The sequence below is a fragment of the Macaca mulatta genome, chromosome 14 (assembly GCF_049350105.2).
Source record: "Macaca mulatta isolate MMU2019108-1 chromosome 14, T2T-MMU8v2.0, whole genome shotgun sequence".
Taxonomy (NCBI): Eukaryota; Metazoa; Chordata; class Mammalia; order Primates; family Cercopithecidae; genus Macaca; species Macaca mulatta.
In genome coordinates, this window is record NC_133419.1 from 16,020,018 (window position 1) to 16,160,080 (window position 140,063).

General features: G+C 49.2%; 4 protein-coding genes, 1 long non-coding RNA gene and 1 other non-coding gene across 12 annotated transcripts; 5 read left to right on the forward strand and 1 right to left on the reverse strand.

Moving 5' to 3' along the window:
- Positions 1 to 5,957: 5,957 nt before the first annotated feature.
- Positions 5,958 to 10,688, forward strand: PRG3 (proteoglycan 3, pro eosinophil major basic protein 2). Its single transcript, XM_001103106.5, has 6 exons — positions 5,958 to 6,035; positions 6,368 to 6,501; positions 7,295 to 7,608; positions 8,633 to 8,764; positions 9,612 to 9,723; positions 10,549 to 10,688. Exons 2-6 carry the CDS (start codon positions 6,441 to 6,443, stop codon positions 10,605 to 10,607), a joined length of 678 nt encoding a protein of 225 aa, XP_001103106.3. The 5' UTR covers positions 5,958 to 6,035; positions 6,368 to 6,440; the 3' UTR covers positions 10,608 to 10,688.
- A 4,886-nt stretch (positions 10,689 to 15,574) lies between these two features.
- On the reverse strand, positions 15,575 to 49,407 carry P2RX3 (purinergic receptor P2X 3). Its single transcript, XM_001103269.5, has 12 exons — positions 49,096 to 49,407; positions 41,105 to 41,240; positions 40,598 to 40,669; positions 40,296 to 40,359; positions 39,508 to 39,601; positions 39,066 to 39,143; positions 37,818 to 37,959; positions 36,807 to 36,943; positions 19,529 to 19,622; positions 19,194 to 19,259; positions 18,199 to 18,276; positions 15,575 to 17,754 (listed from the first exon to the last, which is right to left on the reverse strand). The coding sequence occupies exons 1-12, from the start codon at positions 49,212 to 49,214 to the stop codon at positions 17,641 to 17,643; spliced, it is 1,194 nt and encodes a 397-aa protein (XP_001103269.1). The 5' UTR covers positions 49,215 to 49,407; the 3' UTR covers positions 15,575 to 17,640.
- Positions 49,408 to 51,456: 2,049 nt separating this feature from the next.
- On the forward strand, positions 51,457 to 61,651 carry SSRP1 (structure specific recognition protein 1). Of its 2 annotated transcripts, none has more exons than XM_077960647.1 (17): positions 51,457 to 51,809; positions 52,092 to 52,264; positions 52,679 to 52,864; positions 54,095 to 54,200; positions 54,496 to 54,686; positions 54,791 to 55,021; positions 55,156 to 55,259; positions 55,362 to 55,490; positions 55,753 to 55,974; positions 56,698 to 56,770; positions 57,196 to 57,334; positions 57,488 to 57,533; positions 59,184 to 59,313; positions 59,740 to 59,910; positions 60,112 to 60,200; positions 60,749 to 60,935; positions 61,161 to 61,651. In XM_077960647.1, the coding sequence occupies exons 2-17, from the start codon at positions 52,211 to 52,213 to the stop codon at positions 61,230 to 61,232; spliced, it is 2,130 nt and encodes a 709-aa protein (XP_077816773.1). In that variant the 5' UTR covers positions 51,457 to 51,809; positions 52,092 to 52,210; the 3' UTR covers positions 61,233 to 61,651.
- On the forward strand, positions 58,650 to 58,752 carry LOC114672553 (small nucleolar RNA U13). The gene has a single exon (XR_003722959.1). It is a non-coding gene; the product is annotated as a small nucleolar RNA U13 (small nucleolar RNA).
- Positions 61,652 to 62,684: 1,033 nt separating the features above from the next.
- Positions 62,685 to 87,637, forward strand: TNKS1BP1 (tankyrase 1 binding protein 1). Of its 6 annotated transcripts, none has more exons than XR_013403797.1 (12): positions 62,685 to 62,797; positions 65,690 to 65,848; positions 66,934 to 67,567; positions 69,442 to 69,511; positions 73,392 to 74,753; positions 76,727 to 78,888; positions 84,458 to 84,824; positions 85,061 to 85,211; positions 85,342 to 85,478; positions 85,617 to 86,394; positions 86,677 to 86,749; positions 87,196 to 87,637. XR_013403797.1 is itself a non-coding variant. In XM_015114166.3 (12 exons), the coding sequence occupies exons 2-11, from the start codon at positions 65,755 to 65,757 to the stop codon at positions 86,735 to 86,737; spliced, it is 5,196 nt and encodes a 1,731-aa protein (XP_014969652.3). In that variant the 5' UTR covers positions 62,685 to 62,797; positions 65,690 to 65,754; the 3' UTR covers positions 86,738 to 86,749; positions 87,196 to 87,637. The 6 variants fall into 6 exon arrangements, 2 of the variants coding, with proteins under 2 accessions (XP_014969652.3, XP_014969653.3); XR_013403795.1 differs by having other exon boundaries at positions 85,625 to 86,394; XR_013403796.1 differs by having other exon boundaries at positions 85,628 to 86,394.
- Positions 87,638 to 135,140: 47,503 nt separating this feature from the next.
- LOC144334213 (uncharacterized) lies at positions 135,141 to 137,873 on the forward strand. The gene is made up of 2 exons (XR_013403805.1): positions 135,141 to 135,270; positions 137,260 to 137,873. It is a non-coding gene; the product is annotated as an uncharacterized LOC144334213 (long non-coding RNA).
- The last annotated feature ends 2,190 nt before the right edge of the window (positions 137,874 to 140,063 follow it).

Genomic DNA, 140,063 nt, shown 5'->3' on the forward strand with positions numbered 1-140,063 from the left:
GCCTGGGAATACAAGACGTAGTTCCCTGGCACTTGGGATATATGGTTGTTTGTAACATAGGCACAAAAACATCTACTAGTTGTTACCGCTTATTGAGTGCCTACAACATACCCCCTGCTGTGGCAGGCACCCTGCCTAGACGACCTCATGTGATCAATAATTATTAGCCCTATTTTACAGAACCAGGCTCAGAGAAGTTAGGACCTGTCAAAAGACTTGCCCGAGACTGAACCTCTAAATGCAACCCATACTGAAATTCAACTCTGCTCCAAATCATGTTCCTTTAACCCTTGTGCTTTTACAGCTGGTTACTCCCCTTAGGATCACACGGGGATGAAGCACAGCGGGAGGAAAGATAGACTGTCTCACTCTTGGGTTCATCTTGGGACACAGGATTCTGGCCCAGCTGGAGGTGAGACAGCTTTAATCAGAGGGGAGGGAGGAAGGCATTCTCAACCCCTTCTCTACTGCAGAGGTCAGCAGAAGAAAATAATTCAAAGTTCTAAAGCCATTTTTTTCTCCACCATGCCTCCAATTCACAGATCTTCATATATGATTGGAGGCTCAGAGAGAGGTGAAACAAGAACTCTATTTTTTTTGGAGTGTGGCACAGAGAAGGGATGCTACTTGTCTAAGGTCACACAGTAAGTTGAGAAAGAAATCAAACTCAGGTCCATTTCAACTATTGCTCTACGAGAATCTGTTGATTTCAAAGATGGTGGACTATGGGTTCAGCCCTGTGATGAGTGCTGTGAGGATGCAACTGAGGTGGAATTTTCACTCCTCGCCCTATTGGACTTCATATTCTAGTGTGGGAAGGCATTGCTTCCCTTATTTCAATATTAACAACAAAGGGTAATAATATTTCCCATTTATTAAGCATTGACTAGGTATCAGGTTTTGTGCTAAATGGTAGGTGAGCTTTGTCTGGTTCCTCATAAATCTCTGCTGCTATGGGTGTGTGCTTTGACAGAAGTTTGACTTCCAGTCCACAGAGATCTTCTTTGGGGGAGTAATATCAAGAAGTGGCATGAAGGAGGCTGCAGGGCTCCTAGTCACATTCTGTATCTCGACCTAGGCATGTTCACATTGGTGTGTTCACCGCAAAGACTCCCCGAGCAGTCCACTCTACAGTGTGCTTTATAGGAGCACAGTGTACATTCATTAAAAAATTTTTCTTGGGCCGGGCACGGTGGTTCAAGCCTGTAATCTCAGCACTTTGGGAGGCCGAGAGGGGCGGATCACGAGGTCAGGAGATCGAGACCATCCTGGCTAACACGGTGAAACCCCGTCTCTACTAAAAAATACAAAACAAAACAAAACAAAAACAAAAACAAAAAAAACTAGCCGGGCGAGGTGGCGGGTGTCTGTAGTCCCAGCTACTTGGGAGGCTGAGGCAGGAGAATGGCGTGAACCCGGGAGGCGGAGCTTGCAGTGAGCCGAGATTGCGCCACTGCACTCCCGCCTGGGCGACAGAGCGAGATTCCGTCTAAAAAAAAAAAAATTTTTTTTTCTTGGCTAGGCACGGTGGCTGATGCCTGTAATCCCAGCACTTTGGGAGGGCGAGATGAGCAGATCACCTGAGGTCAGGAGTTTGAGACCTGCCTGACCAACATGGAGAAACCACGTCTCTACTAAAAATACAAAAAAATTAGCCAGGCGTGGTGGCGCATGCCTGTAATCCCAGCTACTGGGGAGGCTGAGGCAGGAGAATCACTTGATCGCTTGAACCTGGGAGGCGAAGGTTGCAGTGAACCGAGATCGTGCCATTGCACTCTAGCCTGGGCAATAAGAGCGAAACTCCATCTCAAAAGAAATAAATAGATTTTTTTTTCTTAAAAAGTAAAAATCATGAAATAAAGGGACTGGGCTAATATTGCAAAATATGGGTTTCTGTGTGCATTTTCCTCTCCTGTAAGATACTAACTAAGCTCTGTGAAACAGTTTATCAATGATTCTTTATCATTGAATCCATGGAGTTCCTTATACAGTGCAGAGCACAGAGTAGGGGTTCAATCAACAGTACACTCATTGCTTTTTCATTGACAAGGGGCACCCTCACTCAACCCATGTGCCAGACATATTTCTGAGAGCTTTGCTTAAGCTGATCTCACAGGAGGCAAATCTTGTCATTAGCCTTAGTTTACAGATGAGAAAGCTGAGGCAGAGAGGGGCTGACCCTGGAACTTGTGATTTCATTATACATCATCCTACACTGCCTCTCAAGATGGCAAGGCCTACCCTCTGAATAATGAGGGGATGGACTGAATCTTGGAACAAGAGGCAGAGTTTGAAACCCCTATGAACATAAATGCAAACATTAAGCCAGAGGCTTGGGGTTCCACGGATGCTGAAAACGATGTTAGCATCATTGGCCAGATCATCTGGAAGTAACACATCTGGGTGTGTCAAAAAAAGCAAAGATTTGGGAGTCAGACAGGCTAGGATCTGATGCATCATTTGTTACTAGTTGTGCAAACTTGGATAAGTCATTTGACTTCTCTGAGTTTTTGTAGTACATATATAGACTAGAGATGGCAATGCCCAATTTGTAGGATGACTTTTAAGGATTAAGCGGTTGTTAAGTAACAGATGTAAAAACCTTAATGAAGCATAGTGTCTGGTCCATGGAAGACCTTCAAAAAAGTTTTTTCTTGTTTTAAATCAGACAGAAAAGGTCACTGAGGTCATTGGAATATCTTTGCCAAGGGTTTATATACAATGAAAACAGGGTTGACATGAAAGAGGGAATGGTCTGTTCAGGAGGGAGGTTGATGGGAGGAGGCTAGAGAAACACAGCTAGTGGGTGTATAAGGAGCTGGGAGCCTATGGTTCAGGCCTGTCTCTACTTACTGTGTGACCTTGGGCAACTTGTTTAAAATCTCTGAGATGCCATTTATCCATCTGTGAAATGAAACAACGAGGCCGGGTGTGGTGGCTCCCGCCTGTAATCCCAGCACTTTGGGAGGCCAAAGGCGGGTAGATCACCTAAGGTCAGGAGTTCAAGACCAGCCTGGCCAACATAGTGAAACTCCATCTCTACAAAAATAAAAAAAATTATCCAGGCATGATGGCGGGTGCCTGTGGTCCCAGCTACTCGAGAGGCTGAGGCGGGAGAATCGCTTGAACCTGGGAAGCGGATGTTGTAGTGAGCCGAGATCATGCCATTGCACTCCAGCCTAGGTAACAGAGCCAAGACTGTCTCAGAAAAAAAAAAAAAAAAAAAAAAAAAAAAAAAAAAAAAAAAATGAAAAAAGAAAGAAAGAAAAGAAAAGAAAAAAGAAACAATGAGTGAGTGTGAGGCTTAAGGTGGCATTGGTTCCTGAGAGCAGCCAACCTTATTAGTCATCCCAATCACCAAGTGAAATGGTACCCCTGACCTGGGTCAATGGATGAGGAAGAATAATGGCAAATGGGGGTCTATGCTTCTACCCTCCACCACTAGGGAGGTCTCAAGCTTGGAATTCAGCAACCAGGTTTTTAGGTCCTGGACCTGGCCCATCCTCCTACAGTCAAGTAGATAAGTGGAGGGTTTGGTCCGTTGGGCTAAGGAGATAGTGATCAAGGCCGTTACTCTGCAATCAGACTCAGAAGTGGCCTCTCAGTTACTTCTCCATTTGTGGGTCACCTTGGGAGAGCAGAGGAGGGGAAGGAATTTAGGTCTTCTTACCCTCTGGGCTGCCTGTCCCTGCTCCCTGAGCCCTGGAGGGCTGGGGTAGAATATGGAGAATAAACCTGTACCTATTTTATTTTATTTTTTTTGAGACAGAGTCTCACTCTGTCACCCAGGCTGGAGTGCAGTGGCATGATCTCGGCTCACAGCAACCTCTGCCTCCTGGGTTCAAGCGATTCTTCCACGTCAGTCTCCTGAGTAACTGGGATTATTGGCACCTGCCACCATGCCCGGCTAATTTTTGTATTTTTAGTGGAGATGGGGTTTCACCATGTTGAGCAGGCTGGTCTCAAACACCTGACCTCAGGTGATCCATCCGCCCAGGCCTCCCAATGTGCTGGAATTACAGGCATGAGCCACCGTGCTCGGCCCTACAAATCTGCACTTTCTAATTGACAAGGGTCACCCTCCACTCATGTGCCAGGCATACTCATGTTCTGAGAAGCATACCACAAGGATGCCTCTGAGTTCACCCTGACAAGTCCACTAGCTCTTGGCAGAGGTATCTGGCAAATTCAAGGTTTGAGACATGCTGGCCTCTCTTTAACATGCAGCAAATTTGGTTAGAGCTTGGTCAGTTAAAATTTTGATGTTTTGTTTTGCATTAATTTCAATTTACAAGAAATATTTCATTTCTATTTCACTATTTCATTTATCTCGAATAGTGAATTTCTTAGTATCCCCTTAATTTCTTAGTGTCCCTGAGTTGAGCACCTCCCCTGCCTGATTCTAGTCCAGACCTTGGGGTGACACAAGGCTGGTGGGAGATGGGAGGTGAGGAGGGGAGGGTTGGGTGGACAGGATGATCTACAGAATGCTGGAGAGACTCCGCGTGGAGCTTTTCATGCTGCCTCTTGCCAGCCCTGAAGCTATGCCTTAAGGTTGGACAAGGTGGCATATTCTAGATCAGAGATCCTCAGCTGGGGTCATTTTTCTCCCCAGAGGACATTTGGAAACATGTGGAGATGTTTTTGATCATCTGCGGGGGTGGGGAGAGGTGCTACTGATATCTGGTGGGTAGAGACCAGAGGGGCCATTAAACTTCCTACAACGCCCAGGACAGTCCCCCACAACAAAGAGTTATTTGACCTCACACATTAATAACACAAAGGTTGAGGAACCTTGATCTAGATCCACAGCACAGAAGAAGGGATGTAGATTTTTCACACATTAAAGATGAGAAAGCTCATGCTTGTAATCCCAGCGACTCAGGAGGCTGAGGCAGGAGGATTACTTGAGCCCAGGAATTCAGGGTTACAGTGAGCTATCATCGCAGCACTTCACTCCAGCCTGGGTGACAGAGCAAGATTTTGTCTCTAAAAAAAAAAAAAAAAAAAAAAAAAAAAAAAAAAAAAGAGGCAGACAGGCGCAGTGGCTCGTGCCTGTAATCCCAGCACTTTGGGAGACAGAAGTGGGTGGATCACGAGGTCAGGAGTTCGAGACCAGCCTGGCCAACATAGTGAAACCCCATCTCTACTAAAAATACAAAAATTAGCCAGGTGTGGTGGTGGGCGCCTGTAATCCCAGCTACTCGGGAGGCTGAGGCAGGAGAATCGCTTGAACCCGGGAGGCAGAGGTTGCAGTGAGCCAAGATCGCGCCATTGCACTCCAGCCTGGGTGACAGAGCAAGACTCCATCTCAAAAAGAAAAAAAAAAAAAGATGAGAAAGAAGAGTGAGAAAGAGGAAGGGAGAGAAAAGAGAGAGAGAGAGGAAAGAAAGAGAGAGAAGGTTTTGGAGTCAAAAAGACTTAGAAATTCCAGTTCTTCTACTTCCCACGGAACCTTTGCAAGTTGCCTTCTCTCTTTCTCTGAATCTCACATTTTGCCTCTGTGAAGTAGGGGTGGTCATACATGCCTGGTGGAGACGAGGTGGAGATGAGGGTGAGGGGTGTGTTGCCCACAACACCCCTAGGATGGGTGAGAGCTTGGGAGCACTGAGCCTCCCCTTCCCCTCTTACTGCCTCCCCTCATTGTCTCCCACAAGCTCCCTGGGATCTCCACAAACAGGAAGCTACTCCTGGAGTTAAGGTGCGTTGTTCAGACTGGGGCGCTTTAGGGGGCATAAATAATAATTATGCCTGGACAATGGACATAACATCCAGGGCCTCCTGAAGCAAACCGGGGTATGGGGCACCCACACATGGCAGTAGGCCCCAGGAGGCAGGTCCCTGCAGTCCCAGCAGAGAGCAGGGCACAGGGTTGAGATAACTGAGCAAACTTCGTTATCAGCTCCTTTGTCCCCAACGCTGACCTAGAGCAATCATTCTGGCCTCTTCCCACTTCCCCAGAAACCCAGTATAAAGGCTGCTTCTGGGCCCCGAAGGCAGAGGCACTGAGACTGGAGGTCTCAGACTCTTGGAAGGTGAGTTCTCTTCCGGCTGCCCAGGCAGGACCAATGTAGGCCCTGGGAAGAAGAAGCACCTCATAGGGCAAACATGTAGGAGGCCTGTCCTTAGGAACATCATGGCTAAGCAGACCTGTCCCCGCCGGGGCAGGAGTCTGGGCTGAAGGTGGTACTGGAGAGCAGCAACGGAGACTGGAAGACGAACGAACTTTTGTACCTGAGTTATCCCTCCCACTATTCCTTTTCTAGACTCTCCAGCTCAGCGTCTGTTCATGGCAAGAAGAGAAAGCAATCGAGTTTGCTCTTTAATCAAACAATTAAACAAACATTCCCTCTATACTATGTGCCAGGGGCTACACTAGATACACAAAGACAGCCCGCAGAAGGAAGGTGGAGTAGCGTCCTCACTAAAAGACAGTAGATATGCAACGCCTCCTGTTCCTGCCCGTTCTTCTGCTGGGAACAGTTTCTGCTCTTCATCTGGGTAAGTCTCTCCCTTCCCTCTTCATCCGTCTTTCTCTTTTTTCCTTTTTCCTACACTCCCCTCCCCCAGCTTTTATTTGCACTCATGAGGTCAGGACCACAGCCTTCCCTCTTTAGCCGATACAGCTCATCTCCGGTAAGATATCACCTGGACTCAGAACTGTAACCTGGAACTTTCTTTTTTGTTTTTTTGTTTTTTGTTTTGAGAATGAGTCTCACTCTGTTGCCCAGGCTAGAGAGCAATGGCACGATCTCGGCTCACTGCAACCTCCGCCTCCCGGGTTCAAGCAATTCTTCTGCCTCAGCCTCCCGAGTAACTGGGACTACAGGCACATGCCACCACACCCGGCTAATTTTTGTATTTTTAGTAGACGGGGTTTCACCATATTTGCCAGGCTGCTCTTGAACTCCTAACCTCATGATTCGCCCACCTTGGCCTCCCAAAGTGCTAGGATTACAGGCTTGAGCCACCGTGCCTGGCCAACTGTAACCTGTACTTTCAAAAGGAAAAACCACCCACCTGTTAAGATGAAGGGCTGGTGACTGCTCTGGGCTTCTCACACGTGCTTTCTCCCACCTTCAAAACATGCACTCATGGTGTCGGCCAGGAGTCAGGTTCTTGTCCATTTGTGGGTGTGACCCGAGAGATCTCTCCTTACCTAACACCAAGGAAATCTTCCAGGCTTGGCTACAGGTGGAGTTCCTAGGAAAGCTGGAGGGAAGTTGCTGGAGCTGTCCACGGTGCTGGAACAAAGAAGCTCTTGACCTAATGGCAGGTTACCTCTTTTTCCCAGAGAATGATGTCCCCCATCTGGAGAGCCTAGAGACAGAGGCAGACCTAGGCCAAGATCTAGCTAGTTCAAGGGAGCAGGAGAGAGACTTGGCTCTGACCGAGGAGGTGACTCAGGCAGAGGGAGAGGAGGTCAAGGCTTCTGCCTGTCAAGACACCTTTGAGGATGAGGAAGCCATGGAGTCGGACCCAGCTGCCTTAGACAAGGACTTTCAGTGTCCCAGGGAAGAAGATATAGTTGAAGTGCAGGGAAGTCCAAGGTGCAAGGCCTGCCACTACCTATTGGTGCGGACTCCTACAACGTTTGCAAATGCTCAGGTAAGTAGTAGGGAGGCTACTGCGGAGGACCTGGGGGAGAAGAGAGTACATTCAGTCTTCTGTTCCCTATTCATTTAGGCTAGTGCATCAGAGTCACCTGGAGGTATTGTTAAAACAGATTTATGGGCCTCACTCGCACAACTTCTGATTTAGGAGGGCTGGGGTGGAGCCTGAGAATTTGCATTTACAACAAATCCCCAGGTGATGATGATATTGTTGGTCTGGTGGAGAACCACTGATTTAAACAAAAGGCTTCAGTGTTAGAAACACCTGTGTTAAATTCTGGTTCTGCCTTTTATTGGCTGTGTTACCTGGGCAAGTCGCTTTGCCTTTCAGAGCACCTTCCTTTGTAAAATGAAGATATATAGCACCAACTTCTTAGGGTTGTGGTGAGTATTATATGAGATAATACATGAAAAGTGTTTGGAATAGTCACTGGGTCATAATAAACTCTCAATAAAAGGTGGTTTTATTGTCAATAATAAATATTGTCATATTTATTATTGACAATATGTTTATGCCTCAATAAAAGGCAGGATTGTCCTGACAGCTAATGAAAGAGCAAAAGATAGGATTAAGGGAGGCGAGTAGGTTTATTTTTTTATTATTTATTTATTTTTATTTGTTTATTTTTTTGAGACGGAGTCTCGCTCTGTCGCCCAGGCTGGAGTGCAGTGGCCGGATCTCAGCTCACTGCAAGCTCCGCCTCCCGGGTTTACGCCATTCTCCTGCCTCAGCCTCCTGAGTAGCTGGGACTACAGGCGCCCGCCACCGCGCCCGGCTAGTTTTTTGTATTTTTTAGTAGAGACGGGGTTTCACCGTGTTAGCCAGGATGGTCTCGATCTCCTGACCTCGTGATCCGCCCATCTCGGCCTCCCAAAGTGCTGGGTTTGCAGGCTTGAGCCACCGCGCCTGGCCCAAGTAGGTTTATTTTTAACCTGAAAAGGGATGCTGGGCTCTTGCCTGGAGACTCAGAAACTTGAAATAAATAAGAGGAAATTCTCTACTTTGTTTCTGTCTGCAGAACGTCTGCAGCAAATGCTACGGAGGCAACCTTCTCTCCATCCACAACTTCAACTTCAACTATCGCATTCAGCGTTATGCTAGCACAACCAACCAGGCCCAGGTCTGGATTGGAGGCATCCTCAGGGGCTGGGTAAGTCAGGGGCGAACTCTCGGGTGCAGTAAGTTCTTTCTGATTGTGTTAAAGTAGCACCTGATGGTGCCAAGCTTCAGGCCAGCAGCTAAAGTGTCCTTAATGTGGCAGGCAATGATGTTCTGGAGCTGGCGTGTACTGGCTCAGGAGAACTGATGGTGCACATCTCTTCCCAACTCCATGCTCAGTGACTACATGCTTGCAGCTTGACATCAGCCATGGTGGGAGTATTTACACACAGGAAATTGGCAATTGCTACACATCAGGGCTCCTTTCTACTCCCCATCCTTCCACCCACCCCAAGAGCTGGTATAAACATTTACCAGCATACCACTGGAGTCACGAGACAGAGTCCAGGCCCACCCAGCTTAGTCACTTAGAAAGCTAGCTAAATAAGTTTCTCAGAGCCTTGTTTTTTTTTTTTTTTTTTTAAATCCCCGAAATGGGGACCTTCTTCTCTCAGGGTGGTTCTGGAATTGTGGGTGAAGAAGTGACATTATATTTGGTAATCAAAGTATGGTCCATAGATCAGCAGTGCCACCATCACCTGGGAACTTGTTAGAACTGTAGAATCTTGGATCCCACTGCAGACCTCTCGAATCAGAACCTACATTTTAACAAGATCCCCGGGAGATAATGTACACACAGTAAAGTTTGAGAAGCCTGCTCTGTGTGATGGCTGACAGAGATGGTTGCTCTTCTTGTCACTGCCTGGAAACTCTTAGGAGTGGGTCTCTAGGGTGTCTGGCTCCTGGCCGGGTAGGCAGTGAGAGAAGTCAACAGGGGGTATTCTGTGAGGTCCTGGATCTGAACCTCTGCCCTCTGACCTAGCCTGTCGCTTCTCTAGTTCCTGTGGAAGCGGTTTTGCTGGACTGATGGGAGCCACTGGAATTTTGCATACTGGTCCTCAGGGCAACCTGGGAATGGGCGTGGGTGCTGTGTGGCCCTATGCACCAAAGGTGAGGGGGAAGGGCACCAGGGCAGGAAGAAGGGGTAGTAAAGTGGAATTCTTAATACTACCCCTTTGAGCTGCCTGAACACACCTCCCCAGACTCAGACCCTCCTGCTGACTTAAAAATCAAAGTCCTGTGTGTGAGGAGGGCTGAGACATAGGGAATCCTCAAAGCAAAACCAGGTGATAGGAGTTCCGGAGAGGGGGTGGGGGGTGGGCTGGAAGGTGTGTGTGTGGGAAAATTCTTTGCCTCCTTCGATATGAGGGCAATAGATTCCAACAACAGATGTGACCAATGAGAGTGGCAGAAGTGGATATAAGGTGTGAATGAGAGAAAAGGAAGGATGGGGAAATTAGGGATGGCTGAGAGACAAGATGCCTGCCTCCAACAGCAGATGTGGGCGGCAGCATGGGTGCCGGATGTGACGGACTTTAGTATAGTGGCTAAGACCATATGTGCTGGAGAAAGACCCTGCAGTTCACATCCCAGCGCAGCCACTTGCTGACTGAGATACAGGCACATTGTTTATCTCCACTAAGCCCCCGGTTTCCTTATCTGTGAAATGGAGATAATGGCAGCACCCACCTCTTGGAGTCGTGGTAAGGATTCAATGCAATAGTCCACCTAAGTCCATCTAATGCATTTAGCATACAGCCTAGCTCGCAGTAAGAGTTCAGCAAATGTGAGCCAGTAGGGATGTGGGGCAAGCACACAGCTGGCAGATGACGATGGCCATTGATGGGGACATAGGGGGCCCCTGAGGAGGGAAGGAGATGAAGCCTAGGCCAGACCCCGCGGGGCGGTTGACTTCACTGTGCTCTCTGCTGCTAGGAGGTTACTGGCGACGAGCTAAATGCAACAAGCAACTGCCCTTCGTCTGCTCCGTCTAAGTCAGCGGCACTGAGATCCTGCCAGCAGCCTCCTCCCGCCCCCCAACCACTCCTGCTCATAAATCCAGACTTCTCACAGCATTTCCTGACTCTCGTTTCTTTATTGCTCACTTTGGGGGATTACCCCAGTTCAGGAAAATCCTGGAAGCATTCACTCTTTCGGGAAAGTGACCGATGGGCCTGGCGGCTGTGCTAGGAGGCGGAGTGGGACCCGGGGTGGCGCGGTCCCGAAGGCCTCCTTGGGCATGGGGTAGGGATGGGGGGATTGGGGCAGGGGTGTGGGTGGTGGGAGTAGAGGTGGTAGAGATGGGAGTAGGGGTGGGAGTGGGGAGGTGGGGCGATGGGGTAGGGGTGGAGGTAGGAGATGGGAGAATGTGCGTAGGGATGGGTGTGGTGGAGGTGAGGGGTTGGGAGTAAGTGTGGGGGTGGGAGGTGGGGGGATGGGAGTAGGGATGGGTGTGGTAGAGGTGAGGGGTTGGGAGTAGGGGTAGGGATTGGGGGTGTGGGGGTGGGAGTAGAGGTAGTGGAGATGGTGGTGGGAATGGGAGTGGGGAGGTGGGGTATGGAAGTAGGGGGGGTGGGAGGTGGGGAATTGGGAGTAGGGGTGGAGGTGGGAGGTGGGGGGATGGGGGTTGGGGTGGGAGTGGAAGGTGGAGGGATGGGAGTAGGGATGGGTGTGGTGGAGGTGAGGGGTTGGGAGTAGGGGTGGGAGTGGGAGGTGGAGGGATGGGAGTAGGGATGGGTGTGGTGGAGGTGAGAGGTTGGAAGTAGGGGTGGGGGTGGGAGGTGGGGGATGGGAGTAGGGATGGGTGTGGTGGAGGTGGGGGAAATGGGAGTAGGGGTGGGGGTGGGAGGTGGGGGGATGGGAATAGGGATGGGTGTGGTGGAGGTGAGGGGTTGGGAGTATGGGTAAAGATTGGGGAGGTGGGGGGTGGGAGCTCAGTTGGTGTGGGGTGCTTTTCTGGTCCTCTTGCTTTGTTTGGATTCAGTATGGGGTACAGGTTGGGATGGATGGCTTTCCAAAATAAAGGCCATGGAGCTGATTCAAGAGTTGGTGTAGAACATTGAGGTCCCACCTAGGGAACACCACGAGGAGGTGGGGAGAAAGCAGTCTTGTCTTGGGGCAGACTGCTCCTCAGGCCCTGTGCCTTTCTGGCTTCTGGTAATGGCCCCCAATTCCATTCCCAGCCACCTCTGTGAGTCCCCAGCCTCCTCTGAGGCACGTTCCCCATCCATTGCCAGGAGGGTGATGGTCCTCCCCTTCCTTCCTCCTGGCCTACCTCTGCAGAGGGGCCACATCCTTAGGAGGGAGCGGCTTCTCCCCAGCAGGGCCCTGGGCGCAAAGCCAGGGTGTCTGGTAGTTCCCATTCCCAGTTCGGCAGCCCCAGGCCTCTGTGTCTCTCCATCACCCACTTTCTCAGACCCTGGGGACATTGAGAGAGATTATTGTTGTCGCTCTTAACTTTGTCACAGATGAGGTACCGGGCTCCAGGAAGGATGTAGAGTGGATGAAGCAGGAAGCTCACATCTGAGACTGGGTATCAAGAGGGTAGAGAGCCCTGGATTGTGGGGGGTGGAGGCAGAGAGGAGAGAGAGACTTCATGGGCGTGTATTTCTACATGGGGCCCAGGGAGAATACAGAAGTATTTCTGTGTGTGCACATGTACATGTGTGCGTATATGGTGTGTACATGAGTCAGTGTTTGTGTACGTGTATACCTGTATATGTGTGAATTTATATATGTAAATGTGCATAAATCTGTGAGTCAGTATGAATTTGCATGTTGACTGTGCATATATTTACATATCTCTGTGTATTTATGGATATGTCTGTCTGCGTACACCTGTGAGTGCATACGTCTGCAAAGCTTTGCAGCCTTATGTTCCTGAATCTCTCTGTGTATGTGTATGTGTCTTCCTCTGTGTCTTTGACTGGTATGTACGTGGGTGGGCATATGTCTCAGTGTGTGTCTGAGCATACCTGCATACCGGACTATGTTTGTATGTATGTGTATATCTGTACCAGCATCTGATGGGATGTGGTTTCAGGAGCGAAAAGAAGTTTTCCTGGATGTGCTGTGTTTCTAAGGGTGCTAAAGTTGAGGGGACAGGATCAGAGAGCCCTGGGGAAACTGGGTGATGGAGAGAGCACAGAGATGAGGCCCTTAAACATGGGCAGGCCTCTGGCAACAGGAGAATGGGTACTGGCATTGCTAGGGACTTTACCCATGCTGGGCCCCAGGGACTGTCTCTACATGAAAAGGCCTGTCCTCAGTAGAGGGGTCTGTCCAACTTCCATGGATGGAAATTGGGTCAGGCAGCTCCTAATCACAGCATATCAGGTGGTCCTTCTCCCCAAGGGCATGGAAGGGGAGCTACCTGGGAGTAGGGCCCCACACAGGTCTGTGCACTACACACTACAATAGTCCATCCTTTTTTTTTTTTTTAACTTTATTTGAGGTTCATGGGTACTTGTGCAGGTTTGTTACATAGGTAAACTCATGTCACGGCGGTTTGTTTGCTGTTCAGATTATTTCATCACCCAGGTACTAAGCCTACTACCCAATTTTTTTTTTTTTTTTTTTTTTTTTTGAGACGGAGTCTTGTTCTGTTGCCCAGGCTGAAGTGCAGTGGCACAATCTCGGCTCACTGCAAGCTCTGCCTCCTGGGTTCACACTATTCTCCTGCCTCAGCCTCCCAAGTAGCTGGGACTACAGGCGCCCGCCACCACACCGGGCTAATTTTTTGTGTGTTTAGTAGAGACGGGGTTTCATTGTATCAGCCAGGATGGTCTCTATCTCCTGACCTCGTGATCCACCTGCCTCGGCTTCCCAAAGTGCTGAGATTACAGGCGTGAGCCACCGCGCCCGGCCTACCCAATATTTTTCTGCTCTTCCCCCTCCTCCTACCCTCCACCCTCAAGGAGACCCTAGTGTTTGTTGCTCCTTTCTTTGTGTTCATGAGTTCTTATCCTTTAGTTCCTACTTATAAGTGAAAACATGAGGTATTTGGTTTTCTGTTCCTGCTTTAGTTTGTTAAGGATAATGGTCTTTAGCGCCACCCATGTTCCCAAAAAAGACATGATCTCGTTCTTTTTATGACTGCATCGATTCCATGGTGTATATGCACCACACTGTCTTTTTCCAATGTGTCATTGATGGGCATTTAGGCTGATTCCATGTCTTTGCTATTGTGAATAATGCTGCAGTAAACATTCTCATGCCTGTGTCTTCATGGTACAATTATTTATGTTCCTCCGGGGATATACCCAGTAATGGGATTGCTGGGTCCAGTGGTAGTTCTGCTCTTAGCTCTTTGAGGAATCGCCATGCTGCTTTCCACAATGGCTGAACTAATTTACACCCCCACCAAGGGAGTACGTGTTCCCCTTTCTCCACAACCTCACCAGCATCTGTTATTTTTTGACTTTTTAGTAATAGCCATTCTGACTGGTGAGATGGTATCTCATTGTAGTTTTGATTTACATTTCTCTAATGCTCAGTGATACTGAGCTTTTCTTTTTTTATATGAATAAGCCCATTCTTTTATTTTATTTTTTCCTATTGGAGAGTCATGCTTTAAAATAAGCCCATTTTTGATGCTATGCTTCTAGAACAGTGTCGTCTGTCTGTGGGAGTGGGAAGGACAGGCGATAAAGGAAGTTCTGTGCATGTGGTCTGGAGACTGGTATTTCAGCTGAATGCCAAGCCCCTTATATCAACCTCTACTTATCTCCCTGATGGAGAATGGACTTTAGCCAAATCCAGTAGCCCAACATCCTGCCAGTCAAAATCAGGGGTAGAGGTAGGGAGGGGAAAGAAGAGGGGCTAAGACCCCTCCAGACTGAAGCTTACTTGAGGCAGGCCAGGGTAGACAAGATGTCCCTCAAATCTTCAGCATGATCTAGCATTAGGCCTCAACGTCAACTCTTATATTTTCATTCCTTTGGCTGATTAAGGCCTTCCAGTCTTGAATAACCCCTGATTAAAAAGGAAATACTCTTGAGAGAAGAAATTCCCCAGAATGTTATCTATTCATACCCCTGGAAGGCTGATTGGCAGCTTGCTGAGAACAAGATTTTGTGAGAAGGAACACAGAAGGAAAGGATGTGTGGAACTATCAGTGGAAATGGTGGGAGTGGGGTGGGAGGGGGAGAAGAGAAGCTATTAAAATGGAGATAACGAAGCAGAGCCAGGGCTGTGCTCACTATTTTCTCTTCCTAGAAACCCAAGAGAACTAGGACTTTCCCAGTATCCTTGCAGTAAAGCTGGGCTCTGCAGCACGCTGCTGAATCCTGCCAATAAAAAGTGGCTGGAGATGAAGTAAACCCACTCCAGGCCTGGTCTTCGGATTATCCCCTGTGATCCTCCAGTTTTCACTTTCCCTGCAACAGTGACCTGGGAGTCCATGTGTCTGAGATGGCACAGCTACCAGATGGAGGGGGCTGTCTGACCTACTTTGCTGTATTAAACCTTGCGATTTTACTTGTTACTGCAGCAAAACCTGTATTACCTGCATGAGCACACATAGAAAAAAAAGGTACTAACAAGTTTCTGGATTTTCCCCAGACAGATAGAGCATAGAAGTCAGGATCTCAGACTCTAGAGTCATACAGTTCTAGGTTCAAATCCCAGTTCTCCTATTTCAGTTTCTTTATTTTAGTATGCATCAGTTTCTTCTTCTGTAAAGTGGGGGGTGACTTAGACAATCCCTGTCACTCATTTGGTCCATTGCCTGCCAATGGTAAGTAATCAATGTTGGCTTTTATGCTGAATGATTAAAGAGGCAATTTAGTGTTAGGAATGGGCATGGGTTCCAGATCTCATTTCCATGTACTTTAAATTTCTTTTTCTATCAAACAGGATTAATAACAAACCATAGCAGACTCACCAGGGTTGGTGTGAGGATCCATGTGATTATGTTGGTGATTGTGCTGAGTAAACCATAATGCAACAGAGACAAGGTAGCTGTTTTTATCACAACTGATATTAACCCTACATCTAGCACACAGAAGCGGTAACTTAGTTCAGATATGGGGAGGACAACCTCAGGCTCACACACTTGCTGGCCGGCTCCAGAGGGGCTGAGGCACCTGCAGGAGGACCACCTCCATCTGGGTAAAGGGGAGGGATTGGGGGAAGGGTCCCTTCAGGACACCACTGTCTCCATCTCCCCATTAGAGAGCATCCCCATGACCCCAGCCTCCCAAGAACTGGATTCCCCAGGAATGCCTGGGGACTCCCAGGTGGAGAATGTAGTGCTGGCTTCACTGATGTCTCTGCTGGAGAAGCATAGCCTGGTCAGATCTCCAGGCACTGCCCAATTCCCAAGGCTGACCCTGGGGAGATATGCCCTACCATCCTGGGCATGAGGCTGTGGGTTAGGGCAGAGTGAGGGAAGTCGTGCTGAGCCTTATGTGGAGACAGTCTTCTTACCCCTTCTCCCCCTGGGGTGGGGGGTCATTGGGCAAGGCCTTTGCAAGTACCCACCGTTTGAGCCTCCTGAACTACTCCTGAAGCTGTCCCCTTCCCCACTTCCTGTGCCTTGTGTTGAGGGGCCGCCCTCCATCTACAGTTGAGCTGGTGCTGCTAAGACCTCATGATCATGCCTACTCTGACTGCCAGATGCAGATTTATCGTGAAGCTATCAAAACATTCTTTAGCCTCATTCACTAGCATGAGCCCCTTCTAACACCTAATTTTGTATTCTTTCTAAAGAGATGCCCCCAAATTGTATATGCTTAGGATTCACAAAACCTAGGTTTGCCCCAGAGCCCTGCCCTGGGGCAATTTCTGGGCCTCTCACTGTAAGAGAGGCCAGAAAAGGGGATAGAGGATGTCTGGGTCAATGGACCCAGCTTCCTGTTCTTGCCTCCTTCCCTGAAGGGCAGGACATGTGGGTTCCTTTTTGGCCGTGAACTGTGGCACTGAACCAGTCATTTTCCCTTTCTGGCCTCAGTTTCCTCATCTGTAAGCAAGAGGGTTAGATAAGATGGTTTCTAAGGCCCCTTTAGCTTCTAACCTTAGAAAACGGGACACCTTATTAAGACCCTATGGGGACAGGCCTGGCCGACCCAGCTGAGTAGCTCCCAAGGCACCAGGCCTCACTGGAGCCTTTTCGCCGATGTTGTCAATGAGGACTGCTGAACTCCTGGAACAGGGTCCCAGCCTACGACAGGACCCCAGGCCTGGGAATCAAATCCCCAGAGTGAGGGGCCAGATGTGTGTGGGTGCGGGGTCCCGGAGAAGAACAAGAATGACCCCTTCCCTGGTTTGGAGAGAGAGCTGTGGCGTGTGATAAGGAAAAATTCACCGACAGCCCATGCCTTCGGTTTCCTTCTAAATCTGGGACCCACCCAAGTCAGAGACGGGGTCCCTCACCACTGTCTAACCAGTCTCCCTGAAATGCAGCCTCCGTTGCTGGGAAAGGCATGGGGCTTACTCTTTACTAACCGAGTCATGGTCAGGGCAGAGGCGGCTGAAGCAGCAGGGCTGAGGCCCCCGGGAGTTCATTCTTCTCTCATGGGGTGTAGGTGATGGAGTTAGTCAGACGGAGGTTCACATCCCAGCTCTCTCCCATCCTGACTGTCTGGCCTGGGGCAAATGACTCAGTCTCTCTGAGCCCTGGTTTATCTTCAAAACAAGGAAAACTAGTATGTACCTCATAGGATTACTCTAAGGATTAAATGAGATAACGTGTGTGGAAGTGCCTGGCACCTGGTAGGCCCTTGTGGCCATCTGTTCTACATCATCATCTCTACTCTTTGGGAAAGGGACGGCTCAGGTGCTCCTGCCCCAGAGGTCCTAGGAAGCAGATGGGGTCAGGCAAGGAGTGAAGGTGAGATTGGGGTCTCAGCAGGGGGCACTGCCTGTCCGCTGGAGCAGTGGGAGGCCCAGACACCCGGGTCCCAGCTGTGCTCATGGAGTGAGCAGCAGCAATGAGAGCCCCTCTTCCCTCCCATGCCCCCTTGCTCAGGCAGGGTCCCCTGTGGGGAGGCCTGGAGCCTTTGTGAGTGTGGGTCCCTGGACAGAGGCCTAGTGGCCTATGGAGAAGGCCCCCGAGTCAGTGGACTGCTTCTCCGCCGTGGTCTGGTCGCTGGGGTACACTGGGTTGGTCAAAGCGGCGATTTTCAGCGTAGTCTCATTCACCTGCAGGCAGAAGAACTGGTGTTGCTGAGTTCTGACTACGGGCAATGTCCTCCCATGTGACCCCATTTGCCAGACTCAGCAGTGGGTGCCCATGACCCGGTCATGAGGGGAGCCAGGATGTCTGTGTGATCCCAAGGCCCCTCCTATGTACCCCAAGGGCAAACAGAGCCCCCATTCATCCCATGGCCTCCCCTAGTCCTGCCCCAGAAATGGAGAGGGGAGGTGACAGGGTGGGGACCTTGACAGAGATGACCCACAGAACCCCTAAGATTCTCTGCAGAGCCCAGTCTTGGCCAAGTCTTCCCTTGTCTGGACCCCAAATATTCATCGAGGCCTGGTGAACTCCCCTTCAGAAGGCCTCAGAAGGGGAGCCACTGAGAGTCCCTGCCCCACCTGCCCTGCCCCCTCTCCCTTTCATCCAAGGGTGTCCCTCCCCCAACTCACCTCCTCAAACTTCTTGGCCTTGTATTGATCGGCCCCCTTGAGGAAGTTGAGCAGGATGATGTCACAGAGAACAGTCCCCTGGAGGAGGAGAGGCAGGGCGGGCTCCAAGGGATGCCCTGGGGTGGCTGGGATCAGGGTGGCAGGAAGTGGTGGGCTCGGGCAGCACCCCCAAGCTGCCTAAACGGTGGGCAGGACATTTCACCCTTGCAGCACACTTTTGGGGTAGTGCTATGGTTTGAACGTCCTCATCCAAACTCATGCTGAAACTTAATCCCCAATGTGGCAGTATTGACAGGTGGGGCCTTTAAGAGGCGATCGGACCCTGTGGGCTCTGCCCTCATGGATGGATTAATCCGTTCATGGATTCATGGATCAATGGGCTCTCATGGGAGGGGAGCTGGTGGCTTCATAAGAAGAGGAAGAGAGATCCGAGCTAGCACATCTGCAGAATGAAGGCCAGGGTGGGGACCAGTCCTCCAGGGAGGCCTGACTGATGTTCCCTCTTAGAAAAATGCCCAGGGACTTTGCAGGATGTTTCAGGGATGCCTTCCCAGCTCCTAGGGGGTGACCCAGACCACAGCTGCACAGAGAGAGGACTGCGTGGGGTGGAAGGGTGGAAGTCCCTGAAGGCAGGCTATGTGCCCACCCTGCCACGTGGGCTCTGTTCCTCATTAAGGCATCCCAGGTCTGCAGAAACCCAGAGCCTCCTCCCCCAGCTACACGGTGAGAAACAGGAACTCTGTAACAGGTGGAGCCTCCTGAAAACGGGAAGGCTGCTTCCGGAGGTAATGAGCTCTCCATGACTGGAGACGTTCCAGCCAGTGCCGACGCAGCAGGGTGGTGGCCAAGGAGACTGAAGCACCTGGCAAGTGCGGGGGGTGGGGACTTTACATTCCAGGCAGAGGCAGAGCTGCCCCCGTCACTCCCCTGCCTGCTGGTGCCAGTCTGGGCCCCACTCTGGCTGGCCCATCAGAGCCTGGAGGGGCTGAACTCACCACTCCCACAGAAGTAAAGGCCGCCACAGAGCTGATGATGGTGGGGATGATGTTGAACTTGCCAGCCTGTGTGCACAAAGACCAAGGCGAGTGGGCAGAGGGCCCACGGGAGGGGGGTGAGGCCTGAGGCTGCACGTGGAGCCAGAAGGGTTCTTCATGGATCAGTAGGTCCCTCCCCTTCACGGCACAGGTGAATCGATGGGAGAGTGACCCGCTGAGGGTGTCAAAGCTGGCCAGCAGCAGATCCCTGCCCCCCAGAGGAGCTTCTTCAGAACCCGAGAGGTGGTCTGGGCTGCCTCCCCTGTCCACCCCATCTGCCTGGCCCATGGACTCACATTCCCGTACACCAGCACGTCGAAGCGAATGCCGAAAGCCTTCAGGAGGGTGCGGTACTCACTGCCGTTCTCCATTTTGTAGTACTTGGCAAACCTGGAGGTCAGAGGCAGAGATGGGTCCCTCTGTGGGCTCCTTTCTCTCCCGCCTGAACCTTCTGGGTCCTCCAGAGCCCTGTGTCTTCGCTCACTGAGCAACCCTTACCTACGGTTTCTGAGACACCTGCCACGCCCCTCCCTGTGTGGTTAGCTGACCCCTCGCACAAGCATCATCTTGGGGGCTTCTTATAAAAGCAGATTCCTGAGCTCCACCCTGAACCCACAGAATCAGCATCTCTGTGCGTGCAGCCCAAGAACTTGCCTTTTATTTATTTTTATATTTTTGAGACAGAGTCTCACTCTGTCGCCCAGGCTGCAGTGCGGTGGTGCGATCTCAGCTCACTGAAACCTCTGCCTTCTGGGTTTAAGCGATTCTCCTGCCTCAGCTTCCCGAGTAGCTGGGATTACAGGCACGTGCCACCATCCCTGGCTAATTATTGTATTTTTAGTAGAGATGGGGTTTCACCATGTTGGCCAGTCTGGTCTTGAACTCCTGACCTCAAATGATCCACCTGCCTCGGCCTGTGCTGGGATTACAGGCTGAGCCACCATGCCCGGCCAGAACTTGCCTTTTAAATAATTTCCATCAGTGATTCTGATGTGTTAGAAAGTTTGAGCCACTGCTAGACTCCAAGCTTCTTCAGTTCCATTTGTCTGGGTCTCCCAGAGCCCAGCTCACTCTGCTTATTTGGGCTCAAAGCCTGGCTCTGCCGCTTACTGACTGTGCAACGTTGGGCCAGTTACTTAACATCTCTGAGACTCAATTTCCTCATTTGCAGGTGGGAATAATACACAGAAGTCCTGCTTCATCAGGCTGCCATGAGAACTGAGTGAAACCACACACGTCAGGGGTGTAGACAGTGCGCGGAACACAGTAAGTGCTCAGGAAACACTCGCTGACGTTGGCCATTGTTATTGTTAACATTTATAGAGCAGTTTTAAAAGGCGCTTTCAGACTCCTTGTCTCATTTCACCCTTGCAACAAACCTTTGGGACAGTGCTATGGTTTGAATGTTCTCATCCAAAACTCACGTTGAAACTTAATCCCCAACGTGGCAGTATTGACAGGTGGGGCCTTTAAGCGGCGATTGGACCCTGTGGGCTTTGCCCTCGTGGATGGATTAATCCATTCATGGATTAATGGATTAATGCGCTATCATGGGAGGGGAACTGGTGGGTGTGTAAGAAGAGGAAGAGAGATCTGAGCTATCACATTAGTACACTCAGCTCTGCTCCACGTGACACCCTGCGCCCGAGACTGCAGTCCCCACCAGTAGGAAGACTCACCAGATGCGGCTGGCTCCACAGCCTTGGACTTCTCAGCCTCTATACATGAAGAAATAAATTCCTTTTCTTTATAAATTACCCAGATTCAGGTATTTCGTTAGAAGCAACGGAAAGCGGATGATTATAGATAGGCATGTGATTGCTCTGTTTTTCAAACGAGGCTCTGAGGGGGTGAGGTGACTTGTCTAGGGTCACCCAGAGCTGGTGCTGAGTTCACCAGCTGGTGAGCTCAGCACTAGATTTGCCCAAGTCCAAGACTTTGACCCCTGCACCTTCTCTGCCTTGGCTTCCGGGTGCCATGAACTGTGCTGGGGACTTCGGAAAATGATCCCATTTCATTCTCACCACAAACAGGGGTTAGTGTTCACCACACAGAGGTGAGTGTTCAGACCCCCATTTTGCAGATGCCTATGGTAGGGAGGAGATTTGCCTGTAGTTTCGCAGTTAGTGAAGTGCTGGATTTGGGATTCAAATCGCATCAGTCTTTGGCTTCTAAAGCCAGTGCACTTTCTGCTGTGTGGCTCTGCCCATCACGGGCCAAACTCTCACATTAGGAAAGTGTCATCTCTTTGGGCTACTGTCCCACAGCTGTAAAATGGGTTTCTGATGCCAGTAACCTTGGAAAGTGGTGAGGATTAAGTGAAATCAAGGGAACGAAAGGGCCCAGAAGCTCCTTAGCCTTGTGGGGTCGACATTGTTCCCTCTCAGTGTCTCCAGTCCCCACAGATTCCCAGGCCTCTCCCACCAGGGGTCTGAGAAACTGATTCCCTGAAAGTGTTCAGTGATTGACGTGATGCTCCTGACAGGGATATTTGCATTTGAATCTGTACAACAGAGAAGGAAATGCTCAACCCAAGTGAATCAATCATGGCGGGATTACAGGCATGGGAGGAAGATAACTTGTGATGGGGAAGGAAAACGCCGCCGCTATCTGCTCTGGCTGCCATCTGGCAGTGGGGCGCTCTGGAATCAGGCAGAAATGAATCTAAATCCTGGCTCCACCACTTGTTAATGTGCCTCTGGGGTTCCTTAGCCTTCAGGGTGTCTGTTTCCATGTCTATAAGCACAGGTGTGCTCATGCCCCACTAGAAGGTCTGTTGGTGAGACAGGGTAAATGCGGACATCATTGAGATTCTTGTGTTGGAGACTCTGTCTGCTCCTCCACACCCATTCTCTGTCCCTTCTGTGCCCAGTTCCGGGCCCTGAGAGCCTGGTCTGCAAAGACTGCTTTGGCCTCCATTTCCAGATGGGTTCAGCCAATGGAAGGCACTGACAGGAGATCAGAGGGCAGGGAAAAAGAAAGACCAGGGCACTGAGGTGGCTGGGCAGCCTGGGCATTTTTTCAGGTTCTGGGAATTGCTCCTCTCCTCGCTCCCGCCAGCTTAGGTGGTAGCAGCTTGGCCTCATTGCCAGCACAGAGGCCCTTCACTGGCCTGGTTAGTTCCCCTCCCTTTACCTCGAATGCACCTTTGTGTACAGTCTCTTTATTCAATCACCCCTGTGAGGCCACCCACTGTTTCCCCTCAGGACACCTACCCTGACCACTCCCCTTTACAGAGGAGCAAGTTCAGTCCTAGAGAGCTTTATCTGGGTCAGGAGGGAGCACAGGAGAATGGGTGACACATTTTCTCTCTGCCTGTGCGTGGGCGTGAGCAGAGCTGGTGTGCCTGAGTGATGCACCTGTTGCTCCAGTAAGGCTGAGAACGACTCAGTGAAAAAATGGTTTCCAGGGGAGCCTGACCTGGGAAGGTGTTTCCTTTTGGGCTGTGCAGCTGAGGGAGAGGCAGGGGAGGCAAGAGGATCCCAAGAAAGAGTAAGACCCAGAGTAAGAATGAGAGTGACCCTGAGAAGGCAGCAGAAAGAAGTACAACCACTTAGCTGGAAGAGGGCTTAGAGGTCAGGGAAAGAGGGGAGGGGCTAAACCAGCTTTAAAATGATGCTAAGCTCAAGTCTAGGTGGTGGAGGAAGATAGCATCACAACCAAGGCAAAACAGAATGAATTCAAGGTGCGGCAAAAGGAGAATAATAGGATGGACACAAGACAGGACGTCATTTCCACAAAGACGACAGGGTCTAAGAACATAAATTCTTCAAGGAGGACTCTCAGGATAATTTAAAGAAGTTTGCAAAAGAATTATCTGGAATGGGCAGAAGGCTCCAGGAAGTCCTTACTGTGGCTTTCAGATTGTTCTGAAGTTAAGTACAGACCATCACTGTCTCCATGCCCACTGTTTTTAGAGCACCAGCAATATAGGTGGTTCCTTAATATAAGCATCTCCACTAATCTCATGAAGACTACACTGTTGTTGACCCATCGTACAGATGAGGAAACAGGTGAGAAGGTAACTTGCCAGAGCTGGGATTCTAATCCATACTGATGCCTCCAAAGTTCATGCTCACGTCCCTTGAGCCGTCCTGCCTCTGAGCTCTTGGAGGCTGTTAAGGATAACGCAGCTCTTGTGCGAGATCTCAAAGCCTTCTAAATACTGTGTTCTGTCTCACATCACTGGAGAATTCAAGGCCCTTGTCTCAGAGATTTGGCTTCTCATGCCCATGGGAAGTGGGCAGGGGCGAGAGGGTAGGTCACAGATGTTTGGCTAGGGCAGAGGCTGGGCCTGCGATCCTGAAATCTTCACTGCTGGCCAAAAGCTGCAACCATGAAAACGGCTCTGACAGTGACATCAACTTGGAGAACAAAAAGTCGTATCCTGGGCACTGCCGTTCAAAGTGAGGGCTGGCTAAATTTATCCTGGGAAGGAATGTGAAGGGAACAGGGAGAAAAATCAAAGCGGACTTGGTTTTTCTCCAGCACCTGCCTTCCAAGAGGCAATAAGCATGGTAAGATCATTATCTCACCAACCACCCACCCTCTGAGGAGGGTTGGCAGGGACTGGTTCTCTTCCCGGTGGAGGGAGGAGGAACAGAGCTCAGGGAGTGTGGGCCCAGGCTGCAGACAGGAGGGGTAACCCAGGAGTCCCAGCTTCTGCACTCTTCTGTGGCTGATGGGGATCACAGAATCTGCCCACCCCTGGGGCAGAGACGGCTCATTGGTCACCAGGATCTGGTTATCTCCTCTCTTTGCAGATGATTAGACCACATTTCCCAGTCCCCTGCATTTAGCTGCGGCCCCATGACTAGTTTTTGCCAGTGAAATGTGAATGGCAGTGAGGTCTGTTCCCTCTGCACTGAGGTGGTTTAGAGCAGTGTACCTTCTACGTCTTCCCTTTCCTCACCGGACGGCCAGTTGCTCAGGAGTCAGGAGAGGACTCTGAGACTCTAGAGAGGCTGAGTCAAGATGGTAGGAACCTAGAGCCCTGAATGACTGCATGGAGCTCCCTACCCCCACTGGCCCACAGTGCACTGTGCCATAGGCAAGAAATCGACCTTCACATTAAGTCACTGAAATGAGGGGTTTGTTTGTTATAACAACTAGCAATACTAACCCTGACTGTTACAAACTCCCAGAATTTCATGGGCAAGAGATGTAATTTGCCAAGGGACAAAGAAAGAGCTGAAGTTGGGGAGTTACTCGGCATTAGACAGAGGGCACAGTCCCTTGATGCTACATCCCAGGAGTAAACCCTCTAAGGAGGCCCTAGGGGATCTGGGTGTGGTGCTATGGCTGTTGTGAATTAGCTTCTTGATCTTGGGAAAGTCAATCGACTTCTCTGAGTTTTTTACTTCAACTGAAAAATGGGAGGAAAAAGAGCTCTGAGGAGGATGAGTTGAGAGAGTGTCCATATATAGCCAGTGCTTAAAACGCATCCCTTTCTTATCCTAGCATTAAGATAAAATGAAACAATATCTACATTGACTTTGATCATTACACTCTCCTGGCTCCTGTAGATAATGATATTAGTAATAATGACAGCCAGCATCTACTGAGTGCTCCTCTGTGACCAGACACTGTGCTACGTGCTTTATGCTTATTAGCTCATTTAATGCTCATAACCACCCCATTGCATTTAAGTACTGTTGCTACTCCCATATCACAGCTGAGGAATCAGATCAGAGAGGTGAAGCAACTTGTCTAAGGTCACAAAACCAACAGTGAGTGAAGCTGGGATTCGAACTCAGGCAGTCCAGTTGTCGGACCCACACTCTTAGCCAGCATTCTACACTGTTCTTTTGTTGCCTGATTTCTGTGAGGTCATAACTAATTTTGTTCTCCAGCTGGGGCATTTTTTGCATTTGCTAGGTGGGTCTCCATGCCCAGAATCCCTGGCTGGGAGCAGAACAGGAAGCCTGGGGGGCCGTGCAGTGTCAGGACAGAAGGACCCTGCAGCCTCCTCATCCAAAAAGGGGAATGGCTCAGCTACATATACCATGCCCAAGGCTTGATTTCCCCCAAGTCCTCTGGTTCTTACCAGATCACTTTTTTTTTTTCTTGGTTAGGATTGGGGTTGGTGAGAATGACAGCACCATTTGATACCTTGGCCCTCCCGACCTGGCCCAGTCCACCTGCCTTATCTGCAGGCTCTTCTTCCTGCCACACACTCAAGTTCCAGCCACACCAGACTACCTGCCTTCCTGCATTTCCTGAACACATCCCACAGACACAGACGTCTATGCTTTTCCCCATGCTGTTCCTCTTGCCTCCCTTTTCCACTGTGCAGACTCCAATTCATCCATTAGGGTCCAGCTCAGATGGCCTCTCGTTCTTTTAGCATTCAACAAATATTTGGAGCACACCTACTCTGTGCCAGATACTGTTTCAGGTACTGCTGATACCTTGCCAAGCTCTGCTGTCATGAGAAGGAGAGAAATACTAATTAACCACATAAACCCATAAGTAGCTAAAATCAGATATAAGGAAGGGCTGGGAAGGAGAGGAGTGCCATTCTATGAGCATGGTTAGATGTCTGACCTAGGCTGGGGGTTAGGCAAGGCTTCATGTGAAAAGGACCCTGAAACCAGAAATACCATTTAATCCAGCAATCCCATCACTGGGTATATAATGAAAGGAATATAAATCCTTCTATTATAAAGATACATGCATGCATGTTTATTGCAGAACTGTTCACAATAGCAAAGACATGGAATCAACCCAAATGCCCATCAATGATAGACTGGATAAAGAAAATGTGGTATGTATACACCATGGAATACTATGCAGCCATGAAAAGGAATGAGATCATGACCTTTGCAGGGAGATGGATGAAGCTGGAAGCCATCATCCTCAGCAAACTAACACAAGAACAGAAAACCAAATACCGCATGTTATCATTCATAAGTGGGGGCTGAACAATGAGAACACATGGACACAGGGAGGGGAACAACACACACTGGGGCCTGTTAGGAGTGTGAGGGGAGGGAGAGCATCAGGATAAATAGCTAATGTACGCGGGACTTAATACCTAGGTGACGGGTTGACAGATGCAACAAGCCACCATGGCACACGTTTACCTGTGTAACAAACCTGCACATCCTGCACATGTATCTCAGAACCTAAAATTAAAAAAAAAAAAAAAAAAAAGAAAGTGACCCTTGAGCTGGGGCTTGAAGGATGGAGAGTTAAAAGGGCAAGAAGGCCAGAGGTAGGGGCCGCTTTCCTGGCTGAGGGAACTGCAGGCCCTCTCATGGGAAAGAACGTGGTGTTTCTGAAGCAGCTGGAAGAGGGTTGGTGGGCTGGGGGGTAGAGGCAGATGGAAGTGGCAGCGGCTGGGTCCACACGCCCCAGTTGGCAGCCAGTTGTGTGCATCTCTTCCCAATTCCACGTTTAGTGACTTCACCCTGGTAGCTTGAAATTGACCATCCTGGAGTATTTACCTCACAGAAATCCAGCAAATGCTACAAACCAGGGCCATGAGCTGAGACTGGGACATCCCCTGGGGCTGCCTTTTCTGTCTCTATTAGGATTCAGGCCTCTACTACAGTATCTGCCACACCAGACTATAGCTGATAATTTGGACTATGGACTGTGGACTATTAGCCATATCTCACTGTTTCTTTCTTTCTTTCTTTTTTTTTTTTTTTTGAGACAGAGTCTCGCTCTATCGCCAGGCTGGAGTGTGCAGTGGCACGATCTCGGCTCACTGCAACCGCCACCTGCCGGGTTCAAGTGTTTCTCCTGCCTCAGCCTCCTGAGTAACTGAGATTGCAGGTGTGCACCACCATGCCCAGCTAATTTTTTGTACTTTTTAAATTTTATTTTTTAGCAGAGACAGGGTTTCACCATGTTGGCCAGGATGATCTCCATCTCCTGACTTCATGATCCGCTCACCTTGGCCTCCCAAAGTGCTGGGATTACAGGCATGCGCCACCGCACCTGACCTCATATCTCACTGTTTCTGTCTGCCCAAAGGCCTCATGCCCACAGTAGGGGGTTGAGTAAATGCTTGCCAGAAGAATAAATGAACTTCTGGGATTCTTGACATCTCAAAGATTGAGTTTGGCTAGGTTGTCCTCAGGGCTCCCTCCTGCTGTCGCTGGTTTCTCCAAATGCTCCCAATTCTGCACGTGGAGCTAGTATAAGGTGGTAACAACAGGCTATTTCTCTCCCCAGCAGAAGACGGTTAGGTTCGGCAGCGAGCTAGGTGGGAAAGTGGGTGCCACTGGTGGGAGCCAGCCTCTCGATAGGGGCAATGGGGGAAAGAGTAGGAAAATACAGGCAGGACAGTTACTCCTGCTAGGCACTAGGCTAGAGGCTTCCATACCTGTTGTTTCATTCAGGACTCACAGCAACTGAACAAGGTAGCTGGCAGCTTAGGGACTTTGAAATGAGATGGTCCTGGGCCTGAATCCTGGCTATGCCACCTAGTTTATACGACCTTGGGCGAATTACCTCTCTGAGTCTGTTTTTCCATCTGTAAAATGGAGATGAGAGCAGTAGCTGTAGGGTTGCCTAGAGGATAAAATGACTCTGGAATGTGAAGGTTGAGCACAGTACCTAGCACACAGCTTTCTATTAATATTGTGTACTGGTCATCAGGCAACATTCCTGATTTTACAGGCTGGGGAAAGGCACAGACATGCTCCATAGGCTACTCTGCCCGCAAAGGGCACAGCTAGGATCTGAAATCTGGCTGCTTGACTCCAAAACCCTCGCCTACCCCTACGGCCTCCCTAAGAGAGGAGCCAAAAGGTGTTCATTGCAGCCTCAGTGGGCAGGGAGCTTGTTAAGCTGGTGTCTGTGAGAACACTCAGCTGTGGAGAAAGCACAGCACGGCTGTGACTGTGATGATGCCATAGGCATCAGAGGAAAGAACAGAGCCCGAACAGCTGCCAGCGCCGAGCTGGAAAAGGGGAAAGCAGCCCCAGAGGCACAGGCAGGGCCGGAGTTGTCAGGGCCGGGGGCTCCTCTGACAGGCGCGGCTGGAAGGGCCGCTGGAGCCCAGACACTTGAAGGGAAGCGGGAATGGTTGCCTGGTGGGCAGAAAACTCTGCGCTTGCCCCAGGAGCCAGTCTCTGGTCTGGGGAGCCCTGCAGGTGGACCTCTGCAGCCCACATTTCCTGGCTTCCTCCCCCTGGTTTCTGGGGAATTTGGTCAATGGGCGGCACTGGCAGGGGACCCAAGGGTGGGAAGAAGGGGATGGGGTATGTATCCGCTTGCTGCTTCCCCGCTCTGCCTTGATTTTGCCTGTGGCTGTGTCACTTTGACCGTTGCTCCTGTCAGGTACCCCAGCTCAAAAACAGGCTCCCATTCCCCGCCGCAGGGGCGGCAGGTCTACAGTAGTGACGGCTTCCCTGAGTGCCTCGACTCCCATGCTGGTCCCTGTTGCGTAAATTTCTTCACAAACCCCAGCTGAATGTGCTTTCCCTCTGGGCCCTTCACTGAGACACCCCTAGCTGTGACCAAACAGGACACCTCTAACGCAGGACTCAATCGAATGATTTTGAGGCCTAATAGTGCTGGGATGTTGTGCGTGCATGTGTGTGTGCGTGTGCTCCCTTGTGGCATTACCAGCAATAGATAAAGAATGAGTAAGTACAAACGTCAATTACCATAATAAATCATTTGTCAGATGCGCTTCTGCAGGGCAGGGCTGGAGCTCCATTCCAATGTGATTGTGATAGGTCTATAAATAATAGTGCATGCTTCAGCAGCCCAAATTTCCACAGCCCTTCCTCACACACCCACACACGTTTGATTCAGACTTTTAGAGCTTGAAGGAGCCTAAAAGATCATCATCTTTAACCAGCCCATTTTACAGAGGCAGAAACTGAGGCCCACAGAGGCGATGAGATGTGCTTTACATCACATCCAGGATTTACAGCAAGGCCTGAACTGTAGCCCACAGCCTGGGCTCCTTCTGCTTTACCTCTGCTTCATCTTGACTATCCTCAGCTTGCCCCAGCACAAAATATATATATTTTTTATAAGCATTTTTGTTATTTGGATTCAAGTTTATCATCACTATATTAAAACTTGCTTGATTCTAGGAACTGGTCTGGTTCATCTCTGTGTTCACCACAAAGCCCAGCATGTGATATAATCTGGAAGTTGAAAGAGACCTTCAAAGTTCTCCCTACATTATCTACAAAGGGTTTCCCTGCCGATGCCTGAATACATTCAGTGCAAGGAAACTTACTACCTGTAGAAGCAGCCCAAATTTAGCTTTGGATAGCTCTAACTGTTAGAAGTACTTCCCCATGCTGAGCTGACATTTGCAGTAGTCAGCAGTCAATAAACGTTTGCTGAATGGAGAAGGGTTTTTTTATCACGATGTACAAATCCCTTGGAAGCTCTCAGACATCTGTTTAGAAATGATCCATCCTCTCATGGAGTGGTGGAAATTCCTTCTTAAAGCAGGGACACGTAACTGTTACAGCAGCAGGAAAAACAGCAACAAACTTGCGGGAGCCGGGTTTGACTTGCAAGGGAAAACTTGGGCCTGGAATTTGGGTTTCTAAGTGAAAGTGGTGGTGTTCTCAGCAAAGCTTTGCCTGGTGGGAAGTAATTTTGCCAGCTGAAATACACTTTTACAGTTGATTTCATACTGATAGGAAAATATCTCCTGGCAGACTCTTTGCTTCAGGGTGGGGCAACATCCTTAGAACACGCTGGAACTCTTCTCCTTAGAGAAGGGCCCAAAGCCATCCTTATTTATTCATATTCCAGGCACTAAATCAACCTCAAAGGCAGACATTAAAATGAATGCTTCTTGTTGATCTTTAAAACATGCAATTTATCTTTAATTAATAAGGTAGGGAAAGATCAATGGACCTGGAGCCAGAAGATGTACCTGAGAGCCAGGTTACTCGCTGTCTGCCCCTGAGAGGGATCTTTTGGGCCTCAGTTTCCTCATCTGTAGAATGGGAGTTCCACACTGGTCCTACTTGTGGTTGCAAGCACAGGCTCTGGAGCCAGGCTGCTAGGGTTTGAATTCTGGCACCAGCAGTAGGAGCTGTGTGGCCTTGGGCAGGTAGATGAAACCCCTGAGCTCAGGTATCCAGTTCTAAAATGTTCTCTTGAGCTGTTACTTCTTTTTTGACTTTTTTATTTTTGACAGAGTCTCACTCTGTCGCCCAGGCTGGAGTGTAGTGGTGACATCTCAGCGCACTGCAACCTCTGTCTCTGGGTTCAAGAGATTCTCCTGCCTCAGCCTCCTGAGTAGCTGGGATTACAGGTGTGTGCCACCACGCCTGGCTAATTTTTTTTTTTTTTTTTTTTTTAAAGTATAGACGGAGTTTCACTATGTTGGCCAGGGTGGTCTCAAACTCCTGAACTCGTGATCCGCCCACCTTGGCCTGCCAAAGTGCTGGGATTATTACAAGTGTGAGCCACCACTCCTGGCTTTAAAATGTTCCTTCTTCAGGGTCAACAAGATAATCCACACAGAGCATCTGCTAATTCTCTGGCTCACTGGTAAGTGTTCAATGAGTGTTAGCTAGTATTTTCTATGAATAATACTGGTTGCTGTGAGAATAGGGTAGGCATGAACATGATAAAGGGCTGTCTAAATCCAGGATCACTCTAATTGCATCACTTCCACTGAAACCTAAAAAAGATGAAGAAGCAAATGGATTACGGAGAATTCAAGCAAGTACACTTCCCATGGAAGAGGGCCTTCAAGTGTTTCTGTGGAAATGATGGTGCTGGCTGCTTTTAACACATATTCTATGGCTTTTGGAAAGAGAAAAATCCAGATTGTAGAGAGAATGATCAAAGCCAAGGGTGCACTTTGATTCTGTCTCTGTCAATTGGCCTAAGATCTTGCTGATCCACACATTTTTGCCTGGAAGCAGGACAGGCGCCAAATCTCCGAGCTTCATGAAAGCTGCTGTGGGTACATTTCCAACATGAAACGATCACTAGAAACACCTACCGCACCAGGAACATCTAGCAGCTGAACAAGTGTTTTTTTGTCCCAGACACCAAGAGAGGAAATCCAAAACTGCGTTGCCTTTTAGTAGCAAAGCTGTCTTAGGAACTCTCAGAGGAGAAACAAGAAATCAGGCATTTTGAAATGCACCGTTTCGATTCTCTCCCATCAATCACACCAGCCATCGCCACCGGGTATATCTTACGGCTATTTTTTTTTCCTTTTTTGCAAGCCATGTGATGGCGCAAGGTATGCTGGAAGCAATGGATATAGATCAAATCCCTGGATTTGAGTCCTGATGTGCCTCTTAATTAGGCTGTATAATCTCAGGCAAGTTTCAAAATCTTTCTGAGCCTACCTTGTGGGGTGGGGAAAGATGGCGAGCTGTGAATCCTGTCAAAAATAGGTGTGACAGGGCTTTGCAAACTTAACTCTAGGGCTCTTAATCTGAGGTGCAGGGATAGGCTTTCATTGATTATTTATTTTTTAGAATTTTTAATCTTATTTTTATAGAGAAGGAGTCTTGCTATTGCTGCCGAGGCTGGTCTCGAACTCCTGGCTTCAAGGGATCCTCCCGCCTCAGCCGCCCAAAGTGCTGGGATTACAGGCGGGAGCCTCCACACCTGGCTATGGGATAGGCTTTTAGAGGGCCTCAAAGTCTTGGAATTTTATGCTGTATAAATATCAATGCATAGAATAAGAACTGGAAGGAAACTCATTAAACTGTCCCAGATGTTAACTCCCTGCAAAGGGTGCAGGCCTAGGGAATGAAGGGGACTTCCCATGTCATTACTCTGTATACAACAGCATTGCTCGGATTTATTTCTCCGAGAATGTATTTATATCTTATTTGTAGAAATGAAATAACTTGGTTAGGCGTGGTAGCTCACGCCTATAATCCCAGCACTTTGGGAGGCCAAGGTGGGTGGATTACTTGAGGTCAGGAGACCAGCCTGGCCAACATGGTGAAATCCTGTCTCTACTAAAAATACAAAAATAGCTGGGCGTGGTGGCGGGTGCCTGTAATCCCAGCTACTGGGGAGGCTGAGGCAGGAGAATTGCATCAACCTGGGAGGTGGAAGTTGCAGTGAGCAGAGACTGAGCTACTGCATACGCCAGCCTGGGCAACAGAAGAAGACTCTGTCTCAAAAAAAAAAAAAAAAAAAAAAAAAAGAAAAAGAAAGAAAGAAAGAAAAAAGAAAGAAAATATCCTTTAAGAAGATAACTTGCCTGCGAATTTTCTCATGTCTGTGAATATGTGCATCTTCCTTGGATGCATCTTCCCCACTTCTCATCGGGGGCATAAAGCAGTTAGAGACCTCTGAAAGTTAAGGAAGGGCTGTGATCTCACAGATGAAAGTCGTCAGGACTTGTCCTGGACATCTCTGCGGTTGTCCCTCTGGTCCACGCTCCTCCCTTCCTCACCCTGCCCTCGGCTGCCTCAGTGGGCCGCTTTGCCTCAGCTCTGGCTTCCCGTGAGGCTCTCCCGAGTCACAGCCACATGTCAGGCTGTCCTCTGCTCACAGCTCTGTCCGTCTCCATGTTCCTGTCACTGCTTCCTCTCCTCGCCTCTTCAGACCTGGGTGGTAACCGGTGTCCTGTTTCTGGCCCTGGTACTGCACTATCCTGTGTGGTTTCCGTCCACCCTGCCCACACCTTTGAAACAGTCTCTTTATTAAACTCTCCTCAGATTACCCAGTTAGAATGTGCCATCTGTTTCCTGCGGGGACCCTGACGGATACAGTATTTTTAATCTGTCATTGCACCATCAATGCCTATACACTCACGCATACACACACACACAGACACACTCACTCTCAGCCTCTCACATTCACCCACTAACAAATACACCCACTCTCACGAACTCACATGTGCGCGCGCACACACACACACACCATCACCTGCTCCCAGGACTTTGGGAAACATAGTACTCTGGTTAAAGTCCTGTTCCTGTGAATCGAGGGTCTACCCGGGCCTCAGAAATCTCGCCAACAGAGAAGAGAGCCTCCTGAAGAGCTGCAGGGCTCTGCTGAGACCGCCTTTCGCTTGTGCACCACTGAACTGGCGACTCCCAACGGTTCTTATTTTTAGAAATTGCTGCACTTTGTCTGCTAGAAATCCAGATGACCCCACCGACTGCAATCTCAATATGCTTGGAAAGAGGCTTCATAAAAATACTAAGTTAAAGCAGCCCACAGAGTCTTTTAGCCACGCAGAACAGACCAAGGAGTAAAAATAAAATCTCTCCACTAAATTTCAGGTAGGGGAAGAACAGAATCTTCAGGGGATCACAGAAATAAAGGTTAATTTGCATGGACAGCACCAAGTCCGCTGGGGAGGAGTTGAAGGGAGAACATTTTGGCTCAATTTGAGGTCACCTTTCCAATGACTGGAGCAGGCCCCTTTGCTTGCCACGGATATCAGAGATCCCCCAATGTCAGGGTGATTACATGGGCCCTCTATAAACTCTTTTAAATCACAGGGGTCAAATTAGGAGTTGAGATCCAATGACCTCTGAGGCTACTCTAAGATGCCCCCTTTGGAACTTCCGCTTTCTCATCTGTAAAGTGACCACCTGACTTTGGGTGACTGCAAGGGAACTTCAACAGCTATAAATTCTCAAAATCTCTGATTCTGCAGGCAAAAAGCTACAAAAAGTAGGGGCGGGGGGAGTGACATTTGGAAGGGAGCTGCGAATGTAATTAGTGATGGAAATGTGAATCTCTAGCTGCCTCTGGATGTCTTAGTTAGCAGATTCAAACAAGGCCGAATCTTGGCTGAATAATTCCACTCCTTCCAGAGCAAACGGCAACAGTAGGGGTGTTGAAAATTCTGCCTCTGTTGGAGGGAGCGGCAAATGAATTTGTTCGGGAGACAAAGGCCAGGCTATGAATTGCACCGCCAGCATCTGCTAGTCTTTAAATCTCCCTGGAACTTGGATTCTTTGTTTTTAAGCAGGGATGAAAGTGTCAACCACATAGGCAGGCTTTTTTTTCTGAGGATTAACAAGTACAAATGTCCCTAGTCTTCCTGGCTGGGGTGGAGATCATCCAAAGAAATATGTTTTGAATCCAGGCTCCCCCTCTTGCTTGCTTTGTGACTTTGAGAACCTTATCTAACAGTGAGGCTCCATCTTCTCCTCGGTAAAGTTGCAGGGGATATTGTAGCACCTACTTTGTAGGGCGGGCAAGGAACGCTGAGCTGAAGCACACAAAGCGTTTTGCATACAGGGTGACTAGTATGGTTTCTACCCGTAAGTAGCTTGGTGAGATTCTAAAAAACAGTGTAAATTTTACCATATCATAGAAAGTGCACTGTGAGCCACACTGAACCTGGCTTTGTGACCCTCTCTCCTATTCGAGGATTCAGAAAGACGGCTTTGCAGCCTCCCACACGCGGGCTCTTAGCTTAGCCTTGGGTGCCAGCAGTTTGAGGGTCACAGGAGGGTGGTGGGTGGGCACCCAGGTGAAGGGACTGGAAGGGGCTTGGGCAGAGCCCTCTGCTTGCCACGGATATCAGATATCTCCCAATGTCAGGGCAATTACTTTGGCCCTCTGGAAACTTTTAAATCGCAAGGGTCAAACTAAGCAGCTTTGCCTCCTTCTCTGGCCTGGAGGGCATTGTTGGAGGAGTCAATTATTTGAGGTCCTAAGAAGGAGTGGTTTCTCTTAGGCCTCTGGGTATTATGCAGGCAGGGTCTTTGGAGATACTCTGTCCTGCCTCCCCAAATACCCTCCAAGCTTTTTTAGGACCAGGTCTAGCTCACATCCTTCTGTGCTCAGGTGGGGAGGGAGGGAAGGCAGCTGCAGTGCAAGAAATTGGAGATGAAGAACTCCAGACCAATTTTTCTTTAGATGAGAGATGCTGTTCTAAAACTGTATGATATCAGTAGTTGGGGGTCTTTATAATATTCACATTCTTCATAAGCTTTCCTGCCAAATGAGTTATTTGGAGGATTAAAGAATTCCCAATGGCCAAAGGGAAGTTATGTAGATGAAAACTTGCACTTTAGATCAAGAGAATTTTATTAATATGTTACTATTTTAAGCCACCATACAAATATCCTTTGTATTGATCTCAGTGTGATATACCAACTGAATAAATATGCCAATTTCTGCCAGTGAGCCGAACAGTATTTTTAACCTACTTTAAAATATGTGTTGTTTCCTATGGTTTTTTTAAAGTTTGGAGTTGATTATGAAAGTACTTTCAATTTTTAAAGATTCTTCTTTCCAGAGAATATACATGTATATTTTAAACTATTAAATATAAAGCTTAATGGGGTGGGCGATTATTTTTTAAGTGATAAATTAACATTTTAAAAAGGTGAAATGATTATTTTTGGCTTATGTATGCCATTGTATCAGAGAATACCACCTCAACAAAGGAAATTTGAGTAACAATTATTTGAATATATTCAAATGTATATTCTTATGTTCAAATGTAACTGAAATATATTCTTATGTATTTTTCCCCCTGGTCACAGCCTATTTAGTCTATTTAAGCTGTTTAGTGTATAATGTTGTGTACTTAAACAGGGCCCCGCCAGAAACTTCAGGATCTTCAAAAATTGGGGGGAATCTACAATGTATACATGTATCAAAACATCACATTGTATCCCATATATCTACACAATTGTTATTTATCAATTAAAAAGAAAATAAAACTTTTAATAAGTAGTGTTGACCTTGTAGTCTACACTTTTGAGAACTGCTAACCTAAGATAACTGAGTACGGTCCTTAGCATGTTGTAGACAATTGGTACATGTTTAACGGATTAATCGATAAACGAATGATTCAGAAAAAAAGTAGGAGACAAACAAAACAGAAAGCTGAAGCTTTTCACACATTGGTTAATTGAATCCTGAAGATCACAGCAGTACTATCACCATTTCAGAGATGGGGAAATTAGGATGGGAGAAGACCAATGGCTTGTTCAAGCGCTTTCAGTTGCTTCCAAACAGTTTATTCTCTGATTCCTCTCTCCCTTTCTTCAAAATGGAGAAACAAAACAAAACAAAACCTGAAAGGATCCCTGAAGTCTCAAAGCCATTGGGATGATATTTAAAGACTGGTCTGAGTTCTCGTTTGGAGAGGCATTGAAGAAGAGCCAATGACAATTATAATTTGCTATTGGTGACACATGTTTGTGGACAGACGCGCAGAAGTGCCATCTTGTAAAATGTAAAACGATACCAGTTATCACCCTTACTTTGTAGAACGAGAAACCTTAGAAAATTCAGGCCCAGGGCAGGGAATGCACCTATCTGGAAGTCACTTAAGCACGTTACAGTTTCAGGCCAGTGTTAGGAACAGGCAAAGAATCGCAAAACCCCAGTATTTCAAGAGACCTTGGCCTTCTCTTCTAACTACTGACCTGCAGCAGGAATCCCTGGTGTGGTCCCCTCCAGTGATAAGGAGACACTGTCTCCCAGGACACCCAGCTAGACCCTAATGGCTGTTCCAGAGTCCTTCCTGATTTGAAATGAAACCTGAGGTGGGACTTGGCGCCGGGGGTGAGTGGATGGTTGTGGGACCTTGTCTCCCCGATAAACATTGCTGCTTGAAATAAAGTTCTTTAGAACAGCCCGCAACTTCTTCTCCTGATGTCCCAGGAGATAGGGGATTACCTGAAGTTGTAGCCTGGGGACACGCTGCTCTTCTCAGAAACGCTGTCCAGCCGGGTGAAGGAGTACTTGGGGATGCACTGGTCCCAGGCCTTGTCCAAGTCGCACACCCAGCCAATCTTAATGCCCAGAACGCCACCCTGAAGAAAAGAGCCGGGTATGAGCTTTCCTCTCGCCCTCCGACTCCCTGCGCTGGGCCAGGGTGGGGGTGGGGTGGAGGTCGTGACAATTGATTTCCTCCCATCCTCCAGGTGGGAGACGGAGGCAGGGAGAAAGGAAAGTGATGTGTCACATGCTGCTCAGTAAAGAAGTGCTGTGGTGGCCGGGCGCGGTAGCTCAGGCCTGTAATCCCAGCACTTTGGGAGGCCGAGGAGGGCGGATCACGAGGTTAGGAGATCGAGACCATCCTGGCTAACACAGTGAAACCCCGTCTCTACTAAAAATACCAAAAACTAGCCGGGCGAGGTGGCAGGCGCCTGTAGTCCCAGCTACTCGGGAGGCTGAGGCAGGAGAATGGCGTGAACCCGGGAGGCGGAGCTTGCAGTGAGCTGAGATCCGGCCACTGCACTCCAGCCTGGGCGACAGAGCGAGACTCCGTCTCAAAAAAAAAAAAAAAAAAAAAGGCTGTGGCTCGGCTGCGGACACTGGAGCCTCTGAGTCCTATTTTTGGGATCTTCAGTCCTTTAGCTACAAAGTGGCCACAGGTCTACTTTCCCATCGTTTAGGGATTACCACAGATCTAAGGCCTTTCCCTGAGGTGAAGTGTGAAGATAGGAGTGGGAAACTGAGGCTTGAGGAAGGTGGGCTCAGCGGGAGCGGGGGCGGGCAAGACAGCTCCGCGTGGGGAGAGGAGAAAGGATTCAGGCACAAAGCCAGTGGCAGGCCCGGGATGCTTCCACCAGGTGGCGCTGTCTCGCGGCGGCTCCTGGCCAGTGCTGGCCAAAGGGCCCTGAAATCTGGGAAAGGGCTGAAGTTGGGGAGTTTGGGGTCGCGGAAGAATGGCTAGGTCCTCACCGTGCGCGCCAGTTTGGCAAAATCCTGCCCCGCAAACTTGACCACGTCCCCTACCCGCAAGATGGGGCAGAAAGGGTCCTTGTCCGGGTGGAAGCGGCAGGTCTTCATGTCCCTGGCTGTCAGGTTGGGAAGGAGGTTTCCCCTGGGGAGGAGCGGAGAGAGAGGTCGGCCCAGGGTTCATGGGAAGATCGTCTTATGCAATCTCCCCGCCCCCGCCCCCCGCCTTCCGGAGCCTCAGGGCCCTCCACGCCTAGCGGGGATCTGAGCCCTCCACGCCTAGGGGGGATCTGAACCCTCAGCCTTCATCTGGACCTCGCCATCTCTCTCCCCTCTTTCCTTTCCCTGCATCTTTCTGGTGCCCCATCACCCCCTTCCCTGTAGCAGGGTGATGTACATCGGTGACTAATCTCCAGTTGCCAGACTGGGAGTTCGGGAGGGCAGGAATCATTCCTGGTTACTTTGCGCAATTTTTTTTTTTTTTTTTTTTTTTTTTTTTGAGATGGAGTCTGTCTGTTGCCCAGGCTGGAGTGCAGTGGCGTAATCTAAGCTCACCGCAACCTCCGCCTCCCACGTTCAAGCGATTCTCTTGCCTCAGTCTCCCAAGTAGCTGGGATTACAGGTGTGCGCCACCGTGCCTGGCTAATTTTTTTTTGTATTTTCAGTAGAGACGAGGTTTCACCATGTTGGCCAGGCTGGTCTCAAACTCCTGACCTCGTGATCCACCCATCTCGGCCTCCCAAAGTGCAGGGATTATAGGCGTTTACCACTGAGGCTGGCCTAGTGCACTTCTGTAGTGCCTGGCATTGCCCTCTGCACATGGCCAATGCCCACCGAGTAGCTGTGGAATTAACGAGTCAATGAAGGGGGACTGAACTGACTAAGAGAAAAGGGATTTCCACACATGGGCTAGATGTGGGGAAAAAGAAATGGGACGAGACCAAAGGGTTTCAACCGTTGAAGGCATCCTCGACCCAGGACTAGGCCTAAGTTGTCCCTCTTCTACCCCAAGCAAAACTCCCATTTGGATCTGAGCCCCAAGGCAGGGAGGCTGGCAGAGAAACTGACCCCAAAGTTCCCCTGATCCTCAGTGGCCAAGGCCCGCTGGGAGATTGGGAATGGAGGCCCCGGGAGATGGGTCAGTGGAAGTGGGAAGAACTGTGGCGAGGGGGCATCTCCACTTCCCTGAAAACAAGGTGGCAGGGCTGGGGGTGTCTGCATCTTGGCTTTAGAGAAGAAGTGGGCACTCACTTCTCAAAGTTGAAGAGGGGGAAACGGATGCTGTTCTTGATGAAAATAGTGAAGTTCTCAGCTTCCATCATGATGGGCCTGTGGGTGAGCACAGGAGGCCTTAGCTTTCCAGGAGGAAGAGGGGGAAATGAAGGCTTTCACCCCCGGGCGACCTTTCCTGGTGGACGCCTCCAAAGGCAGAGCTCTTATAGATAAAGGGCACCTTGAGAGCAGGCTATAGGAAGGGACTGTCTGTGCCTGAGGGTCAGAGCGGGAGGAGGAGGCAGGTGAGTGGGCTGGGGAAGATGATACCCTGGACCTGAGTCCACCCCCCCACACCAGGAAGGGACAATACTGGGGAGAGTCACAGACTCTCCTCAAGTTCAGAGATGCACAGCTCCCACATGGGCAGAGGGGAGCTGAGGTGGGGGCCTGTCTCCTTCCATCTGTCTTGGAGCCTTACATTTCCACCGTGTCCACCTCCGTGGGGCACCAGCCCTGGATCTCACAGGTCCGGAACACAGAGCTGTAGTTCACGCAGCGGCCAGTGAGGATCCCTAAAGTGGAAGCCACAGCTGCTGGATGGCTGCCTGCCCTTTGCTCCTCTCCCTTCCCTTCCTCCCCCGTCCCTTCCTTCCCCCCATCAGGGACCCTGGCAATGGGGGGAAAAGAATGGGCAGGGAAAAGGGAGCTGACTTCTTTCCTGCTTCTTCTCCTGAGCCCCAGACCCAGACAAAAGGAGGTGACAGCTTTCCTTTCATGTGCTTCCAGGCTCAGCAACCCTGAGGACCTCCCTTCTTCTTGCTCTTCCTTCCTTGCCTCTGAGTCTGTGCTGCAGCTCTTCCTTCTGTCTGGAATGCACTTTTTGAAGCCCCCTCTATCCTGCCAAATCCTATTCATCTTCAGGGACCTTCCCAAATGTCACCACCTCAAGGAAGCCTTTTGATACCACCCACCCAGAAGCACTCTCTCCCCCGCCCCCAGGCTCCACAGTCCTTTGTACCTCCTGGACAACACATGCCACTTCAAGCACCCCTGTCTGTCACCACCATCCTAGACTAGCAGCTCCTCTGGGCAAGGGCCATGCCAACCTTATAGCACCTGCTGGGTGTGGCACCCAGGGAACATCATGTAAATGCCAGCAGAATGACATGGAACAGGCTGGTTCCCACTCCCTCTCCGACGACAGGCTCTCCCCCATGGGTCCTGCTAACACTTGGGATTGTGGGGTGGGGAAGGGGCTGGACTCACCCCCGCCTGGGAAGCGCTCAGGCCCGCACTGGCTATCTGATACACAGCGGTATTTCTCCTCACTCTGTGGGCAGACAGGTCACAGGTTGGTGAAGGACCCTGTCCTGGCCTGGTGAGCCCCTCAGCTCCCATGGCCTCCCCACAGCCAGCAGCCGCAGGAGGGTGGAGGTCCCAGGTCCCAGCTGCAAGGCCAGACTTAGGGCCTCTGCTTATACCCCACCCCTCCCTGCCACCAGTCCTACTCCCACCAACATTTTCAGCCTTAACCTGCTTCACCCAACCTCTCTGTCTCCTCCCCTCACCTCTGGGCAGAATCCTTGCATCTGGTTTTCAGTAACAATCATCTTGGTGATGATGACAAAGACTGAGGTGCCCTTGGGAGGAGAAGAAGGGAGAGAAAAACATGCAACAGTCCCAGTCTGTGAGACAGGGACCAGAACTGATATCCCCTCTCTGCAGACGAGGAAAGCGAGGCTTGTGTTTAGTGACTTGGCCAAGGTCACAGGGCTAGTAAGGGGCAGAGCTGGCTCTTTGCAACCACCCACATGGCCGCCTTCCCCCGTGTGTGTTGTCCTTGATTGCACTACAAGTTGTGGCAGAGCCTGGAGAGGAACCCAGCTTTCCTGGTGCCTAGCACTGCAGGCCCAAGCTCCCGCACAGCTCTCAGCTGCTGGATGAGAGGTCCTCTGGATCAGTGACATCACGGATTCTGCTGTGGGAATCCCACTGGCGCTCTTTGCTCTGCTTTCTCCCCTCCAACCTGCCCAGCGCCTGGGCATCCGCATGCCTCTCTGGGTAGGGGACCATACCTGAGGTGGCGTCACATAATCAGACACATCCATGACTCTGTTGGCGTAGAGTCCGAAGCCCTTCACCTTGGTTACCACCGAGGACTCAATGGCTGTGTCCCGTACCTGGTATGCCTTCTCGTGCAAGAAAACCCACCTGGGGCAGGAGAGCAGAAATGAAGAGAAAGAGAGGAGTCCACAGACCCAGCAGACAGAAACTGGGAGAGGTCACCTTCCTGCCAACACTTGGCCATGCCTGGCAGGGTGTGCGGATGGTTCCTTCTGGAGGCGTGAGACCTAGGGTGAGCCCTTGGTTGACTTAGAATAGCGTTTCTCCACCTTTGGTCCCATTACCGCCCCTCAGGTGCCTTTCTAGACATTTCCCCCACAGTGGTCCCCCCTCCATGAAACTTTCATATCACAGATATCTGTTTATGTACTGTATGCAAATGTGTGCTTTATGCATAAAAAGAGTGAGAACCAATTTTCACCTCCTTGGGGGCCATATGGCCCCATTGAGAATGCATGGCTCAAAGTCATTCCGTGCTGCTGATGGGGGCCACTTCTCTGGCAGGTACCCAGGAGACAGGAGGACAGAGGATCCCGGGCCTCTGCTCCCGTGAGTTCCAGCCTTGGCCCAAGGCTGTACCCTAAGTGCCCAACACAAAGTAGCTCAGTAAACAAATCAATGAAGGTCCTTGGGAGCTGGGTGCTTGGAAGAATCCATCTGCCCAGATGTCAGATGAGAACGGAGAAGGAAGCAGGGGCAGCGGCTGAGCTTTCACCTGGCAGATAAAGGAGTTGGGTAGAAGGTGGGAGGCTGGGGGAGGAGGGAGGGGAGACGCTTCTGATCTTATTCCTTGGATTGTGCTGCCACCCAGTGGTCATTTACCTGTACTGGCTCCTTCCTGCAGCTTTAAGTCATTATGGGACCATGTGGATGAGGCCTTCCCTTCTTCCTTCCCTACCTTCCTTCTCAGACTTTCCCCGCCTTCAGCAAGTAGGGCTTGCAGATACTTGCTGTCAACTCGTGCCTCTGCTTTCCTATAAAGTGCCTGCCTTTCCATTTGAAATCGCCAATCACAGCCCTCAAGGCTCAAGTCCCCGCTCAGCCTCACTTAATCCCACACTTCCAGCCTTTGGCAAGATTGTATTTGTTCCTGATGGCACACTGGGAGGTAGATGCTGCCACCGTCCCCATTTGACAGATGAGAAAACTTCATCAAATACGTTTAGAAAATGCTATGCAACCCTCCTCCCTCCCTGAGAAACACAATGTAGACAAACAAACACGTCTGTTACATTTTGTTAACCTCACTGTCTCCCAATCTTATTTGACCACAGAAGCCAGTCTTGGAGGAATATTGGTGACCTCTCGTGCAACTGAGGAGCACACTTTTGGAAATGCTGGGTCAGGGCATTTTCTGCATCTAACCAGGGTGGCACGAGGTTGGAAAACCACATCAGATGAAGGTGAGTGGAAGGAAGTTGAGACTGTGTAGCCCAGAGAAGACAAAGCTGTAGGAGTTAGAGGCTGGGAAGCTGCAGGGGCAGGAGCTGGGCTGACCTGAGGATTCTATAAGGAGGTGGGTGAAGACTTCAATCTCAGAACCGGCTGCTGCGGGAAGTCACCCCATGTGTGCCACACGTCTGGGAAGACTCCAGGACAGCGTGATGCTCACCTGGCAGGTGTGCTGAGAGGAGGCCCCTTCCTCAGGTGGAGGTTGGACTGAATGATCTCTGGGGTCACTTACTGTTGGAACATGCAAAGAGCAGTAACTCCCAGAGCGTACCGGGGGTCCCAGTCACTTGTAGTTTGGACACCACAATCCTATTTACTGCAAACACCAGCGGGTATTTGCAAGTGGCTCTTTGTTCAGTTTTCAGTGAGAGGGTTTGGTATTATCTCCATCATGGGGCTTCCTTTGCTCACTTGAATCTTTTTTTTTCTTTTTATTCTAATTTAAGTTTAAATTTTTGATAAATAAATACTATTTATTATTATTATTTGAGTCAGAGTGTCACTCTATTACCCAGGCACTGGCGCGATCTTGGCTCACTGCAACCTCTGCCTCCCGGGCTCAAGCGATTCTCATGCCTCAGCCTCCTGAGTAGCTGGGACTACAGGTGTGCACCACCACGCCTGGCTAACTTTTTTGTGTTTAGTAGAGATGGGGTTTTTCCATGTTGGCCAGGCTGGTCTCAAACTCCTGGCCTCAAGTGATCTGCCTGCCTTAGCCTCCCAAAGTGCTGGGATTACATGCGTGATCCACCACGCCCAGCCCTATTTATTATTGATAATAATTGTATGTATTCACGGGGCACAGTGTGAGTGTTTTGATATGCCTGTACCTTGTGGAATGATTATGTCATGCTAGTGATCATATCTACTACCTCACATAGTTATCATTTTTTTGGTAGTATTACTGGCTTGAATTCTGAATGATTTCTTGAGCGGGAGAAAAAGGGTGTAGTCACAGCACCGGCAAATGGCTTCAAACGCGTTACCTGTTTTCCTATTGCTGCTTTATAGCAGGCGGGCGGCATCCTGATTAACGCACCACTTAGAGTGACTTGCGTGCTTGTAAAATGATCTCATGAACACCGCCTTCGATGGGGCTTTGTGGTGCCGCTTTATCTCCCAGCACTTTTCTTTTCGTCTTTTTTTGGAAGGGGAGGGGTTTCATTCAGATTTCACAAGGAAGTAAGCCTCACGTAGAAATCCCATCTGCCAAATTACGTACTAGCAGAAGAGAAGGGAGCCTCCCTGTCACAGGAAACCCAAATGTGCATTATTAGCTCACGGCCTGGGGCCCTGCAGAGTGAAGGGAGTGAGGTCTGGGGCCCAGGCTGTCTGCTTCCAGCTAAGATGGCTGCTGGCCGCAGCTGGATATTCGCAGATGCAAACTGTGATCTAAACACACCCTTCTGGAACCGAGCCTCAACGTGCCTAGCCACAGAATAGACACATTTCTCCGTGTCATCCTCAGGAAATGGTTTTCTGAGGCCCCTGCCCTGCATCCTTAAAGTCCAGGAACATTTGGAGATGCAGAGTTCAGATTACGATTATATAACCAGTGCGGCACTCGCACTGGATCTTTCACTATGTTCTTACTGAGACAGCTTTGTTATTAACTCCATGTCATGAATGAGGAAACTGAGGCTCAGAGGGGGTGCTAAGTTGACCAGGATTACACAGCTGGTATGTCGGCTCTAACCAGACAACCTGCTCCAGACCACTCACAGCCCCTTCACTCAAAGGTCTCTAGCTGTGTCCCAGCTCAAGGCCAGGCCATGCTGGCCCCCTGAACTGGACCCTGTGCTTTTCCTAACAGCTCCTGCTCCATCACCAGTGAAAGCATCTCCTGGCTTAGGAAAGTCTCAGGAGGAAAGGGCTGAGGACTCCAAGGAACAATCAACCAATCTCCTACCTCCTCCTCCTCCTCCTCCTCCAAGGCTCCTTCTTGTGCCCGGTGGGGCGGAGAGGCCGCATTAGAATTCTCTCTTTGACTTAAATAACAAGTGGAAGAATTTCAATGGCCTCGTGGGGCCTGAGGATGTCGTCAAGGTGGCTAGAAAGAAGGGGATGCTTCATTTCCAGAACAGAGGGGCTGAGTCTGTCTCTGGAGGCCAGGGCTCAGGAGCTAGGGCAGGCCTGAGCCTTCAATTCTTGGCATTTACTCTGCTGCTCTGACTATTTTCTTCTCGCATTCATGGTTTATTATTTATAGAGTGGAAGGCGTGTGGCAGCTCCTTGGCAGGTGGGATGTGCAGGAGAGAGGCCAGAGCCGCGCCCCAGCACCCTCCCATCCGCCCCCAGGGAGTCAAGGAGGAGGCTGAGGAGTGGGTGTGAAGAGTGCACGCTTGTGTGTGTGGGAGGAGGAGAGGGGTCTCTTAGGAAGGTGTGAGCTGGGCAGAGGGAAAGGGGGAGGGGTGATGGGGGGGTCTTTGTGAAGTAGTCACAGTTGCCATCTATTACTGAGTCACCATCTCTGCAAGGCACTTGACATATGTTACCTCCCTTCCCTATAACTCCCAGGGAGGAGGTATTCCTAAATCCATTTTCCAGATATGGGGACTGAGACTTAGAGACGTAAAGTCACTCTTAGGAGGCCCTCTCCTAGTTGGTGTCAGAGCCAGGCTTCTAACCAAGTGCTCTATATTCCATATTGGGGGAGAGGGCAGGCAGGAATGAGAGTCACTCCTCTCTCTGGACCAGGATGACTGGTCCAGATGGGGCATCCGGCCAGGCATGATGGCTCATGCTGTAATCCCTGCACTTTGGGAGGCCGAGGCACGTAGATCACTTGAGGTCAGGAGTTAGAGATCAGCCTGGCCAACATGGTGAAACCCCATCTCTACTAAAAATACAAAAAAGTCGAGCATCATGGCACACGCCTGTAATCCCAGCTACTGGGGAGGCTAAGGCAGGAGAATCGCTTGAACCCAGGAGGTGGAGGTTGCAGTGAGCCGAGATTGCACCACTGCACTCCGGCCTGAGGGACAGAGCAAAGCTCTGTCTCAAAACAAAACAACAACAACAATAAAAAAAACAAGATGGGGCAGCCCAACAGCTCTTCCCACCATAACAGCTCTTCCCACCATATCTGTCACTTAATTGTGCTGACAAGGTACCTCACAGTGCTACCTTGGGCTGAGAGGATGGAGTGGAGAGCTGAGAAGGCGGGATTCCAGACCCTTCTCTTTAAACCAGAGCAGCTCCTTGCTTTATGTATTGAACTCCCACCTAAGATCTGAAGTTGAATAATGAGGCTGAATATTATGAACCACAGCATGCGGCCATACAGATGGTGAGTTTGTGAACTGGGCCTTGTATGGGGGAGGAACAGAGCAGGCAGGGCAGGGCTATGACGAGGCCAGAGGCTCCAGCGGCCACCAATGACCCTTCAGCGCAATGGGGCATCAAAGGCCTGGGAAGTCCAAGGCCCTGGAAATCAACCTCAGGCTAAGCACAGGTTATTGCTTCTAGGGACTCAGATCCCAGGGATTTCTTTCAGCTTCTCAGGTCCCCACAAGATCCAGAATGGGGATGGGCTCTCAGGAAGTCCCACTCCACAGAGGTGAGTGGGGATTACCACCTGGGCCCAGGAAAGATGTGAGAAACCTCAGGTAAGTCCAGGCCTTTCTGTGTGCCCTGGGGTGGGTAAAGGAAAACAGTGATGAAATGGAGTCAACCACAGACAAGCAGCTGAGGCCAGAGGCGGGGGTGAGAGCGTATGTAAGATGACCAGGTGGTGTGTTTCTGAGAAGTTCTCAGAGAAATGATGGGCTCATGTGAGGCAGAGTCGAGGTTGCCGACCTGGTCGGGATGATGGGGAAGAGATTGAAGTATCAGTGATTAACACTATAGCCTTTAAAATCCCTTCAAATTCAGTTGGGTCCAAGCCACTGTCACATCTCTCCATAAACCGCCTCTTAGTAGGTTTTCCTGCACCCGCTCCAACTCCCTCCACTTCCAGGCGCATCAGCCCCGGTGCTCTTCCCAACTCAGATCTCATCGTGTCTGTCTCTCTCTCTCAAACTCACGTGCGCGCGCACACAAAAGTGCCCACAGACACATGGGTTAAAATGCTTCCGTGGCTTCTGTTTATTCATCTCCTGTAAAAACAAAAGCTCTCTAAGGGTGTCTGAGGTCCGGCCTCTGTGTGCGTTCCCATCCACCGTACACGACCCTCACCCACCTCTGCTCCCTCGGCTCCAGCCACAACGACCTTCCTTTCTTTCCCGTTTGCCAGGCTCCTTCCCTTTGCAGAGGTGGGTTTCTCTGCCCTGAACTCTCTTCCCTCTTTCACCTGGGGTGCTCCTACTCATCCTTCGGGTCTTGGCTAAAACGTTACATCTCCAGAAAACCTTCCCTTACTCCCTGACCAGGCCAAACACCTTCACAGAAGCGGCTCTCCTATAACTGTTCACCTCCAAGCCACAGTTGACATTTCACATTTGTGGACATCATCAGATGAATGCCCATCTCTTGCCTTCCGCTGTAAGCCCCACGAGGGCAAGGACCCTGTCTGCTTTTGCCCACCATTCCGTCCTCAGTCCACAGTGCGTGGCATGCAGAGATGCTGGTACATTTTTGCTAAATTAATGATGGTGGACTCATGAAGTCACAACGTGCATGGGTTCACGTACACGGAGATGGGACTCAGGTCAAGGGACTGGGCTGCAGGGGGCGCTGATGTAACTGGAAGGCAGTGTCTCGTGGGGAGCTGTCAGGCTGGGAGATGGATGGGGTTGGAAATTAAGATGCCAAAGAGCTTCGCATGCTCGCTCCAGCAGGCTGGGCTCCAGCCCTGAGACCTGGAGGATTCGATCTGATCATGATGAGGGAGAGACAAGGGCAGTGGGGGCTGAGAGGGCTGGTCGAGGAGCCCACTCTCTATCCCCCATCAATCTCTGCCTGGAGCCAATGGAGCCAGGCCAGATGGGGAATGTGCTGAGCCAGCTTTTGCACTCACCTGGGCCAACATACCATCTTGTGGCTATAAACAACCACAGCATTGAATATACACGTGAACACAGAACATTTAAGAACCAACTTTGAGCCAAGCTCTGGAGATGCAGACAGCGAACATTTGCAAACCTCGTATCTCACAAAACCTCAACATTGGAAGGGAACTTCATGGCCATTTAATGCTATTCCAAAGCTGGAATCCCTTTTCTAAAATCTCCCAAAGGAGCACTGGATGGTGCAGCCTTTTTACAATACCTGCCCACTGAAGCCTACCAGCACTTGCCCAGCACACAGAGCAAACAATCACCTAAAAAGTCACATCTAGCCACCTTTCCCTCCACACCCTCACATAAACTTCAACTTTTCAGGCAAGCAGGCTTGCATGCAGCTTCAGCCCACAGTCACACAGGATTCTCCTTTGACCCGCTTGAACTAACTCCTAACAGTCAGTGGCTTGCTGCCTCGAATGCACAGACCCATTGTCTCAAAGAACAGCATAAGATTGGAGACCCACACCCCAGGAAAGAAAACCTTCGAGGTTTCTGCCTGTATTTCCTGGTGCCCACCAGTGCGTGGAAATGACCACAAGAAGGATAGGACCTGCATTCTCCCCCAGCCATTGTCTGCTCCAGAGCCCTTTGTGTGTGCGTGCGCGCGCGCCTGTGTGTGTGTGTGTGTGTGTGTGTAGGTGTGTGCTTCCAGGCGGTGGGGGCTGAGAGGGGATGCTTGCACCTTCCTGGCTCTTAAGCAACTGCTAGGATGGGTTACATGGCACCGGGTCAGGGAGAGGTGGGGAACTTAGGCTTTTTGACAAAGGGGAGCATTTCTGGATTCCTGGAGAGGAAGCTGCACTGTGTTCAGAAAAGCTCCTTTTCTCCTTGGCCACTCTTCCCTTGGGCCTGTGTTTGCTTCCTCATCAAGGGGCAGTTCCCTCCTTGTCCTCCCCTTCAAGAGCACAGCGCTTCTCCCTTGCCTTTCTCTCTCTCACCATCTCACCCATCCATGCCGGAAGGAAATTCCTCACTCTGAAATGGGCCCAGTTCTCTCTTTCCCTCCCGGCCACCAACTTGACCAACCTGCCACCACCCCCTTGTCTCAGTACCTTCCCTTCCCTATTTCTGTGCTGTCTTGTCTTTTTGAGGCCCCGAAGAGTTGACTGAGGGGAATTTGAAGATGTGGGAGGGGGTCTGCCTGTTCTCTGGTTGGAGAGATGAGAGCAGGGAGGGTGGAGATGGAGCTCCTGAGCCCTCCCTCGGTGGAGGGCAGTGCCAGGGCAGGGACCCTACTCCTCCGAGTGTGCGTCTTGAAACCACTCTCAACGCTGGAGGATGAACTGGGAAAAGAATTCATCTAGGTGAATTCAGGTCCTAGGTGGGGGTGGCAGAGGCCAGTCTTTAGGACTCGGCTCCACAGAAGAAAGTGTTTCCCCGGGAGGGGAGGAGCTCAGGAAGCTGGATGCAGGTTTCTGAGGCAGGAGGGTGAAGATGGGATGCCAGGCAGCCCACCCCGCCAGGGACCTGAAGGGCCACAGACTCACCCCACAAAGTAGGAGATGATCAGAAGCTGAACTACTCGGTTGATGATCCCGATGGTCCAGCTCTTCACAACCACCGATTTGGTGGTCTCATAGGTGAAGAAGTCGGATATGCAGTTCATACTGAGAGAGTGCTCAGGGGACACTCAGAAGGGGGCCCAGTGGTGGCCTCAGGAGAGGGAGGTCCCACAGGACAGGGAGACAGGATCACGACCTGGAGGGGGCAGCTTAGAGGGGTCGGAGGACTGGGGAGCCTGTCCCTTTAAGCCAGGCAACCCTAGTCAGGTTCTCTCTTCTCTTGATACTCTGGCTTCCAAGAGACCAGGGCGGGGGACCCCCTTTTTGTTCGTCTCCACCCCACTCCCCTGTGATGTCACAGCAGGGGTGGGGTCTCCAATCCTGGGCTCCTGATTGCCTGGGATGTAGCTGGCTGGAGCCCTCTGGGACTAATGTTTTATCTGCACTCTGTCTACTGTTTCTGTTCTGTTCTCTTCTGCAGCATCCTCATCCCAGCTCACCAGCTGCTCACGCTCTCCCTAAAGCCCTTTGCAATTTCCCGTCCCCTAGTCACCTAACAGCCTGCCTGAACTGAAGACCGCCTTCATTCCTGAGTGCCAGCCAAATTCCACCCAGTTCTGCAGCCGTCCCCTCCTTTCCTGAATTGCCCCCAGTGGCATGGGTCAGGGGGAGAGGGTCTCTTGAAAGTTTTTCTGGGTCTTCTGGGGTGTGATGAGTAAAGACTCACATATTTCTAACTCCAGTTGGTAATGAGTTTCACTCTACCTGTAGCATAGCAGTTAGCACTTCTTTTTTTTTTTTTTTCAGTTTATTTATCAAAATCATTTGTTAGATTATGTTTTCCCGAAAGGTTGGGGCTGGGTCTTTCTTTCTTTCTTCCTTCCTTCCTTCTCTTTCTTTTCTTCCTTCCTTCCATTTTTTTTTTCTTTTTCTTTTTCTTTTTTTGGCAGAGACTCGCTCTGTTGCCCAGACTGGAGTGCAGTGGCACGATCTCAGCTCACTGCAACCTCTGTCTCCTGGGTTCAAGCAATTCTTGTGCCTCAGCCTCCCAAGTAGCTGGGATTATAGGCACCCGCCACCATGCCTGGCTAATTTTTGTATTTTTAATAGAGACGGGGCTTCCACATTGGCCAGGCTGGTCTTGAACTCCTGACCTCAAGTGATCTGCCTACCTCGGCCTCCCCAAGTGCTGGGATTACAGGTGTGAGCCACTGCGCCCAGCCAGGGATGTTTTCGTCTTGTTCAAGTTCCTCAAATCCGAGAAGTGTGCTAAATTAGTCATAGGCCCTCAATATCTATCTATTAAACCCAGTTGAATTTATATTGCTAGATAATGCTGGAATAGCCACTACTCAGAGGTTAAAGCTATGAATTCAGGGGAGAAGGGTGCATTCCTGTTGTCTCTTACCTCAGGATTGAGTTAGCAAGCTGGTGTACTGATTGTCAGGGAAATCTTGAGTTTACATATTCTGTACTAATGTCTTCATGTAGGACACATATCATCAATCATTCTGAACATACAGTCACTGTGATTATGACAGAAGATAACTGGACTGGTGGTGGTAAGGAGGTCTGTGTCCTAGCCTTGTTGCCAACGCACTGAGACCCTGGGCAACTCACTCCCCTTTGGGTCTCAGTATTCCCATCAGTAAAAAGAGGTTGGGGTAGAAAAACTAAAATATATTTTCCAGGTCTGGTCTCTGATGTTGCAAAAATGCACTCTGGGACTATATGAGGGAGAGCTGGCTTCCGCAACCCCAGGATGATGTGGTTTCAAATCAGTTCTGGCTCCAAAGTGAATCTGATACCAGGACTTGAACTGGATACGGCCATTTGTCAGCCTCTTGGGGGGACCTATACATTTCGGTTAGGGATGTGAAAATTTTGGGTGTAGACGGCGAACTTGACAGGTCAGCCAGAAAGCAGTGCACCCACGGTGACACCAACACCCGCATTCTCTCCGCAGCCAGTGCGAGAGGTCGTTTCTTCCCACAACTGTTCAAATACTTTTCTTCGTGTTCCATCGACTCCTCTCCATGACACAGAAACTATTTTGCAGAGAAACGGGCACGCATCATTTCAACACACACCCCCACCCCATTCCTGTACTAAGCTAAGTCTGATACAATACAACTACACAATTTCTCTTCAGTATCTAGTCTCCACTGAAGAAGTGTCTGTAGTTTCTAAAGAGCCCTACACAAATTTTCTAGGCAGATTCCACCCGGCTGAGAGAGACTTCACGGCAACCACTCTTCCCTCAGGTCCTCCAGAGTCGCTGACGCTCTATGCGACTGTCTCGCAGGCGGGCCGGGCTCGCGTCTCTCTAGCCAGCTCGTCGTCTCTGTGGCCTGTGCACGGCTTCCGGTGGCGGGACGCGGGGCCGCGCACGCGGGAAAAGCTTCCCCGGTGTCCCCCCCATCCCCCGCCCCACCGCGTCCCCCCAGCGCGCCCACCTCCTGCGCCGGGGCCCTCGCGAGGCTGCAGCCTGAGGAGGTAGGTGGTGGTCGTCCCCCGGTCCCAGGAAGGCAGGGGCGCCCCTCCCCCAAGGGACGCTCGACATGGACCATTCCGCGTTCGAAACCGCGGGGAGCGGGCGAATCCATCCTGTGGGGCGGGGGTGAACCGGAGGCCCGCGGGGTGGTGGGAGCGCTGCGAGGGAAACCCTGCACTCTGAGCTGGATTGGGGCGCGTGCGAGGTGCGGGCTCCGGGCTGACCCTGGGGTTCCGCTGCTCGTTGCCATGGCTCCCGCCAGAGCGGCTAGAGCGGGCATCGGGTTGGGTGTCAGCGGTATTCCAGGCCCGGTTCTCCACCTGGGCTTAGGCCTGGACCCTCGAGCGCTGCAGCGTCCGTCTGTAGGTTTCCAGGCAGAGGAAATCCTGAGACATCCCAGGCGCAGTTGGGAGTTGCTGCTGTGCTCCATCCGTGAGCACAGCGAGGTGCTGTCTTTCATGCTTATCTGTCTTCCTCTTGAATTTAGATTCCCAACCTGCTGAGCATCCGCCCACCCACTCAGGAGTTGGGGCCCAGCCCCCAGTTTACTCGGTTTCCCTTGTGCAGCCTGGGGCTCTGCCCAGGCCACCACAGGCAGGGGTCGACATGGCAGAGACACTGGAGTTCAACGACATCTATCAGGAGGTGAAAGGCTCCATGGTGAGAATGGCTTGGGCAGTTGATACAAGTAGAGAGAAGGAAGGAGGGTAGAGTTTTTGTCCATTAACGAGAGCTTGCTTTGGTAATGTTATTTTGGAAAAAGAAGACTCAGTATAACGTGTACCTAGTGTCTCCCCCAACACGAGGCAATACTGAGAGATAGTCTCAGAGTTATAGGGACCGTATATGCTCTTCAGTTCCCAATTCCTGTTTTACAAATGAGGAAACTGAGAATCTGTTAAGGATTCTAAATACCAGAGCCTGGTGTGGAATCTAGACTCCTTGCACCTCAGCTGTTGCTCCTGCATTGACAGTCTGCCCAGCCCACTCGCAGCTGGAAAGTGTGTTGGGTAGAACTGGACCCAGGACATGCTGTGTACTGTCCCCATGCATCTGGGCCTGCTTTTCTTACAGAATGATGGTCGACTGAGGTTGAGCCGCCAGGGCATCATCTTCAAGAACAGCAAGACGGGGAAAGTGGACAACATCCAGGCTGGGGAGTTAACAGAAGGCATCTGGCGCCGTGTTGCTCTGGGCCATGGACTTAAACTGCTTACAAAGAATGGCCATGTCTACAAGTATGATGGCTTCCGAGAATCGGTGAGCTGTCCCATAGCTATAAACCCCCTTTTTACTGCATCATCTTGTTTTAATCTTCTAGAGACTCGAGGTTCCTTCCTCATGTAACCCTGTGATTGCTAGTTTGGGCTCCTTAGAGCAGGACTGTGAGGCCATGAGGCAATCAGTGTTCGGCTTTGAGTGTTGAAGTCTTGTGAATTTCTGTGTGCCTTGACTCCAGAAGATTTTCTTCTGTCTTGATTTAGATACTAGTTTCTACCTGTGACTTTTATCAAGGTTCAGGATCTTAGCTTGATGTCTTTTTGTGTTTTTTTTTTTTTTTTTTGAGACAGGGCCTCGCTCTGTCACCCAGGCTGGAGTGCAGTGGCGCAATCTCCGCTCACTGCAGCCTCTGCCTCGTGGGTTCAAGTAATCCTTCCACCTCAGCCTCCTGAATATCTGGTACCACAGGCACATGCCACCATGCCCAGCTGATTTTTCATAATTTTTGGTAGAAATGGGGTTTCGCCACGTTACCCAGTCTGGTCTTGAGCTCTCAGACTCAAGGGATCGCCCACCTTGGCCTCCCAAAGCGTTGAGATTACAGGCATGAGCCATTGCGCCTGGCTAGCTTGATGTCTTAAAGTGTGGGTTTCCATTTTGAACTGCTTGAGTTAAAGGCTTTATTTGATTTTAATTTCCACTTTCATTAAAGTAATACCTATACAAAGTTTATAAAATCAGATGACCCATAACCAGGAATGTCAGATCCAGTGGCTAGAAGCAACCTCTCTAAACCATCTTTTAAACAATGTTAGAGCTGGGTTGCTAAGTCATCATGAGTTTCTTTTTTTTTTTTTTTTTTTTGAGACGGAGTCTTGCTCTGTCGCCCAGGCTCTAGTGCAGTGGCGCGATCTCGGCTCACTGCAAGCTCTGCCTCCTGGGTTCACACCATTCTCCTGCCTCAGCCTTCCGAGTAGCTGGGACTACAGGCGCCCACCACCTCGCCCGGCTAATTTTTTGTATTTTTAATAGAGACGGGGTTTCACCGTGTTAACCAGGATGGTCTCAATCTCCTGACCTCGTGATCCACCCGCCTCGGCCTCCCAAAGTGCTGGGATTACAGGCGTGAGCCACCACGCCCGGCAGCAAGAGTTTCTTATAAAGCCTATTTGGGACAGTTTCTCAGAAATAGATAATCCCAGGACATTCAAGTCGGTGTTAAGGCCACCAGGGTTTACTGGGATTGCGTTTTCTTCCCTCCACCCACAGGAGTTTGAGAAACTCTCTGATTTCTTCAAAACTCACTATCGCCTTGAGCTAATGGAGAAGGACCTTTGTGTGAAGGGCTGGAACTGGGGGACAGTGAAATTTGGTGGTGAGTCCTGGGGAAGACTGAGGTTTGGGGAGGAAGATAGGGTGAAGGGCTTCAGCCTTTTACTTGTTTTGCTCTTTTCCTTCTGCCACTGTCTCTGGTTTCCTATCTGTTTGCATGTTCATCGTGTGTTTATTGAGTACCTACAGTTTACTGGGCACTGTGCCTGGGGTTGGGGTTACAGTGTAAAAAGACTAACCCCAGTATCCTGTCTCTGTGGAACTCAAGTTTGGTGGGAATGTTGCTTATGCAGACTTAAGGGGAGGAGCTTGTGGCTTGACAAGCCCTTTCCTCACAGGGCAGCTGCTTTCCTTTGACATTGGTGACCAGCCAGTCTTTGAGATACCCCTCAGCAATGTGTCCCAGTGCACCACTGGCAAGAATGAGGTGACACTGGAATTCCACCAAAACGATGACGCAGAGGTGTCTCTCATGGAGGTCCGCTTTTATGTCCCTCCCACCCAGGAGGATGGTGTGGACCCTGTTGAGGTGAGGCGTCCCCTGGTTGCCTTGGCAGCAGATGGTGCTGAGCAGGCATTGGCTGGCCTGGGAGCAGGGCCTGCTGCTTGGTTACCAATGTGTGCTTTTTGCAGGCCTTTGCCCAGAATGTGTTGTCGAAGGCGGATGTAATCCAGGCCACGGGAGATGCCATCTGCATCTTCCGGGAGCTGCAGTGTCTGACTCCTCGAGGGCGTTACGACATTCGGATCTACCCCACCTTTCTGCACCTGCATGGCAAGACCTTTGACTACAAGATCCCCTATACCACAGTGCTGCGTCTGTTTTTGTTACCCCACAAGGACCAGCGACAGATGTTCTTTGTGGTAAGCCGAAACCCCTATGGCCGGATAATCGTGGTTTTTGCGTGTTAAGTAGACGGACCTCACTGGTGTGCAGAATTCTATGTTAGTGAATCGCAAGTTGTTGTAGAGTATCAATTGGTGCTCTTCCTTACTAGATCAGCCTGGACCCCCCAATCAAGCAAGGCCAAACTCGCTACCACTTCCTGATCCTCCTCTTCTCCAAGGACGAGGACATTTCGTTGACTCTGAACATGAACGAGTGAGTGTCTCCCTGGACTCGTTTCCTGCCACTGTCCAGGCCGGAGACAGGTGTGCCATTAGAAGGCAGTAGTGTTGTGACTTCACCTTGCTGTCTTTGTAGGGAAGAAGTGGAGAAGCGCTTCGAGGGTCGTCTCACCAAGAACATGTCAGGATCCCTCTATGAGATGGTCAGCCGGGTCATGAAAGCGCTGGTGAACCGCAAGATCACAGTGCCAGGCAACTTCCAAGGGTGAGCGTGTGGGCCTGGGATCCTGCCCTGCCTGGGTATGGGAAATGCTGTGTCTCCTTGGTAAACCCCTCCTGAGATGGGATTGCAGCCTGTTACAGGTCTGGATGGGACCTTGTGTCACAACAGGTGTCAGCGCCTCTGTCAGAACAGCTCAGTGAGGTTTACTTAGTCGAGGACATGAGCACACATGTCGCTGCTGCTAGATGTGCCCTTTGCTTCTGCTGAGGTTGGCACTAACCAGGCTCCCTGCACCCTCTGTCAGGCACTCAGGGGCCCAGTGCATTACCTGTTCCTACAAGGCGAGCTCAGGACTGCTCTACCCGCTGGAGCGGGGCTTCATCTACGTCCACAAGCCACCTGTACACATCCGCTTCGACGAGATCTCATTTGTCAACTTTGCTCGTGGTACCACTACAACTCGTTCCTTTGACTTTGAAATTGAGACCAAGCAGGGCACTCAGTATACCTTCAGCAGCATTGAGAGGTGAGAACCTCCACCCGTCACTTTCTGGGCATCCTGGTCCTGAGCCAGCTTTGTCCAGGAAACCCGGCATGGCCTGCGGCACTCTCCAACCCTAGAGCAGAATTTTTCTTCTGCTACATCAGGATTTGGTCATTTTCTCTGGAGTGCTCAGACTTTAGAAATCTCTCCATTGCTTTCTTTCTGGTCATTTAAAAAAAACAACAAAAAACTTTTTCTGTATTCTGAAAGCTATGTCTTCACTACTGACCTTTTTTCTCCTCCACTCCCCACAATGGAAATGCTATTTCTTTCCTGGAATGAGTTTTGTGCCTGAGAACATAGCAGCTAATGCTTATTTAGTGCTCACTGTGAGCTAAATGTTTTATAAGCATTTTCACGTGTAATCCTCATATCAACCTTGTGAAGTATGAAGACAGATGACCACACCCCCTGCCCCACACTTACTCCGCCCTGAGCTTATTTGGTAAACAGATGCGCACCCCTCCCTGCCTTTTCTTTCCCAGAGCTCTTCACAGCCATGCAGGTTCCTCTTTCAGGACTAATGTCAGGCTCTGGCTCTGCCTTACTGCTGTCCTCTGGGGGTCTCTAAGCTGTTGGGTTGGGTAGCATGGTCAGGAACTCCAGGCTCCACAGTCTACCCCAGCTCATGGAATCAGAACGTTGTTTAGTCCGCCCCTGTGTCGGCACTACCTCTCTGGTAACATGGTGCATGTCCCCTCACAGGGAGGAGTATGGGAAACTGTTTGATTTTGTCAATGCGAAAAAACTCAACATCAAAAACCGAGGATTGAAAGAGGTACTTCTGTGTGGGGAGCATGAGACCCTCTCCTGGTCTTTCTGTAGGGGAGAAAGGGGTGGAGATTTTTTCCGGCTTCTTTTTCACTCTTTCTTCTCTTCTTACCCTTATAGAAAAAAGAGGTGCGTGTGACCCTTTCCCCCTCCTGGTGCAGGTTTCCTCTGCATGACCTTAGACCAGTCTATGCAGCCCCTCAGGAGCCCCCAGTGGGGCTGGGAGAGGGAGGGGCTTGGGGCTTGGACTAACCCAGTTGGCAGGAAGTACTTGGGCGTAGGCCCTGCACGTTGGCTGTGTGTGGACAATCCAGCCCCAGGTCCTCTGGGAGCTGCTGCTCTGACTTGACAGGCATGGGGGTGTGCTTTTGAGTGTGCAGGGATTCTGGCTCGAGGGTGAGTTGGCCCCACTGTGAACTCTTCCCTGGCTAGGGCATGAACCCAAGCTACGACGAATATGCCGACTCTGATGAGGACCAGCATGATGCCTACTTGGAGAGGATGAAGGAGGAAGGCAAGATCCGGGAGGAGAATGCCAATGACAGCAGCGATGACTCGGGAGAAGAAACCGGTGGGTTAGCCTCCGTGCTGAGCACGAGGATGGTCAGATGTTCCTTGCTGTGGCCCGGGCTGGACTCACCCTTAGGCCAGAGCTGGGTGCCTGGGTGAGGGGGTGGGGATTTCCATTGGGGCAGAAGCTGATGCGTCCTGTGCCCTTTTTCAGATGAGTCATTCAACCCAGGTGAAGAGGAGGAAGATGTGGCAGAGGAGTGAGTTTTGGTGGTACCTTGTGGGGATAAGATGGTGACCCATAAACTTAAAGGACCAGAAGATTTCTGGACATTTCTCATGTCCCAGCATTAGCTACTGACCCGGAATGGGAGAGTGACCTCCAATGAGGTGATACACAAAATGTTTTGGAAATTGTCAAGGGCTTCGTAAGTGCAAGGCACATTTTGAAGTCAGAAAAGTATAGTGGGGTCTATGGCCATACCACCCTGAATATGCCAGTTGGGGCTGGTTCGTAGTTGGATGAGGAGAGAATGGGAATGAGAGCTGGTGCTTGTCACTTATTTCCTGGAGGTTGTCGATTAAGTCATTGAATCTCAATTTCCTCATCGGTAGAAATGCAGTAGTACCGACTTTTTATTAGCAGTGTCAGAAATGTGACTCACTCTCACTTTAAAAGGAAATATATAAAAGGGAATTTCATAAGTTCATGTTACTGCAGAGTCTGGGGATTTAATTGACTTCAGACACTACTGGATTCAGGCACTCAAATCTATTTCTTCTGATTTCCGTAATTCAAAATAGGTTTGCCCCATGGAGTGCCCAGTGACTCTCAGAAGCTCAGGGCAGGCTTAATCCTACTGGTTTAAAATAACACCAGAAGCGCCTCTTTTGGTGAACAGCATAGTGAACACAGTGGTTACCTGCCCCTTCCTAGCCTGAGTTGTTAGGATGGGCCAGGGTCTGATGGGCCAGAAATAGGCCAAGTGCCCACCCTTAGAGCCTGTGGTTGGGGTGAGCCCTTCCTGAGTGGGGGCAAGGTGGTTCCCAACAGAAAATTGGGACTCTGCTCTCTTAATCCAGAAGGATTGTAAAAGAATGTCAGGCAGCAAAAAAACAACCAACAGGAGTCCCCTAGTTCAGCCTGCCACACGTTTATGAAGGTGTATGAAAGCTTAATGAGCACATACTTGTGAAAGTGCCTTGAAAACTGTCCAGCAGCATACAGGTCTAAGGTAGTTCCATTTTTTGAGGAGTTTCACATATATCAGATAAGACTGTCAATTACAGGGGTGGGTACTGGGTTGGATTTAAGTTGGTTTTCTTCTTTTTGTAGTAACTGATTATCTTTTCATCAGAAAAGACTGTAGGGGCCGATCCTTTTGTAGTTCATAAACATGATGGTTGGGTGTTACGTGCGTGTGTGCAATGTGCCGCCCTCCAGCCTTGTTATGATGTTGACACGTTACCCATCTGACATGAAAAAAAAAAAAAGACAAAAAAGACTATAGGGTAGATTAAGGTGATTACTCCGAAGGAAGTGGTGAAGTGGATTTGGGCCATGTTCCAGGCATGAATGAGGCAGTGTTTCTGCCCGTGGTGTCCTGGGAATGGACTAGGACCTGGTTTGGCCATGTCCGGGGAGATCAGCTGAAGCTCATTGATTGATTTTCATTCATTAATTCTGATCAAGTAACCCATTGCTGTGGCTGGGTCTGGAGAGGGCATGGGTGAAGCCACCTCAGTGAATGGGAGGAAGCAGTGTTGGGGATTGGTGGTGGATCCTGTCCTCTGGTCTTCCTCCCTTGACCCTTTTGGGTGGGTATCTTTGGATTTGTTTTCCTCCTGCCTTGAGGCCATGAGGTCCTGTCTTCCCTCCTCAAGTCTAAGCCTGGCTTGCTCTCTGGCAGGTTTGACAGCAATGCCTCTGCCAGCTCCTCCAGTAATGAGGGTGACAGTGACCGGGATGAGAAGAAGCGGAAACAGCTCAAAAAGGCCAAGATGGCCAAGGACCGCAAGAGCCGCAAGAAGCCTGTGGAGGTGCAGACTAGATGGGAGGGGCTGTGTGTGGTGCAGTGGGCGGGGGTGGGGGAGGGTGGGAGGCATTCTCTTTACCTTCTCCTGTCCACCACCAGTAGGACCTGTTCATTGGTCTTCCTTGGGGCTGTTTTTTGTAGCCAATGATTATAGCCTTGAGGGGTATCTTCTTGGAAATTGTTCTCACTAGCCCTGAGATTAATAAGCTTCTGGAAGGTCTGAATTAGGAGATGGGCTTCTGTCCTGGTAAGCTAGGCACTGAATTGCAGAGGGGAAGGAGATACTATCCTTGCCCTTAGGGAGCGCGCGTCTCGCCTGATGCTATTTAGTCCTCTACTTTTTCTCCAAGTTAAGTGATCTAAATAATTTATTTGGGAAAATGTATGGGTTCTATGGGAAATAGCTGAAGGCGTTTGGGTTCTTATGCAGGTGAAGAAGGGCAAAGACCCCAATGCCCCCAAGAGGCCCATGTCTGCGTACATGCTGTGGCTCAATGCCAGCCGAGAGAAGATCAAGTCAGACCATCCTGGCATCAGCATCACAGATCTTTCCAAGAAGGCAGGCGAGATCTGGAAGGGAATGTCCAAAGAGAAGAAAGAGGTGAGTAGCTGCAGAGGAGGGGTGATGCCTCTCATGGGCTGGCGAGAGGTGCTCTCTTGGCATGGTGAGTCCGATGACTGATAGGGGAGCAGTATGAGCCATTGGTGGGACTTTCTGTATCGATTTTGCCTGCATCAGGGGAGAGGGGGGAAACGGGAGAGGTCTTATTCTTCACTGTTTTTTTCTGTGTGTGTGAGACAGGAGTGGGATCGCAAGGCTGAGGATGCCAGGAGGGAATATGAAAAAGCCATGAAAGAATATGAAGGGGGCCGAGGCGAGTCTTCTAAGAGGTGAGTGTCGAGAACGTGGCCCAGTCACTGATTTTTGTGGCAGGTTTTTTTTGTTTGTTTTTTTGTTTTTTATACAGGCCGAAGTTGAGCATTGGAAAGTTAAAGACAGCAGATATGCTTCTGACTGCAGTAGGGTAGTGCTTCTCAAACCTGGGTAGGCCGTTGCCCAAGTATGGGTGATACGATAGGGCATTCAAGTCACTGGGGAAATATGACCCATTTTCGTGGACTATTTTATTTGAAGGTATGGGGGAACGAAAAAACTATTATGGAGTGCAGTGCACAATTCACATGAACTCTAAAAGATACAGCAAGAAATGTCAAGTAGGTTTTGCATATGGGGCTGCTTTAGCCTATGCCCTCTGATTCTTCTGGTGTACTCATGATACTCTCCCTTGGTGCCCTTCAGGCTGACATGGCTATTTACGTTCAGAGTGAAATGGGCTGTGTGGCTGGGATTGAGAAAGGCCTTGTTAAAGCTGGGAGAGGTTTGGTCATGGTGATAGGGGACCTGAAGGCCTAGCTCCTCTTCCCTCTTGCCAATACAGGGACAAGTCAAAGAAGAAGAAGAAAGTAAAGGTAAAGATGGAAAAGAAATCCACGCCCTCTAGGGGCTCATCATCCAAGTCATCCTCAAGGCAGCTAAGCGAGAGCTTCAAGAGCAAAGAGTTTGTGTCTAGTGATGAGAGCTCTTCGGGAGAGAACAAGAGCAAAAAGAAGAGGAGGAGGAGCGAGGTGCGGCAGGAATGTGGGGGCTGTGGGCTGGGCAGCGTGAGGGGCATGTGTGTCTGTGTGGGGTTGGTCTGTAAGAGTAATGAGTTGGAGTGGATGGTGGAATTCTGAGGTTCTGAAGGTGGGTGCTGTAGTTGGGAGGCGGTAGGAAATTGCGGGCCCTTCACTGAAGACTGGGTGGGGCACCCAGGACTCTACCTTTTCCCTGAAGACAGCTTTGGTTTTCAGGACTCTGAAGAAGAAGAACTAGCCAGTACTCCCCCCAGCTCAGAAGACTCAGCGTCAGGATCCGATGAGTAGAAATGGAGGAAGGTTCTCTTTGCGCTTGCCTTCTCACACCCCCAGACTCCCCACATTTTGGTACCAGTTTCTCCTCATGAAATGTAGTCCCTGGATTCTGTGCCATCTGAACATGCTCTCCTGCTGGTGTGTATGTCACTAGGGCCGTGGGGAGACTTCTTAACTCTGTTGCTTCCCAAGGATGGCTGTTTATAATTTGGGGAGAGAGAGGGTGGGAGGCAGGGCAATGCAGGATCAAAATCCTCATCTTACTTTCCCGACCTTAATTAAGGATGTAGCTGCTGCTGGTCCTGTTCAAGTTGCTGGAGCAGGGGTCATGTGAGGCCAGGCCTGTAGCTCCTACCTGGGGCCTATTTCTACTTTTATTTTGTATTTCTGGTCTGTGAAAATGATTTAATAAAGGGAACTGACTTTGGAAACCATGTCTTTATGCTTTCTTTGTAGCCCTGGTTTGTTGCTCCTACTTTTACTGGTGGTGGTTACTGCCCTGGTCAGACTAGGCAGAGCCTGGCCAGCCGGGAAGCAAGTCTCGAGGCACATCCTGTTCTGTTCCCGGCTGGAGAAGCATTGGTTTTCACCCGCCTCTGCCCGGTTGGGCCACCTGAGAATCTAGAAATGAGAGCTGATGTGATTAGGAAGTCTCTCCCGGTTACACTCCATTAGCCAACCAAGCTAGGGGGAGGCAGCTCTTGGCCCCATCCTTACCTATGAGTCAAGGGTCTTCCAAGGCTTTAGATAATGAAATCAGGATTGACTGTCCTTCCCGCAGCCGGGGGAGTGGAAACGTGAGCCTGGAGAGTCGGGGAGGATGAGCGTGTGTGTAGGGTGGTGGTGGTTGCAGCCTGGTGGGGGGGTGCAAGAAAAGTACGGAGTATATGTGCAGCTTTTGTTCTTACGGGAAGAAGGGGGGATACAAACTTCAGTGTAGGGAGGAACCCACGTCTGAGACGGGGCCTGAAAGGAGATAAAGGTCACTACTGAGGAAAGCAGAGCTGCCAGACTTCCTCACCGTGGCTCTAAATCTGAATTGACACAGGAGGGGTGGCCACGTTGCGCGCGTTCTCAGCACTCAGGTGGCTGTACCAGGAAGCCGCTCCAGTCCGCCGGCTGCTACCTTCTTGCCGGCGTAGCTCGATGGTACTGCACTCCGTGCAGGCGGCGGGGCCCGGGAGGGGCCGCCAAGGCAGTCTCTCTAGGCAGTCGTCTCGGTGTCCATTTTACCCGAGCGCCCCCGGCTGAATTGCGTCAGTTTCGCCCCGGTCTGAGCCTGGGGCGGGCCCCTCATCTGCAAGCCTCATGAATAATTGAGTACTGGGCCGCGCCTGTTTGCCGACGGTGGGACGAATTCTGCACGGGCTTCCAACTCCCGGGTTCCACCGGCTCATGCATATTCATGAGCGCCCTGGGGGCGTGGGCCTGGGCGGAGCTAGGGGCGGGGCCCCGCCGGGGCTCACAGTGGCTTCGTCCCGCGGTGACGGCGGCGGCGGCGGCGGTAGCAGCGGCGGCGGCGGCGGGGACTGGCGTCGGGGCGCCGAGCCGAGCGGAGCCGGATCCCGGGCGAGCGCGTGAGTGCGCGGGGGCGGGCGGGCGAAGGAGGGGGCGGGGTCCGGGATGGGGCGGGGGAGGGGCATGGAAGGAGTGGGCGCTTTCCAGCCGAGACCTCGGGTTGAGGTGGTGGCGGTGAGGGGGTCACCAGGAAAGTTTGCAGGGGCCGGGGGCGCTGGGGACGCTGGAGGCCCGGGGGAAGCTGGCGCGTGTGCGCGGGGGCGGAGGGCGCATGGTCTGGAGCTCGTGCTGGCGGAGCCAGAAGAAAGGGGGGAGGGGGCGAGGGCTTGGGGCGGGGCCGGGGGCGGGCAGAGCCGCTGGAGGGACCCCTGCCTCCCCTTCCCCTGGGCCGCGCTAGCCCCCTCCCCCGGCTCCTTCGGCACGCCCCCAGCCACCCCAGTCCGCCCCCACCTGATCGACGTCTGCAGCCCACCGTCTGTTCGCCGGCTGCTTCACAGCCCGCTCACAGGTCCTCCGCTTCTGCCGCCACCGCCGTCCCCTCCTCCTCCTCCATCCTCTTCTCCTCCTCCTCTTCGGCTGCCGCTGTCCCTTCTGTGTCCAGAGCTCCCCACTGGGCCCCTCCAGACAGCCCATTGCCCGGGGCTGTTCCATCTTCCCGTTGGCCCTCCCTCTTTCCACCAGTTTGCGTGCTGTCCCTGCCGACCTCTCTAGCCTTCGATCCGGCTGGAGATCTTGCGGTCCATAGGGGCGACCCCGCCTGCGCCGAGTCCCCTCCGGGGCTGGAGCTGCCCAGCCCTTCTGGAGGCCTTATCTGCCAGGGGTCAGTTCGTCTCTACCCCGCTACCCTCTACCTCCTGGTCTTTTGGGGGTGGGGAGTGCTCGGATCCGCTGCGATTTTGCAGCTTCTGGCCACAGCCTTGGTGGCCTTGCTCACCTGGGGCTCCTGGCTGGGGTCTCTGAGTTGCTGTGGCCACCTCCGCACCTGGGGACTCTGAGCCCGCCTTCATTGCTGCAGCCCCTCATACCGCAGAGGGGCCCATCAGAACCTCAGGTGAAAGGATTTTTTTGATTCTGAGCCAATTCATTTCCATGTCCAACCACCCACACTATGTCCCTAGTAATAATGTTCAAGGACAAGGAAACAATCTTGTGTTTTAATTTTATTTTTTCTATCATGTGCCCCTCCCCCCACCACACTTGGCCTGGCTCTGCATAGTTATTCACACACCCACAGTGGGCAGTCTTCCGTGGTGGTTGACTGACCAGTGGGTTGACAGTACTGGGTTTCTCTGCTGTCTTCATACCCTTTCCCATCTTTGAAATCCCTGGGGCAGGGTTAGCGTTAGGGGAGAGGAGTTGGATTTTGCAGAGGTTGAGCACTGGAATTTGGTGCTGTCTTCCCAGACCAGCTGGAGTGGGTGGTTTTAAGTGAGGCAATGCCCCTTGCAGGTTGGAGAGGGTTGGGTTGTCCTCAGGGCTCTGCACACCGGGTGAGGGAAACTTCCCCCTTGCATGAGAGGTGCAGGGCCCTATTCCCCAGGGTCTCCATGTTTTTGTGGGTGGGAGAGTGCTTCAGGAGCCAGGATGGGAACTGAGGAGGTGGTGGAGTATCTGAAGAACAGGTGACAGGACTAGGGCCTGGGAGAGTGAAGGAATGGTCTGGGAATGCTGGTAGCCTGGGGTCACGGAAGAGGAGGAGGTGCTTATCAGGATATTAGCTCATTGGTGACACTGAATGGAATCACAGTAATCATAGGCAACATTTATTGAATCCTTATTATGTACTAGTCATTGTGCTAAGCAGTTTTCATGTACTATATCACGTAAGCCCCCTCAGGGTCTCAATAATCCCATTTTTCAGTTGGAGACACTGAGGCTTAGAGAAGTCACACGGCTAGAAAGTGGTAGACCCATCCAGCCTTGAATCTTGGTATATCAGACCCTGAAGCTCCTGTGGCAGGCTTCTACCACAGGGCTGTGCCACTTGGTTTAATTTCTTCTGTTCCCCTCAGAACTCCTTAAAGCCAACCCAAGGCTGGTGAGTGAAGCCCACATAGCCCCTTTTCATAGGCTGTGGCTGTTCCGCCCTGACTCTCTTGGAAGGTGGAGCCCCAGGGAATTTTCCCCCAAGTCACTCCACCCCCCGGATATTCTCAAGCCCTGTCCCGTTCTCCCAGCCCAGGCCTGGGCCGGCTCCTCCTTCCTCTTGGCTAGGCTCTGGAAATCCAGTGGGAGGCCATTGCTATGGCAACAGGACTAGGCCCTGGCTTTACCTCATCAAATTCCAAGCTGAAGCCAAGCGATTGAGAAATTAAAGAAAAAAATATATTCCAGATGTTTACTTTTTATTCCTTATTTTTCCGTGTTTGGATGAGACAGCTCTGAGGGAGGGGAGAGTGGGGCAGGGATGTGGAGGGAGAACAGGGAGAGGGGGGAGAAGGAACCACTCCCAGCTTTGGGAGGGAGGGAGAGAGGGAAGGAGGGTGAGCGGGAAGGGGGAGGCAGGCAATGAGGCGGAGCCCAGGTTGGGGAGGAGCGGGTTTTTCCCGTCTCCCGTGAGGTGATTCACAGAGTCTTCATACTTTGCAACTCTCTGGCTCTGCTTTGAGTAGACACCTCCAGCGGGGCCGTCCTACTCAGGGGGCACTCTGGGGACTGTAAGTGGGGTGTCTTGGAGAGTTTGTCAGAGGAGGGAGCAGTGAGTGACTCCCTGAAGCGCTAGGACTTTGGGGTTAGAAGATAAGAATGGGGAGGATCTGGGAAGAGTTGAGGATATGGCTGCTGGGAACCTCCCTTGACCTCCTCCACCCTCCCCACCCCCCCACCCCCTGCCCCAAGTTCTCTCTTCCTGTCCCACACTCTGCCTCTGCTAGAAATAGGAGACTTCTCTCTGCTAAACCTACTGGCAACGCCCAACTCTTTTTTTCCTTCTCTTCTCTCTCTTTTCCTAGGTCTGCAGCCACCCCGGCTCATACCTCTCTGCCTCCCAACTCTCAAGGAGGGTCTGCCGCATGTAATGAAAGTGTCTACTCTCAGGGAAAGCTCAGCCATGGCTTCCCCACTGCCCCGGGAGATGGAGGAGGAGCTGGTGCCTGCTGGCTCTGAGCCAGGTACCAATGGGTGCAGGGTGGAGCTGGGTGGCTGGGAGGGGGTGGGAAGGGCAGAGGCTGCCCCCTCTTTCTGTCTTGGGGGGTGGTTGAGTGATGATTCTGTTGAGATAGAGAAGGAGTACCAAGGCAGTGCAGGATGAGTGTGAAAGGTTCTCAGCTTCTCTTGAGACTCTTCAGAACTGTTTGGGATCATAACTTTCTAACAGGTGTAAGAGTAGACAGGGACCTTTGAGATGATACAGATCAAGCTGCATGCTTTGCAGAGGGGGAAACTGAGGCCCACAGGGACAAATGGAGTGTACAAGTGGGAGTTTGAACCCAGACCTCCTGGCTCCTTGCATAGACTCTTTTCTTATATTTAGCCAAATGTGTAGGAGGTAAAGGATTCCATCAGGAGGGTAGTGGATGAGGTTACTTCCAAGGTCATTTAGCTTTATATAGAAGGTAGGTTTCTGGTCCTGTTTTTTTTTCTCCCTGTAGCAGATTTACTTTTGTTTGACTTCGGTCAATAGTAAGTTTGCATTCCCAGTCACACACCAGATGACAGTGGGGAGGTGGCCTGGGAGTGTGCTATGACTGGGGGAGGAGGCAGCCTGGAGGCAGGATAGAGAAGCTCGGCTGAGATTGAGAGTTTACTATGGTTGATAGAGAAGAGTGTCACATAAGGTGAACAAACTAGATTGGGAATATGGGGACTGACTGCTTGATAGGGGCAGGCAGGCGTTTGTCTGTTGTCTCTTTTGTTCATTCATTCTTTTGTTTGATTATAACTTATAATTAAACTTATGTTAGCTGCAAAATACAGTACAGGAAGAAATAAGGTGCCAGGTGGGTCCTTACATAGCTTCAGCTTAAAAGGGGAATTGGCTAAAACATTTTGGGAGTTTGAAGAAGGAAGAAGATGCTTCTGGGATGTGTGTAGAAAATCAAGGAAGGCTTCACGGAAGAGGTGGCATATGACTTGTGTCTAGAAAGATGTGAATATTCTTAAATTGGAGGGTGGGAGATGAGGTGGAACAGGAACAAAGGAGTTCTGCTTCCTGGTTCTTCTGACAGCTCCCCTGCCAACCCTTTCCTTTTGGTAGGTGACACTCGGGCCAAACCCCCTGTCAAGCCCAAACCCCGGGCCCTGCCTGCCAAGCCAGCCCTGCCTGCCAAACCCAGCCTGCTGGTGCCTGTTGGGCCTCGGCCTCCCCGGGGTCCCCTGGCTGAGTTGCCTTCTGCCAGGAAGATGAACATGCTGGCAGGACCCCAACCCTATGGTGGCAGCAAGCGCCCGCTTCCCTTTGCACCAAGGCCTGTGGTTGAGGCCTCCACTGGAGGAGAAGCCATCCAAGAGACTGGGAAAGAGGAGGCTGGGAAAGAGGAGCCACCCCCGTTGACACCCCCAGCTCGATGTGCCGCCCCAGGGGGCGTACGGAAGGCCCCTGCCCCTTTCCGCCCAGCCTCAGAGCGCTTCGCGGCCACCACGGTGGAAGAGATCCTGGCCAAGATGGAGCAGCCTCGGAAGGAGGTCCCTGCCAGCCCTGACCGCCTGTGGGGTTCCCGCCTCACCTTTAACCACGATGGCAGCTCGCGGTATGGCCCCAGGACCTATGGCACGACCACTGCTCCCAGGGATGAGGATGGCAGCACCCTCTCCAAGGGACGGTCCCAGGAGGAGCCAGTAAAGCCTGCAGCCGAGTGCCAGGAAGAGCACAGCAGGACCCCTGAGGAGAGGTGAAGGGTGGGAGGTTGTATGTTTTGTGGCAGCCTGGAGGTCAGATGGGGTGGGATTGGGTGGGGGCTGGGGACCAAGTGCATGGCCCCGTATAGGGTTGTGACTTTTACCCGTAGATTGGTCGTGTGCCGTGAATACAGGCAGATCCCGATCTAAGTCACAAGTCATTCCCCAGCAGATGGTGTTATCATTACTGTATGCTTTTAAAGTTGTAGTTTTCGTTACAGAATTGATGTAGGTTTATGTTAGAGAGTTCAAGTGTATAGTACAGAAATTTAATAGACAATAGATTTTTTTTTTTTTTTTTTTTTTGAGATGGTGTTTTGCTCTTGTCGCCCAGGCAGGAATACAGTGGTGCAATCTCGGCTCACTGCAACCTCTGCCTCCCAGGTTCAAGTGATTCTCCTTCCTCAGCCTCCCAAGTAGCTGGGATTACAGGCGTGTGCCACCACACCAAGCTAATAGTTTTTTTGTATGTTTAGGAGAGATGGGGTTTTATCCTGTCGGCCAGGCTGGTCTTGAACTCCTGACCTCAGGTGATCCGCCTGCCTCGGCCTCCCAAAGTGCTGGGATTACAGGCGTGAGCCACCACGCCCGGCCAAGAAGTTTATTTTTAGTTTCCATATACTGAGAGCTGGCCTCATTGGCATCCTGTTTGTTCAAGGGAGTATTAGATCCATTGTAGAGATGAGGAAACTGAGGCTCAAAAATGACTTCCATAGTCTCGGCAAGTTAAGAGGCAGAGACGGACATCTTGTTTGATTCCAAAGCCTCTGCTCTTAACTGTTAGCTCTTACAGTGGGCAGAGCAGTGTGCCTGTCCTGGGGTGGGCTGCGTGTGTCAGGAGGAGCAGGGCACAGTCTCTCCCTGTGAGGCGGAATCTGATGGGAGAGATAAGACAAGAACACATCTTGATTCCAGGCCAGCTAGTGTCTGCATAGAGATTTTGGCTGGTTGGAGACATTTGCATATGATAACGCTTCTCCAGAGTTGCCACTAGTGGAAAGCAAGGCTGGCCAGGAGGTGCTTCTTGGGGTTGTGGGCACGGGACATTGGAGGAAGAGGCTGAGGCATCTCAGGAGCCATCAGCTGCACAGAGGCTGTCCTCAGTGCTGGGAGAGCCAGCTTGAGGCATGGCTGGCTCCTTGGGCCTTTGACCGCTCTGCTGGGCTCAGAGGCTCCCTTTCTCTTCCTACTGCTATGAGAAGCAAAGGCTGGTGTGGTCTGGGCCGAGCGGGAAACTGAGAGTCCGTGCCCTGCCCTGCCCTCTGGCCTTGCCCTTCTCTACCTTCAAGTGTCTGGAGCCTTGGCCCCAGAGCCAGTCCTTTGCCTGTCCCAGACCAGGGTGCTGTGAGGTCACACTCTTGCCCAGGCTGGGTTCCACCCGCCATCTTCCTTGCCTCCCTCACTCCAAGGAGGGCTTAAGAACAACTTCAGCCCTGGAAAATCACTCTTTCCTCTTCCCCTCCCCCACTGCAGTTCTTCAAGAAGTATTGGCAAGGCAGCGGGACCAGCTGCACTCTTCCTGGCTAGAGGAGAACTTTAACTCCTTATGGGTTAAGGGAAAGAAGAGTTATGTTTTTAGGAACCATTGAGAGGTCTGGGCATCCAGGATGCTTTTCCTAAAGGAGCTGGGGAATTTAACCCTTCACGCTCAGGTAGGGAATAAGCACTGTCTCCCGGGGCACTTGCCAAATGGAAAATGGACAGATTCTGTGTCCCTAATGGTTCCAGGCAGGGCTCAAGAGTAAATGGCTAGGAGGGTTTAACCTTTGGGTGCTGTTAAAGTTGCATTGGGAGACTCTCTCACATTCTCATTCTGTGACAGACTCTAACATTCCGTGCTTCCATTTCCTGTCCTCGTCCCTCACAGGAGCCTTCCTTCCAACCTGGCCTTCAACGGGGACCTGGCTAAGGCAGCCAGCTCGGAGCTACCTGCTGATGTGAGTTATCCTCCGATTATGAATCAGAATCACGTATTTTAGAGCTGGGAGGGTCATCTGAGATCATCTTTTCTACTGTCCTTGTAGTTCAGATGGGGAAACTGAGGCCCATGGAGAGAGTGACTCACTGGAGGACTGACTGGGATTTTTCGACTCCCAGGCCAGTGCTCTTGATCACCAAAGTGGCTAAGTGTGGTTCTGGCCATAAGGCCATTCATCATAAACAGTAATGAGAGTATCCACAGCAACTGCCATTGATTAAGTCCCTACTATGTGCTGGGCCTGTCCCAGGAACGTTAACTGGCTCAATCCTTGTGATAGCTTTGGCTAGTAGACCCGGTTAGTCCCATGTGAGAGATGAGGGCGCCTGTGCTCACAAAGGGTAAGTAACTTAGGCTGAGGCAGGAGCTGCCGTGTCTGCCTCCCGTGCTCTCCCTGGCTGGGCTGCCTTTTCTGGGGTCAGAAGAGGGCTGAGTCTCTTTGCTGAGATTTTCTCATTATACTCCTGTTCTTGAAGATGGTCAGCCTGCTTTCTTGAGTAAACAAAGTACAGGATGGCCCTTTTTGCTCATACAGCCCTTGCTAGCTGGAGACCTGACTTGATTATTTATCCATCCAGCAAGCAGTGACTGTTAGGAACTGCCTGTTAGGAACTGGGTGCTGGGGATAGCTGTGAAGGTAGAGAGCGCAGGGCCGAGTGTGGTCAGGGAAGGTGTCACTGTGAAGGGCAGAGGCTGAGCTGTGTGCATGTCTGGGGAGCAGCATTCTTGGTAGAGGGCACAGCAAGTACAAAGGCATTGATGCCTTGCTGGCAAGGAGGCCAGGATGTCTGCCTCGCAGTGAGAGAGGAATTGGGTGGTAGTGAGGACCGACGGAGGGTGGGTTTGGATTGTGTCAAGTCTTGAAGGCCTCTGGAAAGACTTTGGCTTGAGTGAGGGCAGCAGGCCATTTGAAGGGTTTGCAGGAGAGGCTTGGGATGCTGCTGTCTTAGTTGTAGAGAGTCACCTGGCCCACTGGGTTAAGAATCAGTTGCAGGGAGGTAAGATCAGCAGCATGGACCAGTCAGGGGGCTGTTGGAATCGTCCAGGTGAGAGATGATGATGGCTTGGACCCTGGAGATAGCTTACAGTGAAGATGGGGAGAAGTGGTTGGTTCTGGATAGAATTTGAAGGCATGGTGGAAAGGACTTTCAGAGAGATTGAGAGCACAGAATCAAGGGTGACCCCAAGGCTTTTGGCGTGAGCAACCAGAAGGATGAGTTTATGGTTGCCGAGATGGGGACTTCTAAGGGTGAAGGAAGATCGGGGGAGATGGGAGGAGTTTGCTTGTGGATTTGCTGAATTTAAGATGGCTTTCAGACATCCATGTGGAAACGTCAGGTGGATGGTTGGGCAGTTGAGTCTGGCCTTCTTGGGAAGCGAGCAAATTTGAAAGGAACACTTGGGAATTGTCAGAGTAGGGATGCTTGTGACGACTGGTTGAGATTACCGAGAGAGGGGATGGTGCAGGAGGGGAGGGCCCAGAGACACAGCCAAGGAGACTGGGAGGATAGTGAGAGAGTCCGCCAAATAGAGACAGCCTCCAGGACTAGGGGAGGGCGCCATCAGCTGTCTGATGCCGCTGACAGGTCAAGCAAGGTGAGTGCAGAGAATTGGATTGAGCTTCAGGGAGGTCATCCGTGACCTTGACGAGAGTAGTTAGGTGGTTTGGAGTGGGTTCAAGAGAGAAGGGGACAAGAAGAACTGTGGATATTAATAGTGAATGTAGACAGGGCTTTCAAGAAAATGGTGGTAGCTAGTGAGTGATGTGGGGTCAAGAGTGGTTTTTTGGTTTGCTTTTTTGGTTTTTCAAGACAGAAGAAATTAGAGCAGTTTGTGTACTGATGGAAATGATCCAGTAGAGAGGGAAAAAAAATCAATGATGCAGGAGAGAGGAAGGATTGGCCTCAGCCCCAAGCGAGGACAGTGCCTGATAGCAGAAGGGGAGGCAGAGTGCTTGGGCTCCCATGCAGGAAGTGGGTGGTGTGCCAGTGGGGGGTTGTCGGGGTGGGAAGGGGTTCTCTGCTGGTGGCCTCTGTGTTCTCAGGGAACAGGAAGCAAGGCCATCAGCTGAGAGAGGATTGGGGGAGGTGCGGAGGTCTGACGGGAGAAGATGCTAAAACATTGCCTGGGAGAGTCATGGAGTGAATGGGAGGGGGAGTGCCGTGGGATTCTGGGCAGCTCTGGGGCCGGCTCGAGGTCAGTGGTGAATCTGGAGTGAGACCAGCTGTCACAATTATGTGTTTTTCTCCAGCCACATGCAGCTACTCAGGTGCTGGGCTAGGATTGGCCCAGCTGTATTGGAGAGCTGTATTTAAACAGGTTACACAGTGTGATGAAGCAGATGAAGGAGTTGAGCGTTGGGTAAAAAGTGACGTTAATGGTGATAAGAAGAGAGGTAAGGGTATGAGGGGAGTGGGGGACAGTGAGAAAGAATGAGGGTTAAGGGGCTGTGCTACCAGAGGAGCTGAAAATGAGGGTGTTGGGGTAATAGAGTGAGCCTTCAGATAAACGGTGGGGGTGGGTGAGCGGGATACTTGGGACTGAGGTGATGCAGAGGGTGCAGCCACTGGTAAGGCTGAGGTCTAGGGTGTGACCTTGAGAGGATGGGTCGCACCGTCACTGGGGCAGAGGAGGCCAGCGAACCAGAGGCTGGAAGGGTCGCATCTGGCTATGGAGATCACTGTAAGCTATCACAGCAGTGCTGGAGAGGGTTGCAGTGATCCAGCGGTTATGGTTTTCAAGAAATGATGGGTGTGTAAGGGTTGATAACAAGAAGGAATTGTGGGTGCTGTAGTTTAAGGGCACGAGCTTTGAAATTAGAACGTTGTAGAGGGAAGTAAGCATGGAGGGAACAGAAGGGACCTTGAGAAGCAAGCAGGACCCTTTATTTTGCCCGGTCCTAGTAGGTGATGATGTGGGAGAAATAACTGCATGGGAGAAGGCGGCCAGGGAAGCGTGACCTATGTAGAGGGCAAAGGTCAGATGGAGCCAGACTTGCTTCATTGTCTGGGGACAGGTGGAGTGCCAGGTGCTTGGTGCCTCGTTTGTCCCCCTGTTCTCTCCACGTCCTCCCCACTCTGCCCCCATCATTCCATGAGTCCTATGCCGAGGGGCCAGTGTACACATTTCCCTTCACCCTCACCTAACTGGGAGTTGGGCATTGTGGCCACCGGCCCTAATGTACAGATGAGGAAGCTGAGACTCAGAGAGACCAAGTGTCTGCCATACGTGAGGGAGGGCACATACTGGTAAGAGGCAGTGCTGGGACGGCTCAAGCTAGGCACTGTCACGTCCCCCGGTGCCTTTTGCCTGGGTCCCATGGCCTTCCTGCTTCCTTGGCACCTCTGGAGTGGCAGGAGGAGCACCCCGTCCGTGCTGTAGCCACTCCTGCGACTGCTCTGTAGCTGCACTGCACCTCAAGTCCTGCTTTGAGGCGAAACCCTCTCTCCCCTCCCGACTCCCACATGCCGAGATGCCTCAATAGCCAGATTCTCAATGTTCCTTTTCCCTTTATAAAGCAGGTGTTCTGGACCCCGAACTGTGGCCTCTGAGGAGATCCTCAGATGAGCTTCGGGTTGAGTGGGTGAGGGGTTCCAACCACCTGAAATGGTAGGAATAAGGCTAGGTACATTCTGGGGGAGGTCTAAAGGGGGCTCTGTGAGAAGTCCTGCCTTGAGTCGTCTATGGGGCCTCTCCCGTCTGTCCTGAGAGGACCCCCTTAGGTTCCAGTTTCCTCCTCCCAGCCTGGGAGAAGTTGACCTGGGGTCTGTGTGGGGTTGGAGGGGACCCTGCCCGCCCCACTGAGAGGTGAGTGACGGCTCTTGACCTTTCTCTTGCAGATTTCCAAGCCCTGGATTCCCTCAAGTCCAGCCCCTTCCTCAGAGAATGGAGGCCCTGCCAGCCCAGGCCTCCCCGCAGAAGCCTCAGGCTCAGGCCCTGGCTCTCCCCATCTTCACTCACCCGATAAGAGTTCTCCCTGCCACTTGCAGCTTCTGGAAGCCCAGAGTCCTGATGCTTCCCAGGCTTCTCCTTGCCCCGCTGTGACTCCATCAGCTCCAAGTGCAGCCCTGCCTGAGGAGGGCTCCCGCCACACCCCCAGCCCCGGGCTCCCTGCTGAGGGGGCTCCAGAGGCCCCCAGACCCAGCAGCCCTCCCCCTGAGGTCTCGGAGCCCCACAGCCTGGATCAGCCCCCTGCCACCTCGCCCCGGCCCCTGATCGAGGTGGGTGAGTTGCTTGATCTCACTCGGACGTTTCCATCTGGCGGGGAGGAGGAGGCCAAGGGTGACGCACACCTCCGCCCCACCAGCCTGGTTCAGCGCCGATTCTCTGAAGGTGTGCTCCAGTCACCCAGCCAGGACCAGGAGAAGCTGGGGGGCTCGCTGGCTGCCCTGCCCCAAGGCCAGGGGAGCCAGTTGGCCCTGGATTGTCCCTTTGGAGCAGAGTCCAACTGGAGCTTATCACAGTCCTTCGAATGGACCTTCCCCACGCGGCCCTCGGGTCTGGGCGTGTGGCGGCTGGACTCCCCGCCTCCCTCCCCCATCACTGAAGCCAGTGAGGCTGCCGAGGCTGCTGAGGCTGGCAACTTGGCTGTTTCCAGCAGGGAAGAAGGAGTGTCTCAGCAGGGGCAAGGGACCGGGTCAGCTCCAAGTGGGTCAGGAAGGCCTAGTTCCTGGGTGCAAGGGGATGATCCAAGCATGTCCCTCCCCGAGAAGGGCGATGGGGAGAGTCAACCTCAATTCCCAGCTGTTCCCCTTGAGCCCCTACCTACAACTGAGGGCTCACCTGGGTTACCTTTGCAGCAGGCAGAGGAGAGATACGAGTCGCAGGAGCCCTTGGCTGGACAGGAGTCCCCTCTCCCCCTGGCTACCAGGGAGGCAGCCCTGCCCATCCTGGAGCCGGTCCTGGGGCAGGAGCAGCCAGCACCCCCTGACCAGCCCTGTGTTCTCTTTGCTGATACCCCTGAGCCTGGGCAGGCACTGCCTATCGAGGAGGAGGCCGTGACCCTAGCCCGGGCCGAGACCACCCAACCCAAGACAGAGGCTCAAGACTTGTGTAGGGCGTCCCCCGAGCCTCCGGGCCCTGAAAGCAGCTCCCGCTGGCTGGACGACCTCCTGGCTTCACCACCACCTAGTGGTGGCGGTGCAAGACGGGGAGCTGGATCTGAGCTGAAGGACGCACAGTCCCCAAGTACCTGCTCTGAGGTGAGAAGGGGCATAGGGAGAGTGGGACTTCTGGGGACAGAGGCCAGGGCTTGGGTGGGCTTCATTCTTTGAACATGGATTTTACGTGTTAAGAGCTTGGGCTGTGGTAGCGAGCAAGGCAGCTGTGGACCTGCAGATCGTAGCTCTGCAGAACCGCACAGGACGGTGTGTGGGGTTTCGTGTGAGGCTGTATCCCAGCTTCAGCATTCGCTAGCTGATTGGTCTTGGGAAGAATGTGCCTTAACTGCTAAGCTTCAGAGTGCTTTCATGATAGTAGCGCCGGCCTCTTAGAGTTATATTGTGGGTAAACAAGAGGGGGAAAGCTCTCAGTACAGTGTGTGGCAGGTGCTGAGTATTCAGTCTCTCATTATGGGAATATTGTTCAAGGCAAAATAGTGTAGCCATTTAGAGCGTGGGCTCCTGGGTTGGTCTCCTGGCTCTGCTTTCCTTTGCCCAGGTGTGACCTTGAAAGAGTGACGTTTCTGCCCTCTGCCTCAGTTTCCACATCTGTAAAATGCGGATAAGATGAGCTCTACCTCCAAGGGTGTTGGCAAGGGTTCAATGAGCTGTAATGTCTAAAGTGCTAAGAATAGTGCCTGGTTCATCCTAAGTGCTTAATACGTGTTGGCTTTTACAAACGTTATTAACATTGAGCTCCAGACCTGCTTTGTAGACAGGCAGCTGGGCCTCAGAGGAGGCGAGCCTTGTGCAGTTACCCAGCAAGTTGGTGGCTGGGCCCGGGCCAGCGCCGTTTCCCGGCCCAGTGCCCTTTCTCCTACCAGGCTGCCTCTGAATTTAAGGGCCGGGGGCCAGGTGGCTTTTGAAATTTATTTCTCAAGCCGGGCCTGGGCTGTAAGGGGCGGGGCTGCAGGAAAGGAGGAGCCAGGGGGCCTCTGGAGGTTAGGGGGCGGGGAGGAGGAGGAGCAGGAAGGGGTTAAGCTGACTCCTGCAGTAGGTGTGTCTGTCCCGGGATGTGGGTGACTCAACTGGCTCCTGGGCGGGGCTGCCCAAGCTGCAGCTGCTCCGAAGGGAGCAGGGCCAGGGTGAGGGAGAGCCAGCGCTGCCAGAGCCGTCGGACAGGTCCCAGCGTGGGGAGCAGCCCAGCCCTATCCCTGCGCCCGGCTGGCCGCACCCAGCAGCCCCGAGGCGGGCGGGGGGCGGAGGGCCATGGCCCAGCCTGGGGACGGGGAGGCCAGCATGTCTGTCCTGGAGCGGCTGCTGGCCAACGCTGCGCTGAGGGATGAGGCTGGCCGGCTCCGAAGCCCTGAGCCCAGGGCTCTCCCGCCCACGAGGGTGAGTCAGGGAGCGTGAGGTGGGGGTTGGGGTGCAAGAAGCCCTGGCTGGGATTTTCCCCTGTGCTAGAAGCTGCCCCTCCTGTCTTTCCTGGGCCGAGGTGAGGGCTGAGAGGTCTTCCTGGGGAGGATTGAGCAGACGGCACTTTGGTTGGGGACGCAGGGGCTGGGTACTTACAGGAGGATGGGGGTCAGGTGGGGCGTGGGGGAGGACGGGCTGGAAAAGCTCTCACTGGTGTTGGAACCTTGCCTTGCAAGGGAGGTTGCAGAGAGGCTTTGAATCTTGACCTCTCCTAATCAAAAGGAAAGTACGTTGCCCGCCATTCCTGTGTGAAGACCACTCCTCTCCTGGCTGTTAGCCGAGTATTGCCCAAGGGTTGTAAACATGACCATGGGACCATCGATTGAGTGCCCACTGCATGCCAGGCATTATGCCGAGTGCTTGGTCTGAATGATTTCGTTTAATCCTCTCACACCGGCCCCACGCAGTAGGAATTATCTTCATTTAAGGATGAGGACGCTGAGGCCCCGAGTGGTTAAGTTATTTGCTCAAGGTCACACAGCTTTCTGTGGCCAAAGTGGGGCTTTCAGGCACTAGGCAGTGCTGACTCTGCTGGATTGACTCCCACCCCGATTGAATCTAATCGTTGTTTCTTTGTCTGTTTTTTTTCTTATTCCCAGGGACTCCTTGGCTGGTCCCAGAAAGATCTGCAGAGTGAATTTGGGATCACAGGAGACCCACAGCCCAGCAGTTTCAGTCCTTCCAACTGGTGTCAAGGTGCTTCTCAGGACTATGGCCTTGGGGGTGCAAGCCCTAGAGGAGACCCAGGTCTCGGAGAGAGGGACTGGACCAGCAAGTATGGGCAAGGAGCTGGGGAAGGGAGCACCAGGGAGTGGGCCAGCAGGTGTGGCATCGGCCAGGAGGAGATGGAGGCCAGCAGCAGCCAAGACCAGAGTGAAGTGTCTGCCCCAGGGGTGCTCACAGCCCAGGACCGGGTAGTTGGAAAGCCAGCCCAGCTTGGCACTCAGCGGAGCCAGGAGGCAGATGTTCAGGACTGGGAGTTCAGAAAGAGGGATTCCCAGGGCACTTACTCCAGCCGGGATGCGGAACTCCAGGACCAGGAATTTGGGAAGAGAGATTCACTGGGTACTTACAGTAGTCGAGATGTAAGCCTTGGGGACTGGGAATTTGGGAAAAGAGATTCTCTGGGTGCTTATGCCAGCCAAGATGCCAACGAGCAGGGTCAAAATTTGGGGAAGAGGGACCACCATGGCAGGTACAGCAGCCAGGATGCCGATGAGCAGGACTGGGAGTTTCAGAAGAGAGATGTGTCACTTGGCACCTATGGCAGCCGGGATGCAGAGCCGCAGGAACAGGAGTTTGGGAAGAGCGCTTGGATAAGGGACTACAGCAGTGGTGGCAGCTCCAGGACCCTTGACGCCCAGGAAAGAGGCTTTGGAACAAGACCCTTGAGCTCTGGGTTCAGCCCCGAGGAAGCCCAGCAACAGGATGAGGAATTTGAGAAGAAGATTCCAAGTGTGGAAGACAACCTTGGAGAGGGCAGCAGGGATGCTGGCCGGCCAGGACAGAGAGAATCAGGGGGCTTGTTCAGTCCTAGCACTGCCCACGTGCCGGATGGGGCACTCGGGCAGAGAGACCAGAGCAGCTGGCAAAACAGTGATGCTAGCCGGGAGGTGGGAGGGCATCAGGAGAGACAGCAGGCAGGGGCTCAGGGCCCTGGCAGTGCTGGCCTGGAAGATGGGGAGATGGGGAAGCGAGGCTGGGTCGGTGAGTTTAGCCTCAGTGTTGGCCCCCGGAGAGAGGCAGCATTTAGCCCAGGGCAGCAGGACTGGAGCCCGGACTTCTGCCTCGAGGCCAGTGAGAGGAGCTATCAGTTTGGCATCATTGGCAACGACAGAGTGAGTGGTGCTGGCTTTAGCCCTTCTAGCAAGATGGGAGGTGGTCACTTTGTGCCTCCTGGGAAGACCACAGCTGGCTCGGTGGACTGGACTGACCAGCTGGGTCTCAGGAACTTGGAAGTGTCCAGCTGTGTGGGTTCCGGGGGCTCAAGTGAGGCCAGGGAGGATGCCGTGGGACAGATGGGCTGGTCAGGCGGCCTGAGCTTGAGAGACATGAACCTGGCCGGCTGTTTGGAAAGTGGAGGGTCTGAAGAGCCCGGGGGAATTGGAGCTGGGGAGAAGGACTGGACTTCTGATGTGAATGTGAAGAGCAAAGATTTGACTGAGGTCGGGAAAGGAGGAGGCCACAGCCAGGCCAGAGAGAGTGGCGTGGGGCAGACCGACTGGTCAGGTGTGGAGGCCGGAGAGTTCCTTAAATCAAGGGAGCGTGGAGTTGGACAGGCAGACTGGACACCTGACCTCGGGCTGAGAAACATGGCCCCAGGGGCAGTCTGCAGTCCTGGAGAGCACAAAGAGCTTGGGGTGGGCCAGATGGACTGGGGTAACAATCTGGGCCTGAGGGATTTGGAGGTGTCCTGTGACCCAGAGTCTGGAGGTTCTCAGGGGCTACGGGGATGTGGGGTGGGGCAGATGGACTGGACCCGGGACTTGGCCCCCCGGAATGTGGAGCTCTTTGGGACTCCGAGTGAAGCCAGGGAGCATGGGGTGGGCGGGGTCAGCCAGTGCCCAGAGCCCAGCCTGAGGCACAATGGCAGCTTGTCCCCTGGCCTGGAGGCCAGAGACCCCTTGGAGGCCAGGGAGCTGGGGGTTGGTGAGACAAGTGGGCCAGAGACCCAGGGTGAAGATGACTCCTCGTGTTCCTTGGAGCCACACCCTGCAGACCGTGGAATGGAGACAGGAGAAGCCCTCAGCTTCGGAGCCAGGTAACGAACGGAGCCCCCTCCCAAGTGTGGGAGGGAACATGTGAGGGTTATCCAAGAAATTGGAACCTTTCTGAGGAGGGAAGAAACAGTTTTTCCTGAGGACTTTTAGTGTTTGGAAGATTGAGACATTTTAGACTAAGAATTTTTAATTCTACTTAAAAAATTGAAATACGATACACATACAGGTGAGTTCTTTTTGGGAAGGATGACTAATGTGTTACTTTTGCAACCCATGTTTGAGCTTTCTTGGTGATTTAGAATTGTGACTGTGATGGGGAAATGGTGCGTGTCATAGCTTGGATGGTTTCTGGTGGGTTCTACTCTTGTACACAGTAGCCGTTCCGCAGGCCTCTCAGCCCTGAAGCCACAGGTGGTTTCATAGGTGTAGGGCAGAGAATTCTGTCTCTTCTTGGCTGGGGCCACCACAGCCAGGAGTGGAGTGGACAGTGGCACCCACGGGTTCTCAAAGAGGTTAGGGACTTTGTGCTTCTTGCCTGTCATGAAGCCTGGAATAGCACGTTCAAGAACCTGAAGGGTATGGGGACCTGGCCCCATGACTTTGGCCTCTATGTGCAAAGTTGCTGAAAGAACTTTCCAAAGGCTTTGCAAGCCAACCACAATCTGTTTCATGGATGTTTTAAAACCAGCTGAGATGATTTTGCAGCTGAGAAAGGTGCTAAAAAGGCATTGCATCCGTTTTGTTAACATTTGCATCCATTGAGATTCGCTTTTATTCCCTTTAGTGAGTAGCACATGTTTCCTTTTCCAGCCCACAGTGGGAGCGTCTCACTGGGTATGTGGGGAAGGCAAGGGAAGTGTGGGGGTGGGGGCTTTTATAAGTGGAAGGGGTTGGTGATGGGAGGAGAGGAGCAGGAAGGGGCTAGAGAGCATCATGGTGGTCTTGGGGAGTCAGAGAGGCATTTGGGATGGAGGAGAAGGAGGGAGAGAGGAAGGTGGGCCCAGGGAGATGCCCAGGGGGGTTTGAGGAAGGGAAGCTTCCTGACGACTCAGGCTGTTGAGGGGGTGGTGATGGAGCACAGGGAACCACTGAGGCTGCATTGAGGACTGCAAGGAAGAGGAGAGGGTGCAGGACTAGGAGTCGGGAGGCCCTTGTGGTCCTGGGCAGGTTGCTGGGCTCTGAGCCTCAGTTTCTCAGGGTTTGACTCAGAAAGTGCAGAGTTCCAACTTTAATGTTCCTGGTGCAGGGGAGAGTCCAGGCTTGGCGTGGTTATTCCTGATTTCTCTTCCTGGGACTCATAGACCTTTGCACGCCCCATGCTTAACCACACATCTTACCTCATTGATCTTCCCAGCTGCTCTGTGAGGCAGGAAAGGGATTTTTATCCTCTCCGCTGGCAGGTGGAAAGGTGGTGTGACACCTTAAGGGCAAAGAGTCGGGAGTACCTCTTTCTCACTTGCTTATGTTAACTGCTTTCAGGTGTGGCCGCTGTGGGACCCACAGCTCTCTGCCTTTCCCTTCTGTGTGGGGTGGCTCTTGAGAAGTGGAAAGTGATCATCTTGTTCCCTTAGTTTAGGATAGAGGGAGGTGGGGCCGGGATTGTGGTGGAACTAGGTTAGGGGAAGAGGAGGGTAGCGTTGGAGAAGCAGGGAAGCACTCAGCTCTCCGAGCTTTGGTCTCATTGTGCCTTTAAAGCACCCAGGCTTTTGTGGTTGTGTTACCATAATCTGGTCAGTGTTGACTTTAACCCGAGTTCAGGGGTTAGCCGTGGTGCCATACAGGTGAGCCTCATTGTATGCAACAGAAAGCGCGGCTCCTCAAAAGCCGAATGGAAACAGTTGCTTTAGAGAGGAGTTCCAGGGGCTTGTTTGAATTTTATGCTTTTGGGCAGCCTTTTCTGAAATGTGTCCTAAAGAATACCAGTCTGTGAATATGTTTGGAAAATGCTGGGTACTCTATGGCCATACAGAAGACTTAGTCTGTATATTAGCATATATTAGTACCTTAAACACAAGTAATGCACTATTTTCCAAACTAATTTGGCTAATATCCAAGAGCCTAGTGTTCTGAGCAGGGAAATTCTGATGTAGGGAAATTCTACACTATGGGCACTTTCTCTTTTTTTTTTTTTTTTTTGATGGAGTCTCGGTCTGTCGTCGCCCAGGCTCCCAGCCTGAAGTGCAGTGGTGCGATCTTGGCTCACTGCAACCTCTGCCATCTGGGTTTAAGTGATTCTCCTGCCTCAGCCTCCTGAGTAGCTGGGATTACAGGCATACATCACCACGCCTGGCTAATTTTTGTATTTTTAGCAGAGACAGGGTTTCACCATGTTGGCCAGGCTGGTCTTGAACTCTAGACCTCATGTGATCTGCCCACCTCGGCCTCCCAAAGTGCTGGGATTACAGGAATGAGCCACCATGCCTGGCCCACTATGGGCACTTTGTCTTTAAAGAAAATTTTGGAGGTTCCCTTTGTAACGAGAAGTCCTTGAGAATAGCTCAGAGGGGTCTGGCTTTAGGTCCATCTGCCAGGCTTGCGCTCTGATTCTGTCACCACCTCTGTGACCTTGGGCAAGTTTGTTCTCTTCTGCAGGCCTCCGATTCCTCATATGTAAGTTGGGAGTAACTTACACCCAGTACTCACGGGGCTTTGTTGATTAGTCCTCACAAAAACTAGGGAAACTGAGACGCAGAGAGGCAGTGTGGCTGGCACCAGTTCCCGCGGCTGGTGGCTGTGGGTTTTTCTTGTCCCCCTGGGCCCAAGCCTTGCAGTCCTCTGTGGCCATCCTCCCTGTCTCTTTGGGGTCAAGGTCAGCTGCTGTTTCTCTAGACAAATCTTTCCAGCTTCACTCCTCCCTCATTTCAGGCTTCAAAACACTGGGATATTCACGTTTTGTAGTTCCAGCACCATGTTTGCCTCTGGAACGGTGGTGGAGGGTGGGGTGGGATACGGTCTTGGTCCTCAGGGTACTCTAAAGTTTAGATCAGGTGAAGGGTGTAGATGCGACAAGATGAGGCACATCCTCTCTGGCCAGGGACCTGTGTTGATGATAATGACTATCCTAATTGTTGTATTTATCAAGTGCTAACTATGTGTTAGGCACGTATTTCTGCCAACAAACTGGAACAGTTCATGTACTTTTATTACCCCCATTTTACAGATAAAGAAACTGAGGTTCAGAGTGGGACAAGTAACTTGTGGTCAAAGCCACAGGCATAGGAGGAGACAGAGCCTAGCTGTGTCCTGGAGGGGCAGGACTCAGCCCCTGTGTTCCTAACTACCCCTCTTTCCTGCTCCCATGCCGGGAGGGGCTCAGCTTGTACGTGATCCGGGCGCTTCGGGGTAGAAAAGCTGCTTCTAAGATGAGGTGAAGGGCGAGTGGGGTTTAGTCCGGCTGGGTGGACGTAGCTGTACTTCCTTGGGCTCTCCCCACTCGCCACTCTCCACTCCTCAGGGCTACCTCCAGAGCCCACTGACCTCTGCCTGAATGGCTTGGGCCAGCTCTCGGTTTAGAAGTGGATTTTTTTTGTTGTTTTTGAGATGGAGTTTTGCTCTTATTGCCCAGGCTGGAGTGCAGTGGCATGGTCTTGGCTCACTGCAACCTCCACCTCCTGGGTTCAAGCGATTCTCCTGCCTCGGCCTCCTAAGTAGCTGGGATTACAGGTGCCTGCCACCACGCCGGCTAATTTTTGTATTTTTAGTAGAAATGGGGTTTTACCGTGTTGGCCAGGCTGGTCTGGAACTCCTGACCTTAGGTGATCCGCCTGTCTTGGCCTCTCAAAGTGCTGGGATTACAGGCGTGAGCCACTGCGCCTGGCTGGAATGGATCTTTTTAGCTACCTGGGCATTTTACCTCTCTTTAGCTCCTGGGGCCTGCCCTCAGCCTTCTTTTGCCCCACCCCAGGGAGAGGCTTTGGGCCTGGCCTCTGTAGGCTGGGTGGGGTGCTGTTGCCGCCCCCTCCCTCCAAATCCTCCCTGATTTTAAGCTGGCTGTCAGGGTGAGCTGGCTTTGGTCCCCAGCCAGGACTGCTCCCAATTCTGCTGCCTTGCTGTACTTCTGCTGCCGCCACTGCCTCTTCCCCCAGTCTCTCCCCAGACCGCTTTAATTTCCATCTGTCAGCAGCTTGTGGAAGGACAGACTGCCACTCGGCCTGTCTCTCCCTGCCCCCTCTTCCTGCTTGGTATTGACTCACCTGCCCCACTCTCCTGCTTTCATCCCAGTGGGAACCTGGGGCCTGGCTTCCAGGCTCTGCCGTGCCAGCCATTCCCATACCTCTGTGCATGGTATGAGCGTGTGTGGGGGCGGGGGCGGGGGCGGGGGCGCGGGGATGCGCATGTTTGTGTCAGGTGTGGCTCTGTGCCGTGCCTGTAGACGTGGTGGGTGCGAGGTGCATCTTGAGTGACAAACAGTGTACAAGCTATCTGCCTGAGTGTGTGTGATGAGTGTGAATATGTCTGTCATTTTGGGGAGTGGCCGCTGGACAGGGTGGGTAATATGAGTTAGAGAGTGTGTGGTGTGCTTGTGCCATATTTGTTTTTTGTTTTTAGATGGGGTCTTGCTATGTTGCCCAGGCTGGTCTTGAACTCCTGGGCTCCCAAGATCCTCCTGCCCTGGCCTCCCAAGTAGCTGGGATTACAGGTGTGAGCCGTGCATCCCGTGCCCGGCTGTATTGTGTTTTGAGGAAGCAGGAGACAGAAGATGCATATGCTGCATGGAGGTCCAAGGTGACCCAGCCCCTCATTTGCTTGGCAAACATTTGCTTAGTGCGGTGCATAGCCAGGCTCTGGGTCAGGTGCCGGGTGCATAAAGGCAGAAAGGGCCCCGTTTTTGCCCTTGAGGAGCTCACAGTCTATAGGGACAAAGAACCATAAGACAGAAGCAGGAACTACACGGGTTGGAGCCCAGGGCTGGTAGGGCTGAGGCAGCCATGGTGGCTGGGAGGGCGCAGGGCAGCTTCGGAAGCGGAATGGAACCAAGGGGACAATACCACAAGGGACAGTGTGGTGTGGGGAGCTTTCCAGAATAGGGAGCAGCTCATTCAAAGCCACCAGCATGTGAGGGCCGGTGTGTTCTGATGGTCCCCAGTTGCTCTGTGAGCTTGGGGAATGAAGAGGCATGACATGGGGACTGAAGACAACAGGAGTCCAGAGAGGCAGGTGGGCCAGTACCCGGCTCACCCCAAGGAGTGTGACTGCCCGAGCAGATGGCCCTGGGAGGGAACACATTGCCAGCATCCAACAGCAACAGCAGCAGGAATAATGGCTGCTCCTTCTGGGGTGCGTACTGACCAGGACTGCGCCAAGTGCTTTAGATTCTTCTTCCATCCCTGCGGTGACTCCGTGCAGTTAGAGGAGCCTGAGCTGTTTCCAGGAGAGGGGGCTCACCCAAGGTCTCAGGGATTTGAACCCGCCAGACTGGCTCAGCTCTACCCCTGTGTGCTGTGTTGCTCAAGGCCCTGACCACGTCCTTCTTGAAGGAGTCTGGAAAAAGCATGGGAAGGAGGGCAAGGGAGAGTTTGGGGGCTAGGGGAAAGAGCTTGTGAAGGGGGGCTTCAGGGCAGGGAGATGGGGTCTCACGGTGATCTTGTTCTCTCTGTGTCCCCTTTACAGCCCTGGCAGGTGCCCAGCCCGCCCCCGGCCCTCCAGCTCCCAGGGCCTGCTGGAGGAGATGCTGGTAGCCAGCAGCTCCAAGGCGGTGGCTCGGAGGGAGTCAGCGGCCTTGGGCCTTGGGGGCCTGTTGGAGGAGGAAGGAGCCGGGGCAGGTGCTGCCCAGGAGGAGGTGCTGGAGCCTGGCAGGGACTCTTCACCCTCCTGGAGGCCCCAGCCTGATGGTGAGGCCAGCCAGACAGAAGACGTGGATGGCACGTGGGGCTCTTCAGCAGCCAGGCGGAGCGATCAGGGGCCAGCACAGACTTCTCGGCGGCCCTCCCAAGGCCCTCCCATCAGATCCCCCAGTCAGGACTTCTCCTTCATTGAGGTCAGTGGAGGGTGAGCCCAAGACAGTGGTTAGGTGAGGGCGATGCAGCCAGAGCCCCGTTCCTGGAGCTTCCCTGAGCAGTCCCAGTCCAGGAGGCAGAAAGCGGGTGTAGGTGCGTCACGTGAACGTGAAGCTCCGGCTGCAGGAGGGGTCCAGCTCCTCCTGGTCAGTTGCTGTTGAGGGGCTTCCGTGGGATGAGGCAGCAATGGCAGTGGTGTCGCCGTTGTCCCAAGCAGGACACCGAGATCCTCGACAGTGCCATGTATCGGAGCCGTGCCAACTTGGGGCGCAAGCGTGGGCACCGGGCCCCAGCCATTCGGCCTGGGGGTACCTTGGGCCTGTCGGAGGCAGCAGACTCGGATGCACGCCTGTTCCAGGACTCTACGGGTAGGGCTGATGTATTATTTGGTGGTGTCTCTTGATCTCTGGGGCATTAGGCCAGGCTTGTGCAGGGACTGCGGGTTGGGGAAGTCTGGATGTGCTGCCTTTTCTGAGCCCGTTCCCTGGGCCTTTGCAGAGCCACGGGCATCTCGGGTGCCATCTTCAGATGAAGAGGTAGTGGAGGAACCTCAGAGCCGCCGGACGCGGATGTCCTTGGGCACCAAGGGGCTGAAAGTCAACCTTTTTCCTGGCCTGAGCCCTTCAGCCCTGAAGGTACCATCTGATCATAGCAAACATGTCCAGCCATCTGGCCAGGTGGCCACCTTGCATGCTGTCTTTCTTCTTTCCATCCATCAATTAATTCCCCTGTCCCCCTCTCCCATTCCTCCTCTCATTCTCGTCTCCATTGAGGGCTCCAGAAGATCCCTTTGTGCCCCTCTGGGCCCTGTGCTGTGTGCCTAATGGGATGGAAAGAAGAACAAGACGTGTTCTTGTCCTGGAAGCTCAGGGGCAGTGGGAGACATGACGCCCGTGATTAGCCTGGATGAGGGAAGTTCAGGTGTCCCTGAGGAGAGGCACAGATAAGGGCTGGGCCTGTTCAGAGGGAGGAGTTATTTCCTAACAACAGAGTGGAGGGGAAGGGGAAGGGAGGGTGGATTGGAGAAGGCCTCCTGTAAGTATTTGATCTTAGCCAGAGGCAGGCACAGGAGTTGGCTCCTGGAGCCAGGGTGGTGGGGTGGCATTGCAGGCAGAGGGAACAGGGGTGGGAAGTCACCACTGGCTTTGTCCCACCCAGTTTGTCTGAATTCAATCCTGCCGTATCTTTCCGAGGACAGAAAGGTGTGCAAGGCGTAGCTCAGTTCTGCGGGAAGTGCATCTCTCAGTGACTTCCCATCCTTTGGGGTGAAAGGACTGCAGAGGGGTCTCTGCTTGATTCTGGGGACTGCACACTCTTGAGATAAGGTCTCCCCACCTGAGAATCCTACTGCCTGTCCCACTACTGTGTGTCTGCATCTGGACTTGTTTCTCAGGCCAAGCTGCGCCCCCGGAATCGCTCAGCTGAGGAGGGGGAGCCGGCCGAGAGCAAGTCGAGCCAGAAGGAGTCTGCGGTCCAGCGTTCGAAGTCCTGCAAGGTCCCAGGGCTGGGGAAGCCCCTCACGTTACCTCCCAAGCCAGAGAAGTCCTCAGGGTAGGTGACCTAAGTTCTGGGCATCCACTGACCTCACTGTATTACCCCGATGAAAAGGGAAACTCCCACTTCACAGAAGAGGCAAACGAGACTCAAAGAGGCACCTCAGTTGGACGTGCCCCAGATGAACGGTATGGAGATGGTGTCAGAATTTGGGTCCCTGCAGCCAGGCCCCAGACTGCCTCTTCTGGTTGGAGGGTGGTTTCTGTCCCTATCGCGTCTCCTTGTTTTGTTCAGTTTCCTCAAAGTTTGCATTCTGAACCTTTCCCCTCTGCCTGCTAGGTCAGAAGGATCGTCACCCAACTGGCTTCAAGCCCTGAAACTGAAGAAGAAGAAGGTCTGAGAAGTCACTGAGGTGAGGACGGGTTCCTGGGCTTGGATCCAGTCTGAGGAGGGCCTGCCCTGGAGGCTTGGGAGGCCTTGTGCCCCTTCTGTCCCTTAGTTCCCACCCCTTTCTGTGGGAGGTTAGAAACAGCAGGTGCAGCCAAGTTCCAGAGACTCGGTGGGCCCTTGGATCCTCTAGATTTTGTCCACAGGGAGGTCAGGGTGTTGTCTGGCCTGGTATGGAAGAGGAGGAGGGCCACCATCCTAGCCTGCCTCTCTTTGCTCAGGGACAGTCCCCCCATGCTCCCTGGCTGGACGGAGAGTGGTCAGCCAGCCCTTCTGGTCTGGGGCCCTGCAGGCACTTACCAGGCTCTATGACCAGGCTTAGCAGGGGGAACCAAGATGGGTGTGGGGGAGAGGAAACTGAAGCCTCCACAGTGTCCTTCCCTGACGTCTTTTCCTCCCTTCCCATTGCAGGTTCTTCCCACCTGGCAGTCTCAGGCAGTGCCCATTCCTGTGGGGTCCCTGGGTGAGGAGATGGCTGGAGCCCCACCATGCCCCAGGCTGCAGCCTCTGTCCCCCTCCACCTCTGAGGAGCATCTGGGGAGGCACATTTATGCACTTTGTATCACCTTCCCAACACCCCCCACACCTTCCCTTCCCTGGATTTCGTCACTAGTGGTTGAAGGTTTTATCCCTTCCTCTCCTTCCCTCTCCCTCTCTGCTTCCTTCTCCAGCCTCCCTTGGGTTTTCTTTTGATACCAATTTATAGCATTTTTTATAAAAGCCTTTGATTTTTATAATGGGTGGGACTGTACCCCTGCCTCACCCCAGGTCTCCCTCTGCCCCGCCAGGTACCCCACAGAGACCAATGACATTTTGCCACTTGAAACAATAAATAAAGTTTTTTGGGAATTGGTGCTGTCCAGGTGGTGGTGCGTGGTCATGGCTACCCATCTCCTCTTCCAAGGCTGCAGTTCGAAAGTGCTGATTCCCACTGTGCCCCACCAGGGGCTTACTCTGACATTGAATGTGTCACTTCCCTTTTACTTACCTCACTGAGAAGGGTATATTGTTTACGATAGGCTGGTCAAGAATTCAGACACCCCCTAAATCTTAGTAGTTTAACACAAAAAGGTTTATATTTCATCCATGACACAGTCCAGGGTGGGCTGGTGATAGGGGCACTCTGCACCTTGAAGTCATTCAGAGCCCAGGCTCTTTCCCTGTTGTGGCTCGGCCATCTTCAGGGCTTGGAGTCTTCTGCCACATCTAATGGAGAAAGGGTGAATCTTTTGTGGGAGACACTCTGAGTCCATTCAGGCTGCTGTAACAAAACACTGTATACTTGGATGGCTTATAAACAACAGACACTTGTTTCTCACAGTTTTGGAGGCCAGGAAGCTGAAGAACAAAGCACTGACAGATTCAGTGTCTGGTGAGTACCTGTTTTCTGGTGCATAGAGAGTGCCTTCTTGCTGCATCTTCACATGGTAGAAGGGACAAGGGAGCTCTCTGGGGCCTCTCTTATAAGGGCACTAATCCTATTTGTGAGACCTCCAACCTCATGAACGAAACATCTCCCTTTGTTGTTGTTGTTGTTGTTGTTGTTGTTGTTTTTTGAGAGTCTTGCTCTGTCACCAAGGCTGAAGTGCGGTGGTGCGATCTCGGCTCAGTGCAACCTCCACTTCCCAGGTTCAAGTGATTTTCCTGCCTCAGCCTCCCCAGTAGCTGGGATGACAGCCACCCACCACCACACCTGGCTAATTTTTTTTTTGAGATGGAGTCTTGCTGTGTTGCCCAGGCTGGAGTGCAGTAGCGCAATCTCTGCTCACTGCAACCTCCACCTCCCGGGTTCATGCCATTCTCCTGCCTCAGCCTCCTGAGCAGCTGGGACTACAGGCACCTGCCACCATGCCCAGCTAATTTTTTTTTGTATTTTTAGTAGAGACGAGGTTTCACTGTGTTAGCCAGGATGGTCTCAATCTCCTGACCTTGTTATCTGCCTGCCTCAGCCTCCCAAAGTGCTGGGATTACAGGCGTGAGCCACTGTGCCCGGCCACACCTAGTTTTTGTATTTTTAGTAGAGACAGGGTTTCACTATCTTGGCCAGGTTCATCTTGAACTCCTGACCTCAAGTCATCTGCCCACCTTGGCCTCCCAAACTGCTGGGATTATAGGCCTGAGCCACTGTGCTGGGAAAAGGCCTCTCTTCCTAATAGCACCGTAGAGGTTAGGAATTCAACAACATTTAACAAATGTTGGGCACATTCAGACCTTGGCTTTCTACCCATCTGAAGTCTCATCTTAATATTATTTAATGCCGGGCGTGGTGGGTCACACCTGTAATCCTAGCACTTTTGGGAAGGTGGGTGCATCACTTGAGGTCAGTAGTTCAAGGCCAGCCTGGGCAACATGGTAAGACCCCATGTCTACTAAAAATACAAAAAAAAAAAAGAAAAAAAAAAGGTATGGTGGTGTGTGCCTGTAGTCCCAGCTACTCAGAAGGCTGAGGCACAAGAATCACTTGAACCTTGGAGGTGGAGGTTGTAGTGAGCTGAGATTGTGCCACTGCACTATAGCCTGGGTGACAGACTCTGTCTCAAAAAAAAAAAAAGGCAGATATGGATGAGACTCAAAGTGCAATTCATCCTGAGACAAAATGTTCTCCAGCTGTGAACATGTGAAATATGTGCTTCCAAAATACACTGGTGGGGTAGGTAGGCAGAGGATAGACATTCTCATTCCAAAAGGGAGAAATGGGCAAGAAGGAAGGGGTAACAGATCCCTAGCAAGTACAAAACTTTAAGGCTGGAGAATAGTCATCTTTGACTTGAGGTTCTGCCCTCAAAGTCCACAGGGGTAGAGAGGTCCTGTCTTCTGGTCCCACTGGGGTGGTGGTCCTGCCTCCATGGCAGTTCTGTCTTGTGGTCCCATTTTCTGTGGAGGCTCTGTGCCTGGGTTGTGCAGCTGTAGCTATCTTGGGCTGGGATCATGCACTGGTGGCCCCACTGGTCTGGGTTGTAAGGTAGCCCTACCTCTGTGGCTCCAATGAGCATTGCCCTCATCGAAGCTTTCTGCAGTGGCCCTGCCCCTGCGGTGGTTCTTTGCCTGGCCCCTTAGTCTCTCTGGGGCATTCTTTGAAATCTAGGTGAAGGTAACCATGTCCCCACAGCACGTATACTCTGTATACTGGCTGAGATGGCACCATGCGGATGCCACCAAAATTTACCACCTATGTCCTTCACAGGTGGGAGGAGGGTGGCCACTGGAGCTGAACTTGGGATGGTGAGGAGGGCTACATTGGAATGCAGGGAGCAGAGCCTTGAGGTGATGCTGGACAGTGAGCACTGAGGGCCTATGGAGGCCTGTGGCTCCTCCTTTGAAATCATTCTCCCTTAGGCCCTGGCACTCTAGGCCTGTGATGAAAGGGGCAGCCCCTCTAATCTCTGAAATGCCTTTGGGTCCATTTTTCTATTGTCTTGGTGAATAGCACATGTCTGATTCATCCTAGTATCTGTAGCAAATGCCTGAACACACTTTCTCATTTTTTACAATATGAATAGGCTGAGACATTTCTTAATCTTTAAGTTCTGCTTCTCTTTTGACGAAAAATTCCATCTTTAGAGTTTGTTTTCTTGTGTTTTACTACAAGCATTTAAGAAGAGCCAAGTTGCACCTTCAACACTTTGCTTAGAAATTTTTTCAGCCAAATATCCTATTTCATTGCTCACAAGTTCTACCTTCCACAAAACAGTAGGACATGAACAAAAGCCAAATGTCTTTGCCGCTTTTTAACAAGGGTCATCTCTCCTCCAGTTTTCAATAAGATGTTCCTCATTTTCATCTAAGACCTCATCAGAACAGCCTTTGCCATCTGTATTTCTAGCAACATTCTGATCATAACCACTTGAGTGATCTCTAAGAAGATTGAGGCTCTCTCTGTAGCACCCCTTTTCTGAGCCCTTACCAGAATCACCTTTAATAGTCTGTTTATGGCAATGTAGATTTTGTTTTCCTCTCAGAATTCTTCTAGCTTCTACTCATTACCCAATTCCAAAGCCTCTTCCACATTTTAGGTATTTGTTATAGCAGCACCCTACTTCTTGGTACACATTTTCTGTTGTTAGTCCATTTGGGCTGCTGTAACAAAATACCTTAAGCTGGTTGGCTTACAGACAACAAACATTTATTTCCCATAGTTCTAGAGGCTTGGAGGTCCAAAATCAAGGCACTGGCAGATCTGATGTCTGGTGAGGGCCTTTTCATATGAACCCATTGTGTTAGTCCGTTTTCACACTGCTGATAAAGACATACCTGAGACTGGGCAATTTACAAAAGAAAGGTTTATTGGACTTATAGTTCCGTGTGGCCGGGGAGACTTCACAATCATGGCAGAAGGTGAAAGGCACATCTCACATGGTGGCAGACAAGAGAAGAGAATGAGAATCAAGCAAAACGGGTTTCTCCTTATCAAACCATCAGATCTCGTGAGACGTATTCACTACCATGAGAACAGTATGGGAGAAACTGCCCCCGTGATGCAGTTACTTCCCACTGAGTCCCGTTCACAACACGTGGGAATTACGGGAGTACAATTCAAGATGAGATTTGGGTGGGGACACAGAGCCAAACCATATGACCCATCCTCGTTCATAGATAGTGCCTTCTCACTGTCCTCATATGGTGGAAAGGGCAAAGGAGCTCTCTGGGGTCTCTTGGAAGGACACTAATCCCATTCATGAGGGTTCTACCTTCATGAGCTAATTACCTCCCAAAAGGCTCCATTTCCTACATCTGTCACCTTAGGGGCTAGGACTTCAATATATGAATTTTGGGGAGATACAAACATCCAGACCATAGCAGAGATCCACATTCCTTTGGGCAGAATTCAACTCATTACCTCTGCCAACTGCAGGGGAGTGAGAAATGTAGTTTAGCTCTGTGGCCAGAGAGTGAGGACCTGATACTGGTACTGTGGCCAGAGAGCGAGAACCTGATATTGGTAAAAGTTTACCCCTCTTGCCAGGGGTTTGCCTTCATTGATACCTAAGGGTCCTTTCAGCCCAGGTATTCTAGAATTTCCCCTAAGCTGTGTCATTTCTTACCCAAGCCCATGGCCATTGCCATCCTGTTATCCCTCAGCCTAGTTCTATGTCATCCTGGTCTCCCCAGACTTGCCAGCCTTTTTCAAGGCCACCCTCGTCTTTCCCTGAGGTTTGGTAAAAGGAGAGTGTCCTGGGGGCTTGCCCTGATGGGGGGCCTGAACAGGGTCACCAAGTTGTAGCAGGTCATAGCTACAACTGAACTTAGGAATCATCTCATTTACTAGTGTTTCTTAGCCTTTTGTTTTAATTTTTAATTTTTTTTAGAGATGGCATCTTGCTCTGTCACCCTGGCTGGAGTACTGTGGCATGATCATGGCTCACTGCAGCCTCAAGCTCCTAGGTTCAAGTGATCCTTGAGCCTCAGCCTCTTGAGTAGCTGGGACTACAGGTGTGTGTTACCATGCCTAGCTAAGTTATTGTTATTTTTTAAAATTATCTGTGTAGGGGGGTCTTGCTATGTTGCCCAAGCTGGTCTTGAACTTCTGACTTCAAGCTATCCTTCTGCTTCTACCTCCCAAAGTGCTGGGATTATAGGCTGTGAGCTACCACATCGGGCTTGTTTTTAAAAAACTTTTAAAGGGTTATGGGGACTATTGACCTGATTTGGGAATTTGACAACTGTGGACTGTAGAAAAATGTGCATATACACAATTTTACAAACCAGGCCGAATCCCTGTCATTGACTTTCTGGAACAATGGTTTTTAATCTTCATTATGCATCACAATCTCCTGAGGTGCTTATTAAAAATGCACATTCCTGAGCCCCACCCCAGGATTCCAACCCAGGAAGTATGCCCAGGATTCTGCATTGTGGGAAGCCTCTGAAGTGGAAGGTAAAGAAAGGCTGTGGGCCTCAAATGGGTGCCTGGCTGCACCCCTGGGTGGGTTTGGGCTGGGCAACCCCTGTGCCAGTCCGCCCAGGGCCCAGCAGAACTGAGCTGGCACGAGCTTTGTCCCATTCTTCCCACTCCCTCCTCTCTGTAGGAGTAGGACTGGCAGGAGCCCAAGCCAAACACTTAAGACTCATTAGAGGAACAAATGGAGCCTGGGCTGATCCCAGCACAGGGGCTCTGTGCTGGGAGGGAGAAGAGGCAGGGGGCCATGCTTCTGGGGAAGTCAGAGGAGGATGTCCCACACTCTGCCACCATCTGGGGAATGGTTCAGAGCCTTTGTTGGGAGTCAGGGAGAGAGGAAGCCAACACACACAAGCTTTGGCCCTAAAGGCAGGTGTCCGACAAATAACACAACTAAGAAAGTAGTGATATGTCTGCCATGCAGCCCTTTCTCAGACTCTGCCCAGAGTTCTCGGGAGCGGCCTCAGAGGGGCAGGTCTTGATCTTTTGAACCTGGATTTGGATTTTGGAAATAGCTGAAAGTTCTTTGGCTACCCGTATTGGGGAATACTTTGGACAGTCAAGCAGGCTGACCAATTTTGGTCAAAGGTCACCCTGAAGGCAATTTCTGAAGAGTTGAATGAGCTCTGGAGAAGTCACTAGAATAAGGTCCGCCTTTCAGGGGACCACTTTGAAGCCAACATCTCAGTGTTTGTATTTAAAAAAAAAAAAAAAGCCTTTTAGAGAGGCTACCTGTGGCCGGGCACAGTGACTCACGCCTGTAATCCCAGCACTTTGGGAGGCCAAGGTGGGTGGATCACTTGAGGTCAGGAGTTCGAGACCAGCCTGCCCAACGTGATGAAACCCCATGTCTACCAAAAATACAAAAATTAGCTGGGCATGGTAATGTGTGCCTGTAATCCCAGCTACTCCAGAGGCTGAGGTGAGAGAATCGCTTGAGGCAGAGGTTGCAGTGAGCCAAGATTACACCATTGAGCTCCAGGTTAGTGACAGAGGGAGACTCCATCTCAAAAAAAAAAAAAAAAAGAAGGCTACCTGTTAGAAAGCTGAGTTGTTGTTCCTCCCGGGGTTCTTATTGCTTACTCTCAGAGAGAGAAAGAGTCTGGTCCCAATGCAATTACGGTGAGAAATGTCTCAGCACCATCTTTCTCCTGGCCGCTGCTTCGGAGGTCCTCAGCAAGGGGAGGGGCTGTCCGCCTAGGAATTGGATACCAGGACAATGGAGGATGCTCTTGGGAATGGAACAGCAGTGGAGCCCAGGGAGCAGTCGCTGGTCCTTTCCCACTTTTCCCAGGATCCAGGAGCTGCAACTGGTGTTTGGGTCCAAGAATGAGCTGGCCTTTGTCCATGGAGCCCTCAGTATTGGGGTGGTAGCGGTTGGTGTCAGGGGAGGTCTGAAGGGTGCTGCCCACTGCTTGACACTTCCTTTCTCCAGCATCCTGTCTCCTAAACGTAGTCTAGCCATCTGCTGTGGTCATGGCACATTCCCGAGATGGGCAGAGACAGGTGTCCTTCTCGTGGGCAGCTCTGGAGTGACTAGATCAGAGTTTATATCCTGCTTCTGACTCTTGTGAGATGGGGACTCTCTGAGCCTGAGCTTTAAAAGAAGTGCAAAAATAATCAGCTTTATGGGACTGCTTGAGGTCTGGATGCAGGACAAAGTGCCTGGGACAAACCACACATTCCCGGCAAGTCTCGTCTTGTCTTCTGTTCGTATGGTGAGCACTGAGGACCCTTTGCAGTCCTCCTGCCTCCCAGACTGATGACCCAGAGCAGGCTGAGGCTTGGCCTAGAAGCTGATGGACGAGATTTTCCTGGGGCTGATTTGCCTTGGGCCTCTCGAGCCAGCAGTGTAGGCTCACCCAGGATAGCCCTTTGACCTCTGCCAGCAAGTGCATCATAGACAGAAAAAATGCTGGCAGGTTCAGAAGCACACCACCCTCCCCCGGGGAGAGTGCCAGGCCCTGGTGGCCAGAACCGCCTGGGCACAGAGTGATAAAGTGGTTTTGTTTGTTTGTTTGTTTTTGAGACGGAGTCTCCCTCTGTCACCCAGTGCAGTGGTGGAGTGCAGTGGTGCGATCTCTGCTCACTGCAAGCTCCGCCTCTCAGGTTCGCACCATTCTCCTGCCTCAGCCTCCCGAGTAGCTGGGACCACAGGCACCCGCCATCACGCCCAGCTATTTTTTTTGTATTTCTAGTAGAGATGGGGTTTCACTGCATTAGCCAATATGGTCTCGATCTCCTGACCTCGTGATCCTCCCACCTCGCCCTCCCAAAGTGCTGGGATTACAGGCATGAACCACCGTGCCCAGCCTTTTTTTTTTTTTTTTTTTTTTTTTTGAGACATGGTTTCACTCCTTTTGCCCAGGCTGGAGTGCCATGGCACGATCTCGGCTCACTGTAACCTCCGCCTCCCGGGGTTCAAGAGATTCTCCTGCCTCAGCCTCCTGAGTAGCTGGGATTACAGGTGCCTGCCACCATGCCCAGCTAATTTTTGTATTTTTAGTAGAGATGGGGTTTCACCATGTTGGCCAGGCTGGTCTTGAACTTCTGACCTCAAGTGATCCACCTGCCTCAGCCTCCCAAAGTGCTGGGAATACAGGTGTGAGCCACTTCGCCCGGCCAATAAAATGGGTTTTAGTCGCTGTCGAAGGATGACTCTAGTTATACTTTTATGTATATAGTACTGTCTCCAAAGAGCCCAACATCCATTCACTTTTTTAAAAAAGTAATGATTGATTTTTTTTTTCTGATGTCAAAAGCGGTACGTATTCCTCATAGACCATTTGAAAAATACAGACCCAGCTACAGACTCAGTTTACTTGCTTGAGCCCAGGGGTTGGAGGCTGTAGTATGCTATGATCGAGCCTGTGCATAGCCACTGCACTCCAGCCTTGGCAACACAGACAGACTCTGTCTCAAAAAGAAGAAAAATTAAAAATATACAGACAAATAAAACTAAGAAAAGAAATTGCCTGTAATCTCACCACCAGATCGACCGCTAGCATTTTGAAAGCGAATACGCTTTTTTAGAATAGATTTAGATGTACAGAAAAGAAGTGATGGTACAGAGAGTTCTCCTGTACTTCACCCCCAGTTTCCCCTAATGTTAACAGCTAACATTAGTATGATACGTTTGTCACAACGAATGAAGCAATGTCGATACAGTATTGTTGACCACAGTCCATGCTTTATCCACATTTCCTTACTTTCTACCTAATGTCCTATTTCTGCTCCAGGATCCTCTTCAGGATACTGCAATACATTTACTCATCATATCTCCTTAGGTCCCTTTAGATTGGGACAGTTTCTCAGGCTTGTTTTTTGAAGACCTTGATAGTTTTTGAGACATTTTGGTCAGGTATTTTGTAGCATGTCCTTCCATTTGAGTCCGTCTGATACTTTTCTCATGATAAGACTGGGTATATGAGTTTTTGGAAGTTAGAGGTAAAGTACCATCTATCTATGATACATCTATCATATCAAAGGTACATGCTATCAACGTGATTTATCACTGGTAACTTTAACCTTGGCCAGCTGGCTGGGGTAGCGCTTGTTGAATTTCTCCACTGCAAAGTTATTCTTTCCCTCCCTTTCCATACCATACTCTTCGGAAGGAATCACTAATTACTAGAATTTTCATATATTTACTTCAATCTAAATCCATCCCTTTGTCTGAGTCTGATCCTGGAGAGTGCTGGGGGTGAGGAGAGGGACCCTGTGCTCTGAGGATATTGACCCCAGGACAGGCCTACCTAAGGGCCTTTCAAGCCTCAACCTTGCTTTCCTGGATGGCTCTATTCTAGAGTTTCAGAGAAACTGGCTGGCCACTCCCTGCGGAAGCCTTTGCCCTCACTGATCAATGGCTGCCTCGGCAGATTTATTGACCCAGCCCTTTGTTTTCGGGAACCAGCTGCCTTTCTCTTGTTAACCCCAGCCAGCCCGGCCGGAAGAGGATGCCTTCTGTGCTTTGGGCTCAGCACTAGGGGAAGATGGACATCAGGAGAAGAGTAGCATCCTATGGATAAAGGACGTGCTCCAAAGGCCAGGAGCTAGGCTGGGCCCTTTCATTTGGCTCCTTTATCAGCTGACAGCAAAGGAGTGTGGCTTCTAACCAGGACTATCTGAAAGTCAAAGGCTGTGCCCTCCCTAGGGTTCTAGAAACCTCCAGCCCTGCTTCACCACACAAGTGAGTTTAGGGATTTTTCCACCTCAAGATGCACATATACATCCCTCCCCCGGGTCCTCTCCAACACACACACACACACACACACTTCCTCTGATTCACAGACAGCTCAGAGCTGATTTCACCTAGTGTGGGAAGGAGCTATTAATTCAAACTTTGGGGTGCTGGATAGGTGAGAAGGGACCTCCCCTCCCCTCAAGTTTGCTATGTTCAGCCCCTGGCATCCTACATTGTTGTCATGAGCAATCCATGTCTCCAGGTTAAACATTGCCCTCCCCCAGTCTTTGTTTTATAATACAGTTGCTCCTTGACTTACGATGTGGGGTTAGTGCCCAATAAACCAACCCATTGTAAGTTGAAAATATCATAAGTTGAAAATGCATTTAATACACCTAACCTACTTAACATCATAACTTAGCCTAGCCTACTTTCAACGTGCTCAGACACTGGCATTAGCCTACAGTTGGGCAAACTCGTCTGGCAACACACTATACTGTACAGTACCAGTTGTTTGCTCTTGTGATAGCGTGGCTCAGTGGCAGCTGCAGCTCATTCCTGCTGCCCAGCATCACAGGAGAGCATATTTCCACTTATTGCTAGCCTGGGCAAAGATCAAAATTCAAAATTTGAAGAATGGTTTCTAATGAATGTGTATTGCTTTTACACCATCTTAAAGTCAGAAAATTGTACGCTGAACCATTGTAAGTTGGGGACCATCTGGACCACCTCTATACAATTTCTAAGACAGTGCTAATTCTTTTGACCTTAAAGCCTTTTTTGGCATTTGTGCAGGGTACAGGGTGGATGCAGTGAAGGGGAAATGTGAGATCTGAGGGCCAGAGACCCTGCGAGGGGATGCTGAAACACAGCAAATTCTCCAGTCAGTTCAATCCAGCAGACATTTTATCAAACCATTTGTTATTCAGGTTGGGGATGCGGAGATGAGTAAGGAATAGCCCCTGTCTCCAGGGTCAAGATCTGGCAAGAAGATAAAGTATGGTGTCATAGAGATGATAATGGTTACATGTGTACAATGCGAGACCATGTAGCACAATTCACTGACTCAGGACTTGAAGAGACATGTCATGGAGCAATTGGCAGGGAAGGACTGGAAGCTGGTGTTTTTCAGAGGGTCAGGGGAGGAGGGAGAGAAAGGCACCCCAGGCAGGTGTAAAAATGTGTAACATTTAGGAAATGGGAGTTGCATAGTTTGCTAGGGCTGCTGTAACAAAATGCCACAGATATAAACAACAGAAATTAATTTTCTTATGGTTCTGGAAGCTGGACGTCCAAGAGCAAGGTATCGGCAGGTCTGGTTTCTTCTGAGGTCTCTTTCCTTGGCTTACAGATGGCTGACTTCTTGACCTGCCCTCCTCTGCACATTCCTGGTGTGTATGTGTGTCCAAATTTCCTCTTCTTATAAGGACACCAATCATACTGGATTAGGGATCGTCATAAGGGCTTAATATATATATATATTTTTTTCTTTTTTTGAGACGGAGTCTTGCTCTGTCACCCAGGCTGGAGTGCAGTGGTGCGATCTTGGTTCACTGCAAGCTCTGCCTCCTGGGTTCACGCCATTCTCCTGCCTCAGCCTCCCGAGTAGCTGGGACTACAGGTGCCTGCCACCACGCCCGGCTAATTTTTTGTAATTTTAGTAGAGACGGGGTTTTACCGTCTCTATCATCCTATAGCCAGGATGGTCTCGATCTCCTGACCTTGTGATCTGCCCACCTCGGCCTCCCAAAGTGTTGGGATTACAGGTGTGAGCCACTGCGCCTGGCCTATAAGGGCCTCACTTTAACTTAACTTCTTTAATGACCCTATCTCCAAATATAGTTCACATTCTGAGGCACTGGGGGTCAGGACTTCAACATATGAATTTTGGGGGAACACCATTCAGTCCATAATAGAAGCTGACTGCGAAAGACGGGGTGGTAGGGGGATGGACAAAGCCAGATCAGGATAAGCCTTGATTGTTAGGGCTTCACATTTTAGGATTTAAAATGCTGGCTTCTGGTTCGAGCCTTGGGAGGTTCATTGAAAAGCAAAAGCATCTCAGCTTCCCATCCCCAGTTTCTGGTAATTCTGGGAGGGGTGAAATCTTTCAGGCCCACAGCCACGCCCCAAGGAGTGGCTAGCATTATCCCTCTGCCTGGGCCCTGTGGAAAATCCCCACCCAGCTGGGTGGGTCCAGGAAGCTTATCAAGTGAGAAACCTTCCTGCCTTCCAGAAACTCCCGTTTGGATAGACATGGATGCACAGAGCCCACGCTAAGCAGTCTTACGGGCAGTGGAAGGCTCTGCCTCACTGAGAGGAAGAGAAAGACCCTAAGACTGTAGTTCTGCCTTGGCTGTCAGAGGAGTCTGGGCCTCACCTGCCTCTCTGGCTGCACATTCAGTTTCCTCCACCACTCCCCTTCCTGCTTTCCTCCTCCATAAAATGAGGGTATGAAATGAAACCGCGTTAGTTCTGGCACCTTCCAGCACTTTTGGATTCTAAAACAGAGAAGGAAGTTGGAGCAGAAGGGCAGAGGAGGGACTGAAAACACTTCCCCAAAGAGCTGCATCCACACTCCATCGACTAGCCAGAGCTGGGAGGCCTGGGAATCTGCTTTTCTAGGGCATGTAAATCTGGCTAGGGGAAGGGATGGAGAGTGAGGTGCTCTGACTGGACAGGATAATTCTTTTGTTCTCCCTCTCCTCTCCTCCTGAGGATAATTCCTTTACAAAATTTTTATTGAAGTAGAGAATGCGTAGTGTGGTCAATGCATGACTTTTAAGTGTATAAGTTGATTAATTTTTTACATAGGAATAAATTTGTTACACAAATGTATTAATATAAAGAACATGCCAGAAGCCTAGAAGGCTCCCTCCCTTGTGCCCCTTTGCACCCCCCCTGCAGGTAACTGCTATTCTGAACTTCGTTTTTTCTTTCCTTGAATGCTGCATAAATGGAACCACATAGTTAGCACTCTTTTGCACCTGTCTTGTTTTACTTATCATTATGCCTGGGAGATTCTGCCATTGGATTCTGCAGGAAATTCCCTGATAGGGGAAGATCCTCTGCAGTCTCTTTTGCATATGCCCTTGAGCTTAGCTCCTTCCTGGAAGACAGGGTGTGAAGGCTTTAAAACATGGCCTCCAAATTCCTTGACGTTCCTCTGCCTTAGTAGCTGGAATACTGGTGCTTGGAGCACTGGGCCACTATGTAGGAAGTCTCAGTACTCCAAGGCCACCATGCGTTGAGGAAGCCAAGCTGCAGGGAGAGACCACATGTAGGTGCTCTGTTGTTAATCCCAGCCTTTGAGTCTCCCATCATATGAGAAAAATGGTCCCAGATAACTGCAGCCCTAGCCACCAAATCATTCCTTGCCTTCAGGTCTTTCTGGTTGAGGTCCCAGATTATGGAACAGAGACAAGTCATCCCTCTGGTCATACTGTTCACCCCATACCCTGCCCAAGTTCCTGACTCACAGAATAAAGGTGTTTAATAAAAATGGTTATTTTAAGATGCTAAATTGTGAGGTAATTTGTTATGTAGCAATAGTAACTGGAACACAGGGTAAGAGGTGGCTGGACTTGGGGAGGGTAAATTTAGCCTTCTCACTGGGTGACTTTTCCACAGTAAGTCCACTGGCTGATGTATAGCCCTGCCTTGGCCTCATCCTCTGGTCCTGTCTTCAGAGCTTCTCTTACTCACTTTAGGCCAGTTGTAAATTGTCTGCCCCATTTCCCTCTAAAGCAAAAGGCATCTTCTGGTAAGGGCATGATTTTTCCTGTAGACTTTTGCTTTCCTATCAGAGTCTCCTGAAGAGGGGGGCACATGGAATATTTGGGCAGGACAGATAGTTTCTGGCATGTGCAAGTAAATTGCTTAACACAGTCGCAAGCACATAGTGCTCAAGAGATGTGCCTACCAAAGGCATTATCCTTCCCTTCCATATAGTCTGTTCTTTCATCACTAAAAAGAAATATTTGAGGCTAGGTAATTTAGAAGAAAAGAGGTTTAGTTGGCTCATGGTTCTGTAGGCTGCAGAGGAAGCACAGCACTGGCATCTGCTCCTGGTGGGGGCCTCAGGAAGCTTACAGTCATGGAGGAAAGCAAAGGGGGAGCAGGTACGTCACTGAGCAAAAGCAAGAGCAAGAGTGAGAGTAGAGGGAGGTCTCAGACTCTTTTAAACAATAAACAATCAGATCTGGCAGGGCATGGTGGCTCACGCCTGTAATCCCAGCACTTTGGGAGGCTGAGATGGGTGGAACATGAGGTCAGGAGCTCAAGACCAGCCTGGCCAAGATGGTGAAATTCTGTCTCTACTAAAAATACAAAAATTAGCTGAGTGTGGTGGTGGGCACCTGTAATCCCAGCTACTCGGGAGGCTGAGGCGGAGAATTGCTTGAACCCAGGAGGCGGAGGTTGCGGTGAGCTGAGATTGTGCCATTGTACTCCAGTCTGGGCAACAGAGCAAGACTCTGTCTCAAAAAAAAAAAAAAAATCAGATCTCACAAGAACTAATGGAGAGAGAACTCACTTATTGCCAAGGGGATAATGCTAAATCATTCATGAGGAATTCGCCCCCATAATCCAACTGCCTCCCACCAGGCACCATCTCCAACACTAGAGGTCACATTTCAACATGAGATTTGGAAGGGACAAACATCCAAACCATATCATTCCGCCCCGGCCCTCTAAATCTCATGTTCTTCTCACATTGCAGGATACAATCATTCCTTCGCAACAGTCTTCCAAAGTGTTAACTCGTTACAGCATCAAGTCCAAAGGTTTAAGTTTTATCTGAGACTCACTCCTTCTACCTATCAGCCTGTAAAATCAAAACAAGTTATTTACTTTCAAGATACAATGGTGCTACCAGCATTGGGTAAATATTCTCATTCCAAAAGGGAGAAATCAGCCAGAAGAAAGGGGCAGTAGGCCCCACACAAGTCTGAAACCCAGCAGGTTAGTTATGAAATCTTAAAGCTCCAAAATCGTCTCCTTTGATACCATGTCCCACATCCAGAGCACACTTATGGAAGAGTGGGACTCTAAGGCCTTTGGAAGTTCTGCCCTTGTGCCTTTGCAAACTCTGCCCTTGTGACTTTGCAGGATGCAGCCCCCATGGCCGCTCTCTTGGATTGGAGTTGAGTGCCTGAGGCTTTTCCAGGCTCAGGATACAAGCTGCTGTTGGCTGTACCATTGTGGGGGTCTGAAGAGTGGTGGCCCCCTTCTTACAGCTCCACTAGGTAGTACTCTAGTGGGGACTTTGTGTGGATGCTCCAACCCCACACTTTCCTTTCACACTGTCCTAGTAAAACATCTCTGTCGGTGGGGGACGGGGTCCACCCCTGCAGGAGGCTTCTGCCTGGGCTCCTAAGCCTTTCCATGCGTTCTCTGAAATATAGGTGGAAGCTACCAAGCCTCCTTCATTTTTGCATTCTGCACACCTACAGGCTTAACATTATGTGGAAGTCACTAAGGCTTACAGCTTGAACCCTCTAGAGTGGCAGGTTGAGCTGTACCTGTGCCCCTTTGAGCCAAGGCTGTAGCCAGAGTAGGCCTGAATCAGGAAACAGTGTCCTCAGGATGTGCAGGGCAGCGGGTGCCCTAGGAGTGGCTCCTGAAACTGTTCTTTCCTCCTAGGCTTCTGGGCCTGTGATGGGAGGGGCTACCTAGAAGATTTCTAAAATGCCTTCAAGGCCCTTTTTCCCATTGTCTTGGTTATTAGCACTTGGCTCCTTTGTTAGTCACACTAATCTCTTTAGCAAGTGAAGTGGTTGCTTTGCAGCCTGCTGGTATTCCTCTCCTGAAAATGCTTTTTCTTTCTTTACCACATGGCTAGTCTGCAAATTTTCCAATTTTTTATGCTCTGCTTCCCTTTTAATTACAAGTTCCAATCTTAAGTCATTTCTTTGTCTCCGTATTTGATTGTAGGTTGTTAGAAGCAGCCATACCACATCTTGAATGCTTTGCTGCTTAGAAATTTCTTCTGCCAGATACCCTAAGTCATCACTCTGAAGTTCAAACTCCCACAGATCCCTAGGGCCTGAACATAAAGCAGCCAAACTCTTTGCTATGGTGTAACATGGGTGACCTTTGTTGACCTCCACTCTCCAGTAAGTTCCTCATTTTTATCTGAGACCTCATCAGCCTGGACTTCATTGTCCATATTTCTATTAGCATTTTGGTCACAACCCTTTAACCAGTTTCTAAGAAATTTCAAACTTTCCCTCATCTTCCTGTCTTCTTCTGAACTCTCCAAACTCTTCTAACCTCTGTTACCCAGTTCAAAATCCACTTCCACATCTTTAGGTAACTTTATAGCAATGCCCCACTCCTTGGTACCAATTTTTTTGTATTAGTCTGTTTTTGCATTGCTATCAAAGAGTAAGTATTCCCTAGGCTGGGTAATTTATAAAGACAAGAGATTTAGTTGGCTCACAGTTCTGCAGACTGTACAGGAAGTGTGGCACTGGCATCTGCAGCTGGTGAGGGCCTCAATCATGGAGGAAGGCAAAGGGGGTGCAGATGTGTCACATGGTGAGAGTGGGAGAGAGAAGAGGGAGGTCTCAGACTCTTAATCATATCTCACACGAACTAACAGAGAGAATTCACTCATCACCAAGGGATGGCACTAAGCCATTCATGAGGGATTCATCCCCATGTTCCAATGCCTCCCATTAGGCTCTACCTCCAACATGGAGGTCACATTTCTTTTTTGTTTGTTTCAGTTTGTTTTATTCTTATTACTTGTATAATTGCAGAATGGAGGTCACATTTCAACATGAGATTTGGAGGGAATAAACATCCAAACTATGTCACCTTCTTATGCCAGGTGTCCTGTCTGTGGCCTCTGGATAGGGACATCACTCAGGGGGAATGATTTTGGTACCCTGGTGATATGGTTTGGCTGTGCCTCCACCAAAATCTCATCTTGAATTGTAATCCGCATATGTCTAGGGAGAGAGCTGGTGGGAGGTGATTGCATCATGGGGGTGGTTTCACCCATACTATTCTTGTGATAGTGAGTTCTCACGAGATCTGATAGTTTTATAAGGGGTTCTTCCCCCTTTGCTCACACTGTCTCCTGCCTGCATGTGAAGAAGTTCCTTGCTTTCCCTTCACCTTCTGCTTTCCCTTCTGATTGTAAGTTTCCTGAGGTCTCCCCAGTCACGCAGAATTGTGAGTGAATTAAACCTCTTTCCTTTATAAATTACCCAGTCTCGGGTATTTCTTTATAGCAGTGTGGGGACAGACTGATACACCTGGCTCTCAGGACTCTTTTCTGAGGGCCCAACTCTGTGTCAAGCTCTTTATTGACTTATGAAATGTCACTCTTGCTATATGGATAGAGTATAGTATGACACTTAAAATGATGACTTGGGCATAGTGGCTTTGCCACTTGCTAGCTTTGTGACAATGGAGAAGTTGTCTGACTTCTCTGAACCTCAGTTCCTTCATATCTAAAAATGGCATAATAAGAAATCATTCTGGATTTGTCCAGGGCTGCAGTGAAGACTAACAGAGATATTAATGCCTGTACAGCATTTGCTTATAACCTAGTAAGCCTTCAATAAATGTTAGCCCAACAAAAGGAAACAAACTGGGGAGGGGGAGAGTGAGGGCAGTTTACTTGATAGGCATTATTATTGAATTTTCTAAAAGATGAGTATAGGCCTGAGGTCATAGAACTGATAGACAGAAGGGACATGGTACCAATTTGGATCTGTCTGTTGCCACAGCTCATGTTGTTTCTGTTCTGTCTCTGTCTTTAGAGCAGGTGTCTGTGGGTCTGGAGCCCATGTGTGACCTGGCAGAGTTTATGCCACACCCGGCCTTACAGCCATACCTGGTGCTAGTAGAGCTGTGTTACTCTCCTTGGTACATGGTGTCAGCCTGTTACAGTGTATCCTCCAGCTTCAATGGGCCTGGCCATGCTGGCCACTGGCAATGAGCTGCTGCCAGGACTGAAGAGCCCTCTGGGCACTGAGGGTCACAGTACAACACAACTCTCCTGCCTCCAGCCTCCAGAGGTCCTGATTTTGTTTTCCTTCTGTGATTCATACTGTTGGGAACACAGGGGCTTGGAAACTGCCCTTGCCTCAAGCAGGTGTACAAAGAAGAGCTTGATTTATTTTGTTTTTTAGCAGATTTATTGATAAATAATTTACCTGCCATATAAGTCACCCATTTAAAGTGTACAATTCAATGGCATTTAGTATATTCAGAGTTGTGTAACCATCATCACAAGCAATTTAAGAACAGTTTCATCACCCCATAGAGACACCTTGTACCCCTTAGCCATAATCATCTACCCCCACCCTCAGCCTCATACCTGCACCAGCCCTAGGCAACTGCAAATCTACTTTCTGTCTCTATAGATTTGCCTATTCTGAACATTTCATTTCATATAAGAAAATTATGCAGTATGCGCTTCTTTGTGACTGTTTCTTTCATTTAGCATAATGTTTTCAAGGTTCTTCCATGTTATAGCATGTGTTGGTTCTTCATTCCTTTTTATTGCCAAATAACATTCCATTGTATGACTATAGACATTCTTCTTTTTTTCTGTTGAAACAGGCCAGGCTGGAGTGCAATGGCGCAATGTCAGCTCACGGCAACCTCCGCATCATGGGTTCAATTGATTCTCCTGCCTCAGCCTCCTGAGTAGCTGGGATTACAGGCTTGCGCCACCACGCCTGGTTAATTTTTTGTATTTTTAGTGGAGACCAGTTTCACCGTGTTGGCCAGGCTGGTCTTGAAATCCTGACCTCAAGTGACTTGCCCGCCTCCGCTTCCCAAAGTGCTGGGATTACAGGCATGAGCCACTGCACCCTGCTGACTATACACATCTTATTTGGTGCATATTTGGGTTGTTTTCACCTCTTGGCTGTTACGAATAATGCTTTTGTGGGAACTTGTGTGCATGTTTTTGTGTGGATATATGTTTTCATCTCTTGGATATATATAACTAGGAGTGGAATTGTTGAGTCATACTGTAACTCTATAACCTTTTGGGAAGCCTCCAGGCTATTTTTCAAGAAGTTGCATCCATTTTCCATTCTCCCAACCACCCCCCGGAAGTGTGTGAGGGTTCTGGTTTCTTCACATTCTCACCAACACCTGTCTTTTTGATTTTAGCTCACCTTGTGGGTGTGAGGTCATGTCTTTGTCATTTTGCTTCGCATGTCCCTGATGGCTGATCATGCTGAACACCTTTCCATGTGCTTATTGGCTTTTACAAAAAATATCTACTTGGACCTGCTATGGTTTGGATCTGTGCTCCCACCAAATCTCATATCGAATTGTAATCCCCAGTGTTGGAGATGGGGCCTGGTGGGAGGTACTTGAATCATGGGTCCAAATTCTCATGAATGGGTTAGCACCATTCCCTCAGTGCTGTTCTCCTGATAGTGAGTGAGTTATCGTGAGATCTTGTTTAAATGTGTGTAGCATCTCCTTGCTGTCTCTCTTCCTCCTGCTCTGGCCATATGAGTTCTTTGCTCCTCCTTTGCCTTCTGCCATCATTGAAAGCTCCCTGAGGCTTCCCCAGAAGCTGCTATGCTTCCTGTGTAGCCTGGAGAACCATGAGCCAATTAAACCTCTTTTCTTTAGAAATTATCCAGTCTCAGATATTTCTTTATAGCAATGTGAGAACAGACTAATACAAAATCCTTTGCTGATTGTTTTTTTTTTTTTTTTTGTGGAGACGAGGTCTCACTATGTTGCCCAGGTGGGTCTTGAATTCCTGGGCTCAAGTGATCCTCCCACCTTGGCCTCCCAAAGTACTGAGGTTACAGGCATGAGCCACCATGCTCTGCCAGGTTGCAAGGGTTCTTTACATATTCTCCATACAAGTCCCTTAGGCTGCTGTATTTTTAAGGATCTTTAGAAAGGTCATGCCATAACTTCCTTGTTCCTGTGTTTACTGGCTGAAGAATTGCATCAGAAACAAATCACTGGCTCTCATTCCACGAGGTGGAGCTGACACCCCTTGGAAGCACCAGCTGACATACATTCCTGGTGCTGGTGAAGACAGACAGGATCCTTTTGGCTCCCTTTCCCCTTTTCTCTCTTTTCAGCTTCACCGAAATCAGACAACCTCAAGTGCACAGAGTGGAGGGCACGCCAGGGTCCCCTGCAAGATTCTTTCAACCCCCACAGTCTCATCTGCCTCCAAGAGCTGGATATGTTTTCCTTTTCCTCCCCCACCCCCACGTCCTACTTTCTTTTGAAAACCACTATCCCAAGGAATACTTTGGAGAGTTATCCTGGCATGGCATGAAATGTCCTCTGGGTGGCAGCAAATCTGAGACAAAGGCCTGGGATTGGCAGCAGTGACCAGTGCCGAATCTCAGACAAAGAAAAGAACATTCTCTTCTCGCGGGCAGTTGCACGTGAAGCCGGGTTAGGTGGTCAGTTTGTTCTCCAGCTGAAGCCAAGAGTATCACGTAGTGAGACACGATCATGCTCTGGGGGAGGAAGGAAGGAATAGTGGCATCTTTTTGTCTCCAAGAAAGATTTTGGCAGCATCATTCAGTGTTTATTAAGTTCTAATGTTGAGCTAGGCATTGTGCTAAGCATTTTATATTCCTTGTCTCATTAATCCTCACCATAATCTTGTGGGTTAGGTACAGTGGATCCTTATTTTCCAAATGAGGAAAGCGAGCCCAAGTAGATTAACTTGCCAGCTATCACCCAGCTAGCAGGTGGCAGAACTGGGATTAAAACCCAGGCCATCTGACTTCAACACCTGCACGCTTAAATAACTCCTTGGTGCACAGAGAACCCAAGCTTTTGAATTCAAATCCTATGGATGTTCATTTTCACATTGCCGATTTCCATAGAAATTTGCATGAGATACAGCTGAACTGTAGAAGAAAGAGCCCCTAGCACGTGTTAGAAAACTGGCACTGAGATGTATTCCAGCACGCACAGGTTTTGAGCGACTTCGGTCAATTACATCATCCTTCTCTAAATTTCCTTATCGCACAATAGAGGTACAGATAGCATACCCACGTCATAGGGTTATTGTGAGTGTCAAATGAGATGATTGCTGTATGATTTGGAAACTCTAAAGTCTGAAAAGTCAGGGATTGTTATTCTTATTGCATTGTTCACTTAATTCAGGTCAAATCCTGTAATTAACAGCCATAAACTTAGAAAACAAGAGTTCTGAGTCTTAGCCAAGAAGCTTAGGGTTGGCTCACTGGTGAGCAATATTCAAGACAATAGACATGGGGTACCACCCAAGTGTTGGGTGCTTTGTACCTGGGTAATTCCAGAATCCTAGCCATCTCTCCCCACTCCCCAGCCACCAGCTTGAATCTTGGCTCTTTTGTCCTCTCCTACCCTCCCAATTTGTACTGACTGGGCTGGCTGAGCCTTTATCTTCTGCGTGACCCTTGGCAGGAGTGTATGGCTCTTTGTGGCAGAGATGGGATGTGTTCGCCAAATGTCCACACAGTAATTGGTTGGGTCAGTGAAATGTGAGCAAGAGTGACATGTGTTCCCTTTAGGCTGAGGCAGCAAAGAGCCAGTGCTCCTCTTCCACCTCTCCCTTCCTCTGTTGGAGGCCCCCTATCAGACGCAGGAGGGCCACTTGCCCCAAATTAGTCCATGACATGAGCAGGACATAAATCTTTGTTGTGATAAGCTACTGAAATTTGAGGGTTTATTTGTTCAGAGTGTAGCTTAGTGTTACTTTGATGAATGTATTCCTTGATATGAGTCTACAAAGAGGTGAGGAGGAAGACCTTATTCAAGGCAGTGCACCATGAATAAAGATATGACATGTTCAAGGGAGAAGGATAAAATTGGTGTAGACAGGACTGAGGTTTGTGTTCATAGGGACCTAGAAGATAGTGGCTAAGGTCACACACTTTGAGTTGTGGCTCTGCCATTGACTGGCTGTGTGCCTTGGACAAGTTCCTATCTCTGAGCCTTGGTTTCCTTCACTGTAAACTGTAGACAATAACAGCACCCAGACCATGGAATTATGAAGATTGAATAAGTACTTAGCTCAGGGTAAGTGCTGGATAATAATTAACCATGTTAAATATCAGTCATTGTTATAATAAGAGAGGGCTAGTAAACTGATTTCAGGACAAGAAAAAGGGCTTTCTATATTTATAGTAATCTGGAGCCTAGGGTGGTAAATATGAGAAGATGAGGAGATAGAGTGTTCTGAGGGCACTCAGAACCAATTCATCCACCTTTCATTGCATTCCTCTATCTGTCCATCCATGCATCCATCCATCCATCCATCCGCCCATCTCTCCATCCATCCATCCATCCATCCATCCATCCATCCATCCATCCATCAAACTAAACAATCAATAAATTGTTAATTTATTAATCTGTCAGGGAGTCTAACCAACAGGGAGACAGAGCCTGAAACACTAGGTTATGAGATAAATCTTTTATAGTCCTGTTGCCTCTTTAACAGGAGCTGGAAAAAAATAGAAAAGTCAGGAAGGGAGCCAACGCCAATGACGTCTCAATAGGAAGGGCAGCGACAGGAAACCAGCATCAAGGCTAAGTGCTTTTTCTTGGTGTGGGTTCTCTCTGTAGGAGGAGCTTGGTCAGGAGGGATGAGGGGATTCTCCATCCCAGGGCACCTTAGTCATGGAGTCTCTGGCTTTCACACTACCAGGCTTCTGGGCTGGTGGGAGGAGAGCAGGATGATGGAAAGTCAGGCTCTGCTCCGCTCAAGTGAAATCTTAGAGCCACAGTGAGTGGGAAATGTCACTATGTGCAGCCTCTCATGGCCTCTGCAGCAACACCCCTTGCAGACCCTTCGGTGTGTTTGGAGCTCCAGTGAACAGAGCTGTAAAGTCTGGGCAGAGTGAATGTGGTGGACTTTATGTGCTCAGTGTCCATTGCCCTGTCTCCTGATTGCTGAGCCCACTTTAAACCCATAGGTTCGGTGGGACTGATTCTATCTCTAGCTCCAGGAATGGGCAAGTGATGTATGTTTGATAAATTACAGTGTTGATTCTTCTAGGCCACAGTGATTGGCCCAGGGGTGGGCATGTGACCAAATTGGTCCCATGAGATTCTATTGGTAAGCCTTTTTTTCTTTTTTTCTCTGTAATATTTTTGGCATCTATTGGTGAACTTTTGTTTGAACTATTGGGGAACAGAATCTCTCTTTTTAAATAATAGACTTATAGTTAGAAGGATATAACCTAGAGCTTTTGGAAGTTAGTAAGTATAGATAAAGCCTGCTTGAGAGTGAGGCTAACACAGCAAAACATAGTGTTGAAAGAAAGACAGAGGCCACATCCTAAAGCCATTGCATGTGAGACCCTGGGTCCCACCATACCTGAAGGCTGCTGACTTTTTCAGTTATTTGAGAGTCCTGACGGGTACACTGGCATGGTTTTCTAAAGAACATCTTTGGTTTTCTGAACACGATGAGATGGGGAATCTCGCCACTAGCATGCATATCCACCTTCCATCTTTCCTAGCTTCTACATTTTACAATGGACAAATTAGTCTGCACCAGTTTCAGAGCTGTGCTCCTGGGATAGATAAACAAACAGGACCTGGGCCTTATCATAGTCACAGTTTAGAAGGGGTGACAAACATAACTAGAACAGTTCAGCATAAGATGTACAGAGATAAAAACTAAGTGTCCTGGGAACTAAGAAGAGAAAGAAAGCCTGAATCTCAGAGGGAGAGGAGTGTCAATTAAAGCTATTTAAAGGAGATAATATTTAAAGGAGATAATATTTAAAGGAGATAATATTTTTTTTTTCATTCAATAAGTATTTACTGAGTGCCATAAACTGTTCTAGGCACTGGAGATATAGGGGAGGCCACAGACAGATATGGTCCCTGACCTAAAGGAGCTGATAATCTATGGGAACAGGAGTGTCATATTTCTCAGAATAACTCTGGGGGCAAGGCAGGAACATGGTGCTATGAGAATACATAACAAGGGAGCCAGACTTGACTTTGGGATCTATGGGAGGCTTCTCTGAAGATGAAATGCTTCAGTTGATAGTTGAAGGAGGAGCAGGAATTAACTAGGCCAAGTGGAATGGAATGAGTGTGGAGGTGGGGAAGCATCCTTAGCAGAGGAAACAGCACCTCCAAAGATTCTGTAGAGGGAAGGAGAAAAAAGTGCAAGGGAAGGAGCAAAAGGTGCAAAGAACTATTATAATAAGACCCATGTGTTTGGAGCACAGAGAGAGGAGAGGGTAAGAGATGAAGATGGAGAAACAGACAGGAGTCAGACTCTAAGGGCCTTAAAACCCATTGCCTTCCTATGGGTTTTTGTTCTGTCTTTGAACTGGATCTGGAAGGATAAGTGGGCAAATGGCACACCAAGAGGAAGAAATGGCATGTGCAAAGGCAAAGCTGTATGAGACTTAGAGATCATCCCATAGTTATGTGTGCCTGAAGTGCCAGGGAGCATCATGGGGCCAGACTGTAGAAGACCTTGTCTGCCCAGCTAAGGCTCATGACATTCTCTTGCTGGTTCTTGTCTTGACCTGCCCACCCCACTCCCTGCCTGTTGATGACATATCTTTTTTCTAACACACCTCCATAACTCCTCCCCCTCTGAGTAGTATTTCAACTAACTCTTGATGCAAAATAAGCTATCCCTAAACTTAATGGCTTAAAACAACAATGATATATGCTTTCTCATTATTCTATGGGTCAGGAATTTGGGCAGGGTTCAGCTGGGTGGTTCTTCTGTTCTAGTCACTCACTCAGTTGCAAGCTGGGGCTGGGATGGAAAGCCTAAGAAAGCTTCATGCGTGTATCTGTCACCTTGGTACTCTTCCACTTGGCTGTCCTATCTCTCTATGTGTCCCTGTCCATAGCTACCTTGGGCTTCCTTGCAGCATGGTGGACCCAAGGTAACTAGACTTTTACTTGGTGGCTAGCTTTCAAGAAAGAGGTAGCAGAGCTGCTAGTCCTCTTTGGTCTGGGTTCAGAATGGGCACAGTGTCATTTCTGTCATATTTCAGTCACTAGGGAAAATCACAAGGCCAATGCAAGTTGAAGGGGAGAAAAAAAAGACCTAACTTCTTGATGTGAGCAAGAGCAGGGAGGGAAGGAATCTATGGCACCATTTTTATATACTACTGACCACACCCAGAACCTTTCAAACTCCATCTCTACACCCACCAAGCAGGGTGACTACTGAGCCTACTCATTCCAGAACTCTGCTCTGAGATCTCTAGGTTAGTGAGATCTTTTTCCAGTTACCCCTCCTGCATGCTAATGTTGAGAAAACATGGATGAATCAGCGCCAGCTTTGCCATATGCTAGGTGGTGACTTTTGATGAGTTACTTAATTTAACTTTGCATAGGTTCAGCATGAATGAAATACCCTTTTGTGTGTGTGGGTGTATGTGTCAGAGACTTTTTTGGGTATAGCAATCGTTTTTGTGTATTTTCATACTCAGAGTAAAGCTTTGTTATTAATTGTACATAATCATCAAACAAGTAGAATGAATTATCTGGCTTTTTTTTTTTTTTTTTTTTGAGATGTGGCCTTGCTCTGTCACCCAGGCTGGAGTGCAGTGGCACTATCTGGGCTCACTGCAACCTCTGCCTCTTGGGTTCAAGCAATTATCCTGCCTCAGCCTCCCTAGAAGCTGGGACTACAGTTGTGCACCACCACACCCAGCTAACTTTTTGTATTTTTAGTAGAGACAGGGTTTCATCATGTTGGCCAGGCTGGTCTCAAACTCCTCACATCAAATGATCTATCCACCTTGGCCTCCCAAAGTGCTGGAATTACAGGCGTAAGCCACTGTGCCCGGCCTGATCTGGCTCTTAACCTGAGAAGTTAGGACTCATGATCCTTAGCTCCATGGCTTCCTCAACCCATATGTTTTAAAAATCACTCTATCATTTTTCTTAACTATAAATGGGATAATAACACCAACTTGGTATCACAGGCCTGTTGTGGGGATGAAATGAGAAGGTAGTCAGTACATTTCAGTGAATTTAAAAAAATCTTTAGAGACAGGGTCTAGTTCTGTTGCCCAGGCTGGAGTGCAGTGGCACAATCATAGATCACTGTAAACTCAAATTCCTGGGCTCAAGGTATCCTCCTGCCTCAGCCTTCTGACTAGCTAGGACTGCAGGCACATGCCACCACACCCGGCAATTTTTATTTTTATTTTTATAGAGACAAGATCTTGCTATGTTGCCCAGGCTAATTGCAATGATTAATAATGCTTTCCTTCCCCACAGGCCCATCCCCATCATCTCAGTGGACAGTGGTTTAGGTTGTCATTTGGTCTCCAGAATTTCCATTTCCATCAACACTCCTTTCCACTCATCAGCTCCTCACAGTTCTGCCCCCAGAACCTCGCTCGCACTAACATCTCCAGGTGGCCAAGAAATGACTTGAGCAAGAGGGATGGAGGCAGACAGAGGGTGTTATGGGATGAACTGTTCCCTATGCTCCCCAATTCACATATTGAGGTTCTAACTCCCAGTACCTCACACTGAGACTATATTTAGAGATAGAGTCTTTAAAGAGGTCATTGAATTAAAATGATATTATTAAGGTGGGCCCTGATCCAGTACTATTGGGGTCTTCCTAAGACGAGATTTGGGTATAGACCTGTACAGAGGGAAGAGGATGTGAAGACATGGAAAGACTGAGGCCTTCTACAAGCCAGAAAAAGGGGTCTGGGACAGATCTTACCCTTATGGCCCTCAGAAAGAACCAATTTTGCTGACACCTTGATCTGGGACTTCTGGCCTCCAGAACTGTGAGAAAATAAATTTTTGTTGTTTAAGCCCTCTGTTCTGTGTTGCTTTGTTACGGCAGCACTAGCGAAGGAATACAGGGTGATAGCAAGAGGCACAGAAAGGCACCTGTGTCCCCCAGCAGTTCCCTGAGGCTGGGAGAGGGGCCCGTACTCTCCTGTCCTTGGACACAGGTGAGAGAGGGAGAGAAATAGGCCCTGGGAACAAAGAGCTCAGTCCTCCTGCTTCCTGCACCTGTCCTGGGATGTGGGCAGGTGAATGGTGACATCTCTCAAGCCAGGCTGGAGTCAAGACTTCCTGGGCTCTGATGTCCTGACCCTACCACCTCCTGGCTGTGTGAGTCTGGGAAAGTTACTTACCCTCTGTGTGTTTTACCTTTGTCATCACTACAATGGGAATCGTACGTGTACCTACCCTACTGAGTTGTGGAGATTACAGGACAGTGCCTGGCATACAGGTAAGACCAAAGAGGACTAGCAGCTTCACCACCTCTTTCTTGGAAGCCAGCCACCATGTAAAAGTCTACTTACGCTGGGCCCACCATGCTGTAAGGAAGCCCAAGGTAGCAATGGACAAGGAACATGGAGAGGGAGGGAGGCCAACTGGAAGAGCATCAAGGGCCGTGCTGTGTAAGGGCTAGTGAGTGTTGGGATTAATCCCATCCCAGAACCTCACTCTTAACATGGGAGGCACATTCCTGGCCTCCTGAGATTATGCTAAAGCTGGAATAGGACATGAGGTGTAAAGGAGTCTATAAATGTTAGTTCTTAAATTATTCACTTAGTTCAAGTCCTAGTTCTGCCACCCTTTTGAGCAGTCAGGTAACCTCTGGATTTTAGTTTGCCTTCTTGTATTTATTAAGGGCTCAGCCGACTCCTTGTGCCCCTGCCAGCCTCATGGAGTCCTTGTGAAATGCAAATGAGATAGTGATTTTGAAATTGCTTCATAGAACTGTAAAGCCCTGTAATAGAATGAATTTATACATACTCCCCAAAATACATTACTAAGAGCTAATATTTATAGTGTGCTTACCATTATTTGGCATTCTTCTAAGTGTCTTACACACATTTCTCATTTAGTGTTTACAACAACTCTGGGCTGGATCCTATTATTTCCCATTTTATAGATGAGAAAACTGAGGATGAGGAGGTTCAGTAACTTGCCCAGGGTTACCAGTAAGCAGGGGAGCTGGGATTGCATCCTTGAGTCGAATCAGGGTTCACACCCTCAATCACACGGCCAGTGCTGTCCCGTGGAACGTACTGTGATGATGGAGATGCTCTGTAGCTGCCCTGTCCAATACAGTAGCCTTGCTGAGCACTTGAAATTGCCTAGTGTGACAGAGAAATGGAATTTTAAATCTAATTTAATTTTAATTGATTGAAATTGAAATTTAAACTGCTCCGTGTGGCTTGTAGCTACGGTATCAGATAAGCACAGCTTTAGGTACCCTGCCTCCATATTTATGTGCAAAAGCTAAATTTCAGAGAGCATGCAGGTGAGAAAACAGAAAATTGTCCAGGTCCTCACAGCTACCAGCCACAAAGCTGGGACCCCAACTTTGCTCTTGGCATTGATTCCAGGCTTCAAGCCAGACCTGACTCTTCCTTGATGAACCAGTAAAGAATAGGCTATAACTCCCCATACCCGAGAAGCCACAAAAGTCAGGGGATTTTTCCCATGGCAAGGATCAGAATCTCTGGGTTCCCGAGGGGAAGTGGCCACAGTGGTTGAGGGTCCCTCCCTTGTTCTGCTGCTCTCCTCGCTCCCTCCATCGCCAGGCCCTGAGCTCTGCTTCCCCTGCAAGGCAGAGAGAGGATGGAAGGGAAGCTGAGGCCACGCATGCCTGCATTTCCTCTCTGAGCTGGAAGCTGAGCTGGCAGGCATTCAAGGTTTAATTAGCTGAAATAACTGCACATAATAATCTTTAAAATGATAGTGGTTAGAGCTCAGGCCTCACTGCTTCTGATTATTCAGCTGCCCTGCGTGAGTGTCCTGTTGCCAGCTCAGCCGTGCCAATGAAGCTGCCAGGCTGAGTGGGATGATTCTGGCGTGCCCTGTTGAAGCAGTCCTCCTGCCATTCATTTGTTGTGTGATGGGAGAGGTGAGGCTCAGTGTCTTCGGGGCTCAGCTCTGCATCTGTGTGGTGGAGATTGTACCCATCAAGCAGAAGGGTACAAGAGGAGTCAGCTAGAGACTTCACAAGCCATCAAATACTCCCAAATAACAACCAGCTGTGTGAATGTCACAGATAAGGGGACACTGGCTTTTGCTGCTCAGTGACCATGAGCATGACACGTCGTGTCTGTAAGCCTGTTTCCTTCTCTGGAAAATGGGAAGCGCTCACTTTTCAAGGTTGTCCTGGAGGATATATATATATATATATATATATATACACACACACACACACACACACACACATACATACACAACACTTAGTCTAAGGGCCTGGCATATAGTAAATGCTCAACAATTAGTACCTTCTTCTCTTTTGGTTTTCTCTGCTCTTTCTGCTGTATCTTTGTAAACTTTCCTACTGCAGAATGAGAGGGAAGGACTTTGTCAGCAGGTTGAAAGGGGCTGATGCCCCAGAAACAGTTCTTTCCCCAATGCCTGCCAACACTTTCTCTAAGGGACACAGATTTTAGCAAGTGTTGGGGCCTGTGGGGTAGAGGCAGTGGGTGGGACCCCTGTGAGGACAAGTTGTGTGTGTTCTTCCCTCCTAGAAACCCCTAGCAAGGGAGAGGCCTCCAAAGCTAACAGATTACTTTTTGTAGTAAAATTATTAGGTTGAACCATAGGAAATTACCTTTTTTTCCACCATTTTATTTATTTATTTTTTAACATTTATTTTACGTTCAGGGGAACGTGTGTAGGATGTGCAGGTTTGTGACATAGGCAAATTTGTGTCATGGGGGTTGTTGTACAGATTATTTCATCACCCAGGTATTAAGCCTAGTGTCCATTAGTTATTTTTCCTAGTCCTCTCCCTCCTCTTACCCTCCATCCTCTGAAAGGTCACAGTGTGCATTGTTCCCCTCTATGTGTCTACGTGTTCTCATCATCTAGTTCCCACTTACAAGTGAGAGCATGCGATATTTGGTTTTCTGTTCCTGCATCAGTTTGCTAAGGATAATGGCTGCCAGCTCCATCCATGTTCCTGCAAAGAACATGATCTCATTCTTTTTTATGGCTGCATAGTATTCCATGATGTATATGTGCCACATTTCCTTTATCCAGTCTATCATTGATGGGCAGGTAGGTTGATTCCATGTCTTTGCTATTGTGAATAGTGCTACAATGAACATACACATGCATGTCTCTTTATAATAGAACCATTTATATTTCTTTGAGTATATACCCAGTAATTGGATTGCTGGGTCGAATTGTTGGTGGTGGAATTTGGGAGCAGGCCCAAGCAAGTGGCTCAAGGGCCCCAGTTACAGAATTTTCTGGGGTTTCAATACCCTCTAGAGGTTTCCCATTGGTTACTGGGTGCAAGCCCTATGTAAATGAAGAGGATGAAGTTAAATTACAAAGTCATTTACTGGGTGTATGCCCTATATAAATGAAGACAATATTTCTTGTCATAGCTCAGGTGTTTCCATTTGATTTAGTGCTAGGAAGTCCTTAGGTTCCCTGCCTCCAGGCCCTATTCTATTACCTCATTTCCCCTCTGAAAGATGTGATCCCCATAAATCTTTATGGGAGGTAGAGGGATTGATGGTCTTTCTTCTGTAACTGCTTCGTGTTGGCTTGGGGTGTAGTCCCTACCTATTGGGAATCACAGAACTCTCGCCCTACTCTGTCTAGTGGAAACAGGGTACATTCTTGATGGCGGGGGGTAACGTCTTCACTTGGAACTTGCTGGAAACCTTGTCGCATGACTGTCTGTAGCTTGATGGTCTCTAGGGAAGAGGATGTGAATTTGGTTAAAAGATTGAATGGGAATATTGGGGGTGGATACTGATGCAGTCAAGAATATTTGTTACGGAGATGAAACATTCTGCTTAATTACTACAAAGGAAGTAATTCCATCTGTTTGGAAGGGGGCAATATAAAAATGGCCACTATTATCCAGAGCAGGTGATCTCTCCTTCCATGTTTTAACAAGTGCCTTATCTCCTGGCCTGATTTTGGGTTGCTGGGATTGGGCAAGACTCAGCTGTTGTTTCATGTGCATATTCCTAAGTTAGGTTACAGTTTGTTCACAAGTTCTCAAATATAGAAGTACAGAGTCCTTCTCAGGCCATGGAATGCAGAGCTTTTAATCACAAAAGCTTTTAGGACTCAGGAAGGACAAGGCAGCCATTCTGGTTCTCCATGAGTCCATGCTTAACACTGAATTTACGTCCTCTTGAATACCAATTGTTTCTCCAGTTTAGGTGCATAGCATTGATAACTAATGGGTTATTATAGGTAATTTGACTTAGCCCATGGAGTTCATTCAAATTGTGTATCTAAACAATTTCAGTATCAGCTGATTTTGCATGCAAATCTGGCAATGTATTTTCTCGGTATTCATTTAATTTTGGGTTAGTAGTTTTATCCAAGGAAATTTGATTATGTCTGTGGTCTACAGTAACTTAACATAATAAGCATTATAACTGATAGTATATACTCAGACATAATTAGAATTTTAGAAATCCCATACAATTTTGTAACGTATATTAATATTCACTAAAATATAACTTGAAAAAGATTAAACTTTTTTTTAAAATTTTGACAATGCTTCCCATGTAACTAAACATGTCAAATAATCCTGTTTACCTCTCTTTCAGATGCTTCAGGGGCCCTCTGTAGCATCCCAAAGTTAGATTTCAGAAATGACAATTTTAAAGCTGAAGTTTGATTTTGGAAAGTCTATTAAATATGTTAAAGGTTTACAAAATTTACACTCCTATTTCTTCTTATAATCTTTTACCATTCATTCAACCAGTTTGCAGAGAGATGGGGCAGAAGTCTGACTGGTAAGAAATTCTTACCTTATTGGTGGCATGTCAGGTTCTGGGTTCTCTTTCCCTGAGTGGCCCTAGCAACCCTGCTCAACTGTATGCAAACAAATGCATTGCCATGAATTTAGAATATTCACAAATAATTTACAAATTTTGGAGAAATCAGGCAGAGAGAGAAATATGACTCAAATGCTCTTTACAAATGTATGCTCAACACACTTAAAGTATCAGGAAGCCTAGTATCCAAAAAGTTAGTTTAAGGTTTAAGAAAAAGCTACTATGCTCCATCAGTTCTTGGAGGCCAGACAAAGATAGCTTAGGAATTCCAGATAAATGAAACAAATGATTACTTGCTAGAAATGCATGGGAAACAAAGTAACTATTCACATAACCAAATAAAATCCTTCCGCTAGAAACTAAAAAAGCATCATGGCTAGCTGGGCACAGTAGCTCATGCCTGTAATCCCAGCACTTTGGGAGGCTGAGGTGGGCGGGTCACCTGAGGTCAGGAGTTCGAGATCAGCCTGGGCAACATAGTGAAACGCCGTCTCTACTAAAAGTACAAAAAATTAGCTGGGCGTGATGGCAGATGCCTGTAATCCCAGCTACTAGGGAGGCTGAGGCAGGAGAATCACTTGAACCTGGGAGGCAGAGGTTGTAGTGAGCCAAGATTGTGCTATTGCACTCCAGCCTGGGCAATAAGAGCAAAACTCTGTCTTAAAAAAAAAAAAAAAAAAAAAAAAGGGCATCATGGCTTTATATATCTCCATACATAAGCAAAGCCCAGAGGAGGATAAATAGCAAACAAAAGAAAATTATCAGCAAAAACAAATAAACAGAAAACCAACCATAAATTTTTCCTACTCAATCTACCCTGGAAGTTACATTGTTACCCAGATCCCCTAAAAACCCACATAATGCATATTTTATTCCTGATACACAATTTAATATCCTTAAGTCCACTAATATCAACATACATCCTGTGCGATCAAGAAATTCACTCTAGGCACATGACCAGTAAGTACTCCAGTGCCAGCACTATCCATGAAAAACAGTAAACATAGTGTGAAGCAAGCAGGTATGTGAAATTTGACTCCATGCTAAATCCAGCTCCATGCTTAATTATATCAAAAAAAGAATTGCCAAACAGCCGATTTATTTCTTTACAATATTTCTTATTTTTCTTTAATCAAGACTAAGAGTTTAAACTATGAAAATGTTGATTAGTCAAATATCTCCAATTCTTTATGAGGTTTTAAGGAATATTTTATTATCTAAACTTTTCCCCCAAGTTTAGAAACATATTGCCTCATATCACAACCCCTTCTTAACTGGAAATAACCCAGATATTCCATGAGCATCAAAAATAATTTTAAGATTTTAATTTACACAAAAATTTACCTAAAATATCTTATTTACTGTACTCAATTCTTTCATTTTTAACAGTTCATCTAGATTACTTCTGTAAGCTGAGCTATTAGACAGTATTACTGTTTTGAATAGCCAGGGAACATCAGGTGCTCCCCTAAACCTAAATAAGAGCCTCAAAGTTAAATACATAGGTATTTTTGCCAATAACTCAGAAGATTTAGCTACCAACATTAAATTACTCTCATTTGTCAGAAAAAGGCATGCAAACCAAGAACATTTTGTCTTGGCTGGGTTATAGCTTTATAACCTTCTATGCCAAATCCTGACACCTCAATATATCTAGCAGAGACAAATATAAAATCCAGACAGAAATGTATGCTGACAATTCTTTTTTTTTTTTTTTTTTAAAGATGAAATTTCACTCTTGTTGCCTAGGCTAGAGTGCAATGGCGCGATTTGGCTCACTGCAACCTCCACCTCCTGAGTTCAAGTGATTCTCCTGCCTCAGCCTCCCATGTAGTTGGGATTACAGGCATGTGCCACCACAGCTGGCTAATTTTGTATTTTTAGTAGAGATGGGGTTTCTCCATTTTGGTCAGGCTAGTCTTGAACTCCTGACCTCAGGTGATCTGCCTGCCTTGGCCTCCCAAAGTGCTGGGATTACAGGTATGAGCCACTGCACGTGGCCATGTGCTGACAATTCTGAAGGCATTTCTATTTTTATTTTACCAATAATTTTAAAACCATCTTGTTTAGTAAAGTTATACTTAAGTTATGTGCACTCAAAAATTGCTTAGACTTAATTTATAAGCGCTTTTTTACTTGTAAGCCAATTTAGTAGACACAATATACAACAAGTGTACATACAAATAAACACATCTAGACATATGTACACACACATAAATGAAGATCCAATAGCTTTTATTTTGGAACCCTAGCCATGAGATAGCAATACAAACTCATCAGTTATACTTTATTTGCCCCAGTAGGTAATCCAATGAAGGCTGTGAAGCAAAATTTTGGGTACAGCAGTTTCCATGGCCATTTGATTTTTAAAGGCCAAAGTCCCCAGACTCCAAAGAATACTGGGGTCAAATAGCACCACAGGAGAGCATCACGTACTAACCAGGCCTGACCCTGCTTAGAACAGCAGCACAAGAGCCTAGCTATTGCAACGCCAACCTACTTTCCCCATTCAACAGCAAACTACAGATTCCAAACAATATTGGGGGCAATACTGCGAGAGAAAATTCTAGGGGGGGCTCAGTACTAGGCCTCAGAACCTCTGCTAGGGGCATCCCCTTTGCAGAGTTTGAGGTCCAGGGGATCCCCTGGGGTGTCCCCTGTTTGGTGTCCAATCTTAGAGTTTCAGACATCTCTGACCTTAGGTGGGCACTGGTGCCGCTTTGCATATTTTCCCTCCAGAGGCGATGACCTACTGTGAACTTTCCTTTTGTCCCTGGATGAAGACCTTGACTTCCAGCATCCTTATAATTTGATACGGCCACATTTTCCCATGCTTCCTGTTCCGTGAACTTTCATGTCCGTGAAACCCACCCACTGGACGCTGGGTAGGTTTCTTTTGTCCTTAGTGAGATGAGTAGAGGAAGGGAAGAATTTAGCATAAGAAAAGGTTTAAGTCGCCTGAAACATATGTGAATTTGCCTGAATGAGCGGAGCCACGCGTAGGGATCAGGGACCACAACCAAAAAAGATAGAAAATAGTCCTTCCCTCTCCAATCAGGGCAACTATCCCCATTTACTCCTTGGTCTTCAGGCAACACCGGAGAGTGGCCCTGGCCAGTCACCCTCAATTGCCGAGGAGCTGCTAGGAAGTGACCACTGAAAGACTGAAAGAGAAAGAGAAAAAAAAGGGAAAAAGACGCAGGCCTCTTACCTGAACCAAGTGGTGGCAGTTAGGCGCCTCCACACGGAAACTCCTCGGTTTCACCGGAGAGTGGCCACGGCCAGAAACCTGCAGTTGCCTCTGTGTTTAGGAACTGTCCACCAAGGGTCCCAAGTTGGAAAGAAAAAGAGAGAGAGAAAGAGAGAGAGAGAAAAAAAAAAAAAAAAAAAAAAAAAAAAAGAGAGAGATTCCCCTGTATGGAGTAGAAGGGAAAAGGGAAAGGAGAAAAATAAATCCCAGACTTTGGGCTTACTTCCTGGCTGGCTGGCCGGCCAAAATATGTTACCGGTGGATGGTGTCCAGATTCTTGGCATTTTGAACAAAGAATTGGACAAAACCCACAAACAAAGCAAGGAAAGAATGAAGTAACAAAGGCTGAGATTTATTACAAATGAAAGCACACTCCACAGGGTGGGAGCGGGCCTGAGCAAGCGGCTCAAGGGTCCCAGTTACAAAATTTTCTGGGGTTTCAATACCCTGTAGAGGTTTCCCATTGGTTACTTGGTGTATACCTGATGTAAATAAAAAGGATGAAGTAGGCTGGGCACGGCAGTTCACGCCTGTAATCCCAGCACTTTGGGAGGCTGAGGCGGGTGGATCACAACGTCAAGAGATCGAGACCATCCTGGCCAATATGGTGAAACCCTGTCTCTACTAAAAATACAAAAATTAGCTGGGCATGGTGGCATGTACCTGTAGTAGTCCCAGCTACTCGGGAGGCTGAGGCAGGAGAATTGCTTGAACCTGGGAGGCGGAGGTTTCAATGAGCAGAGATCATGCCACTGCACTCTAGCCTGACGAAAGAGCAAGACTTCATCTCAAAAACAAAACAAAACAAAACCAAAAGAGGATGAAGTGAAGTTACAAAGTCATGTGTACACCTTATGTAAATGAAAAGCATAAAGTTACAAAGTCATTTACTGGGTGTATGCCCTACGTAAATGAAGAGAATGTTTTCTGTCATAGCCGAATGGGTCTCTGATTTAGTTCTACGAAGCTCTTAGGTTTCCTGGCTCCAGGTCCTATGCTCCTGCCTCAGAGTGGCATGTGTCTCTTTAGGTCTTTGAGGAATCACCTCACTGTCTTCCACAATGGCCGAACTAATTTACACTCCCACCAACAGCGTGAAAGAGTTCCTTTTCTCCGCAACCTTGCCAGCATCTGTTATTTTTGACTTTTTAATCATCACCATTCTGACTGGTGTGACATGGCATTTCATTGTGGTTTTGATTTGCATTTCTCTATTGAGGAGTGATGTTGAGCTTTTATTCATATGATTGTTGGGAAAGTGCCATTTTTCTAGGTCAAAGTTGGATGAATGTAGACAAGTCTTCTAATGTAAATATGTGTACTACACTTGGTTTTAATTAATTAGTTCAGTCTGCATTAGGGGATGTGCTGCTTCTATGGACCTATTTAACAACATGAGAAAAAGGTATACATATTTTAATAATGAGATTTCAATAGCCATTCAAAACACAATAGGAGAGAGACTATCAGGCAGGATGTAACTAATTGCCATGTAATCAATAAGAAAATGATTGGTGTAGGAGTTGAGAGGAAGGAGAGGGTGTGCCAGAGTAAGTGGGGTGATGGGTTAGTGGATGGAGGCGCGGTTTGAGTTGTGTGTAGAAGGAAGGTTAGCAGCTTAGACAGGCAGAGAGGGGTCAGAACAATGCTCTTGGCAGAGAGAAACAGCAAGACCAAGGTCTGGGGACTAAATCACCAGGTCAGGGAGACCACGTCTGTGTAAACATTTCTGCATCACACACACTTCCTGTCACAGAGCAGGCACCAGTACATATTGGATAAAAGAGTACATGAATGAATGAATGAACACATGAAAAGGGTGTGGAGGTGAGTGAGCAAATTGGTCATTTGTGGGGTAATGGGAGGCAAGGCTGAAATGACTGGCCATGGAGGGTTGTGAGTGCAGATGAAGGAGTTTGGATCTGACTCAGAGGGAATAGGAGTTCCCCTCTATGAATTCAAGAAATACATATTCTGTGTAAAGCCAGATTCTAGAGGTTAGAGAAGGGCCATCTAGGATTTCATAATTTGCTGATTTTAAGTTGATGTGATCCTGGAAAATGAGGCCATTCTGTATAAGTTGGGATAAGTTAGATTATGTTGCAATCACAAATAACTCTTGAATTCCAGTGGCTTAAAGCAACCAAATGTATCTCTTGCTCCCTCTACATCTCCACCCAGGTCAGCTGTAGCACTACCCCATGACATCTTGGCTGATCGGTAGCCTGTATGTGGGGCATTACTGGGTTTTGTTTTGTTTTGAGACAATATCTTGCTCTGTTGTCCAAGCTGGAGAGCAGTGGCACCATCATGGCACTGCAACCTTATCCTCCAGGCTCAAGTGATCCTCCCACCTCAGCCTCCGAACTAGCTGGGGCTACAGGTGCACACCACCATGCCTAGATAATTTTGTATTTTTTATAAAGACAGGGTCTCACTATATTGCCTAGGCTGGTCTTGAATTCCTGGGCTCAAGCAATCCTAGCTTTGGCCTCCCAAAGTGCTGGGATTACAGGCATGAGCCACCGCACCCGGCCTATTTTTTAACTTTTATTTTAGGCTCAGGGATACAGGTGCAGGTTTGTTATACAGATAAACTGCGTGTCATGAGGGTTTGGTGTAAAGATAATTTCATCACCTGGGTAATAAGCATAGTACCTGACAGGTGTTTTTTTCTGATCCTCTCCCTCCTCCCACCCAGTGTCTGTCATTCTCCCCCTAGTGTCCATGTGTTCTCTCTGTTTAGCTCCCACTTACAAGTGAGAACATGTGGTGTTTGGTTTTCTGTTCCTGTGGTAGTTTGCTTAGGAATAGTGACCTTCAGCTCCATCCATCTTGCTGCAAAGGACATGATCTCGTTCTTATTTATGGTTGCATAGTATTCCATGGTATAGATGTACCACATTTTCTTTTTCCAGCCTACTGTTGAGGGGCATTTGGGTTTATTCCATGTCTTTGCTATTGTGAGTAGCTCCAATGAATATACGCATCTATGTGTTTTTATAGTAGAATGATTTATATTCCTTTGGGTACATACCCAATAATTCTGTTTTAAATTTTTTGAGAAGTCATCACACTGCTTTTCACAATGGCTGAAAAAATGCTCAGCATCACTAGTCATTAAAGAAATGCAAATCAAAACCACATTGAGATATCATCTCATACCAGTCAGAATTAAAAAGTAAAAAACTGGCAGATGCTGGGAAGATTGCTGAGAAAAGGGAATGCTTATACACTGTTGGTGGGAGTGTAAAGTGTACAATTCAATTTTTTTTAAAAGAATACTCAGAGGTGGCCGGACGTGGTAGCTCACACCTGTAATCCTAGCATTTCAGGAGGCCAAGGTGGGTGGATCACAAGGTCAGGAAATCGGGACCATCCTGGCTAACACGGTGAAACCCCGTCTCTATTAAGAACACAAAAAATTAGCTGGACGCAGTGGTGGGCGTCTGTAGTCCCAGCTACTCGGGAGACTGAGGCAGGAGAATGGCGTGAACCTGGGAGGTGGAGCTTGCAGTGAGCCGAGATTGCACCATTGCAGTCTGCCCTGGGCAAAAGAGTGAGACTCCATCAAAAAAAAAAAAAAAAAAAAAAGAAAAAAGAAAAAAAGGACTACTCAGAGGTATGTACTCATCACTATAATAAATTTTAGAGCATTTTTATCACCCTGCAAAAATAACCCCATGCCCATTAGCAGTAACTGCCCTTTTCACCTCCCCTTCTTCCTGCCCAGCCCTAGGCAACCACTAATATGCTTTTTAAAAATAGATTTGTCTATTTTGGACATTTCCTATAAATTGAATCATACAGCATGTGGTTCTTTGTGACTGGCTTATTTCACCTAGCACAATGTTTTCAAGGATCATCCATGTTGTAGCAGGTATTAGTACTTCATTCCTTGTTATTGTCAAATAATATTTCATTGTGTGGATATGTCACATTTCTGTTGATAGGCCTTTGAGTTGTTTCCCCCTTTTGGCTACTATGAATAATGCTTCTATGAACATATATGTATACATTTTTGTCTGAACACATGTTTTCATTTTTCTTGGTGTTGTAGTCTGTTGGGCTGCTATAACAAAAATACTATAGGCTAGGTGGCTTATAAGCAGAAAATATTTATTTACCACAGTTCTGGTGGCTTGAAAGTCGAGGATCAAGGGCACTGACAGATTTGGTGTCTGCTGAGGGCTTGTTCCTCATAGATGGTGTCACTTGCTGTGTCCTTTCACAGTGGAAGGGGCAAGACAGCTCTCTGGGGCTTATTTTGTAACAGTACTAATCCCATTAACAGGAGCTCCTACCTCATGATCTAATCACCTCCCAAAGGCCCCACCTCCTTTAGGATACTATCATCTCGGGGGTTAGGATTTCAACATATGAATTTTGAGGGGACATAAACATCCAGATAATAGAAGCTGGGTATACACCTAGGAGTGGAATTGCTGGGTCATACGGTAACTCATTTGGGGGAACTGCCAGATAGTTTTCCATAGCAGCTGTACCATTTTACGTTTCCACTAGCAGTGTTATGAGGGTTCCTTTTTCTCCATCTTCACCAACACTTCTTATTGTCTGTAGTTCTGATTATAGTCATCCTACCGGGTATGAAATAGTATCTCACTGTGGTTTTGCTTTGCATTTTCCTGATAGCTAATGATGTTGAGCCTCTTTTCACATGCTTATTGGCCATTTGTATATCTTCTTTGGATAAAAGTCTTTTCAGATTCTTTGCCCATTTAAAAGTTGGCTTGTTAGTCTTTTTTTACTGTTTTTGCTGGATATAGGATTCTTAGTTGACCATTTTTTTTTTCCTTTTAGCACTTTGTATGTAATCCTACTGCATTCTGGTACCTATTGTGTCTGATAGTTGACTGTTAATGTTATCAGGGTTGTCTTCTAGCTGACTGTTTCATGTGTCTATGTGAAGAGATCACCAACAGGCTTTGTGTGATCAACATGGCTGTTTATTTCAGCTGGGTGCCGGCGGGCTGAGTCTGAAAAAGGAGTCAGCAAAGGTGGTGGATTATCATGAGTTCTTACAGGTTTTGGGATAGGCGGTGGAGTTAAGAGCAATGTTTTGGGGGCAGGGGGTGGATCTCACAAAGTACATTCTCAAGGGTGGGGAGAATTACAAATAAACTTCTTAAGGGTGGGGGAGATTATAAAGCACATTGATCAGTTAGGGTGGAGCAGGAACAGATCACAACGGTGGAATGTCATCAGTTAAGCTATTTTCACTTCTGTGGATCTTCAGTTGCTTCAGGCCATCTGGATGTATACGTGCAGGTCACTGGGGATATGATGGCTTAGCTTGGGCTCAGAGGCCTGACGCTGACAAGTCATTTTTCTTTTGCTGCTTTCAAATTTTATCTTTATCTCTGGCTTTCAGCATTTTTACCATGATGTGTTTGGATGTGGATTGTTGTATATTTATCTTACTTGGAGTTAATTAAGCTTCTTGGATGGTATTTTTTCATTAAATTTAAAAACATTTTGCTGGGAGTGGTGGCTCATGTCTGTAATTCCAGTGACCCAGGAGGCTGAAACAGGAGGATAGCCTGAGGCCACACATTCAAGACCAGTCTGGGCAGGATAGTGAGACCTCATCTTGAAAAAAATTAAAAAAATTAGTTGGGCATGGTGGTGCACGTCTACTCGGGAGGCTGAGGGGGGAAAATCACTTGAACCCAGAAGTTCAAGGCTTTCTCAAAAATAAATAAATAAATAAATAAGAACTTTCCTACCATTTTTTGAGTATTTTTTCTGCTCATTTCTTTTTGTCATTTCTTTCTAGTAATCTCATTATGCATATTTTCGTGTGTTTAATGGTATCCCCCGTTTCTGTGCTCTATTTTGTTCATTTTATCAATTTTTTTTCCATATCTTTGTCCTCTGTATTGCATAACCATTACTGACCCATCTTCAAGCTTATTGATTTTTTTGTTCTGTCAGGTAAAATCTATTTTTGAGTTCCTTCAGTGAGTTTTTCATATCAGCTGTATATTCTTAACTTCAGGATTTCCATTCGGTTCTTTTTAAAATAATCACCATCTCTTTATTTTTATTCTCATTTTGATAAGACATGGTCATCATACCTTCTTTTACTTCTTTAAATATGATTCCCTTTAGTTTCTTGAAAGCATGTATCATGGCTGCTTTGACAGCTTTAAAGTCTACATCTGTGCCATCTCACAGGCATTTTCTGTTGTCTACTACCCCTCCATGTATGGGGCACATTTTCCCATTTCTTTGCATGTCTTTGCATTTTTTTGTTGTTGAAACCCAGACATTTTAGGTGATATATTTTAGGAATGCTGGAGACTGAGTCTCTCTTCCCTCCATGGTTTGTTCTTGCTGTTCTTTGTGTGTTTATTTGTCTAGGGACTTGGCTGAACTATTTTAGTGAAGCCTATTTCCCCTTTAATATGAAGCCTCTAATGTCATGCCTCAGAGCGTGTAGCCATGGGCATGCATGCGGTCATCCTGGATGACTAGTCTCAGCAGGACTGTCTCGGTCTGTCTCTTTCTTGGATCTCTTTGTTAAACTGTCTGACTCTGCGAGTATAACATTGAGATTTTACCCTTCACTAATTTTCATCTGATTTCTCTATTGTTTTTAACAATGCACTGTAACATAAATTGCTTTGCAGTCTGATCAAATTAAATGTGGGACTTTTGCTGAGGCAGTTTTAAAGGCAAGACTTTGAGGTTTGTTCTGACTCTAGGAAGGCTCTTCTTAGTTGACTCTTACCATGATTATCTCCGGTAAATGATCTGGACTTTTGTTTATCTTGCTGCCCTAATGGAGCTACCAGCCTCCACTTATTGCTTACTGCCAGAATCTCCACTGTTGTTGAGAGCACCCTTAGGCTTGAACTTCCCTGCACTCTGTTTCAAATAAAGTCAGTTCATCTTGGGAGAGCTTTGGAGCTCTTTGTTCTTATTAACTACGTCTCCTACTGGCCAAAATCTTTGAACCTCTTCTCTGGATCTGGGAACAGGGATAGTGACCCACTTCTCTTAGAGTGATACGTAGATACCAGAGCAGAGCACTGAGTGATAATGGTTAACTCGTTCTCTTCTCAGCTTGCCTCCTCCAGCATGGAACCTCTGCCCTAAAACTAAAGGTAATCAAGACCCCCATATTCTCAGTCTGCTGTGCCTGGGGTGAGTCTCTGCTCCATGAGTGAGGACTAACTGGAGAAAGTGAGCTCCTGATATTTTGCCCACAATTCCCAGGAATTTATCCTCTGCATTTTGGAGTTTGGGGAAATGAGAAATGCTAGTGGTCTGTCTTTCCCGGTGAAATATTACATCCCTTGTCTGGGAACTTAAGGAAGAAGGAGTCACATTTTTTTGACCACACACATTCAGATTGAGGCCGCTGTTGTCTGTCTGGAGCAAGAATGTGGGATTGGGGGAAAAGAAAGAGAGAAAGAGAGAGAGTGAGCGAGAGAGTGAGCATACATGTCATCGCTCAAGTTCCACAGACTCTTGCTGTTGTATTGAACTTTAGTTTTCGAATAAATATTTCACGGGCTATATACCCTTAGGATATTTTCTAGAGACTTTAAAAGGTGGGGTCTTCCAGGGCTATCAGTTCTGAGATATTGACTTATGTCCTAAGGTCACCAGAGATTTCTGCATCTCAATGTCCATCAAGTATTCTTCTCTCATCTTATTTGATCCGTCAGCAGCATCTCAGCAGTGTTGGCTATTCCCTCCTTATCGACCAGTCCTCTTCTCTTGGATTCTGTGACTTGGTGCTATGACTTGGATGCTTGTCCCCTCCAACACTCATGTTGAAGTTTGATCTCCAGTGTTGGAGGTGGGGCCTAATGGATGTGTTTTTGTCATGAGGGAAGATTTCTCATGAATACATTAATGCCCTTTCTCAGAGGTGAGTGACTTCTCTGTCAATTAATTACCATAAGAGCTGGTTGCTAAAAAGAGCCTGGTATCCTACCCCTTTCTCTTTTGCTTCCTCTCTCTTTTTTTTTTTTTTGAGACGAAGTCTCGCTCTGTCGCCCAGGCTGGAGTGCAGTGGCCAGATCTCAGCTCACTGCAAGCTTCGCCTCCCAGGTTTACGCCATTCTCCTGCCTCAGCCTCCCGAGTAGCTGGGACTACAGGTGCCCATCACCTCGCCCGGCTAGTTTTTTTGTATTTTTTTTTTTTTTAGTAGAGACGGGGTTTCACCGTCTTAGCCAGGATGGTCTCGATCTCCTGACCTTGCCCGTCTCGGCCTCCCAAAGTGCTGGGATTACAGGCTTGAGCCACTGCGCCTGGCCTGCTTCGTCTCTTGCCAAGTGAACTCTGCACAGGCTGGCTCCCCTTCACCTTCTGCCATGAGTGGAAGCAGCCTGAGGCCCTCACCAGATGCAGATGCCAAATCTTAAACTTACCAGCCTTTAAATCATGAGTCAAATAACACCTTTTTTTTAAATAAAGTATCCAGCCTCAGGCATTCCTTTATAGCAGCGCAAAATGGATAAAGACATTTGGCACTCACGTGGATTGCCCTGATGTAGAAGGTTCTAGGCTCATTCTCCTCTACCAGCTACTAAAGGATGGGGTCCTCCAGGCTCTTGCATGGGCTCTGTCTTAGTTATTAACTGCTGAGAAGCACATCCTCCTCAAACTTAGTAGCTTGGAACAATAGGCACTTTTTATCTTGCAGTTTCTCTGGGTCAGGAGCCTGACTGTGGATTAGCTAGATATTTCTGACTTAGAGTCTCATATGGCTGCAGTCAAGGTGTTGCAAGGTATTGGCTGGGGCTCAGTCATCTGAAGAGTTGAGAGGGATTGTAGAATCTGATTCCAAGCTCTTTCACAAGTAGTTGGCAGAATTCCTTTCTTCACAAGATGTTGGACTAAGGGCCTCAATCCCTCACTGACTGTTGGGTGGAAGCCTCCCTCAGGCCCTTGCCATACAGATCTGTCCACAGGGCAGCTAACACCATGAAAGCTGACTTCTCTCAAAACAAGTGACTGACAGACGGGGCACTCAAGATGGAAGCCAGTGTTTTTGTTATCTAGTCTTGGATATGATATCCCACTACTTTTGCCATATTATATATTTTTGAAGTGAGTCACAAGGTTCAGCCCACATTCAAGTGGAGAGGATTGCAAATGGACAAAAATACCAGGAGGTGCAGATAATTGGAGTTACCTTAGAAGCTGCCTACCACAGGCATCCTCTTCTCACTCTCTTCCTTCTCCTTAGACCATCTCACACACACAGAGGTTTTAATTAGCAGCCACAGGTGAAAGGGAGACTATTCACAAACTTGTATTTTCAGTACAGACCTTCCCTCTGACATCTGGGCTCATAGCTAACCGATCAATTGCTATTTCACTTAGATTTCTCAAAATCTTCTCAAATGCAACATGCCCCAAACTGCACTCAAGCCTGTCTTGTTCCACTGTTCCCTAAGCGTGAGTTATGGTACAGGTTAAGATATGAGACAGAGAGACAGGGCTTTAAAGAGAGTCATTTTTTAAGGTCAGGAGGGGTGGCTCACGCCTGTAATCCCAGCACTTTGGGAGGCTGAGGCGGGTGAAACACGAGGTCAGGAGTTTGAGAGCAGCCTGACCAACATGGAGAAACCCTGTCTCTGCTAAAAATACAAAAAATTAGCTGGGCATGGTGACGCATGCCTGTAATCCCAGTTACTTGGGAGGCTGAGGCAGGAGAATCACTTGAACCTGGAAGGTGGAGGTTGCAGTGAGCCAAGATCACGCCATTGCACTCCAGCCTGGGCAACAAGAGCGAAACTCTGTCTCAAAAAAAAAAGTCATTTTTCTTTCTATTAATAAGCCAGAGGTAGACGGGTGGCTCAGCTCTCCTGCACGCAGTGTCTTGTTGCTCTGTTGCTCTGCTTCCCTTTGGATGTTGTCTTCATCTGCACGGTCAAAGCTGGCTTGCCAGCCCACATCCATGTTCCACCATATGAGAAAGAAGAAAGAAAGGATATAAAGAGTAAGCAATTTCCTTTTTTAAAGAATGTGACCCAGAAGAAGCACACATCACTTTGTTCATATCACATTGATAAGGCTGCAGAAGTTGTAAGGGGAGCTGGAACGTGTAGTCTATAGCTGGGTAGTGTGTTTCCAACTAAAAATTGGATATTATGTTACCACCTTAGCCTAGTGTCCTAGTTTGTTTTGTGTTGCTATAACAGAATGGCATGGACTGCGTATTTTATATGAATGGAAATGTATTGGCTCCTGGCTCTGGAGACTGGGAAGTCCAGTGTCAAAGTGGTAGCATCTGGCCAGGAACATCTTGCTGTGTCATCCCATGGCAGAAGGTGGAAGGGCAAGAGAACACAAGAGAGCAAGAGAAAGGAAGGGGGCTGAACTTACTCTTTTACTGGAAACCCACTCCCATGATGACTAACCCACTTTGAGGTCGTGGAATTAATCCATTTATGAGCATTGATCTATCCAACGGCATTAATCCATCCATTAATCCATTCATGAGCCCTAACGATCTAATCACTTCCTGAAGTTCCCACTTCTCAACACTGTGGCATTGGGGATTAAGTTTCCAACACATAAATTTTACAGGACACATTTAAACCATCCCACTGGGTTCCCTGGAAAGCGAGTCTGGAGCTGCAGGTTTACAAATAGGAGTAACTAACAAGGAGAGTGAAGTTGCAGGTTTACAGATAGGAGTAACTAACAAGGAGAGTGAAGAAAAAAAGAGAGACAACTAATATGAGGGTCCATATTAATTGACCAATCTATAGAAACAAGACACCAAGCACTTGTATCAACTGTTCCTGAGGACCAAACCTGTGGGAGAGAATGCAGGAAGACTATCTCCAGTAACTTCTCTCATTGGTTAAAACATTTTTCCATGGGCTGCCAACTCTCTTGCTTTTCTAAGTTTCCATGCAAAACATGGGCACCATGCCAGGTCCAGTGATATCAGCAGAAGCCCACGTGGGAGGTGAGAAGGGCACAGCAGGGGCCAGAGGGGAGGGAGCCACCAGACTGTGCCTGCTTTGGGTCCATCAGAGCCCTCCCAGAGCTGAAAAAAAAGGTAAGTGAGCTCGAGAAGATCGAAAGTTGGCATGTAAGAGGACTCTGGTGCAATCACTAAAGGAAAAAGGAGAAAGTAGATACTGGGGCTTGCTCACCAGTTCCGTCACACCATTTTCATTTAGTTCCAGCAAGCAAGTGAGGAAACCTGAGACATCCTGGCAGCTCCCTTTTCCTTACACCCATACCCAATCCAACATATTGCTCAAATCTTCTTACTTCTCTCCATTTTGTCTACCACACTCATAATCCAGGCTCCTATTATGTCTCCTGGGGATTCACGTCTCCTTATTGGACTCCTGTCCTCTTGCTCTCTTTCTCTTGTTCTCTTGTGTCCTCTTGCCCTCGTTTAATTAGACAAATCTCTTAAAATATGTGTGTATATTTTCCTTTCCTTCTTTCTCTTTCTGGAAATACATTTGCCTGTGTCTCAGGCAGCAGCCACTCTGGTAAGACACGGGAACTTCAGCACAGACAGGTTGTGGGGGACACAGTTAATGACCGAGCCAGAGCTGGGGCTTCAGGACTCTGTGACTCACTCAGAAAATGTTCACTGAGTCCTTCCTCTGTAGGGGTCCCTATGCTAAGCTCAATGGTAAATAAAAACCCCACCCAGGACTCTGCCCTTGAAAGACAGAGCCTTGTCAGGGAGAGAGGCGTTATAGCAACACAAAACAAACTAGGACACTAGGCTAAGGTGCTTGTCCTCTTGCCTATCCACTTTCGGCATACAGTCAGTGTGGCTTTTCTGTAACACCAACTGGATCATGTCACCATGCCCTGCCAATTAAAACCCTTCAACAGCTTTCCATTGCTTGGAGGATAAAGGCAAAACTCCTCAAGGTGTCCCACAAAGCCCAATGTGGTTTGGCTCCTTGTCTTCTCTTACAACACAGTTCTCATTGTCCTCTGTTCCAGCCTCTCCCCACTTCTTTCAGCCTCTGTTCTCTCAAGCTCCCAGCTTCCGCAGGACCATTGTATACACTCTGCCCAGTGCTTGCTGTAATTATTTGTCATGGTTTTCACCTTTCTGCCTTCTTATCCTGTAGCTCTCAGCACTGTTACCATTTTCTTAGGCAAGTTTTTCCAAATTTTCCTGACTAGGTCAAACTCCTATTATATATGTATCCATTCCTGGATTCCCCAACAGGCTGGCTAAACATCTATTTCCGGCACTAGAGAAACAGGGTCACTCCCGATTTTTCATAACATGCTATTTGATTCCTTTTAACATAAAACACTTTCAAAGATGTCATTATGGGAAAAATAAGGCTTTTGGGGAATTTCTTTACACCTATCTTTAAATTGTTTGTTTTCATTTAAAATAGATTATGGAGGGGGCCATGATATTTTCAGTCCTTTAACGTCTCTAAAAGTCAGACTCTAAAAATCCTGTCTGTGGACATAGCTCTCCTTGTAATACTTTGCACCGTTACAGCTTTACTTTTTTACATCATTCTTTAGTAGATGCCTCTCCCTGACAAGGCTCTATCTTTCGAGGGCAGAGTCCTGGGTGGGGTTTTGACTTACCATAGGGCCCCCTACAGAGGAAGGACTCAGTGGACATTTTTTGAGTGAGTCACAGAGCCCTGAAGCCCCAGCTCTGGCTCGGTCGTTAATTAGCTGTGTCCCCCACAACCTGTCTGTGCTGAAGTTCCCCCGTCTTACCAGAGTGACTGCTGCCTGAGACACAGGAAAATGTATTTCCAGAAAGAGAAAGAAGGAAAGGAAAATATACACACATATTTTAAGAGGTTTGTCTAATTGAATCTGTGTGTGACCTTCAGGGCCCCAAGGCTGACACTGGAATAACTGGAAGGGCTCATGGATAAAGAATATCTCCATAGACACCTTCTTACTTGGGCCAACTCAACTGTGTGGCCACGCTTTTTCCCATGCTAAAATTAGTGAGTGTATCGAAAGAGATTTCAGTGCAAAGTCCATTGAGATAAAAGATTCAGATAAGGGGCTCCGCAAAGAAACAGATGAAAGGGCACTTAAGAAATGCTCAATGAATGTGGTGGGTAGAGAAATGAGTGGAAGCTGGGATCGCTGTCCTGCGAGCAACCACAAGGTGGCGCTGGGTGCTCAGCAATGAGATTCCTGCCTCCAGGGACTTGACTCAACTTTTTTCTTATCAATGTTAGCTTATTAAAAAAACAAAACAAAACAAAACAAAAAAACAGTCTCTTTCTAGTCCATAATTTTCCTTAATAAAACAGGGTAACATTTTCCCTTTCGTATGTTGTCTTTACAGGGTGACATGCTTGAGGAAGAGTGATGAATAATACTGAGGATGATTCAACGTCTCTTGGTTTTACTTCTGCACCACCCAAAGAGAAAATAGTAAGACAAGAACATTTCTTTTTCTATATCAGTGTCATAATATGTATTATTACAGTGCGGTGTAACCACATGTCAGAAGATAATGCGTAGCTGAAAACACTGAACTAGGTGGAGGGGCTGAGGCCTTAATTCTCCGAGACTGGGACCTATGCTGGGTTCTAGGGCCTGTTCAACATCAGAATCATCAGCTGGGCAAGTTCCTTTTGCTAAGGGTTCTTCTAGCTCCTGAGCCATAAGGTTCTGGGGTAGACAATTCCAGGTGCCACAGGGCCCTGGAAGAAGGAGAGAGGTTGGGCTTAGGTGGGCTCTCTGGGATCTCAGGCTGCTGGGTCTGCATCCCGGTGGCAGGGCTGGCAGCCAGCGCTGGGACTCCTGGTGCTCAGGGGGAGGTGAAAGCTGAGTAGCAGCTCATCTCCACCAGAGGTCAGCATCACCGAGCCGTCAGAGGCACAGCAGCCAAACAGCCAGGCTCAGGAGGCAGCTCCGTGCTTGAGCTGGCCCACCCATGTCCAGTTCTTCTTTCCACCTTGCCAACCATCCTTAGGCCCCGAGCAGTCCTAAGAGTGGGAGATGCTGTAGCACTAGTGTTGTGCCTTTTTGGCAAGGGTAGATTGCCGCTGGACCCTGGGACTGGTGGGTCATTCATCAGCAGAGCCCTGCATCAGCAGAGCATCTGGGGCAGCCACCTCTCTGTGCTCACGCAAAGTTGTTGACTAACCCACTGGCTTCTGTCAAAACCTCGGGCAGGCAGGGCAGCGCGTTCCACACTTCAAGGAACTAAGATGGAAAATATCATTAAAGAAGGGGCATAAGAAAAAAATATGACTTTACAAACTGTTTAAGATTTGGAACTGTCTACCGTGGTAGTGAAGACTGCAGATGCTCTCTCTAATCAGCTCTCCTCGGTCTGAATCCCATCTCCAATACTGAGAAATGGAGAGACTTAGACTAGTTTCTTATTGTTTCGCCTCTCAGTTTCTACATCTGTAAACTGTGAATATTATCATTCCCATTTGTCACTATTGATCCTCTCTACCTATTGGGTTATTGTGGGGATTAAGTGAGATGACTGTAATAGGCAATGTTAACTGAGCATTCGCCCTGTGCCAGGCACGGACCTAAGTCTGGGATCTAAGCCTAGTATCTCATAATTCTGACAATGTTGTGTACGGTTACCCCTATTTTATAGTTGATGAAACTGAGGCTTCATATACTAGCAGAACTAGTGTTTGAAACTAGTCATTTTTGCTTCCAGGGTTTACTTTTTAAATCGTGGCCCTTCACTAGAATGGTGCCTGCTGGTGTGGAGTAAGCACTTAATAAATAAGAGCCATTATTATTATTGTTATTATTATTATTAATTTTGTTTTAAGTTCTGGGATACATGTATAGAACATGCAGGTTTGTTACATAAGCATACATGTGACACGGTGGTTTGCTGCACCTATCAACCCGTCGTCAAGGTTTTAAGCTCTGCATGCATTAGGTATTTGACCTAATGCTCTCCCACTCCTTGTCCCCCAACCCCCACCAGGCCCCAGTGTGTGATGTTCCCCTCCCTGTGTCCATGTGTCCTCATTGTTCAACTCCCACTTATGAGTGAGAACATGCTGTGTTTGGTTTTCTGTTCCTGAGTTAGTTTGCTGAGAATGATGGTTTCCAGCTTCATTCGTGTCCCTGCAAAGGACATGAACTCATTCTTTTTTATGGCTGCATAGTATTCCATGGTGCATATGTGCCACATTTTCTTTATCCAGTCTATCATTGAGGGGCATTTGGGTTGGTTACAAGTCTTTGCTATCGTAAATAGTTACTAGTGTTATTCATTACTATTGTTATTGCCGTTATTATGGAGTCATTCATGGCTTGATCTTTATGTCTACAGGTTGATGAGTAATTAGAAACATGCTGGTTTTACAAATTATCTTTTTATCATCATAGCTGTGAACCCCTGTGAATTTTTCTCCACTCAGTCTCACTGTCCTTCAGACAGGTGGAGAGAGCAGGATCCATCTACGAGATTTCTGTGCCGTCCCCCTTCACCGAAGCAACAGCAGGTCATATCTGAATGCAGAAGCAAGACCTTGTGCTGGGAAAACACAACCTGGCTGTAGAGCTCTCAGGCTTCTAGAGTCAAAGCCAAGGGTTCAAATCCTCTCTCTATTACTCAGAAGCCAGATGGTCCTGAGCCAGTGAAGTAACTCTCCGAACCTCAGTTTACAAATCTATAAGATGGCGATCATAATGTAAAAGATGGCATTAAAACTTCCATTGGGAAAAAGCATTTGAGTGTGCTTACACAGTGCCTGGTAGTAAACTTTACCTATTAGGATGCAATACACTACCTATTACTATGGGAGTAATAGTAAGAGACTACTACCTGCGTTGGGTATCTAAGCCTAGTATCTCATAGTTCTGACAATGCTATATTCAGTTACCCCTGTTTTATAGCTGATGAAACTGAAGCTTCATATACTAGCAGAACCAGGATTTCAAACCAGGCCTTTTTGCTTCCAGAGTTTACTTTTTAAAATCATGGTCCTTCGCTAGAACAGTGCCTGCTGACACGGAGTAAACAATAAATAAGAGTCATTCCTATTATTATTATTTTTTTTGTTTGTTTGTTTGTTGGTGACAAACTACCTGTGATTGGAAAATTGGAATTGGAGTCCTCTCCTTAATATGGGCCTTTGGTCTGAAAAACTGCACCTGTTTCCTAATGAACCTACCCATTCTAACCCGTCCTCAAAGATGCCTCCAGAGTGAGCATCCTAAGGCTTAGATATGATCCTTCAGCTCAGCACTATCCAATAGGGATATAACAGAAGTTATATATGTGATTTTAATTTTCCTAGTAGACACATTAAAAAAGCAAACGAGGCTGGGCATGGAGGCTCACTCCTGTAATCCCAGCACTTTGGGAGGCCGATGTGGGCAGATCACTTGAGGTCAGGATTTTTAGCCCAGCCTGGTCAATATGGCAAATATGTCTATGTCTCTACCAAAAATACAAAAATTTTCCAGGTATGATGGCACATATCTGTAATCCTAGCTACTCGGGAGGCTGAGGCAGGAGAATCTCTTGAACCCGGGGGGCGGAGGTTGCAATGAGCTGAAATTACACCACTGCACTCCAGCCTGGGTGACAGAGCAAGACTCTGTCTCAAAAAAAATTAAAAAATAAGTAAAGGAAACAAAAAAAGTAGACTTCATTTTAACAATGTACTTACTTTAATATATCCAAAATGTTATCATTTTGACATGTAATCAATAGAAAAGATTACTCTTTTTTTTTTTTTTTTTGAGACGGAGTCTCACTCTGTGGCCCAGGCTGGAGTGCAGTGGCCGGATCTCGGCTCACTGCAAGCTCCGCCTCCCAGGTTCACGCCATTCTCCTGCCTCAGCCTCTCAAGTAGCTGGGACCACAGGCGCCCACCACCTCGCCCGGCTAGTTTTTTGTATTTTTTAGTAGAGACAGGGTTTCACTGTGTTAGCCAGGATGGTATCGATCTCCTGACCTCGTGATCCACCCGTTTCGGCCTCCCAAAGTGCTGGGATTACAGGCTTGAGCCATTGCGCCCGGCCCCGAAAAAATTACTAATGAGATATATTACATTCTGTTTTCATACTAAGTCTTTGACACCCAGTGTGTGTTCTACACCTGCAGTGCCCCTCCATCTGCCTCGCCACGTTTCTGGCCCTCCATAGCCACACGTGGTGAGTGGCTCGCCCACTGCACAGTGCAGGGTTAGCTCTTCAGCAGCCCCTTATCAGCAGCAAAACGGCATGTGCTGATTTTCCTAGCCTTATGTCACTTTAGTCCTAGGACATTTTAAATTTTTTCTTTCTTTTCTTTTCTTTTTTTTTTTTTTTGAGATGGAGTCTTGCTCTGTTGCACAGGTTGGCTTGAAGTGGCACAATCTCGGCTCACTGCAACCTCCGCCTCCCAGGTTTAAGCAATTCTCTGCCTCAGCCTCCCAAGTAGCTGGGATTACAGGCGCCCACCACCACACCGAGCTAATTTTTGTATTTTTAGTAGAGATGGGGTTTCACCATCTTGGCCAGGCTAGTCTTGAACCCCTGACCTTGTGATCTACCCTCCTTGGCCTCCCAAATGCTGGGATTACAGGCGTGAGCCACCACACCCGGCCTTAAATTCTTCCTTTTGCATCTTTGCATCTTGGCCTGCATCTTTCTGTCCACACGGCATTCTTTGCATGCTCTCTCCTTTACCTTGCTGAATCCTTATACCAGTCCTGGGGCAGTAGATATTCTAGTGACTCCCATTTTACAGATGAGAAAACCGAGACTTGAAATGATCACACTCCTTGGTGCTCCATGGCAAAGTGACTTGTAAGTGGCTACCTGACTCCAGCATCTTTGTTCTGAACCACTCTTCTCTGCTGAAGGTTGAATGGGCAGGGATGCTAAGACTGGAATGGGAATGCGCTGCTGGGGGCAGAATTAAGTGTCTGGTCAACAGAGGTATTCAAGAGACACCTGGATGGTCGTCAGAGTGGGTGTGGCAGAGGAGATTTCTGCACTCAATTGGGGTCAGGGATACAGGTTGAAGATGCTCGTTGCAGGTCCAGGAATCTAGGATGTTTTCCGTTCCTGGGGGAGGTTTCTGGGGCATTGTGGTCTCCAGTGCCTGTTTAGGCCCCAGGGTGGAAAGCTTGATTTTTTCTTTAGCTGTGCAAGGCTGGCCTTCCCCAAGCTCCCTTTGCCTTTGTGCAGCCTCTGGGCTAATGGCGTTGGTCTTCTCCCCTGGAGGGCCTGGCCCAGCATCCTCC

Excerpts from the sequence above, each read along its gene's own strand:
- P2RX3 (XM_001103269.5), bottom strand. The coding sequence starts at position 49,214 with ATGAACTGCATATCCGACTTCTTCACCTATGAGACCACCAAATCGGTG. Across the intron at positions 41,241-49,095 it reads ATCATCTCCTACTTTGTGGG|GTGGGTTTTCTTGCACGAGA; the intron begins GTGAGTCTGTGG and ends CTCCTGCCCCAG. Across the intron at positions 17,755-18,198 it reads AGGCCAAGAAGTTTGAGGAG|GTGAATGAGACTACGCTGAA; the intron begins GTGAGTTGGGGG and ends TTCTGCCTGCAG.
- TNKS1BP1 (XM_015114166.3), top strand. The coding sequence starts at position 65,755 with ATGAAAGTGTCTACTCTCAGGGAAAGCTCAGCCATGGCTTCCCCACTG. Across the intron at positions 69,512-73,391 it reads GCTCGGAGCTACCTGCTGAT|ATTTCCAAGCCCTGGATTCC; the intron begins GTGAGTTATCCT and ends TTTCTCTTGCAG. Across the intron at positions 85,212-85,341 it reads CCTGTTCCAGGACTCTACGG|AGCCACGGGCATCTCGGGTG; the intron begins GTAGGGCTGATG and ends GGGCCTTTGCAG.
- SSRP1 (XM_077960647.1), top strand. The coding sequence starts at position 52,211 with ATGGCAGAGACACTGGAGTTCAACGACATCTATCAGGAGGTGAAAGGC. Across the intron at positions 52,265-52,678 it reads AGGAGGTGAAAGGCTCCATG|AATGATGGTCGACTGAGGTT; the intron begins GTGAGAATGGCT and ends CTTTTCTTACAG. Across the intron at positions 59,911-60,111 it reads TGTCCAAAGAGAAGAAAGAG|GAGTGGGATCGCAAGGCTGA; the intron begins GTGAGTAGCTGC and ends TGTGTGAGACAG.
- PRG3 (XM_001103106.5), top strand. The coding sequence starts at position 6,441 with ATGCAACGCCTCCTGTTCCTGCCCGTTCTTCTGCTGGGAACAGTTTCT. Across the intron at positions 6,502-7,294 it reads AGTTTCTGCTCTTCATCTGG|AGAATGATGTCCCCCATCTG; the intron begins GTAAGTCTCTCC and ends TCTTTTTCCCAG. Across the intron at positions 7,609-8,632 it reads CAACGTTTGCAAATGCTCAG|AACGTCTGCAGCAAATGCTA; the intron begins GTAAGTAGTAGG and ends TTCTGTCTGCAG.